We start from the raw sequence: 144,179 nt of genomic DNA, 5'->3' as shown, positions 1-144,179 counted from the left end.
TTGCGTCTGGCCTGTGATGGCCTCTAGGGGGTCTCCAGTGGAACTGGACCATTTGGGACACAGGAAGGTCAAAAATCTGGTCCTGTCTGTTTTCCCTATGTGAAACAGTTGTGCTGCTATATAGTACAGATTGAAGTTAGGTAGTGCTGCCCCTCCCAGGTCTGTAGGATTTTTTAATTTATTCCATGGAAGTTTGTACCTGCTTTTACCCCAGACAAATGTTTTAAGTATAACCTCCATGACTTTGAAGTGCCGTAGCACCAGCTATAACGGGGAATGCCATAGCACATACAGTTAGGTCCATAAATATTGGAACATTGACACAATTCTAATCTTTTTTGGCTCTATACACCACCACAATAGATTTAAAATGAAATGAACAAGATGTGCTTTAACTGCAGACTTTCAACTTTAATTTGAGGGTATTTACATCCAAATCAGGTGAACGGTGTAGGAATTACAACAGTTTGTATATGTGCCTCCCACTTTTTAAGGGAAAAGTAAAATGGGAAAAGTAAATGGGAAAATTGGCTGCTCAGCTGTTCCATGGCCAGGTGTATGTTATTCCCTCATTATCCCATTTACAAAGAGCAGATAAAAGGTCCAGAGTTAAATTTCAATTATCTATTTGCATTTGGAATCTGTTGCTGTCAACTCTCAATATGAGATCCAAAGAGGTGTCACTATCAGTGAAGCAAGCCATCATTAGGCTAAAAAAACAAAACAAATCCATCAGAGACATAGCAAAAACATTAGGTGTGGCCAAATCAACTGTTTGGAACATCCTTAAAAAGAAAGAACGCACCAGTGAGCTCAGCAACACCAAAAGACCCGGAAGACCATGGAAAACAACTGTGGTGGATGACCGAAGAATTCTTTCCCTGGTGAAGAAAACACCCTTCACAACAGTTGGCCAGATCAAGAACACTCTCCAGGAGGTAGGTGTATGTGTGTCAAAGTCAACAATCAAGAGAAGACTTCACCAGAGTGAATACAGAGGGTTCACCACAAGATGTAAACCATTGGTAAGCCTCAACAGGAATGCCAGATTAGAATTTGCCAAACATCATCTAAAAAAGCCTTCACAGTTCTGGAACAACATCCTATGGACAGATGAGACCGACATCAACTTGTACCAGAGTGATGGGAAGAGAAGAGTATGGAGAAGGAAAGGAACTGCTCATGATCCAAAGCATACCACCTCATCAGTGAAGTATGGTGGTGGTAGTGTCATGGCATGGGCATGTATGGCTGCCAATGGAACTGGTTCTCTTGTATTTATTGATGATGTGACTGCTGACAAAAGCAGCAGGATGAATTCTGAAGTGTTTCGGGCAATATTATCTGCTCATATTCAGCAAACTCATTGGACGGCGCTTCACAGTGCAGATGGACAATGACCCGAAGCATACTGCGAAAGCAACCAAAGAGTTTTTTAAGGGAAAGAAGTGGAATGTTATGCAATGGCCAAGTCAATCACCTGACCTGAATCCGATTGAGCATGTATTTCACTTGCTGAAGACAAAACTGAAGGGAAATTGCTCCAAGAACAAGCAGAAACTGAAGACAGTTGCAGTAGAGGCCTGGCACAGCATCACCAGGGATGAAACCCAGCGCCTGGTGGTGTCTATATGTTCCAGACTTCAGGCTGTAATTGACTGCAAAGGATTTGCAACCAAGTATTAAAAAGTGAAAGTTTGATGGATGATTGTTAATCTGTCCCATTACTTTTGGTCCCTTAAAAAGTGGGAGGCACATATACAAACTGTTGTAATTCCTACACCGTTCACCTGATTTGGATGTAAATACCCTCAAATTAAAGCTGAAAGTCTGCAGTTAAAGCACATCTTGTTCATTTCATTTTAAATCTATTGTGGTGGCGTATAGAGCCAAAAAGATTAGAAGTGTTTCGATGTCCCAATATTTATGGACCTGACTGTATAGGATCTTTGGTAGTAACACCATTTTAACGAGATTGATGCGTCCCATGACCCCCAGTGGCAATCTGGCCCAAATTTGGGTCTTGTGCTTGAGCATATCAAAGAGGGGCTGTACATTGAGTCTGATGTAAGCCAGTCTTTTTTTACCTAAGGGCGGCTTCACATTAATCCGCTGCAGTGCAGTGTACCAGCAGTTTTCGTGCAAGTTAGCTGTGCTTTCCCATAGCCTTTTATTTTGTCCTGCATTTTTGGTGTGCTTTCAGGTAAGTGTTTAAGGATAGGGATAGTAGAACAAGTAGTGGGGCATATTTTTACATTAAAGTGGTAGTAAACCGCATAAAAAGCATTATGACAGACTTAACTAAAAAACTAAGCCCTCCATTGGCGCGCTGTCACCGCTGAAGGCGTTCCATCTTCACCCCATCTTCTTTCCGGGTTTTTGGGCTTCGGTGGTATGAATGGTTGAGCCGATGATGACGTCACTCCTGGCCATGCAAGCAGGATTCGCTTTTACGGAATAGCATGGCATTCCTTCAGAGCACATGCGCCGGTGATGTCACCAGCTGCATCTAAAGTAAATATCTCCTAAACTGTGCACTTTGCTTGTTTACATTTTTATTGAGCGCCAGGAGTCCTTTCCTCTTATCCATACACGGCACGCTTTGTTTTCTGTACCCGTTCACAAAATAGAAAGTATTCTATGAATGGACAGAAAAGGTGGTGGTGGTGGGGGGGGGTGTGGCAAGCAGAGCAGCTGCTGTTTAGCAGAGGGTATCCTTCCTGTCAGAGTGCAGGGAGTAGATAAAGTATACCGGGTGAACGATGTCACCCTAGGAAGTGTGTTATTGGCAGGATCACAAGGTGAAAATAAAGAGAAAAAAAAACACCTAATGCAGTCACCACATCAAAGGAGTGGTAAGCTGCGGTATATTTGATTTTGGGTTTAGATATTCTTAAAAAGAACTTGTTGCTTTTCCATGCATGGCTAAAGTGCAGGTTCACTTTAGGTGTTCTGTTACTTGGCGTGGCCTGGCAGCAGCCGCCCCAGGAGTCTTTCATCTTCAGAGAAGGAAAATCCTTTGTTATGCAATCACGCACTTCATCTCCACTTCACAGCACTTTCCATTAGCTGGATGGAGCTATTAAGAGAAAGTGCTAAAAGTGTGTCCTGTAATAAACTGCTGAATAGACATGTTTTACCTACTGGAAGCTGGAGGCACATATCCCATTGGGTGTGGGCATGTTTGCAACTACGGCTGAGGGCCACAGTGCCATGTGAACACTAGTCTGCAGCATTTTGTTATAAGGCAACTTCCCGCCCGCCATATAACAAAATGACGTGCGCAAAGTGGTTAAAGTATACTGACTGGACGTCATACAGCGCCAGGGGGTGCGCACCGTGGCGATCGGAGATGCCGCTTGTCCCTCAGACAGACAGCCCATCCCAGACCAGGGTAAACAGCCAATGAAATTGACTGTTTACCACATGTTCAATCACAGCTGGTCACAATTGTACACAAGGAGGCTGCGCGCCTAATGCGCGCCCCCGGGAGATACGCACTGTGGTGATCGGGATGGCGCGTGTCCCCCAGACATAGCCCATCCCCGATCGGCGTAAACAGCCAATTAATTTGGCTGTTTACCACGTGATCAGCTGTGTTCAATCACAGCCAGTCACAAGTGTAAACATTAAAGCCATTTCTAGACGAACCCGGCTTTTTCTACTCACACACCGATTGTGTGAGGAGGAGAGCAGGGATCAGTAGGTAGATTATGTCTGTCTAAGTAGTTTACACCTTACTGTGCACCCTATGCCCCCCCCCCCCCCATAAAGAGAACCTGTCACCAGTACGGTCAGACAGCCCATCTGGATCTGTCACACAGGCCCGCCATCAGTACCATCACACAGGCCCCCCCATCAGTACTGCCATCAGTATCGTCACACAGGCCCGCCATCAGTGACCTGTCAGTACCTTCATCATGGCCAAAAGATTTTTTACACCGGAGGAGGCATATAACATGCTTACTATGTCGGATGATGAGAGCAGTGGGGAGCTCTCATCATACGATTCTGGTTCGGAATTTGACCCAGTAGAGAGTAGTGGATCAGGGACCGAGTCAGAGCAGGAAACAGTCCCTCCTAAAAGAAAAAGGAGGTCAGGAACAAGATCCAAAAACCTGCCAACCACCAGCAACACCAGACCCCAAGAAGCGGAGCCAAGTACCAGTACTGGAATTATACACCAAACCCAAAGAATCTGGGCCCAGGCCTACCTTCCCAATGCCCTGGCAAACCCCTTATGGTTGTCTGCAAGCTCAGGGTCAGCTATAATCTCCCCCTTTCACCTCACAGCCAGGTGTGCAGCACAACACTACTAATTTTTCCCCATTAGATTATTTGTATATAGTATATGGTGGACCAAACAAATCTCTATGCAGAGCAATTTATTGCCTCCAACCCCAATTCATCCTATACCCGTATGTTTAATTGGCAACATTTCACACTAGACGAGTTTAAATTGTTTTTGGGCCTTACATTTAATATGGGGCTCACAAAGAACAAACTGCATGCCTACTGGTCCACCAACCTCATCCACCACATGCCGATATATTCTGCTGTTGTGTCCAGGAACGCTATGACATGATTATGCGTTTCCTACATTTTAATGACAACTCACAGTGCCCTCCCCGAGATCATCCCAACCATGACAAATTGTACAAAATATGCCCCCTAATAAATTATTTTTCCACATGATTTGCTGAAGTGTATGTCCCAGACCAAAAACTTTACTGGCCGGTTGCAGTCCAAACAGTATATTCCACGTAAGAGGTCCAGGTATGGGTTAAAACTAAACAAACTTTGTGATAGAGCCACTGGATATGTGCATGCCTTCCGCGTGTATGAAGGCAAAGACTCCCAGCTCCAGCCCCCTGAGTGCCCAGCGTATATCGGAAAAACCAGTGGTAAAATTTTCTGGGACCTTGCATACCTCCTGTTCAAAAAAGGATATAATTTATATGTGGACAATTACTACATCAACTAGCCCCTTTTTCGTCACCTGTACTGTGAAAAAAACCCTGGCCTGCGGTACCATCAGAAAAAAACAGGAAGGGCTTCCCACAATTTTTTTTGATCAAAAAGGCTACAAAGCGGGGAATCCGCATTTATGAGGAATAAGGAAGCGTTGGCCATGAAGTGGAGGGACAAGAAAGATGTTCACAATTAATTGCCAGACCATTGTTCCTAACTTTTACTTACAGTCTACTGACTGGAATGGTACCAGCTGATTGGAGAAAAGCCAACATAGAAACCAATAATTAAAAAGGGCCAAAATACATCCCTGGGAATTACAGACCAGTTAGCCTAACATCAATAGTATGCAAGCTCTTGAAGGGGATGATAAGGGACTATATACATGATTTTAGTAATGACAATGGTATCATTAGCAGTAATCAGCATGGATTCATGAAGAATCGTTCTTGCCAAACCAATCTATTAACCTTCTATGAGGAGGTGAGCTGCCATCTAGATAAAGGAAGGCCCGCAGACGTGGTGTATCTGGATTTTGCAAAAGCATTTGACACAGTTCCCCATAAATGTTTACTGTACAAAGGTCCGTTGGCATGGACCATAGGGTGAGTACATGGATTAAAAACTGGCTACAAGGGCGAGTTCAGAGGGTGATGATTAATGGGGAATACTTGGAATGGTCAGGAGTGGGAAGTGGGGTCCCCCAAGGTTCTGTGCTGGGACCAATCCTGTTTAATTTGTTCATAAACAACCTGGAGGATGGGGTAAACAGTTCAATCTCTGTAGTTGTGGACGACACTAAGCTAAGCAGGGCAATAACTTCTCCGCAGGATGTGGAAACCTTGCAAGAAGATCTGAACAAATTAATGGGGAGGGCAACTAAAATGTAAAATAATGCACTTGGGTTGCAAAAATATGAATGCAATCTACTCATTATGGGGTGAACCTCTGGGGGAATCTAGGATGGAAAAGGACCTGGGGGTCCTAGTAGACAATAGGCTCAGCAATGGCATGCAATGCCAAGCTGCTGCTAACAAAGCAAACAGAACATTGGCATGCATTAAAAAGGGGATTAACTCCAGGGATAAAGCGATAATTCTCCCACTCTACAAGGCTCTGGTCCGGCCTCACCTGGAGTATGCTGTCCAGTTCTGGGCACCAGTCCTCAGGAATGATGTACTGGAAATGGAGCGAGTACAAAGAAGGGCAACAAAGCTAGTAAAGGGTCTGGAGGATATTAGTTATGAATAATAGTTTCGAACATTGAACTTATTCTCTCTGATTTCAATTTACAAATGCCATACTGGTGACCCCACAATAGGGATAAAACTTTTTCGCGGAAGGGAGTTTAAAAAGACACGTGGCCACTCATTAAAATTAGAAGAAAAGAGGTTTAACCTTAAACTGCGTAGAGGGTTCTTTACTGTAAGAGCGACAAGGATGTGGAATTCCCTTCCACAGGCGGTGGTTTCAGCGGGGGGCATCGATAGTTTCAAAACTATTAGATAAGCACCTGAACGACCGCAACATACAGGGATATACAATTTAATACTGACAAATAATCACACACATAGGTTGGACTTGATGGACTTGTGTCTTGTGTCTTTTTTCAACCTCACTTACTATGTAACATGATGTCTACCATCCACAGTGACACCTTGGTGGAGATTTAGAGAAGACACGGCCCCATTGTAAGGCCTGAATGTGTCCATGATTATAATCCATTCATGGGGGGGCGGGGGGGGGGGGGCGGTGGATTTAAATGACCAGATGCTACAACCATATTTGCATTTCATCTCTCTCATATGGCCATGTATAATTCATGTGTCTGCTATCGAAACATAACCAAAAACCAACCAATCACCTACCTCAAATATATTGAAGACATTGTCACTGCCCTGATTTACCAGCAAGGACCTGCCCCAGGAAGCATTCGCTCTGATAGTGTGAGTCGACTTCATGAGCAACATTTTCCCTATAACATTCCCCCCACAGAATCATGAAGAAGACACCAAAAAAGATGTTGTATATGCAGCAGAGGAGGAGTTGGAAGAGATGGCAGTTATTATTGTCCCCAATGTCCCTCCCAACCTGGCCTATGCACTGGAGATTGCTTCAGAAGTTATCACACATCTATAGGATATTAGTTCCCCTTATTTTTAACATACTGCCATTTCCCTGTTTTAAATACCTGTGTGGATCATTTGCCTGCTACCACATTTCTACCTTCCATGTTAACCTGGCCTGTTTACCTCTGATGCCTTTGCTTGCCATTTTAAACCACGTTTCTGACTTAAATGTGCACCGACCTTGGTCTGTTAATCGACCATGTTTTTTGCCTGCAACTTGGACTGATCTTTTGCCCTTCTGCTTTAGTACACAGGGATCCCACATATGTGAGGGGCTTCAGAATAGCGTTCTGAGTAGAGAAAAACAGTATTTGGTTTTCTGTGTTCCCAGAACAGGGTCTGGAGTCTTCAAAGAGATTTGGGTGGGAGAAGCCTCTACCCCTGTCCCCCTATCCCTAAGCTTGATGGTTCTTCCTGCTACCTGGATCAATACTTTGGCTGTGCTGACCATATTGCTGCCTGTAATGACCTAGGACGTTTTGGACCATGTTTCTTCCTGCTGCCTGGACCAATACTTTGGTTGTGTTGACCATATCTCTGCCTGCTGCCTCTACTGACTTTGGACAGTATTTCTGCCTGGACAATTCCTTTTGCTGCTGCTGACCACATCTCTGCCTGCTGCCTGGACCAATGCTTTGGCTGTGCTGACAGTATCTCCGCCTGAACTATGGACAGTATTCCTGCCTGCTGCCTGGACAATTGCTTTTGCTGTCGCTGACCACATCCCTGCCTGCTGCCTGGACTGATGCTCTCCTCTGTGGACCACTGAACTACTTAAACCACAGGTAATCTTTTGATAATTGGTATGTATATGCTCTGTGTTAGAAATATGAAGGGCCTTCAAAAAAGTGATCAGTAGTCAGAAAATGATATGTGTAATTTATGCCCCTAGAACGCCTGGAGGTGCTACTTCAATGTTCGGCCTCTATGTGGCCAGGCTGTGTAAAAGTCTCATACATGTGGTATTGTCATACTCGGGAGGAGTTGCAGAATGTATTTTGGGGTGTCATTTTTTTCTATGTACATGCTATGTGTTTTAAATATCTTATAAATGAACAACTTTGTGTAAAAAAAAAAAATGTGTTTTAATTTTTTCCCACTTTTTCCAAAAAATTCTAGAAAAAAATGACATGTTCAAAAGACTCATTATGATTCATAGATTATACGTTGAGGGTGTTTGCTTTCCAAAATGGGGTCATTTTGTGGGCGTTTCCATTGTCTTGCTGCTCCAGGGCCTTCAAATGTGTGATAGGTCTTCATGAAATGATATGTGTAACGTATGCTCCTAGAACGCCTGGAGGTGCTACTTGCATGTTGGGCCTCTATATGTGGCCAGGCTGTGTAAAAGTCTCACACATGTGGTATCACCATACTCAGGAGGAGTAGCAGAATATATTTTGGGGTGTAATTGCAAGTATGCATATGCTGTGTGTGAGAAATAACTTGTTAATGACAATTTTGTGTAAAAATAAAAAATAGTAATTTTCCCAAGAATTGTTAGAAAAACTCACCATGCCTCTTAGACCCATTTCACCCCGGGGCAGTTTTGAGGTGCTTTAGAGCTAGAAATAGCCTCTGTAAAGCGCCTGAAAACCTCCTCCCATTCATTCCAGTGTGTCTTTTCACACTGGGGCGGTGCACTTGCGGGACGTTCCGAAAAGTCCTACAAGCAGCATCTTTGGGGCGGGTTGGGAGTGCTGTATTTAGCACTCCCGAAACACGCTGCCCATTTGAATGAATGGGCAGCGCTTTGAAAGCGATGCAAAACAGGCAGGTTTTTAACCCTTTTTTTGCATTAAAAGTGCCCCGCTAGCAGCTAAAGCGAGCATCGATTTAACGATAACGGCCGGCGCTTTCAGTGTGAAAGCAGCCTTACTAAATACCTTGGACTGTCTACTTTCCAAAAAAGGGGGCATTTGTACTGTCCTTGATTGTTAGTGTCTCAAGAAATGAGATGGGCCGTCAGTACATCAGGTGTGATCAATTTTCAATGATTGGCACCATAGCTTGTAGCATAGGTGTGCACAGCCTATTACATTAGGGTGTGCACCCCAAAGCTCAAACACAGAGCAACAGAGCGGCAGTGGCTAGAGGTGTGCACAAACCACGGTTGCAACACTATGCTTTGCAGCCAGGGCTGAAATTATTTTTTCTGATTATTTTTTTAGAATTTTACATTTTTTACACTTTTTTTTTTTTTTTTTTTTTTTTTTTTTAGATATTTGTTTTATTATTTATTCACATTTTTAACTGACCTGTTGGGATGCTGTGGTGAAATATCAGGGGTCTAAACAGATTTTTAAAAAACAGATATTTTTAAAATCAGAACACATTTAACACACAGAAAGGGACTAAGAACATAGATTCATCAGTCCCTTTCTTTGCAGCCTCAACTGCACAGATGAATAAATAGGAAGCGCTCACAGACTTCCTATTCATTCACAAATGGAAGCATAGTAAACACAGTTTACTATGCTTATGAGATAAATGGACACAGAAGCAATCGGTACCGATCATTTGCGGTGTTCAATCAAAAAAGGAAAGGGCTTTCTCCATCCTGAAACATCCCCCTGTGTGCCCATAGCAGCTGCCAATGGGAGAGGAGAGGAGGGAAGCCAGCAGTGCTACAGGGGAAAGGGGCACACAGGGGGCCTGAACAGTAGGTGGATGGGGGTGCAGATGCTAGAACTGATCCCCCTGCAGTGCAGCCGGAGGAAGGGAAAAGTGGACAAACTGACAGTGCTGCAGGGTGAGGAACAAGAGGATCGGTGTCTACAATAAAGGTCCAGGCCCCCCTTTTTAACTAATGGGGTCTGGTACAGGAGGGCTGGCTGTACTGCCTTATTAGCAGCCCTGGCACACAGGGTGATTAGGGTGTGCCCAGGCACACCTATGGCTTGTAGACGCTATAACCTTCACACAGACTAAATAATATACACTAATTTGGGCTATTTTTACCAATGATCTGTAGCAGTATACATTTTGGCCAAAATTTATGAAGAAAAATTACTTATTTGCAAAATTTTACAATAGAAACAAAAAAAAGTGTTGTTTTTTTTTTCAAAATGTTCACTTTTTTTGTGTGAAAAAAAATTATAAACATTTTGTTTGGGTACATTGTTGCATGACTGAGTATTCGTCATTCAAAATGTGAGAGCACTGAAAGCTGAAGACTGATCTGGGCAGGAAGGGGGTATAAGTGCCCTGTATTGAAGTGGTTAAAAAGCTTCAACCAGCTTGCAGGAAATGACTACAAGTACAAGTGTCCTTCAAATCTAGGGTTGTGGAACATGGGGACTGGATCAGAACAAAAAGACAGACAACCACAGTCTTAGGTAGAAAAGATTGTTTTACATGCAATAACATTTAAAAAAAAAAAAAAAAAAAAAAAAAATCATGTGCTCCACCCACAGTACTGCCAGATAATATAAAAACGACTTAGACTCGGTTCACGCCTAAACCAGACGCGGATCGCACAGAGAGAGCCGGTCACATTCTCCTGCTATGTGAATTGGATGCAGGTAAAACCGCATCCAATTCGCATTGGTGTGAACCCAGCCTTACTCTTAAATGGAAGCTGTATGCCACAGTGAAAACACAGGAAGCGTTGTCACTCCAAGGAGTGCCTGAACACAGCCATTCATGGCAGAATCACCAGGGATTATTTATTGAAAGCTTCAGATTTAAAAACTCTGAAAGTTACTTTAAAAAACGACATTAACATGTTAAAGGCTATGTGAGATTTTAGTGAATGTGTTTCATATACTTGATTGTCTTTTATTTTTAAAAAAATCTAACACCATTTAAAAGTTTCAAATCCACATGGTGCCCAGTGTATTTATGTTCAATTATTTTCTTTTTTAACCAGAAATGTTTCAAATCTTCTTGTAATTTCTGCCTAACTACCAACTATCTCTCATAACAGACTAGTCCAGTAATATTGTACACATAAAATATATGTAAAAGATATATATTGGGAACATCTCTAGTAGACATACTATAAAACAATACACTGGAATTTGTGGGATTTTACATGTACCCTCTAGGGTTTAATAAATGCTAAACCAAATTGATTAAAAATAAACCAATCTTTATTGAAAATTACACATACTGGCGGTCCCTGGGTTACAAACAAGATAGGGTCTGTAGGTTTGTTCTTAAGTTGAATTTGTAAGTCAGAACAGGTACATTTTTTAAGTGTAGCTCCAGACAAAATAATAATTTTTACATTTTTTGGATAGCATAGGGAAGGGTTAACACCCCAGGGGCGTAACTAGAAATAGCAGGGCCCCATAGCAAAATGTTGTATGGGGCCCCCCTGCAAACAGCCCCCCCCCCCCCACAGCTGCCCTAGTGTCAATGCAGCGTGACCTGTGCCCAATGCAGCGTGACCTGTGCCCAATACAGCATGACCTGTGCCCAATACAGCGTGACCTGTGCCCAATACAGCGTGACCTGTGCCCAATACAGCCTGGTCTGCCTGTGCCCCATACAGCCCCACCTATGCAGAGGAAGAGGCAAGCCACCCGGATCAGCAGAGAGCGAGATTGCCCGCTGTAATAGCTTTCATTTGAATTTCCTGTCTTCCCGGGGCTCATCGTCACATAGCCCCACCTCTTGGCCCGACGCCTTTGATGACGTCACATGTCTCGCATTGGATCGGCATTCTGTCTATCAAAGGCACCGGGCCAAAAGGTGGAGCTATGTGACGTGAGCCCCGGGAACACTGGAAGTTCTAATGAAAGCTCTTACATCGGGCAATTCAGCTCTCTGCTGATACGGACAGCTTGCCTCTTCCTTTCCTCTCTCTTCCCCTGGCTGGGAGACTGTGCCGGCGGTGCTCTTATCCTCACTGGGCCCCACTCAGCTGCAGGCCCCATAGCGCCCACATGGGTCGCTATGGTGGTAGTTACGCCCCTGCCTGTAACATTTGTTTTGTGGTCTGTGCCCCTGTTCATAAGTGATAAAGCTTCAGCGGAGACACCTTTTTCCCATGATAACTCTTACAGGAGTGAATTTCCCTTCCTAGGAGTAGATTTCCTCTCACTTCCTATTGTCTCCCTCCGTTTGTAAGTAGGAGTTGTTTGTAAGTCAGATGTTTGTAACTCGAGGACTGCCTGTATATTGTAAAACAGATAAAATGGGTTAAAACCAAAGTTACAAGCTGATTGTCACCCTGGGTGTTGTCATCCTGGCTAAAAGGTCCGCTTTAAAATGGCCAATGGGCTTTGCGGGCTAACCCACTTCATCAGGGCCTCGGATCTTGTCAAAATACTGTAACAATTTTTAATAAAGATTGGTTTATTTTTTATAAATTACAATTTATTGAAATTTTAGAACAGGTGTATACAACAGAAAACCGCACATCGCGGAAGCAAATAGACCGGTCACAATAAGAGCAGTACCAGCCTAAATCAAAACTTAAACAAGAGTGAGAGGGAAAAAAAAAGGGGGGGGGGGACGGGACACCCCTCATTTGCCCATACAAAGCATGCACAGTTCACGAACCTCCATCAGGAGGCAGGTATACAGCTATTCTGGTGTAATGACAGCTCCTTCAACCAAATAAGTTAATTCAATTATTACAGTTCTCAAAACCTTCCACAACCTCAGCATGGAATAGCATCATGATGTACGAAGGTCAAGCAAACCTCCCTTCCCAGAAGTACACTCCTCTCAGCCATTCAGCCAGCACCAAGGGACATATAAGACATACACATGGATTCAGTCAAAAGCTGTGTCCATAGAAGCCATCCAACCCCCCCCCCCCATACCTTATCAAATTTGGCCAGGGCCCCTCTATTCAAATACGTAACTTTGTAAAGTGGGATCGCTTTGCTAACCAGTGATTTCCAGGATACCAAAGTTGGAGCATATGACCTCTTCCATGACAGAATAATCAGCTGCTTGGCATAGAACAAGTGAGAGTGCGAAGAGTGCGTATAGCCCTAGTGGTAGCCAAAGGTTCAACTATGTTCAACAAACACACTTCAACCGAAAGGGGGAGATGGAGGTGACTGACCGGATGCATGTCGCAATTACTTGCCAAGGGGGCTTAATGTTAGGACATTCCCAAAAGACGTGCAGAAAATGTGCATGAGGTGCAGAGCATCTCCAGCACAGGGAAGGTTGGCCTCTAAATATCCTAGCTAGCCCAGCGGGGTAAGGTAGATTCTGTGTAAAAATTAGTAATTGAATAAACGGTCTCTAGCTGAAAGTAGGCACTTAAAAGGAGCCTCCCAAATGTCATCCCAATCGTCCCGGTCTAGACCAGGAGCTGCAGCCTCCTAGGCCAGTCTGCAAGCCGAACCGTCTCTGGAAAGAGGTCCTTGTATAGAATGGATACTGGCAAAAAGCATGTCTCAATTGGATATAACTAAAAAATTGTGAGTTTGGTAATCTGTAGCGTTCTTTAAGATCATTAAAGGCCATCAGGGAACCATTGGACACTAAATTTTGTGGAGTCTTAATACCATATTTGGTCCAAACTACCTGATCAGGATAGTCAAACAAATGGGTTAAGTTTGGATTTCTCCACAGTGGTAGGTTGGGAGATAGCTGACCAGGATAGATGACATAAACCAGGTCCGGACTGGAACAAAAAATAGGGCATTTTGGACTGAGCAGCCCATGACATGTTAACCAGCCCCTTCCCCACCCTGACGGATCACCCGGGAGAGGGGAGGGGGTTACCTGGCAGAGGTGCGGGGGGGGGGCACAAGGGGGACTGGGAAAGAGCATGAAGGGGGGGTGGAGAGCACAGGAAGGAACCTTGAGAACATGGAGTGGGGCGAGAGCACAGGGGAGAGGCAGTGAACACAGGGAAGAAGAGGAGAGTACAGGGGGGCCGGAGAGCACAGGAGGTAGGGGGTTGGAGAGCACAGGGGGAAGCAAAATCACGGGGTGGGGTGGAGAGCATAGAGAGGGCAGGAGAGCAGAGGTAGGGTGGAGAGTACAAGGGGGAGGCAGCGAAGAGCACAGGGGTTGGGCAGAGAGCACAGGGGGAGGCGGTCAACACTGGGGGAGGCGGACAACACTGGAGGGGCTGGAGAGCACTGGGGAGTGAAGAGCACGGAGGGGAGGCGGCCAACAGTGGGGGGGGCTGGAGAACACTGGGGGGAGGTGGACAACACTGGGGGGGCTGGAGAGCACTGGGGGAGATGGAGAGCATGAGGTGGGGGATGTGGATAGCACGGGGGCAGCAGAGAGCGAGGGGGATGTGGAGAGCATTGGGGGGATGTGGAGAGCATTGGGGGGATGTGGAGAGCACAGGGGGGCAGCGGAGACCATGGGGGAAGGTGGAAAGCACGGGAAAGGCTGAGAGCCAGGGGGAGGTGGAGAGCACAGGGGGGCAGCAGAGCATGGGGGAAGGTGGAGAGCATGGGGGGGCTGAGAGCCAGGAGGGAGAGGGAGAGCACAGGGGGGAGGGGGAGAGCACAGGGGGGCAACGTAGAGCATGGGGGAAAGTGGAGAGTACAGGGGGCAGTGGAGAGCATGGGGGGAGGGGAAGAGCACAGGGGGGCAGCGGAGAGCATGGGGGGATGTGGAGAGCACAGGGGGCACTGGAGAACATGGGGGGGATGTGGAGAGCACAGGGGGCAGCAGAAAGCATGGGGGGATGTGAAGAGCACAGGGGGGCACCGGAGAGCATGGGGGGATGTGGAGAGCACAGGGGGGCAGCGAAGAGCATGGGAGGATGTGAAGAGCACATGGGGCAGTGGAGAGCATGGGGGAGGTGGAGAACACGGGGGGAAGCGGAGAGCATGGGGGGATGTGGAGAGCACATGGGGGCACCGGAGAGCATGGGGGAGGTGGAGAGCATGGGGGCAAAGAGTATGGTGGAGAGCATGGGAAGGCTGAGAGCTGAGAGCCAAGGGGAGGTGGAGAGCACGAGGGGGCAAAGAGCACAGGAGGGGCAGCAGATAAAAGCAGGATAGGAGGATCAGTGGGGGTGGCTGCATATAGAAGAATTATTCTCTCCATCTTCCTCCTGCAGTCTTTGAATGCCTGCTTCTCCTCTCCCTCTTGCAGGCATTCAAAGACTGCAGGAGGAAGATGGGGAGAATGATTCTTCTATATGCAGCCGCTCCCACTGCTCCTCCTATCCAGGTTACGGGGGGCTGCACACATGTTCTCTATGATCTGGCTCCAAGGTGTCTGCAGCAGGCCTCCTCTAGCTCCTCCCACTTTGTGGTCACGCCCCGGCACAGACAGCTGAACTATACTTGCGGCCACGGAGGTGTCTCATCTAGCTCCTCCACCTTCGTGGTCACGCCCCCCGGCACCGACGGCTTCACTATACGTGCAGTTGCAGAGAGCTCCTCCCCCTGCATGTTTCATGCATCATATACGTCCAATCAATGGAGTCAAATGCCTTTTCCAGGTGGAAAAACACCAGATCCCCTCCCGAAGATACCTCAGAAGCTAACTGAGTATGTGTATACACCCTTTGGAGGTTAATGTCTGTGGCCTTTTTTAGGCATGAACCCAGTCTGATCTGGTGATATCAGGTGATGTAATATGTTGGTTAACCTATTGGCAATCATTTTGTAAGTATTTTTAAGTCCATGTTGAGTAATGCAATGGGTCGGTAGGAGGAACAGTATAAAGGGTCCTTATCTGGCTTAGGCAGTAACACAACACGAGCTTCATAAAAGGATACCGGTCCCAGTTCCAGTGTCAAAACATTCCCCATATAGCTGCAGAAGCCTAGGAGATAAATGGTCTATGTATTGTTTATACCACTCAGCGGGGATCCCCCCCATCTGGGCCTGGCCATTTGCTATTGGGAAAGGAGGCAATAGCAGCCACCAGCTCTTTTTCGGTGAAAGGGTCATCCAGGCTTGCTACAGCCTCATCAGGCAATACCGGGATCTGGAGGGAATCCAGCAGGTCAGTTAAGAGCTGTGTCTCTTACGTAGGAATAGGTGAGTATAACCTAGAATAATATGTCACAAACGCCTGTATAATACCCTCACTATCCTTCACTAGAGTACCTTCTGGGAAGTAAATGAAAGGGACTACCGTGTTTGCCTGACTGTCAGCTGTCAGGATGGCCAACAGTTTCCCATTTTTGTCACCTTTCTCAAACAATTCTGCTGCCCGATCCTTAAAAACACATTGAGTGAGGTTCTGGAAATGGACCAACAGTGCCTTCCTTGCCATCTGCAAGCCGGCCAAGGAAGTGAGAGAAGGCAGGTCAGCATGAGTTTGGGCACAGCTCAGTTCATGAGCCTGAAGCTCCTCAGAATTTGAATTTTGTTCAACCCTGGCTGCCTTAATAGCAGACACATACACCCCCTGTGTTGACGCCTTAAAGGCATCCCACATGACTGGCAGAGCGGCAGTGCCCTCATTAAACTCATTAAAAAAGTCCTTAAGATGAGAAGACACTGAGGGCTCCACCACCCAAGCCGGATGCAACCGTCAAACACCCTTGTATCTTCCCGGCACCAGATCCAGTATAACCTGTAAAGGGGTGTGGTCAGAGATCCCACCCGCTAAATAACAGACATCAGTAACCAGGGGTAACAGAGCAAAGTTGGCAAAGGCTAGGTTAATGCAGGAAGAGGAAGCTGCTACATGGGAAAGATAGAAATAACCCCGCTCCATGGGGTATTTCCAACGCCATAATTCCACCAACGCTGCTGAGTCAGCCCAGTGCCGAAGGTCAAGGTTTTGCACCCGAGTTGGGTTAGAGGTGTCTAAAACATAATCTAAAATGTTACTGAAGCCACAAGCAACTAAGAGCTTTAGTGGGCCAAAGGTGGCGACTTTGTCCAAAACAGTGAACAAAACCTCATTTCGGAAGGGGGGGTGGGACATAGATATTCACTATTGCCAGCAACTGGGACTCTATGTCCAGAACCACTACTGTGAAGTGACCTTAGGGATCCGTGACCACATGTTCAATTGTACAGGCCAGTTTCTTCTGGTGAAGCTATTCCTTTGTTGATTGCACGCTTTGGATCTTTGTCATGCTGAAAGATGAAGTTCCTCTTCATGTTCAGCTTTCTAGCAGAAGCCTAAAGATTTTGTGCCAACATTGACTGGTATTTGGAACTGTTCATAATTCCCTCTACCTTGACTAAGGCCCCTGTTCCAGCTGAAGAAAAACAGCCCCAAAGCATAATGCTGCCACCACCATGCTTCACTGTGGGTATGGTGTTCTTTTGGTGATGTGCAGTTTTGTTTTTGCGCCAAACATTTTTTTTGGAATTATGGCCAAAAAGTTCAACTTTGGTTTAATCAGACCATAACACATTTTCCCACATGCTTTTGGGAGACTTCAGATGTGTTGTTGTAAAATTTAGCCAGGCTTGGATGTTTTTCTTTGTAAGAGAAAAGGCTTTCGTCTTGCCACTCCACCCCATAGCCCAGACATATGAAGAATACAGTAGATTGTAGTCACATTAACCACACAGCCAGTACTTACCAGATATTCCTGCAGCTCACAGGTGTGCACACCCCAAAAACACATGCCTTTCTCTGCAGCCCCAGTTGCACTGGACAGTGAATGAATGGGATGTGCTGTGTGGCTTCCTTTTCATTCACAAATTGAAGCATAGTAAACATTTGGTAAAACACTTTACTATGCTTCAGCTATTAATCAACACATTGAGTGAGTGTGTTTACTATTTACTTAGAAAAGGAAGTGGCCAGTAAATTGCATTTACTAGCCCCTTCCCCTGCTCACCATCCTGAAACATCAACAGGGGGGAGACGGGAGGAGAGGAGAGAAGCCAGCAGCACTGCGGGGGTCGCAACACAGGGGGAGGCTTGGGCAGTAGGGAAAATCGGCACTTATGTCTGTGGGCCCAGGCACGCCCCTGCGCACGCCTATGCTGCAGCTCTGTTAATGTTGCTGTAGGCCCCTTGGCACCAGTTTCCTTCTCGTCTTTTCCTCAATTTTGGAGGGATGTCCAGTTCTTGGTAATGTCACTGTTGTGCCACATTTTCTCCACTGACTGATGACTGTCTTCACTGTGTTCCATGGTATATCTAATGCCTTTTCTGAACTTTATTGGGGTTTAATCAGAGGCACTTTAAATGATGGCAGGTGACTCATATGTAACATGAGTGTGAGCCAACGTGTACATTGGGCCAATTTGTGAATAGACATCTGTGCATGAAAGCGCACAGATGTCTGTCAAATCACCCCCGAAGTCGGACTGCATTTCCGGCTTAAAATCGTGTGAGTTCAGCTGAACTCGCACAATGTCTAACCCGCATCAGTGTGAACCTGGGCTGAATGTGATTGCTTGATTCTGAATACAGCTACATCCCAAGTTATAAGAGGGTTGCACCCTTATGCTACCACATTATTTGAGTTTTTTTATTTCCCCCTAAAAGATTTCAGTTTGTTCAATGGAGTTGTACAGTTTATAGGTCACATTAAAGGTGAACAAAGTTCTAAAATGATTTATCTTTGTCTCGTTTTTTTTTTACATCACTCACTGTCATTTTAACAGAGGTGTGTAGACTTTTTATATTTACTGTATTTGGACAAAAGCAGCATCTCCGTAGGCTGGAATAAATAGGCACCAGAAAGGCACTTAAACCTTTCAGCAACAGAAAGAATGCTAGTCATTATCTTTGTTAGACCCCTTTTACACTGAGGTGGTTTTCAGGTGTTTTAGCGTTAGAAATAGCGTCTGAAATCCATCTTTTCACACTGGGGTGGTGCTCCTGCACGACGTTAGGAAAAATCCTGCAAGCAGCATCTTTTGGGTGGTTTGGGAGCGCTGTATACAGTGCTTGAAAAATGTCCTGTCCATTGAAATGAATGGGCAGCGCTTCGGAAGCACCACAGCACAGGCGTTTTTAACCCCTTCTTCAGGGTTAAAAGCTGCCTGCTAGCGGCAAAAAAAGTAGTACAAAAGCGCCGGCTAACGGTTGGCGCACAGTGTGTGAAAGGGGTCTTAGGCTACTTTCACACTGGGGCAGCGGGGCCATTAGCAGTAAAGTGCAGCTAACCGCTGTTTAAACAGTGCTTTTTGGCCGATAGCGGGCCGCTTTTAACTCCCAAGAAGGGGTTAAAAGTGCCTGTGTTGCGGCGCTTTGGAAGGCTGCTTTTTCATTCCAATGGGCAGGGGCAGTGTAGGAGCTCTGTATACAGCGCTCCCTACACCGCCCCAAAGATGCTGCTGGCAGGACTTTACCCGACCCGCTAGCGCACCACCCTAGTGTTAAAGCACTCAGGCTTTCACACTGGGGAGGCATGAGAGGCACTTTTCAGGTGCTTTGGCTTCTTTCACACTGGGGCGGTACCGGCGTTAGTGGTAAAGCGCCACTCTAGTTTTAGCAGTGCTTTACTGTTTTAGCGCTGCTTTTCAGTCGCTAGCGGGGTGCTTTTAACCCCCACTAGCAGCCGAAGAAAGGGTTAAAAGCGCCCGTGTTGCGGCGCTGCCAAAGCGCTCTGCAGGTGCTTCGGCAGCGCTGCCCATTCATTTCAATGGGCAGGTCGTTTAGGGAGCGGTGTACACCGCTCCCAAACCGCCCCAAAGATGCTGCTTGCGGGACTTTTTTCCCCATCTCGCAAGCACACCGCCCCAGTGTGAAAGCACTTGGGCTTTCACACTGGGGAGGTATGAGAGCTGCTTTTCAGGCGCTAATTTTAGCGCAAAAAATGCCTGAAAAGCGCCTCAGTGTGAAAGGGGTCTTACAGGCGCTATTTTTAGCGCTAAAACTGCCTCAGTGTGAAAGGGGTCTTACAGGCGCTATTTTTAGCGCTAAAACTGCCTCAGTGTGAAAGGGGTCTTAAAGACACTAACTAGACCTCTTTCACAAGGAGGTGCTTCTAAACTGCCAGTAAAACACCAAGCGCTTTTCCAGAGCTTTTCAGGTGCTTTCCATTCATTTCAAGGAGGGGGGAGCTTTTTTTTTTTTTTTTTTTTTTTTTAGCTCTCCAAACATGCTCCAAAGATGCTGCTTGCAGGAGTTTTTTCACCTCCCCGCCAGTGCACCAGCCCAGTGTGAAAGCATCCATTGATTTTAATGGGAGGCAGTTTTCATGAGCTTTTCATGCATTTTTTTTTTTTTTTTTTAAACGCAAAAGCGCTTAAACTCCTCAGGGTGGGGGTCCGTTAGTGGTTAAGCGCCGCTCATTTTAGCGGAGCTTTTCGGCCGCTAACGGGGCGCTTTTAACCCCCGCTAGCGGCCGATGGGTTAAAAGTACCTGTTTCGGTGCTGCTGAAGCGCTTTGCAGGAGCTTCGGTAGCGCTGCCCATTCATTTTAATTGGGAGGGCATTTTGGAAGCGGTGTATACACCAGTGTTAATTTCGTCAACTAAAACATTTTAGTCGACTATATGAATACTATTTTAGTCGACTAAAATACGACTAAAACAATTGAGATGAATAAAATACGACAAACTAAAATTTTAGTCAAAAGACTAAGACTAAGGCCCCTTTCACACTGGGGCGGTTTGCAGGCGTTATTGCGCTAAAAATAGCGCCTGCAAACCGCCCCTAAAAAGCCTCCGCTGTTTGTTCAGTGTGAAAGCCCAAGGGCTTTCACACTGAAGTGGTGCGCTGGCAGGAGAAGAAAAAATCTCCTGCGAGCCGCATCTTTGGAGCGGTGAAGGAGTGGTGTATTCACCGCTCCTAAACCGCTCCTGTCCATTGAAATCAATGGGACAGCGTGGCTATGCCGCGGTAATACCGCGGCTAAAGCCGTGCTATACGAGGGGTTTTAACCCTTTTTCGGCCGCCAGCGGGGGGTTAAAATCGCACCGCTAGTGGCTGAATACCGCGGTAAAACAGCGCTAAAAAAAGCTCTGTTTTACCGCCGACGCCCCCTACCGCCCGAGTGTGAAAGGGGCCTAAAACTAAACTGAGATTTGACTTCAAAAGTAACACTGGTCTGTAGTGCATGTTTATACCTCAACACTATAAATAATAACATATTAGATTTTTCACTCCAGCAGTATATAATGAGTTTGGAAATTGTAGAGAAATGTTAAATAATGCATTACAATTTAACTACACCCATTCGATTTTAGATGACTAAAATAAGTTTTAGTCAACTAAAATGTACTGGAGATTTCATCGACTAAATACGACTAAAACAATTGCAGAAGACTTAAATGGAACTAAAACTAAAATGCCATTTTAGTCCTAAGACTTAAACTAAATTGAAATTTGCTGCCAAAATTAACACTGGTATACACCGCTCCCAAATCGCCCCAAAGATGCTGCTTGCAGGAGTTTTCAGAACATCCCGCAAGCATACCGCCCCAGTATGAAAGAACTCAGGATTTCACACTGGGGAGACATGAGAGGTGCTTTTCAGGCGCCATTTTTAGCGCTAAAACGCCTGAAAAGCACTTTAGTGTGAAAGGGGTCCTACTGTACAGCAGAAGGAAACTGGGAGGCATCAGACATAGGGGGAACGAGGGGGTTAAAAACGCCCGTGTTGTGAAACTTCTGAATCCCTTTTCAGGCGCTTTGGAATCGCTGCCCATTCATTTCAATGGGCGGGGCATTTTGAGAGCGCTGTATACTGCTTGCAGAACTTTTCCTAGCGTCCTGCAAGCGCACCGCCTCAGTATGAAAAGTCACACTGAAATGAATGGGAGGCGGTTTTCAGGTGCTCTTTCTAGCTAAAACGCCTGAAAACTGCCTCAGTGTGAAAGTTGGTTGAAGCTGAAAGGGTATCGGGAGACTATAATACTGGCATAGACACAGGGGAACGTGGTAAACCACTGCCAAGTTCAGGAAAAAGAAAACTATATCAGAAGATGATCAGAGGTGGACTTAAACCCAGAAGAGGCAAACTCAGATGAGGGGGACTCAGAAGAGAAACTAATACAAATAGAAAAGATAGGTTTGAATTTAGAAAAGAGACAAGCCCAGAATCTAGGAAGGCTGTCTCTGCCACAGCCTGGCTTGGGGTGTTGGGCCTCACGGGCAAACTCTAGGCATATTTTAGAAATCTTTAGGTCTGGATCAGTAGCATTAGGCAACATGGGTGATAGCACAATTCTCTTCTTCAATGGGACAATGAAGCTGCTTTGCTGGTGATACTGATGGAGTTATTGAAAACACATTTTCAAAGGGGTTTTTTTTCGAATGATATCAAGAATATTTTTTTTTTGGGCAAGTTACCACAACACCATTATCCCGTAGTTTTTAAGATTAAAGATACAACTATGTTGGTGTCCCTTGTCAATTTTACATTGTATTTTTTTAATGCAACTGCCTACTCCCAAACTGTCATTTGAAGTAAAACACATAGCCAAGTATTATTCTCCACAATTTTTTTTGTTGTGCATTAAAAAAATAAAAATATATAAAATTAGACATGCTATCTGCCAATAGAACTTAACCAAAAAGTGCATTCTATGTAACCAAAAATATAGAAAATATACCAAATCAAATCATTATTCAACCAAAAAAATAATGTCAAAGCAATAACTCCAAGGCCAATAATAAATAACATGTTATCTCCTCCAATTCTGCAACATGTCTGGTTGACGAACGGCCGTTCAGAAACGAAATGAAAAGCACGACTCAACACTCACCAAACTTCTACTAACACGAAATTAGCAGGAGCCCAAAGGGTGGTGCTAAAGAGCTGAAAAACCATTTAGTACGTCTAGTACGTCACTACGTTCCTGACTGTTGGCCAACAATTGTGTGCCGTTTGTATGCAAGACAAGTTTGGGCCAACGCCCTTCAGACAAAAGTACACGGTTTTGTTGGCCAACAATCCAATCGTGTGTACGAGGCTTTAGAAATCACTGAAGTTGCTGGATCATCATAACAGCCAGGGAATTAACATGTTCTGAAGGAGAAGTAAGCTGTGACAGCCTCCATACTTCCTCAATTCAGGGTTCCTGTTGATGCACACGGAAATTTACTGTGACTGAGGCTACAAAGAAAAGGCTGTACTTTTGAGATGGGAGATCACATACACAGCCCCCCCAACTTTCTGAGATGGGCGATATCATACCTTCCAACTTTCTGAGATGGGAAGGAGGGACACCGATTAGTAAAAAGTATGTAGGCATAGGACACACTCCTGTCACACTTCCAGTTATATGGAGAAGAGACAAAAATGATCAGTTAAACTGCTCTGCAATCAATGCTCTCTGTTGCAATATTTTATCAGGAAGTTGCAGCCAGGTCTGTTCTTCTTCCCCCATGGAAGGTCCCAGCAGTCCTAAGGTGGAGTCATGTAGTCAGTGGCAGCACGCTGGCCATTAGTGAATTCACCTTCTCTGTGTTCCAATACACATGTGTAGGAGGATGCTGTTATTTCAGATGACAGAGTAAGCACCATTATAGTGGCAACAATGGAGCTGTAAAGGGCTGGGATGTGGGATGAAGGACAACCAGTTCCTGTCCATTGTCTGCCAGGAACAGGAAGTGGATTGATGGTCAGCATGTTATTTGAGGAGAACCACTCTTATGCCATGGTGGCAGATCTTAAAACAAGGAAGCAAATTGGCTAAAAACACAAATGGAAGTGTTGCCTTTACAATGGGATGCCAATGTCACATCTGTATAGCTGGCATGCTGTTTGAAATAACCACAAACCCAATGCCCAGAATGGTTCAGATTCTCCAGACTATTGCTGTGTCTGTGTCCATTGTAGCAATACACTCAGCCCCTTCTTAATATATGAGAATATAGAACTTAATGTATTACCCAAGAACAAAAATGTACTTTATTGCAGCTCATCAGTCGTCTTTTTCAGGCTTTTCCCTATGTTTTTACCTGCTAATCCTGTCAGTAACACTTCCTGTCCTAAGGTACCCCAAGGCTACAACCGCCACCCCCAAATAACATGGGGGGGGGGGGGGATTTGTAGTCCTTATTAGCAAGCTTGTAATATTTTTTTAGAGATAAAACTGCAGACAGCACAGGATTCCTGGTAGGATCAAAAGGATCTTTTTGCACTTATTGAACAAATGCTTTCAATGGTATATTTATAACAGACCAAAAAGGGAGAAAATAAAGGAACTTCATTCTTCGGGATTATATACACTTTATTATGTATACTTGGGCTCTAAAATCTCATATAGGCTTTAACGTGTTAATGTGACTTCAAAAGTAATTTTCAAAAAGTTTAATTCTGCAACTTTCATTAGGGTAATATTGATTTTTGCTATGATGGCCTTTTTTTAGGCACTTCCTGTTATAGGTGACGATGCTCTGTCCCTCTCTCCCAAATTGTGCTCACTATCTCACATGGTCTTTTGATAGAGACTACAAGTAGACGTTTCAATACACATTACAGAGGCATGCTTCACCACTGTCGCTGTAATGCTAAGGAGCCACAGGATAGATGTTGGGTCCTCCTGCCACTCCCAGCGACGACTGACCAACACCACTAATACTGTATAACGGGCTTTAAAAATATATCACAGTAAAGAAGTGAATAAGAAAATGCAAAGTGGTGGACTGTTATTTCAGCAGGAACAAGCAGCAAAGGATTGTTTCCAAACTAACTGAATAGCCAAGGGGCCCCTCACCACAAGTATGGGTCAAAGTCCATTGCCCCTCAAGGCCAGCTAAGCATCCACCCAGAAGAAAGCAGCTAATCCCAGTCGCTTGTGGTCTCTAACAAAACGGAATCAGATTTTTACGGCATCCTGTGCCCAGATTCCCCAACACAAGGGCAGATTTTTTTCTGCCTAAGGCCTCTTGCACACTGCAGCTTGAAAAAGCTCAGTACAGTTTAAAAAAAAATAAAATTTTACTGAGCTAAAATACAGCCCATTAATTGTAATGTGCCTATGCACACAGGCGTGTAAACAAGCGGCATGCATTCTTCAGTAATAAAAAAAAAAAGGAAAATCTGCATCTACGCCTTATGCGCACAAAATGTGTGCAAATGCCTATGTACATATTGTGCAGAACCAAACGCAAGAATAAGTTTACGAGCGTGAACGCATATGCGTGAAAATACGTGCAAATACATACAAAAAACAAAAAAAAGGCTGAAAAAGTAGATGCTCAATCAGGAGTATCGTATGCAGGAGTATCGGGAGTATTACTATGCTGTTGTCACCAGGAAAGAAAGTTTACAGGATGTTTGATACTGTTGGCACCGGTCACCCATTTTTGTCTGGAGTAGAACTTTAGCCACTTGACCTGCGGAAGATTTACACTCCTTCCTGACCAGGAACACGACACGTCACTGTGGTACTTTAAGACCCCTTTCACACTGGAGGCTTTTTTTCAAGCGCTTTAGCGCTAAAAATAGCGCATGTAAAAGCACCTGAAAAAAGCCTCATCTGCAATCCCAGTGTGAAAGCCAGAGGGCTTTCACACTGGGGTGCTGCGCTGGCAGGATGTAAAAAAAAAAAAAAAGCCCTGCAAGCAGCTTCTTCGAGGCGCTTTAGGAGCGGTGTATACATCGCTCCTAAAGCGCCCCTGCCCATTGAAATCAATGGGCAGCGCCGAAGAGTCTGCGGATGCTTTTAACCCTTTATTTGGCCTCTAGCGGGGGTTAAAAGCCCCTAAAAAAATCGCTGCAAAGACGACAGTAAAGCGCCGCTAAAACTAGCAGCGCTTTACCGCTGACGCCTGGCAGTGTGAAAGGGCTCTGACAATTGCGCGGTCGTGCGACACTGTACCCAAATAAAATGTATGTCCTTTTTTCACGCAAATAGAGCTTTGGTATTTCTTCATAAATTTAGGCCAATATATATTCTGCTACATATTTTTGTTAAAAAAAATTCCCACTAAGCATATATTGATTGGTTGTTATAGTGTCTACAAACTATGGGATATTTGAATTTGTTTTTTTATGTATGTATTCATTTATTTTTACTAGTAGTGGTGGCAGTCGGTGACTTATAGCCGCACTGCGGTGATGTGGCAGACAATCGGACAATAACTGACACTTTTTTGGGATCCAGTGACACTAATACAGTGATTAGTGCTAAAAATATGCATGGTCACTGGACTGACACTGGCTGGGAAGAGGTTAAACATCAGGGGCAATAAAAGAGTTAAATGTGGGCCTAGCTGGTGTTTTCTTACTGTGGATGAAGTGCTTGTACTAGGGGGAACACATGCAACCATGTACCTGCTTTGCAGACACACAGGATCCATTACTTTGCTGCTGACAGAACGGCTATCTGCCTTGTTTACGTAGGCAGACTGCCATCCAGCCTGTATAACAAATGATCGGTGGGTGCCGGCGGACATCAGCTCCCGCTGTGAATAATCACAGAGGGAACAAGCTGACGGCAGCATGCACTCTCGCCCGTTACCCGGTAATGCAGGATTACATATACATACATACATACATATACACACACACACAGTGAGTACACCCCTCACATTTTTGTAAATATTTTATTATATCTTTTCATGTGACAACACTGAAGAAATTACACTTTGCGACAATATAAAGTAGTGAGTGTACAGCTTGTATAATAGTGTAAATTTGCTGTCCTCTCAAAATAACTCAACACACAGCCATTAATGTCTAAACCACTGGCAACAAGTGAGTACACCCCTAAGTGAAAATGTCCAAATTGGGCCCACATAGCCATTTTCCCTCCCCGGTGTGATGTGACTAGTTAGTGTTACAAAGTCTCAGGTGGGGCGTGTCCTGGACATGGATCAGTGAGGACGTGTCTGGTCCCTGCTCCGCTACCACTGCAGCAAAATCAGCAGCACACTGGTGGCCCCAAGCCAGAAACCGGCTTGTGACATGTCTCAGAGGCGGCAGAACACAACCCACGACCCGGGTGTCGAAAAATCCCGCCAGCTAGAAACCTACTTCCCCGGGACCCGTGGCAAAGTGCCAGAGAAATCAAAGATGGTGCTGGCCAGCAAATCTTCCAAACACCACGCAGCGCCGCCGGCACAGCCTGCACTGCTCACAGCAGCCACACATCGGGAAAATGTCTCATTGTCTGTGATCAGCCGACTTCCTGGCGGGCTCTGCACGTGGGGTGTGCAAACACGCCGGAGCTCATCCTTAATGACCACTGCCTTGCTAAAGAAGCTAAGGGTAATGGTGATGGACTGGCCAAGCATGTCTCCAGACCGAAACCCTATTGAGCATCTGTGGGACATCCTCAAACGGAAGGTGAAGGAGCGCAAGGTCTTTAACATCCACCAGCTGCGTAAAGTTGTCGTGGAGGAGTGGAAGAGGACTCCAGTGGCAACCTGTGAAGCTCTGGTGAACTCCATGCCCAAGAGGGTTAAGGCAGTGCTGGAAAATAATGGTGGCCACACAAAATATTGACACTTTGGGCCCAATTTGGACATTTTTTTACTTAAGGGTATACTCACTTTTGTTGCCAGCGGTTTAGACATTAATGGCTGTGTGTTGAGTTATTTTGAGGGGACAGCAAATTTAACCACTTCAGCCCCTGAATATTTTACCCCCTTCCTGACCAGAGCACTTTAACGATTTGCCACTGCATCTCTTTAACTGACAATTGCACGGTCAGTAGAAGCGGTTTTCAAACAAAATGTGTGTTCTTTTTTTCCCCACAAATAGAGCTTTTTTTTGGTGGTATTTGATCAGCTCTGCGGTTTTTATTTTTTGCACTATAAAACAAGAAGAGCGACCATTTTGAAAAAAAAAATAATATATTTTTTACTTTTTGCTATAAGATGCTCAAAATAGTTTTTAAAAAACAAAATTTCTTCATCAGTTTAAGCCAACATATATTCTACACATTTTTGGTTAAAAAAAACCAATCGCAATAAGCGTATATAGATTTTTTATAACAATATAATGCTGTGCTAGCCAAATAAAATCATATGGTAATCGTACTAAATCCTAATATTACTCACTGCAGTTAAATAGTGGTGGTGAGATATTGCATCCCTATGTGAAAAAACATAATAATGCAATCTTATGCGATTAAAAGTTGCGATCACAAACAAAAAAAATTGTAATCCTATGCGATCCTTCCAACGACAACCTGTGTAGCATACACACCTCTATATGCACGTTACATTCACATGCAATAGAGAAATTTGCAACCCTGTGCGGTAATTACAGTGACAATCTACAATTTACATCAATCTATATAAACGTGCATCAATATAGAATAATCAATATAGAAATAAAGTAACCCGTGTCCACAGAATCGCAACATAAACTCCATTCATAACTACTCCATTCTTCTGATACTCATTGCAGCTGATAAAACAGACGATAAAACAGTAAAGTGCTTGTGTCCACTCTTCTGCTCCCCCTTTGGTGTATGCGCTCACCTTAGAGCGTGTGACCTTGCACCTAAGCTCGGTCAAACCATGCTTTTAAACCACCTCTGGGTTTATGCTTGCAACAATATTCATATGGAAAACAGAGGAAACTGGATAGTGTATTACCGTTTTAAAAGTTTTATTTAAAATGACAATATTCCCTATATTAGGGTACTCACATTTAATAGGTGCTGAGAGAATTTCTCCTGAGGAAGATACGTTATTTCCCGGTATCGACACACATTGGGGAGGGGACAGGACGGTTTGTGAGACAGTGGAGTGTTCTCAGAGCGGGAGAGGACACACCAGTACAGCATCTTTATATTTGTTTGGCTTGTTACAGAGTGGTGTGCTCATAGCACCTATTAAAAGCGAGTATCCTAAAGAACAGGAACGAACTCTACTATAGTATCCTGGAACAAGGGACATAAATTAACCCGCTGCAAAGAGGGAGAAAAGGGCAAGAGGAACTCAATAACTGCAATGTGTGGTAGTCCTGATTATCAATGCTCCACGTTCGACAGGGGAACAGTCGCCCCTTTAGCAAAGTTGGATCAGCATAAAAGAAAAACGCATCTATTGCTTGTAAGAAATGTGCCTCCAGTGGAAGGTAACCGCTGGATGATATGTTATATGCTGACAGTTTGGGTATATATGCTCACATCAGGTTGGGGAGATGTGCAGCTGGGAGGGATGGGAACAGTTAAAAGGATATGTTATATGTTTTACTTTGGGAATATAAGAATTGTTGTGACCTTAAAGTGGCTGAATAGGCAATACACAGTCAACAATAAATATGCATTAGCACACTGGTACTGTGGAAAAGGCAGACTGAGGAGGTATTATCATTATGAGATCTTACAAGAAGGCAGATACACTAATTACATCCAGAAACCAACATGGCCAGTGTAAAGTTTTTAACATGGAACGTCCGCGGAATGCGGAATAAGGTTAAGCGAACCGCAGCACTAACATTTCTAAAATCACAAAAAGCAGATATTATAGCGTTAACAGAAACGCATATCACAGGCCAGATGCAGGTAGCCTTAAAAAAACCATGGATAGGATGGCTATACCACAGTACGCATACCAATCAATCAAGGGGGGTATCGATATTAGTAGCCAAAAGAGTGCCCTTTGAACTAATCGCACTAGAATCAGATAGAGTGGGAAGATACATCTTCCTACACGCCACCATAGGAGGCAACTCCCTATTGATTCTGGCATGTTATATCCCCCCCCCTTTTTCGATTGAGGTAGTATTGAAGGGATTGGCATTCATGGCACAAAACCCATCAGTTCCAGCTATTTGGATGGGTGATTTTAACCAAACCATGAATCCAAATTTGGACAGACCAGACCTGGGAGATGCATCCAGGACTGTGCCGCACCAAACCAGACTCTGCAGACTTTTTACAGAATTTGCGTTAACAGACGTATGGAGATGGCAAAACCCGACTAAAAAAGCATACACATGTCACTCGGTAAGCTGCGACACGATGTCCAGGATTGATTTTATAATGGCCTCAAATGCACCGCTACCCAAAATTACAGGGCCGGGTATGGCTCCACGAGCTCTATCAGACCACTCACCTTGTTGGATAACAGCATCTCTACTAAAAGCGGTGCCCGCCTCTGGGTGGAGGCTGAATCCATTCTGGTTATCGGTCCTGCCAGATCTCGAGAGCGTAGGGCAAGAACTACAGTATATGCTAAACAACTTAATAACCACAGATTCAGATACTGCAGCATGGGACAACTTCAAAAATCAAGCCAGTAGACTATTATCACTAAGAATAAACAGATTTAAAAATTCCTCTAAACTGCTATTACAGATGACCACTGACAAACTACAGGAACTGGAACAGGTATACGCACAAGAACCCAATACAGATAATCTCCATAAAGTACAAATGCAATCCAGAGTAATAACCCAAATGCACATAGAGAAAGCTAAGCAACAGGTCTTTTTCAAAAAACAAAAAATTTTTGAACACAGGGAGCGAGCAGGTAAATTACTGGCATATTTAGCACATTTAAATGAAAAACCCCCAGTAGTGGTGACCCTAGCCACCCCACAGGGAGACGAGGTGACAGACCCACACCAGGTAGCAGACATATTCCTAAACTTCTACAGGAATTTATATAAAACTCAGACAATATACTCTGCACAAGAAATTAAAAACCACCTACACAGAATTCAATTCCCTAGACTCACATTAGAACAGGCCAAGCAACTAGACGCCCCCATCAGCCAAGACGATATATCTGAAGCACTGTCCCAACTAGCTAAATCTAAGGCCCCCGGACTAGATGGCCTGCCACTAGAATTCTACACTGCATTCCCTGAAATACTAGTCCCGAAATTGCAAAAACTATACCAACAAATATTTGAACATAAATCACTCCCTCCATCAATGCAGGAAGCACAGATAATAGTTTTACCTAAACCAGGAAAAGACCTCAGATACCCCGAATCCTACCGCCCAATCTCACTACTTCAAGTGGATATTAAGATACTGGCCAAAATTCTAGCATCCCGCCTAAACAAAGTTATTCTTTCCTTAATACACCCAGACCAAACCGGCTTTATGCCCGGGAAAAATACGGCCATGAATATAAGAAGACTTTTTCTAAATATTCAAGCACAACACGACAATCGAGGTACCAGAGTAGTGGTGGCCCTAGACACAGCAAAGGCCTTTGACTCAGTGGAATGGCCTTTTCTGTGGGAATGTCTACAGGAATATGGATTCGGTCCCAATTTTATACAGTGGGTACAAATACTCTACCAGTCACCAAAAGCACGGGTTTTCGTCAATGGTTGTATGTCAGAGCAATTCCCCCTGGAAAGGGGCACACGCCAGGGGTGTCCCCTCTCTCCACTGCTATATGCACTGGCTGCGGAACCATTGGCCATAGCTATAAGAGCTGACATGGACATAGTGGGTCTCAGAATAGGCGACTATATAGAGAAGATCGGACTTTATGCTGATGACACGATACTCTATCTAGCAGATCAGGGCCCATCACTTCAAGCAGCTCTAGACACAATAGACAAAATGGGGAAATTCTCAGGCTTACGGATAAATTGGGAAAAATCACAGATACTCCCTATAGACCAATTTCCCCCAAATAATATACACCCAGAGCTACCATTAGTCAGAGTAAACACTATTAAATATCTAGGGGTACTGGTTACAAGAGACTTACGTGAATATACAGCCAATAACATAGAGCCATTGTTTAACATGATTAAAACCAAAACGCAAGCATGGTCTAAACTACCTCTGGGAGTAATGGGGAGAATAAATATCATAAAAATGATTATCCTACCCAAGATCCTCTACATGGTATGGCATGCCCCACTATATATCCCTATAGGGATTTTCAAAAAAATGGAATCTATTTTGAACACCTTTGTCTGGGGATATCAAAGACATAAGGTAGCTTGGAATGTCCTTAAAAACCCTACAGATATGGGAGGAACAGCTCTGCCAGATCTGCAGGAATACTACATAGCGGCACAACTGTCACATATGCACCACTACCATAATAATGAAAGACAAAGATACAGTACACTAGTAGGGAGTAGCCAAGACAGTCCCTTATCTACCCCACTTCAAACTATACTACGAGGGGGTCAGGTCCATAGGAAAGGTCCACAATTTAATGACGGGTTACTTAAACATCATCAACGAATATGGGGACTGGCCCAGAAAAAACTTAAAATAGGGAATATCCACACGCACACTCCTTTATGGGCTAACGACCAGCTTGCGGAACTCAAAAAAATACCAGACCCTATTATGTGGGCCAGATATGGAATTATATACCTGCACCAGGTAATGGCAAGCGCTAGGCCCAAAGCGTTTCAAACTCTTAAGGAAGAATACTCTATTCCGCAACAATTATTCTTTAAATACCTACAACTCCGACATGCCTTACGTTCTCAATTCAGAAACGAAAGTAGCATCTTGGAATATCCCCAAATCCTGGATATAATTATGGGAGCCGATTCGCAAAAATTGATATCTAACCTTTACTACTCCATAAGACTACCCAGAATTAGAGAAGTGATCCAAAAAGCCAAAACAAGATGGGAAAGAGATATAGGAGTCATTGGTGAATCAGACTGGGAGGAAATTCTAGAAAATGTTAAAGTAACATCTCCAAAACTGTCTGACAGGCTAACACAGACATACATCATCCACCAAGCATACCTTACACCTAACATAATAAGGAAATTTCAACCTACACGGCCCGTAGTATGTCCTCACTGCCAGGCAGAGAGGGGTAGCTTCTTTCACTTAATCTGGGAATGCACTATTATTCAAACATACTGGAGTCAAGTGATCAAGTTCTTACACGACCAAATGGGTTCCCCTGTGGTGCTAGATCCAAAACTGTGCATACTCGGTCTTCTTCCAGACGTGGATATTGATAAATACCAAGCCACATTTATATCTGAAGTCCTGTTTTTGGCCAGGAAAGTGATTGCTAAGACTTGGATGCAGAACGTAACCCCCACCATAACAAGCTGGAAGAGGGATGTTAACAATTCCCTCCCATACAAGCAGTTGATCTACAAACACAGGGGAAACAGTCACAAATACTCAAGGATATGGGACGGATGGCTGGGAGACGGGGAGACATGTGTATAGTAATGCGTGAAAACAAGAATATCAACACCTAATAACCAAAACGCACAACTATATAATAAACGCTCCAACTCAGTCTGTTAGAACTTTACAGAGCTATTAACAATAGATATATCTTTGCTATGCAATGCCAGCCTTGTAAGGCGCTGTTGTATGTAATCGTACCACATGTGATAATATTGTATGTATCTATGCATAGGCCTCAAATGAGCTGTATAAATTTATGCCTAATTTCAATAAAGACTATTTTCCCAAAAAAAAAAAAAAAAAAGCGAGTATCCTAATATAGGGATTGGTTTGTGTATTTTTATTATTTTTTACTAGTAATGGCGGTGATCTGCGGTTTTTAGCGGTACTGCAACATTGCGACGGACAGATCGGAGACTTTTTTGGGACCATTGGCATTTATACAGAGATCGGTGCTATAAAAATGCACTGAATACTGTGTATATGTCACTGGCAGGGAAGGGGTTAACACTAAGGGGTGATCAAGGGGTTAATTCTGTGTTCCCTCAGTGTGTTCTAACTGTGGGGGGGATAGGTTTGAGTAGGAGGGGAGACATAGTTTTTCCTACTTAGTAGGAACAAACGATATGGCTCATCTTCCCTGAAAGACAAAAACAGAACATTCCATAGCTCAACTCACCAACCAGTCTGCCAACTGACCAGCTTATGCATGCGTTTGCAAATGTGTGCTAACTAAACCCCCGTTTTTATCACAGACTGTTGGACAGGTTAATTTGGTCAGTTGGCAGACTGGTTGGTGAGTTGAGCTATGGAATGTTCTGTTTTTGCCTTTCATGTGATAGCCCTTCCATGTGCTCCCTGCTGCGAAGGCCAGTTATAGGTGGGGCAGGAGCCATTTGTTTGTTACTGGCTCTTCTTCCCTGACAGCACAGGGATTTGTGTGTCTACACACACAAATCCCCGTGCTGGCGCTTGTGCACATGAATGCGCATGGCCGGCAGCGATCGTGCCCGCCGGCCACACGCATTGGGTCCCCCGCCATGCAGTGGGCGTGCGTGCCCTCTGGCGGCCACTAAAGAATGGACGTAACCGTACTGGATTTTACCCAGGGCAGCCATTCTGCCACAGTATATCTGCGTGAGCCTGTCGGGAACCGGTTAAACTGTTATACAAGCTGTACACTACTTTACATTGTAAAGTACATCCTCTTTATATTGTAAAGCACTGTGTAAACTGTTGGCACTATATAAATCCTGTATAATAATAATAATAGCAAAGTGTAATTTCTTCAGTGTTGTCACATGCAAAGATATATTAAAATATTTACAAAAATGTGAGGGGTGTACTTACTTTTGTGAGATATATACACACACGACCCTGCACACAGCAGCTGCCCTGTAGCAGTAAAACTGCTATAGGGCGGTCAGCAAGCGATTAAAGTGTATGTAAACCCGAAAGCATTTTTCAGTATGTTTGGAATCATGCCCAACAGTATGACAGCCCTGTTGCTCATTACCAGGCAGTGGCTTAGCATTAGCCTGCAATAGGAAGCGATGTTACTGGCAGAATCTCCAGGGAAGAAACTGCAACAAATTAAAATACAACCATTTGCTTAAGCTTACTGTATGCAGTGAGGCACAATGGCAAGCATAAAAACAGATTTTAGTAATACAAATAAGCTTGACGCCATGTTTAAGGTTCTTTTCAGGTGTTACTGGGTGCCTGCCCAAGCAACCCATGCTTACCCCAGAAGTAATGACAGATGCTTTTATAACTGTGGGAAAGGGCAGATGTTCTGCATACCTGGTGGTCCTGCCTGAGGCTGGTGGTTCTGGTCCAGGGTTTTCAGCCTGGTTTAGACCCGGTTTTCACTTAACGGTCAGCAGGGACGCAAAGTTGGCCCTTTTGCATTGCTCAATTCCCAGCTTATATACGCCCCAGCAGAAGTTGACTACTTACCTGTTTATTTCTGGCAAACGGACCATAGCCCAGGCCTGGAAGACCCCGCGAGTTGCCTTTCAAGGGGTAAAGTCACGCAGGACTGCTTTTATGCGCCATGAGCAGATGTCCAGCATTGTGAATGACTCATCCTAAATTTCTCAATGTCTGGGAAGAATAGATTTCCTACGAATTTCCCTCACTCCAACCGGCTTATTCGGGTTTTATCTGACTGCTTCCGACAGCGCTTCTGAGTTTTTTTTTTCTTCTTTTCTTTTCCCTTCTTTAGACTCGGACCTTCCCTTTTTCCCTTCTACTCTTTCTGGCTCTTCTTTCTTTGCGGTTATCCTGATATCATCTGGGGATGGTCGCAGGAGTTGGGCCACCCCTGGGATGACTGCAAGTAGGCCGTGGAATATTGCCTTTTGTTCTTTTTACATTACTCTTCAATATTATTTCAAATTGCACAAAGGTGTTTAACAATGGTTACGTTCGTATTTCTTTTGGATTACTCTATATCACCTGATCATTCTTTAGCCCCTGCGTGGGCGATATGCTTGTTTTTGACTTATGTCAAAAAGACGATCCCTGAAAACCCTTCTCTTTAACCACTTGAAGACCAAGCCTTTTTGGAGATTTGTTGTTTACAAGTTGAAAACATTTTTTTTTGCTAGAAAATTACTTATAACCTCTAACCATTATAAATATTTTTTTTTAACAAAGACCCTAGAAAATACAATGGTCGTTGCAACTTTTTATCTCCCACGGTATTTGCGCAGTAATTTTTCGAACTTTTTTTTTTTTTTTTTCCAAAAAGAGTTTCACGCTTTAAAAAAAAAAACAAAAAAAAAAAACAAAAAAACAAAACACATTAAAGTTAGCCCAATTTTTTTGCATAATGTGAAAGATGAAGTTACGCCGAGTAAACAGATACCCAACATGTGACGCATCAAAATTGCACACGCTCATGGAATGGCTCCAAACTTCAGTACTTAAAAATCCCCATAGGCGACGCTTTAAAATTTTTTACTGGTTACATGTTTTGAGTTAGAGGAGGTCCAGGGCTAGAATTATTTCGCTCACTCTAACGTTCGTGGCGATACCTTACATGTGTAGTTTAAACCCCCTTTTTCATTTGTGGGCAGGATTTACCTATGCGTTCGCTTCTGTGTGCGAGCTAACAGACAGGGGCGCTTAAATTTTTTTTTTTTTTTTTTTTATTGTTAATTTGACTTTTATTTTTTTACTTTAATTCTTTTAGTTTGACACTTTAAAAAAAAAATAAAAAAACATTTTTTGGTCATGATGCCTAACACAAGGACAGGAAGTGAAAAAAAAATGTCTGACCCTGCTGGTACCTGTCACCCATTTTTGGCTTGAGTTGAACTTTCAAGTGTATGTAAACCCAAAGTCTATTTTCCAGTATGTTTGGAATCATGCCCCACTGGATACAGTTTTTTTTTCCTTTTTAGTGATATTTCTCAAGTAAAAAAACAACATCCACGCAGGGGTAACCTAGGCGGGCCGGTGGAGCGCCACACAGCCGCCAACAAATACAGTACAAAAGGAAAACTCCAAAAGTGTAGGTGGCTCACCCCAGTACATACATGTAACGTGTGCAGAGTAACAAACCCACCAGGCTGGACCCGCCATACATATCCTCCCACTGATGGAGGATGACATATCTAGAAAATACAGAAAAAAGTCTTAACCCTTAAAGTGGAGTTCCACCCAAAAGTGGAACTTCCGCTTATCTGATTCCTCCTACCCTCCGGTGCCTTATTTGGCACCTTACGGGGGGGTACCAAACCCTATGCCCTCGGCGAGGTACGCCAGAAGTTTGCCCCCCTCTTCTCCCCTCCTCCTTCCCCTGCTGCCGGGCCTTCGCACATGCGCAGCAGGGACCCGGCTGTGAAGTGTCGGCTGAGGTGCCGACATCACTGGATTCCAGGACAGGTAAGAACACCGCTTTAAGAAGGAACATCAGACATGCATGCTGTGGAGTCTCTTTAACCACTTCCCGGCCGACCTATAGCAAAATGACAGCCTGGCGGTGGTTCAGTTGTCCTGACTGGGCGTCAGCGCAGCCCCCCAATCATTCGTCCGAGAAAATTTTCACGCTTTTCCTGGATATTTTCACATGAACGGTCATGATCGGCTCTCGAAAGCTGTGTAAGAACAAATTATCGAGCAATCGCTCCAAATACAGTTTTTTTTTTTCGGCAGATATTCTCATTGTGTGTACTGGCCTTAAGAGATGTGCAGACCAAATGTGACCTAAAAGGAGCCTACACAACTCTGCAGCTCATTACCAGGCAGTGGCTTAGCGTTATCAGCCTGCAACAGGAAGTGATGTTGCCGGCAGAATCTCCAGGTAAGAAACGGCAACAAATTAAAATACAACAATTTGCATAAAGCGATGCTAAAGTCTTGTTTTTTTGCTTAAAAATAACAAACATGTTATACTTACCTGCTTTGTGCAGTGGTTTTGCACAGAGCAGCCCAGATCCTCTTCTTCTCTGGTCTCCTTCCGATGCTCCTGGCCCCTCCCTATCGAGTGCCCCCACAACAAACAGCTGCTGAGCCGAGCAACTGCTCTGTGTGTCCATTCAGACACAGAGCTGCGACTCGGCCCCGCCACCCCTCATTGGCTCACTGACTTTGACAGCAGTGTGAGCCAATGGTGCCCACTGTGTGTCTCAGCTAATCAGGAGGGAGAGTCCCAGACAGCCAAGTCTCTCATGCAACATCACTGGGATCGAGATGGGGCTCAGCGAAGTATTATAGGGGCTGCTGCACACAGAAGGTTTTTTAGCTTAATGCATTAAGATTAAAAAACCTTCTGCCTTTAGAACCACTTTAAGACTACTGTATGATGTGAGGCACAATGCCAAGTATAAAAACAGATTTTTGAATTGGATATAAAATTAACATGTGTGAAAAGTACTAATAGATTTGGCATTTCATACCCAGTGCCAATTATGATGACTGGCTTTGAAGTTAAGACCAACATACAGGATCTTAGAGTGGTTGTAAAGGCACAAGGGTTTTTACTTCTAAAAAAAACCTTCTGTGTGCAGTAGCGCCCCCAGCCCCACCTAATGCTTACCTGAGGCCCCTCACGATCCAGCCATGTCCACGAGAAGCTTGCCTCATCGGGGACTCAAACTCCTGATTGGCTCCCACTGCTGCCAAAAGCCAAATCAGAAGACGGAGGGGGTGGGTGCCAAGCCACGGCTCCGTGTGTGAAAGGACAAAGAGAGCCATGGCTCAGCAAAGGCACCTGCTTGGGTGCCCCCACAGCCAGCTGCTTACTGTGAATGCACCCGGCAGGAGGGAGGAGTCAGGAGCACCAGTGTGAAACCTGACAAAAAGGTGGATCCAGGTTGCTCTGTGCAAAACCATTGCACAGAGCAGGCAAGTATAACATGTTTGTTATTTTTTTTTTTAACAAAAAAAAACAAGGCTTTAATAATGCTTTAAAAGTGAAGTATGTTTTTTTTCCCCCAGTTTCATACTTATCTAGGTGGATGCAGCATCGCTCCAATGCTGCATTTGTCCCCCAGTGCCTCTACACTGAGAACCAAGCCATCGAACATCGCCAATGGCTCGGTTCTCTCCGATCTGCCCCTCCGCGCTAACTGGAGCGCTGGGCTGTGGAGGGGCGGGGAGCAGCCGTCTCAGGCTCTCAGCAGCTTGCTGAGACGGATGACACTCTAGGCACCTGGCGGATCCAGACTTTATTGTCATGATGACGCGGTGCCTGGACAGATTCCTGTGATGCCAACAGAGAGCGGACTTCAGCCCGCTCTCTGCTGAAACCAGGTCACAGCAGTGCAAAACTAATTGCACTCCTGTGACCCATAGGAGAAGCCCAGCCAAACGAGCTCAGGCTGGACTTCTCCCTTAAGGTAGATCTAAATCCAATCACCAAAATCTCATGAAAGCTTTAGGCTCAGTTCACATATATGCGAATTGGATGTGTTTTGAACTGCATTCAATTCACACTACATGTGAGCCGGCAGCCTTCCCTATGGAGCTGGTTCACATATCGCTGGACCGGCTGCAGTCGGTTTTTTAAAAAAAGCACTGTGCATTTTTCAGTCCAGTTCAGGTGCGATTTAAAATAAAAATTTGCCCCTGAACCGGTAAAGAAAACCGCACCAGACTCCTTTTAAAAATCATGGCCAGGACATGTGCGAATCAAGCCTTAATATGATAATTTGATACAAAAAGCTTTCAATAGTTCTTAATCTACAGCTTTCATTAAAATTATACCCAGTGATCCTTCCATGAAGCTCCCCAGTATTGCTATATCAACAGAGGCATGGTCTGCAGTTGTAACTTTCAAAAAGCCAGTCCAGAACAATGATGAGTGGCCAACACTGGAGCAAGTGAAAGGAGACAGAAGTAGCTGGAGAAGATCAGCAGCACTGAGAAGCGGAAAAGGGTTTAAGGAAAAAAAAAGTGTATTCTAATACACAGTGATTGAAGACTAAGGCACCTTTCACATTGGCACTGCTAGAAAGGAAAATCTGGCTCCTGAGGTGCATTTTTAACTCACCGTATTCACTAGTGAAAACCAGACATTGACCGCTGGACAGCCCCATACACACAGCCGTGTGCAATAGGACATTTCATATTGCATAGGCGATACTGTTTGCCACCACACCCCATAGAGGTGACTAGGTCTGTGCCACAACTGCTACGCAAGCATGGCAAATTGTTTAATTGTGTGCTATAAAAGCAAAAATAAAAATGTTACCCTGTTTCCCTGAAATAAGACCTAGCGTGATTGTCTGTGATGGCTGCAATATAAGCCCTACCCCCCAAATAAGCCCTACCTTGTTTCCCCAAAAATAAGCCCTACCCTGAAAATAAGACCTACAATGACTTTAACTAGGGCTTATTTGGGGGGTAGGGCTTATATTGCAGCCATCACCGACAATCAAGCTAGGTCTTATTTTCGAGGAAACAGGGTATATATCTATGCAGAACATAGTAGAGGATTACAAAAGTAAAAAAAAAATATAGCATTTATGTATCACCAATATGAAACAAAGGAAAAATTTCTTTATATAGAGTTGTTGGATAGTTGTACTAAGCCCCTATATAAACAGGGTTCCTCCAGAAGGTTGCCAACGGTTACTTGAGCAATGAGCATTTTCTGCCTCCCAGATAAATTCCCGCTGACACCATTGATGTATTTAGCAATCTGTAAGGGGGTCCCAATGACCACAAGTGTAAGGAGCAATCTTCCCACTGACCAGCACACTAAATGTATCATGAGTTGTAGATATACAAATTTTTAGCAAGGGTTCCCTGAGGCTGGAAAATTATTTAAAGGGTTCTTCTGTGCTGAAAAGGTTGAGAAAGGCTGCCCTATAATCTAGCAGGGGGTCACTATCACTGCTGTATTCTAACAGATGACGCCACCTAGTGGCCCACAAATGACACAATAGAAGAAAGTCTTAATCTCAGAGCAATGAGTTTTAGCAGTTCATTAGCCTGAGGGCCCTGCAGGAAATGGTCTGTGTTCCTCAGTCACACCTATAAGGCTTCCTGCTGCAGAGCAGTTACTTTCCTCTGACAATACACAAACCCCTGGATTCAGGAAGTCCAAGTTTCAGATGTGTGTGGATCAGAAATCAGTTGTCCCTGGTTGGATTTGAATTCAGGATCCAGGCTCTATAACAGTATTTGAATAGCCATAAGAAAACCATTTTTTTTTTAAAGAATTGTGAAATTTCCAAAATGTTTATACATTAAATAGGCACTGTCAGCTAACTACTGTATTTAGGGCAAAGAGTCTGCCAACTGCCCACCTTCCCAGCAAGTTGTACTCACAAATTGCTGCCTCTGTGCTCCGTTGGAGCCTTTGCTCTATTGCCCTTACTGAGAAGGGGCTCCACAAATGGCGAAGTACGTGGCCTACCCCGTGTGACAGTGCCTAGGTCTTAGTGGCCAAACGCCAGCCTTGAACACTGTTACACGGGTAGGGCCATTGAAGCCATCCTCTGTGCAACCTATGACAACATACATAATGGGTGGAGGGGTGAGTATACCTTGACAGGGGTTATCATCAGAGTCAGGGCCGGTGCTACCACTAGGCAAACTAGGCAGCCGCCTAGGGCGCACTGCTGCCTAGGGTGCCTAGCCACTGGGGTGGTTCTTACTCTTTTCTCTCTGCAGCAAGCAACTGCAGCAAGTCTCAGCATCAGCAGGCAACTGCCGCACCGTTCGCACATAGTGTCAGAGGCACAGCGGTGGTGGAGGACTGTGTCTGAATCCCGACTCCTGAATGGAAGCAAGCATTGATGGGCGCTGGTGAGGCTGCATTTGATGGGCGCTGGTGAGGCTGCATCTGATGAGCGCTTTATCAAAAAGGTGGGGTATACATGCGCGGGGCAAAGGGGGTGGAGTCAGAGGAGCTAATTGGGGGGGGTGGCAAAATGAGGTTTCGCCTAGGGTGTCAAAAATTCTTGCACCAGCCCTGATCAGAGTCCTCTTTGCTATGAATAGGCAGGTGAAAAAAAAAAAAAAAAGCCTGTCTGCCTTGAAGGTACAAGGCACTGCCTACCAGCCATGGCCTCAAAGACCTATGGTTCCGAAGAATCTTCTGCATTTGACAACTTTGGGAATGTCAGATCCCTGGTCCCCTCTGTGGTTCCTTTTGACAACCAGGGACTGGAAGGAACCAGAAAACGCTGCTAGGGATACACCTGGAAGAGCATTGGATGCAAAGGATTCATAGGCAGGCATTGCTCTTAGATGCAGAGAAGGTCTGAAGCACTTTCCACCAGTGGTAGGTAATATTTTTGCAGTTGGCCTTTCTTAACCTTATACATATACAGTATGTAGGGTAGTGACAATGTCACTTTAAAGCACCATAAAAACACAAAAATGTAACATATTGCAGGTTACCAATCATTAGATGTGATGGCTGGCTGCATTAGTTTGCTTTTTTTTTTTTTTTTTTTTTTTAGGCCTTTTCCCTCCATTTTCACCTGATGATCTGGCCAGTACCACACCTGAATTAGAGTGCCCCAATGCTAGATGAAAGAGCACAAGGGGCACATTTGGACAACAGCATTGTCAGCGTGGTGGGCATAGAGGAGTGTTACATGCACTCGCAGAGTTGGATACACTAACAAATTGAAGGGATACTCCAGCTACCACTTTTTAACTCAGTTACAGTTTTGTTACTTTTGGGAAAAAAGGTTTTACCATTGTAAGCACCCATCAGTGGTAAATGGTTTGTCTCATCCCTCTAATGGCTACATCTGCAGGACAGCTTAATCTCTTGAAAAACAACAGACTTTTCATCTAACTGTCTGGAGTTATCTTATCTCGACCAGTAACTATCCATACATTGATAGCGCAAATGTTATTTTGGATATGTTCTGTGATGTTACCATTTCATTGTGTATGTAACATACCACAAAAAAAAAAAAAGACTTACTGGCCAGATCACCAGGTAACAAAGGAAAGAAAACCTAAAAAAATAAAAGGAATGCAGCCATTTCATCTAAGGATTGGTATGCTGCAATGTAGTAAAATGTTTGCTTATGAGTTTAACCCCTTGGTGCTGACAGAGTGCGGCCACATTTTTGCATACCACTTTGCAAACAGCTGTGCTGAAAGCACATCCTGCACACTCCTGGCAGCTAATGGAAAGCTCCCAATCACTGCTTGTGACCGTAACAGCCAATCACGGCAGTCACATGATCACAAACCTCACCCTGCCTCCTGGCATCTGAAATCCCTTATAGGGCAGGGAGGTGCCAGCTCCAAGGGTTTAATACTACTTTAAGCATGTGTGCCACCTACAGGCAAAATATTGGTACAGCTTTAGTAAACACGTTTGCATTCCATCATACTGCCCAACCATGTCCATTGAACAACACTTACTGTTTATGGGGGCCTCCATGCTTCTCTAAAACCAAGCTTACAAATGCATTTTTAATCCTAGGTTGTAAACACCGTCTGATGATATTCATGTTTAGCAGCCATTTAACTCTTCAGCAGGTGCTTAATAAGCATTCACTAATGTCATAGCCCAGTAGTTTCTCAGAGCGTTCTAAAGTCGGATGAAGCTTGTGAAATACTTGCCGATAACTAATATAGTCTAAACTTTTTTCATGTTTGGAGTAGGAAAGGGTTATAACCCTCAGGAGGGACGTTGTTTCACAATGAAAGCAAAATCAAAAACACGGGGACATGATCTCAAGCTAACTGGAGGAAAGTTCAAAACCAACTTTAGAGAGTATTATTTTACTGAAAGGGTAGTTGATGATTGGAATAAACTTCCAGGAGAGGTAGTGAGACCGTCAACCGTAAATTGGCTTCAAACATGCTTGGGACAACCATAGATCTACAAACAAAAAAGTTACCTAAAGTTTTTACCTACAGGCAAGGCTTACCTGTAGGTAAAATGAATATCTCTTAAATGTCTGCCGTTTAGGAGATGTTCACCATGCATGCAGCCAGCGACATCACTTGTGATTTGAAGGTCCGGCATACCTTGCTGGAACTTCATAGCTTCATGCCAGAAACTGAGGGCCACGGGGGAGTGAAGTCATCGCGACTCCGGTCAATCACACAGCTGGAGCCTGCAAACCCAGAAGATAGACCGGGAGATTTCGTCTGCCCTCTCAGCGGTGACATTGTACTGCGGGAGAGCTTCGTTCTAGGGTAAGTATTCCATAATGTGCTAGCATGCAATGCATACTAGCGCATTATACAATTGCCTTAGAGATTTTTTTTGTTTGTTTTTTTAACCAGCCGTGGTTTACAACCAGTTTAAAAACAAAAAAACCAAGGGCAGATTTGATGGACTACTCGGTCTTTTTTCTGCTGTCACTTTTTTTTTTTTAACCTGTGTCAGTCTTTTTTTCTGTGTCCCTGTGGAGAGATTGTTCTTGACTTTCTGTCGTGGAGATGGAAAAGGAAGTGAGAAGAAATCTCCATAAAATAAGACGACAAATAGTGATTGTGGATGTACTTTGCTCAGAGAGCAATAATAATGCTTCCCTACTTTATCCAAAACGAAAAAAGATATTACATGCATTTTCAACGGTTGTTAAAGCTGAACTTCATACAAAAGACAAATTATTGCATCTGTCAATCATTAATATCATTTTTTTGTAAGTAGTACAAGTACCTGAATTGACTTGGTCTCAGCCTCTTGGAGTTCATGTGCTGCAGAGTTCAGAAAAGGGGAGGAAAAAGCAGCACAGGAACTAGTCTGGTGATATGCAGTTTCAGGAGCATGATCAGAGTATTGGAGAGCTCATCAGTGTGTTCCGTCCTGTCACAGGGTGGCAAAGAGACCTGTAAGTGAAGGTAAAACTGCAGAAAAGATCAGTTCTCCATTTATATTACATGGGCTGTGTAAATCTCAGGGCTGCATGGACAAATACAACTCCCTTGGCATGTAAAACAGCTCTCATATATGCATTTCAGATGTGTCTTTAGCCGTTTGGCAAGAGCTCAGCTTTAAATTTGCTACCTGCGCTCTCATTAGATCTTTATTTACAAATTTCAAATTGAGGCTGCAGGATGCTTAACCAATTGCTTGCTGGGCACTTATACCCCCTTGTTGCCCAGGCCAATTTTCAGCGCGGTAACACTTTGAATGACAATTGTGCGGTCATGCTACACTGTACCCAAATACATTTTTTATCATTTTTTTCACACAAACAGAGCTTTCTTTTGGTGGTATTCAATCACCACTGGGTGTTTTTTTTTTTTTTGCTAAACAAAAAAAGACCAAAAATTTTGAAAAAAAAACAAAACAGTTTTTATCAGATTTGGTTATAAAATTTTGCAAACAGATAATTTTTCTCCTCCACTGATGGGGACTGATGAGGTGGCACCGATGAGGCGGCACTGGTGGACACTGATCAGGAGGCAAAGACAAGGCTGCACTGATAGGCGGCACGGAGAGGTGGCACTGATGGGCATTAAAATGGTTGTATACCCTTACAGACCACTTTGACCTATAGGTAAGCCTAGATTAAGGCTTACCTGTAGGTCCAAGAAATATCTCCTAAACCTACACGGTTTAGGAAATATTTGAAAGAAGACAGGCACTGCTGTCTACAGTGCATGCGCCGTAGACAGCGTCGCGTAGGCGCACTGAACATGCCATTGCTAACGGCGATATGCCATTAGTGGCGGCTCCCGTGCAAAAAAAAAAATCAGACAGGAACGTGAGCTCCAGCTGATTCACAGCCTCAGTTCTGTTCCTGTGTGAAAAAAGGGGGTCCCTTCCCTCAAACGAATTCCCTCAGAGCTCTCCAGTGTGCAATTTCAGCTCTTGGCCCCCTTTTTTCTGACAGCTCAGATAAGCTTTATACATTCTGAACTTTGAATGGATGTAGAAGAGAAAAGACTGCAGATAAACAGGTACAACTTGGGTTTTCCCTTTACTCTGTGTGCACTTTTTTCTCTGCACTGGGAGCCCACATTGGTAAATTTTGACACCAATGCCCCTTTCACACTATCGCGACTTTGACGCAATTTTTGCTGCGATTTCAGGGAATGCCTGTGTAACTCGCATTAAAGTCGGACCAAAAGTAGTGCAGGGACTACTTTGAAGTCGTACTAATATGAATGGTTGTCATTGGAAATCATGGGGAACGACTTGTCACGTGACTTTGCAGTCTCAAGTCACACAAGTGTAAAAATGGCCTAACCGTCATAAATAAAACTGCATAGTAAAACAGTTAAAGGTGAAACAAGTTAGAGTGATTGTAAACCCTCACCTTGTAAGACAACCCATTCAGTTTAAAATTAAATGCAAAACATTTGTTTAAATATAAAAAAAACATTAATACCTCATTTCAAAATTAATGGCAAAGCAGTTGTGTTTAAATATAAAAAACAATACCACCTCATTTCCTTTTTTTTACATTTTTTTTAGTGATCACATTTTCCCTGTTCTCAGCTGTATAACAGCTGGTAGGTACATATTGATCCTCCCAGTGAAAGGCTTTGCAGTGGGGTGTAAGGACAAGTCTGATCACTGGAGGAGAGCAGGCTGAGTTCCCAGTCATGGCCCGTCCATTGAGAGCACACTGCGCATGCGCTGGTGACATGACCGGCGTTTCAAAAGTAAATATCTCCTAAACAGCGCACGTTTACTGTACCTCATCTTACCTGTAGGTATAAATTTAAAAAAGCCTTTACTACCACTTTAATGCCCCTTCATTGGCAGATAATGAAAAACTAACAGTGTTTTTTATTGAATAGGTACCAAATAAAACCTTTGTATGTCCCTAAAAATATCAAATCAAAAAAAGGTATCTTAAAAAGATAAGTTCACCTTTACAGAAAAATCTGTAAGGCTGAGGCTGTTCACTTCACTGGGTATATGTGAGGGTTTACATCTACTTTAAAGTGCAAGTTCACCTATACAGAATAATCTGTAAGGTGAACTTACACAGAACCCCTTCCTCACCCCCCCCCCCCCCCCCCTCACCCCCTGCTGACCTGGATTGCGGCAATCTCCCGTTCTGAGCCCCGGTATAGCCGCCTCAGTGGTCCAGGACTTAGAAATCCCTGCAGCTGAATCTCCAAAACGTACCCTGTCAGGAGTGACGATTCGGAACATTCTAATTCCAATCAGAACCCACGTAGCCCGTCCTGTTAGCGTGCGTGAATGCCGAGGGGATTTCTAAGCCCCGGACTCCTGACGTGGCTATACCGGAGCTCAGAATGGGAGATCGCCACGCAACAGGTCAGCGGGATTGGGGTGGAGGAGTGCTGTGTAAGTTAACCTTACAGATTATTCTGTATAGGTGAAAATGCAAAAGTGGATGTAAACCCTTACATATAACCCAGTGAAGTGAACAGCCTCAGATGATACACAGGGATGAAACAAATCTTCCTACATAAGTTTTACATGTATATATCTGCTGTCTTCTGCTTTCTATATTCTTTAGAAACTTCAGATCCTGTTAGGAGATTTTCTCTTCCTGTTCAACACTGCAGTGAAGCCTGGGCATACAGCCAAGACAGCTGATTGGGGGAAAGGCACACACCCCCTCTCCCCATAGGTAGAGAGACTTTCAGAGCCTGTTGAATCGCTCAGCTTTGTCCTAATCTATTTATAGCATCCTTCCCAACACAAAACTTAGGCTGCTTTTATCTCAGTTGATGGAGAACTTGTCAGAAGTTATCATGCTGATAACAGAAGAATGGAGCAGGAGAAAGCCGCAGGAAACACTGCAGAAAGATGTGCCCAGCTAAAATTCCATGAATCTGGTTTACATCCACTTTAAGTCAAAACGTTGTTGTTTTAGGGCAGAGTAGGGAAGGGTTAAATCTCCATAAGGTTATCTTTCTTTTTTAACCACTTGCCGACCAGTCGCAATCATACTGCGGCAGGTCGGCACGATCCCGCGAACCGTCGTAGCTATACGTCGGCCCCTTTAAGGAGGATAGCAGGCACGCGCGCGTGCCCGCTGCACAGCGGGGGTGCCAATACTCGTGACTGGCGGTTGCAATGACCGCCGGCTACGAGTGATCGCGGGCACGAGAGGCAGAACAGGGACGTGTGTGTGTAAACACACACATCCCAGTTCTGTGAGGAGAGAAGAGAGAGATTGCGAGTTCCTACGAGCTGGGAACCACGATCTCTCATCTCCTATAGTCAGTCCCATCTCCCACAGTTAGAACACACACAGTTAACCCCTCGATCGCCCCCTAGTGTTAACCCCTTTCCTGCCAGTGACATTTATACAGTAATCAGTGCATTTTTATAGCACTGATCGCTGTATAATTGTCAATCGACCCAAAAATGTGTCAAAAGTGTTCAATGTATCCGCCATAATGTCGCAGTATCGATAAAAATCACAGATCATTACTAGTAAAAAATAAAAAAAAATTAAAATGCCATAAATCTATCCCCTATTCTGTAGATGCTATAACTTTTGCGCAAACCAATCAATATAAGCTTTTTGAATTTTTTTATTACCAAAAATATGTAGAATACATATATCGGCAACATTGTGTTTTTTTCAAAATTGTCACTTTTTTTTGTTTATAGCACAAAAAATACCACCAAAAGAAAGCTCTATTTGGGGCGAGGAAAAAAAAAAAGGACATCAATTTTGTTTAAGTACAGCGTCGCACGACCGTGCAATCGTCAGTTAAAGCAACACAGTGCTGTATCGCAAAAAATGGCCCGGTCATTGAGCAGCCAATTCTTCCGGGGCTGAAGTGGTTAGGTCTTTGTCCCGCTGGGTTAATTCTATTGCATCCACATGGAGTTCACTCCCTGTCGCAACAGGAAGTCAGAGGAATTCTCCCCAAAGTGAGAGGAATTCCAATCTTGGACAGTTGTAACAGGAACAGGTATTTCCATTGGATAAATGACTTACTATAGTGACAATTGTAAAATTGTGGATTTCCCCTCACTTTGTTTCAGTGACAATGGTCACCAGATCAAATTAGAGGGGAAAAAAAAAATAAAAATCTTTCTAGCAGGACACAGACAGCAATAAAAACATGGCAGAGGGTTTTAAAAACAAATTCACCACTTGCCGCCCGCCATGTATAATATGATCACTGAACACAGTATTAATGTCAGTGTCAATAAGTCAGTTACCCCCAGCATCAGTTAGTGTCAGATTGACCGCCGCAGGATTGTAGTCCCATTATAAGTCCCAGATCAGCGCCTTCAGTAGTATAAAAAAAAATAAAAAAAATCTAAATTATACACAGATACACCATAGTTTGCAGTCACTATAACTTTTACGCAAACCAAACACTTAATGGGAATTTTCTCAAAAACATGTAACAGAATACAATTTGGCCAAAATTTATGAAGACGTTTGATTTAAACATTTATTGGATATGTTTTATAGGAAAAAGTAAAAAAACATTTTTTCAAAAACATCCGCTTTTTTCATTTATAAATCGAAAAAAAAAAAAACCCAGTCAGGATCAAATACCACCAAAAGAAAAAGGTGTGAAAAAATATATAAATTTAATTTGGGTACAGCGTTGCATGACCGTACGATTACCAGTTAAAGTAGCGCAGTGCTGAATAACAAAAAAATAGCCTGGTCATGAAGGGGTAAAAATCTGCTGGAGCTCAACTGGTTAAAATTACACTTTTTTTGGTTTACATATAGTTTAACCCAGCACCTCTCAACATTACACCAGAGAAACCCATGAAATAATTTTAATGTCTCAGGGAACCTTTTCTAAATTTATTGGGGGTCAGAGGGGAGAATGCCATCATTACAGTGGTGGTCAGAAGGTCACCCTTTTAGACAACTAAAATGATCTCTGGTGTCATGCTGGTGGCTCTTCCAAGTGACCCAGAACCATACAGGCACCATTAAATGTCAGAAGTCAATCAGCCATAGGCAACAAACCCATTAATAACCTCAGAAGGAACCCTAGGACTCCACAGAACCCTGGTTGAGAATGGCTACTTTAAGGCTTGATTCACATATGTCCAGCCGCAGTTAGATTGTAATTTTAAAAGGAGTCCAGTGCGGTTTCAACCACCAGTTCAGGTGCAATTTTTTACTTGAAATCACACCTGAACCGGACTGAAAATCGTACCGGACTCATGGACTGCGACTGGGCCAGAAATACTTCATAGAAAGTGGATTCGGTTGACATGTCATGTGAGTTGGATGTGGTTCAAAACATCCAATTGGCGTATATGTGAACTGAGCCTAACCGATGCAGACTAGCACCTCTAAATTTGGTCTAGACAAGTAGGCTTCACTGACCTCAGGTCACAAAATGTTTAAAGCATTGGTCTTACCTTTTCCAGTTGGTAAACAGAGCTTTGTATACAAGAGTGAACCTGGAGAAAGAGACCATGTTTTCTGGTGGACCAGGTCTAAAAACAAAAGCAGACACTGGAACAAGTCTCATAATGACCTGCAAAACAATTACAACTCAGCAGCTAATGGCTTGTTATTGGAGGAAAGTCAGCAAATAAAATGTGCTAAAAGCTGTAGGACAAATAAAAGCAACATCTCCACTAAATCTGTGTGCCGTTTGTTTTGGGTAAATGCATTTTAGTCAGTTACTGAATTCCCACATTTTAACAGTACTCAGAGTTTACAGTTCCTACAACAAAAGAAAAAGCTTCTTGTAGAACAAATTTCAGGTGAAATGAGTGACAATTGTTAAACCCGAACTACAGGCAGATATACGGCTAGAGCTACACAGGCAATTTCTAGAGGCTCGAGAGTCACTGAGATAGCACCACCTGTGGATATGTGGTGATGCACACGAGACGCTGTTAAACGCGCGTTCAGAGGCAGTTGAACACTTTTTTCAACTGCCCTGAACTCATTCAATGTTATCCTATATGTCCATGTACACAGTCTCGTTTTTTGGCGTTTTTAGGCAGTTGCGTTTAACCTCGTTATTCCAGAAGCAAAAAAATGGGTTCAGACGCAAAAGTTTTCCACGTTTCAGACGCCAAACGCGGCTAAACGCCGGTACCGCAAAATTTGGGTCGCAAAATGCCATGCTCTGCAGACACTTCTAGACGCAAATGCGGTAAAACGCGGCTAAACACGGCATGCAAACGCGGCAAAACAGGCGTTTCTAAACGCTGGTTTCAGCTTTTAAAAACATGTGTTCAGCAGAGTTTGCACAGGCATCTCGTGTGCATGAAGCCTTATGGTGGAAGTAAACTCAGCCCGCAGAAGTGCCATTCATCATTAAATCAATACTTGCAAACATTACAAAGCACACCACCATGTCAATTCTCCTATTCATGTGAGGTTTTATGTAAAATGTCCTTACTTTCTGTCTCCCGGATGCCGCCTGCACCATGCCAGCTCCTGGTAGCCTGTTTCTTTGTGGCGTACATTTCTGCCCTTCCTGCCATAATCCTGCACATGCATGGTACTTTTTATCTTGCTGACAAGGCCCAATGTTTAGCTCCTTTGTGAAGGGTTTGACAGCATGCTGTGAACCAGGGCAGAAAGGCACATGCGCAAATAACCTCACTGCAGGGAACAGTGATGGATTTCTCACAAACGTCACAGCTTTAGGGAATATAAAACACACAGCTTAGTCTAGGTTCACATCTAAGCTGTTGGGGGTGATGCGTTTTTTTCAACCCGCGTTTCTGCATGTATTTTGAGATTTGTGTGTTTTTTGTTACCTTTAAAAACACTGTATATAGCTAATTGCTAAATAGTGGGTTGGGAAGCTGGCCACAGCGTCCTTAACAACCGATAAGTCATCAGCTGTCAGTGGGGTGCCCAGCTGACAGCTGAATGTAAAAGAAGAATTGCCGGCTAAAAAAAAAATTGAGAAAAAAAAAAAAGGCGTGGGGCCACCCCACTTCAGGATAAAAAAGGCCACCATGTATTTTAATTAAATCAGCCAATTAAAAATAAAAAGGACAGAAAACAACTTTTGAAAAACGCTCAAGCCTTAAAAGGTTTTTGTAAATTGGCTTTAACTGCATTAAAGCACGCCTATCATGATAGAATCAAGCTATTGCCATCTTTTGAAAATGCTAATTGCCTCATTAAGTCTGACTTTAACCACTTAAGCCCCTGACCATTTGGCTGCCTAAAGACCAGAGGACTTTTTACAATTTGGCACTGCGCTGCTTTAACTGGTAATTGCGCGGTCATGCAATGTTGTACCCAAACAAAATTTGCGTCCTATTGGTCACACAAATAGAGCTTTCTTTTGATGGTATTTGATTGCCTCTGCGATTTTTATTTTTTGCGATATAAACGGAAAAAGACGGAAAATTTTGAAAAAAAAAAAAGTGATATTTTCTACTTTTTGTTATAAGAAAAATCCAATAAACTCAATTTTAGTCATACATTTAGGCCAAAATGTATTCAGCTACATGTCTTTGGTGAAAAAAATGTCAATAAGCGTATATTTATTGGTTTGCGCAAAAGTTACGTACGTTTTCTGGAATTTACACAGCTTTTAGTTTATGACTGCCTATCTCATTTCTTGAGGTGCTAAAATGGCAGGGCAGTACAAACCCCCCACAAATTACCCTATTTTGGAAAGTAGACACCCCAAGGAAATTTCTAAGAGGCATGTTGAGCCCACTGAATTTTTTTTTTTGTCCCAAGTGATTGAATAATGACAAGAAAAAAAATTTTTTACAAAAAGTTGTCACTAAATGATATATTGCTTATTTTTTTAGGGAGCCTAGCCGCGTACGGGGCCCCGAAAACCAAGCACTGCCTTCAGGATTTCTAAGGGCGTAAATTTTTGATTTCACTCCTCACTACCTATCACAGTTTTGAAGGCCATAAAATGCCAAGATGGCACAACCCCCCCCCCCCCCCCAAATGACCCCATTTTGGTAAGTAGACACCCCAAGCTATTTGCTGAGAGGCATGTTGAGTCCATGGAATGTTTTATATTTTGCCACAAGTTGCGGGAAAATTACAAACTTTTTTTTTTTTTTTTTTGCACAAAGTTGTCACTAAATGATTTATTGCTCAAACATGCCATGGGAATATGTGGAATTACACCCCAAAATACATTCTGCTGCTTCTCCTGAGTACGGGGATACCACATGTGTGGGACATTTTGGAAGCCTAGCCGCGTACGGGACCCCGAAACCCAATCACCGCCTTTAGGCTTTCTAAGGGTGTAATTTTTGATTTCACTCACTACCTATCACAGTTTCAAAGGCCATAAAATGCCAAGAGAGCACATAACCCCCCCAAATGACCCCATTTTGGAAAGACACCCCAAGCTATTTGCTGAGAGGCATGGTGAGTATTTTGCAGCTCTCATTTGTTTTTGAAAATGAAGAAAAGAAAAGAATGTTTTTTTTTTTTTTTTTCAAAACTTTGTGACAAAAAGTGAGGTCTGCAAAATACTCACCATACCTCTCAGCAAATAGCTTGGGGTGTCTACATCCCGAAATGGGGTCACTGGGGGGGGGGGGGGGTTGTGCCATCTGGGCATTCCATGGCCTCCGAAACTGTGATAGGCAGTGAGGAGTGAAATCAAAAATTTACACCCTTAGAAAGCCTGAAGGCGGTGCTTGGTTTTCGGGGTCCCGTACGCGGCTAGGCTCCCAAAAAGTCTCACACATGTGGTATCCCCGTACTCAGGAGAAGCAACAGAATGTATTTTGGGGTGTAATTGTTTGAGCAATATCATTTAGTGACAACTTTGTTAAAAAAAAAATAATTGTATTTTTCCCGCAACTTGTATCAAAATATAAAATATTCCATGGACTCGACATGCCTCTCAGCAAATAGCTTGGGGTGTCTACTTTCCAAAATGGGGTCATTTGGGGGGGGTTAAACTGTCCTGGCATTTTATGCACAACATTTAGAAGCTTATGTCACACATCACCCACTCTTCTAACCACTTGAAGACATAGCCCTTTCTGACACTTTTTGTTTACATGAAAAAATAATTTACTTTGCAAGAAAATTGCTTTGAACCCCCAAACATATATATGGCAAAGGCCCTACAGATTAAAATGGTGGGTGTTTCATTTTTGTTTTTTTTCACAGAGTATCTGCGCAGCGATTTTTCAAACGCATTTTTTTTTTTTTTTAAAAACACTGTTTTCAATTTTAATGCACTAAAACACACTATATTGCCCAAATGTTTGAGGAAATAAAAAAGATGATCTTAGGCCGAGTACATGGATACCAAACACGACATGCTTTAAAATTGCACACAAACATGCAGCGACGACGAACTACATACATTTTTAAAAGCCTTTACAGGTTACCACATCAGATTTACAAAGGAGGTCTACTGCTAGAATTACTGCCCTCAATCTGACCTTCGCGGTGATACCTTACATCCATGGTGCAATTGCTGTTTACATTTGACACCAGACCAACGATTGCGTTCGCCTTTGCGCGAGAGTAGGGGGAAACAGGGGTGCTTTTTTTAATTTACTTTGCTTTTTTATTTTATTCTTAAACTGTTCCTTTCATTTTTTTAATCATTTTTATTGTTATCTCAGGGAATGTAAATAACCCCTATGATAGCAATAGGTAGTGACAGGTACTCTTTTTTGAAAAAATTGGCGTCTATTAGACCCTAGATCTCTCCTCTGCCCTCAAAGCATCTGGCCACACCAAGATCGGTGTGATAAAATGCTTTCCCAATTGCGCTGTTTACATCCGGCGAAAACTAAGTCATGAAATGCTCGTAGCTTCCGGTTTCTTAGGCCATAGAGATGATTGGAGCCATTCTGGTCTCTAATCGGCTCTATAGTCAGCTGACAGAACCACCGGCTGCATTCTCAGGTTCCCTGTTGGGACAGGAGAGCCAGAGAAAACCATAGAAGACGGGGGGGGGGGGGGGGAGACATTACCTCCCACTGCTTGTAAAAGCAGGCTAGAGGCTAATTAGCCGCTAGGATTGCTTTTACATGAAAGCCGACCACTGGCTGAAAAGAATGATACCAAAATGATACCTAAACCCGCAGGCATCATTCTGGTATAACCACTCAAAGTCAAGCAACATACCAGTACCTTTCTGGTCCTTGTTGGGCATATTGTACTTTTTTTCATGCAGCCTGTGGTGTGTGATCGGTGGGTATGCCCACCATTAGAATACCTCCCTTCATCCACCCACTTCTAATGATGGGCATACATGCACCATTTTGTTTTTAACTGTGGTGGTGAAATCGCCTCCTACAGCGCTGGAGTCACGGCTTTATGTATCGTGGGAGCAAACGCTGTTGCTGTCAAGATAAATAAATCCGCGCTGCAGCTGAATGGCGTACCTGAAAACAAATAAATGGTTAACAATAAGACACAGTAAAGTATAAAAAAATGACATACCTGAAAATCAAACATGATAAAACATAATAAAACATTGCAGAATAGAATACAGTAAAAAAGAACAGAGCAATAGAGAGAGAATAGAGAGAGAGATAACAATAAAACGACAACTATTTTTGTTTTTTTTCTTTTATATATTTTTTTTGTGTTATTTTCTTTTTACTTTTTTTTTTTTATAACTAACGGTTTCAGGTTCGGGTCTCTCAAAATGCAATGGCATCTTGGGAGACCCTGTGAAAGTGTGTCCTAGTCTGTGCAGTGCTGTACCCTATGCTAAAACTCCACTAGTGTATAGTAGCTTTCATAACATTCACCAATGCAAAGACCAGGAATGTCAGGACACGAGGGACAATAATAGCGGGTGTCATTCCTATATCCACACTTGCTGCAGACACATCTTCTTTGGGGGGCTCGTTGGGTAGGGGTACTCGGGATGACATACGGAAAAAGCCTCTCATGCAGCTGGCTTACTGCATTTGGATTGGGAAGGTGAGGTGGAGCACCGTCTGGAAACAGAAGGGCTCTATCTCCTCCTGGAATTTAAGGAAGGATCCAGTCCATCCTGAAGCTCTGTATAGCACATGAGCGTTCAGCAAAGCCAATTGAAATAAGTATACAGACACTTTTTTGTACCAGCGTCTGGTCTTACCGGTAACTAGGAACGGCGCCAACAACTAGTTGTTGAGGCCCACCACTCCCATATTTTGGTTATATTGGTGGACACAGAGGGGCTTCTCCAAAACACCAGTAGCCGTAGGAATTTGGACCGTCGTGTCTGCATGAAGGGAGGAAAGAACGAAAACATTCTTATTATCCCTCCACTTCACAGCAAGCAAGTTATTACACTCCAAGCAGGCTCTCTCCCCCAGCCCAAGACGGGATTCTACAAGCCGCTGGCGAAAGCCCCGGCGATTTAGATCGCACGGTGCCACATGTGCCAATCTGATGATCAAACAAGTGACTAAAAAGTGGCACGCTCGTGTAATAATTGTCCACATACAAATGGTACCCCTTTCCGAAAAAGGGTGACACCAAGTCCCACACAATCTTGCCAGCGCTCCCTATGTAATCTGGGCAGTTCAGCGGCTCTACGTGACTATCTCTTCCCTCGTAAACCATAAAACTACATGCATAGCCTGTGGCCCTGTCACAGAGCTTATACATCTTGACCCCGTATCTGGCACGCTTGCTGGGAAGATACTGTTGGAAAGACAAGCGGCCAGAAAACTTAATCAGGGACTCATCAACGCAGACAACTTGATGGGGAGTAAGTCTGCAAAACGATGGTTGAAGTGGTTTACGAGGGGCCGAATTTTGTAGAGCCGATCGTATCCAGGGTCTCCACGAGGACGACAGAGTTCATTGTTCTTGAAATGCATGAACCACAAGATCTGCTCGTATCGCGCCCTGGCCATGGAGGCAGAGAACACGGGCATATGGTAAATTGGGTCAGTGGACCAATATGACCGCAACATACTCATTTTAACAATGCCCATGTCGAGGGATAGGCCCAGAAAGGTCTTAAATTCGGAAACCGTAATTGGTTTCCAACCTCTGGCAAGGGAGGACTGGGGATTAACGGCGATGAATTGACCAGAATACAAATTACTTTGGTCCACAAGAGATCTATAGAGATCTTCGGTGAAAAATAGGGAATAAAAATCAAGTTACGTAGAATCAACTGTTTCCACCTGAATTCTGGGTTGGCCAGTGAATGGGGGAAGTACGGGTGCTGCAGAAGTGGTGGGTTCCCAGTTAGGATTGGCGAATGCAGCAGGAAGGGCACTATGGGCTCGACGGGCCTGTCTTCTTGGTGACAGCGGGACACTACTTGTGCTTGCCACCTCGCCAGCTTGAACTGCACTTATGGGATTCGCCACGTCACCACGTGATACTGCAGTGCTGGATGTACGACCAGGGTGTACTAGGCCGCTGGTGCTTGCCAGTTCACCAGAAGGATGAGTGGCACTAGTACTTCTCGGCTCCATATGAGGAACCTGCGGTTCTTGCACCTCAACAACAGCAGAAGAAGATTGGGGTCTGGTACGCCTGACCTTGGCAGGGACCAAAACTTCGTTGTCAGAGATATCTGTCATGGAGCCGCTGTCCTCTACAGGATCGTATTCTGAGCCTGAATCTGACAGATGGGTGACTTCCTCTTCACTACCTGTCATGCTCAGAAACATGTAGGCCTCTTCAATAGTGTACCTTCGATTTGCCATTTTGGGCTCTAAATTTACTGGTGCAGTAGTGAGACTCACAGGTAAAAAAGCTCCTAGGCTGTCAGCAACTTTATCAAATGCTACCAAAAAAACAGTTAACGATCACAGGGATCAGGAATGCACAGTTATGTGTTTAGTGTTTTGTAAGCGACAGTGATCGATCGATGCTGCACTTGGGTGTGCTGGGCGGAGGGGCAAAACGCAGGTGCTAGCAGGTATCTGGGCTGATCCCGCTAACACTGCGTTTTTGGGAACCCTAAACTGCTGGGGACGCTAGTATAGATCAGATATCAATCCGTTCAGACAGACACTATACCACTAAGGGAGGTGTATGCTGCCTGCATGGGTGTTAGCGGTACTGGCACCAATCTGACGCTGCCTGGGGCGACGCAGACCCTAACTGACCCTAAAACCTAACTGATATCACCCGCCGGGCGATCAGGGAGTTAAACCTTTATTGGGTAATAAACGGCGGGTATAAAAAAGAAACTAACTAACCAGTGTCACCCGTAACACTTATACGGTGATCACTGGTGAAAGGGTTAATAGGGAGCAATCAGGGGGTTAAAACCTTTATTAGGTAGTATATGGGGGTACCTGACGCTATAAAAAGCTGACAGTGAACCTAAATACCTACCTGGCTAACTAGCGTCACCTGTGACACTAATACAGCGATCTGAAAAAAGATTGCTTAGTGACACTGGTGACAGGGGGTGAAAGGGTTAACTGGGGGTGATCAAGGGGTTAAACTGTTATAGGGGGGTACCCTAGACCTAAAGGGGCCTACCACTAACAGCCCTAACACTTATAACAGTCACAAATGACACCATTGCAGTGATCAGTAAAAAAATAAAAACTGCTATTGGTGTCGCTAACAGGAGGTGCAGGGGGGGTGATCAAGGGGTGTTTTATGCACCTATGTGTACTACTGTTAGTGTAGTGTTGGTGCAACTCACATTGATGTCTTCGCTCCTCGGGAGCCAGAACAAAAAGGCTCCACGAGGAGAGAGGATATCACTTCCTCTGCTTCTGTTTACATTTCAGAAGCAGAGGAAGCTTCTCATTTGTCAGGAGTGATCGTGAGGGGGTGGCCATGAATCAGTGGCCTCCCCTTCAGGACGGGTAGCTCCTGCAACGATGCCGACCGCCTCGGGCACCGGGGGGGGGGGGGTTGAGCGCGATCACTCCCCCCCGCCCGCGGGAGGGGAGTAACGTACGGGTATGTTACTCTGCCTGCCCGTGCCATTCTGCCGCAGTATATCTACGTAAGGTGGTCGGCAAGTGGTTATTTTGAGTCAAAAAGTCAGAGCTTCCTATCTCTGTACGTGTTACTGGTCAGTTATTACTACAGAAGCTAAAATGACAGCATGATTAAGCGCTGTTTAAAATGAAACACATTACAGACAGCATTTGCCTGTTGTAAACCATTAATGAAATAAAGATGTTTGTTGCAAACACTGAATTGCCATTGTGTTTTTGGGATATTAGGTTTCTCAGTGGGAAGCTGGATGTGCACACCCTGCAATTGCAGGCAAGAGGAGCCTGACCTGGAGCAATAATGCTAGTCTATTGCAGCCAGGAAACTAGCATTTTTAGGAGAGGTCAGCAGTGGCAATCCTGTCCTTGGGACATAAACTTAATAAATATACGGTATATTAACATATGGTATATTGTGTTAATGTGCATTGTGTAAAAGGTAGCCTATTCGCAATTTAAAACACTGCAGTGCATTTTTTAACAGAAATGCAGTTTTTTTTCGTTTTTGGTTACAAAACAGTGCACTCCAGTGAACAGATAAATCACATTTGAGTGCTGTGTTGTGGTGCATTGGTGGTTCATTCAAAATGAATAGCACTAGAAAGCACCACAACAGTGTGAATAGGCACTAAACCTCTTGGTAGCAAGAAAAGTTCCCATACAGCCCCAACCATTGTGTAGCACTACTAAGGAAGCAGAGCTTGAATATGTTATGAAAAAATACAGCTGCCCATGTACATTAATATTTGCAAAGTACATTTGACAGGTATAAGGTTTTGACACACTTGATTAAATTTACATTAAAGCTGAACTCTAGGCCAACAGCTAAATACATAGATGAAATGCATATAAAAGGGAGCCGTTTCACCTGCCAAATAATTTGTATTTTCTTCATCCAGTCCGGATATTTACATAGCTCTGCTGCAAAGCACAGCGCTGTCTGGCATGGAAGGAGGCTGGATTTTTCATTATTACTGTTAAGTTACAAACACAAAAGTCTTAAACCTTCCCTAGCCTATGATTGGGCAGTGAAAGAAGCAGCAACAAAAAAAGTGACAGATGAGCTTACCAATCAGAATGCCTTTTGCACTTCAGCACATCTGATTGGCTCCTTGTTCTGCTCCTCTACGCTAAGCTCTGCTATACAGAGACTGCAACACCAAGTCAAATTCAGGAAATTACACTGCTAGCATTAAAAAAAATAAATAAATGCATTAATTGTCTCATATCTGCCTGGAGTTCAGGTTTAAGGCCAGCCATAGACGGTTCGAATCTTGGCCGGCTCACCAGGAATCAGCCGAGATTCGAACCATGTATGGGCAAGCTGAATGTGCCAAGTTGATTAATAGATCAACTTGGGTACAACCATCCTGCTGGAGTTTACTTGCGATTATAGCTAGTGGCTGCTATAACTGCTAGCAATAATCACTGTCTTCCCTTGGCAGGGACGGCTACCCCTGCTCCCCCACCAGGAGAATACAAAGTCTCAGTAGGCAGGAATCCCCTATCAGCACTGTCTGTGTCGAAGGGTGAATCGTGTGAATTTTCTGCAACCCGTGGTCCCAGTCAGATCACAATAGCTCAGCAGGAGAGATCGCTGTACTAACATTGCATAGTTAAGTAGGGTACACACGGGCCAAATTTCGGGCATCATTGGCCGGTTCAATAAGAACCGTCCGACATTCGGCCCATGTGTATGGCAGTTGGTTCGACAGAAGCTTGAAAACCAGCAGCCGCCCGCCTCACGATCAGTGCTCTCAGCCAATGGCTAAGAACACTGACTGGAGTGTTCTGGTGTGGTGGCCGTCCCCTATCAGAACACAACACAGTAGGGGAGATTGTGGTACTAACATCGGATTGTTAGTACAGCGGCTCCGACCTGAGCTGTCAGTTTTTGGTTTCTTTTTGTTCAAACTAGTGTGTACTAGGCTTTAGTACGGCAGCTCCTCCCAAGCTCTTCAGTTTTCCTTTTTCATTCAGCCTGCTGGGTTGAATGAAAAAAAAAAAAAAAAATAGATAAGTGTGTATCAGGCTTAATTCATCCCCTCCACACATTTAGCTAATTAAATGAAAAACTCCACTTTAAAAAAACTGTTTGTGATACAAGGCATTAAATATATTTTACTGAATGGAAATCAGTCAATGTTATTGTGTAGGGGAAAAAACAGATCTAAGTGACCATAAATTATTTAATTTCAAAAAGAGCAGTCCAAAGTTTTATAATAAAGCCCAGTATCATACAGTTTCATTCATTATACAACCTTACACAACCAAAATAAAAAAAACAATACAAATAAAACACCCACACTCAACCCACTTCAGCAAACCATCTTTTCAACAGATTAAAAAGGTTTAAACAACCTATTTTGAAATCCCATTCCCATACACACACACACACACACTTGCCATCCCCTTCGCTTCTTCCCAGATGTGTACTGCTATCTTCGCATACATTGACCCATTGTCATGGTGGCACAGATCTTGCAAATCATTCTTGGATCCCAGTGGGTATTGTTCATCAAAAGGTCTTTAATTAAAATGGTCCATTAAAGTGAATGTGCAGCCTAAAATTTAAGGGCCCACATGCACTTTAAGGGTTTTTAATGCAATGTAAAGGGGGGGGACAAATTAACACACATTAGTATGAACAGAGTGAAACAGACAAGAAAACTGATCTGCAAAATAATGAACATCTTCAGCTTATTTGTCCCATCTGTGCACCCATGCATCTAATTTGCAAAATTGCAGAAATTTGTAAAATGCCACAAACTGGGTTCTTGAGTTCTGAGATTCTCTTTGGATCAAGCAATAAATTCATTAGAGTAAGGGCCCTTTCATACTGGGGCGGGCGTCGTCGTCATTGTCATATTGTAAGCGGCGCTTTACCGTCGGTATGCGGCCGCTAGCGGGGCAGTTTTACCCCCCGCTAGCGGCCGACAAATTGTTAAAAACCACCGCAAAGCGCCTCTGCCGGCAGTATAGCCGCGCCATCCCATTGATTTCAATGGGCAGAAGCGGTGAAGGAGCGGTATACACTCCGCTCCTTCACCACTCCGAAGATGCTGCTAGCAGGACTTTTTTTACCGTCCTGCCAGTGCACCGCTCCAGTGTGAAAGCTCTCGGGGCTTTCACACTGGAATGAAAGCAGCTGCACTTTCGGGTCGGTTTGCAGACGCTATTATTAGCGCAATAGCGCCTGCAAACCGCCCCAGTGTGAAAGGACCCCATGAGCCCTTTCACACCGGGCCGCCCGCAGCATCAGCGGTAAAACGCCGCTATTTTTAGCAGCGTTTTACCGTCGGATTAGCGGCGCATTTCGGCCGCTAGTGGGGCGCTTTTACCCCCCGCTAGCGGCAGAGAAAGGGTTAAAACCACCCGCAATAGCGGCGTTTTGCCGGCGGTGTCCCAGCGCTGCCCAATTGATTTCAATGGGGAGCAGCGGTGGAGGATCGGTAAACACACCGCTCCTTCACCGCTCCAAAGAAGCTGCTGGCAGGACTTTTTTTCCCGTCCTGCCAGTGCAGCACTCCGTGTGAAAGCCCTCGGGCTTTCACACTGGAGACAATGCTGCAGCTGTTTGAGGGCGGATTGCAGGCGCTATTTTTAACGCTATAGCGCCTGCAAAACTCCCTCGGTGTGAAAGGGGTCTAAGAGAAACAGGACCCAGCTTCAAGAGGTGTGGAACACTGCAATCTGTTCTACTAACTGGTGTCATGGAGAAAAACTGACACCCATTATGGAAGACACTTTGATAAGGCCTGTTTTACCATTCATTGCTCCTAATTGAACAGGTCCATCCACTTCAATGAAAAGAACAGACGGATTGGCTTAAGCTAGCCATACACAGATTTTGCATATTCAGCCAGTGCGCTGAATGAGAGAATCGAATAGTCCGCTCCAAACAGTGTGGATGGCGGAATCTCTGTTGCTGGCTTTCGCATTGAGCAGCTGCGACACCCTTGGTTGTCACAGGACCCAATGTTGTCGATGTTCAGTGAACGATCCCTCCCCTTTTGATTTTTTTTTTTTTTTTTTTTTTAGTCAAAGTTGGTTTAGTCAGATGGCGTAAAACCCTCGTGGACAAATAAAAATGATACAAAATACACAAGAATAATATTTTTGTTTTTTTTTTTTCTCTTTAAACTATACAAGCACTACAGGGTGAGTCCCTGTGTGGTCAGAGCTGTACAATACCATAAAATTCTTCATTATTTGTGGTCTCTAAAATTTGTGTAGGTACATTTTCCTAAATCTAGCTCATAAAACAAAAGGTGAAATGGTTTACCATAGAATTCTTTTTTCACCACCTATATTAAACATCCCAATACACAATTTTTACAAGGTAAACAGCCAAGGATACACATCATGTCTAAAGAGACGTCATAGGCAGATGTTGTCTATATGCTGCAGCCACCATTTATGTATCAACAGATATGGGGTTAATAAGCCTTTCCAACCATAGAGGTTTTCTGATCAAACACATTATAACAGAACTGAAAAACTTTTTTTCCTTTGGATGAAGTGATATACATCAGGTCGTTGTTGTAGTCTGTGTACCTGTTAAGTTTTCCCTGCATTTCAGGGACAGGAAATAAGACGAATCTCTCTCCAAGGGGATACAAGTCTATATGTATGGCCAGCTGTACTTTATAGGTTTCCCATGCTGGATTATAATGATTAAAGTGCATCTCCAGCTAAAACAATTGATTTAAATGTATGCAGGAGTGTTAGAACTTTTGTCAAGCTTGTTTTGACATCTGTGCATCCGTTGGGTGGATTATTGACCATTTTCTGTGCTGGTGACACAAGGGAAAGTGAAGGGATATATCAACCGTGAAACACATTGGGGTCGATTTACTAAAACCGGAGAGTGCAAAATCTGGTGCAGCTCTGCATAGAAACCAATCAGGTTCCAGGTTTGATTGTCAAAGCTTAATTGAACAAGCTGACGTTCGTAACCAATTGGTTACCATGCACAGCTTCACCAGATTTTGAGTGCTCCATTTTTAGTAAATCTCCCCTACTGAAACAACAACCAGGCCATGGTTTTTAGCAATTGCCAGTATTCAGCGAAAATAATTTTATATGTCCTTCGTTCATCTCCCAGGAAAGAAGTACAGCAGATTCCTCTATCCATGCTAAAGAGGGTGGATAGATGAATTTCCTGCTGCAGGCAGTTGTATTCTGCCAGCACCACTGATAGAATACTCAAACAGTTTCTGCATCTCGGCTGTCAATTTCCCACTAAGCTCCATTTGAGTGAATAATCAACTTCTGTCAATCAGGGTGTTGTCGATAGGGTCGCCCACAGAGCGAACTCCCTCAGATTCAGCAGGCAGCTGCTGTGCTCTTTAAAATGTTAGTTTCTAATACTACGACCTATATGAATCAAAGAGGTGCAGAACTAAACTTAGCAAGCAGCACCATCTCTGCTCTTCCAGCCTCAAATGACCACATGTGCAACCATATATCTCCATCCTTAGATATCAGTGCTCATGTTCACAAGCTGCACCTTGAAGCCCTCATGCTTTATATGACCTCCCCATACAAAACCCTATATCATATCTTCTACATGCATAACACACACAAAAATGGCATCCAGCCAACAACATTCCAATGCCAAGCACCTATTCCCTCAATAGTGTCAGAATCACTGCTGAATGCATAACCAATCTTTAAAGTGAACTTGTCATTACAACAAAAATACGAATAAAAGCCAAAGACAACCTGTGAAGGAGGAGATTTAATATTTTAACTTTGCAGCAGGCAGTGTTCCCAGTCTTTGGTCTCTTGAAATACTGTGGTGTCTCAGATGTTCACTGGTGTCTTGAATGTTCAGGTGTTTTGACAACTAGTCCTCCACGGGATGCTGTGGTTTTTCCCATTGGCCAAGTCACTACTGTGTCCTGTAGTAATGTACCAGCCGTTAGGAAGAACCACAGCACCCTGTTAGGGGGAAGGTGATGTTAGCCGGTAATCCAACACACCGTGATGAGTTGGATACCAGTGAAGCCCATAGCACTTCAAAATGCAATGATTGGTCTCCTGTGGGAAAATCAAGTAGGACATCTCTATTTTTTTCAGAAGATGAATAAAGCGTCAGGAACGCAAAGGGAAGAGGAGCATGTGCAGCTGCAGTGGTCAAGTGGTAAAGTGATCCTTCAAAGGACACTTTCACCCAAACTGTGTTTACGGGCAAGCCGAAAGACATGCCAGTTCCCTTATTGAGGGAAATGAGAGGTATACCCATTCCTGCCTCAAACATCCACATATTCTGACAAATAGACTTGAAAATTGGAGGATAACATTGGAGGGTCTGTCAATGTCCAAACAACAAAATGAATCACTGACCGAAGCACGTGCATAATCAGCTGCCTTGGAACATCGCTGATGCATGCTTGTTCCAATTCAGGACTAGGATGACAAGCCCCAAAGCCTGCATATTCGAAAAAAAAAAGACAAATACAACTGGTAGCGCCTATGTACCACAAATATCCACAATTCCAACTTGAACAAACCTAAAAACTTTCTAACCTCCATCTCAACTGCTTGTTATTTACTTCCTACACTATGCTTATTGCTGGCCACCAATTCCTATCAAATAAGATATATGCCTATCAGCAGAACACTAGGCACCTGGCAACTGCTTTTACATGTTCTTTATGGAAGCACCGCTACTGCGCTCCCCTGATTATCACTATACAGGGGTATTTGTTGTAGGTAAAATGCATACTAGGTGCCTCAAAACAGACCTGTCACAAAAAAAAAAAAGTATGGAGACTCTTCCTGCAATTTGGAGGTGCCTGGCTGTCATGCTGATCCCCTGAAACAGGCAGACAGATAATAATTGCAGACCTGCATACTTGTTCCAGGCCAGGGACTCCAAAAGGCTTGAAGAGAGTCAACACAACAGCCATTTCCAGGTAACTAATCATTTTAGATAAGACATCAGCAATGGCAGCTACCATAAAACTTTTATGGTAGTCACTTTAGAGGCATAGCCCACCAGGTTTCAAGTCACAATCGATAGTTTGGGTATAACCTGAAACACAATCGCATTCTCTCCCCCCCCCCCCCCCCCCTTACTTGAATCAAGAAGTGCTTCTCCCTAGAGCATCCCATTCTTTGAACTTAGTGTGGCTGTGCATGGCTCCTCCCAGAGAGCCGCATCATCCATTCACAGGGATCTGTGAATGGAAAGACTGCAGGTCCCATCTGCCATGGCAGCAGAGGGATTCACAGATCACAATGGAGCACAAGTGCAATGTCGTCACGACATTTGCAGTCCATTGTTTGCTTTCTCCAGCCCCATAACAGAAGGTCCTTACTTCAATAGCAGGAGCTTGCACATTGCTAGAATGTCACACTGATTGCAGTTGCAGTGCTTTGCAAGCTTTAATGCAAAAATGTAATCAAGACATTTTTTATTTTAGTAATGTGGGAGCATTTAATACATTTTTGCAAAAGGTGGACTATGCCTTTGGGGCACCCAAAGTAAAGTCTGCCTGTGAATCAGGCAAATAACCCCCCTCCACCCACCCACCCAAAAAAACGCACCTTTATCAGTAGGATGAGCACCATTGGCATCTTCTGCTGGCACAGCTCATTTCCCTCCTTCCCTTCCCTTAAATTAACCTCAAGACTAGCAGACCTTTCCTGTTCATAAACCTGCCAACCAATCTCCATGCATAAGGATGATCAGATTACCAATGCACATCTGCTTTCCTTTATCAGTCTATGGAAGGCCTAAGTAAACGTTTGCTTTAAATCAACTACATACATTCTAAGTACATCAAAATAAAGGTGTTCAAAGTTTTACATTTTGTTTTCTTAAGAAAATAGCTACAGCCTAAAAAAAAGTTTGCCCCCTGCCAACATATTGTAGAGAAGGGGTTCCTTGCTCTCTGTGTGAAAGCAGTGATCCTTCTGCAAAAGTTCCACACCCCCCTCAGTAGGGAGCATGAGCTCAGGGGGTGTGCCAAACTGCTGCAGAGCGACAACTGCTCACCCACAGAGATAGCAGGGGTCCTTTGCAGCAGCATCCTGCCAGAGGAAATGCTTTTCTACTCGGTCTGCGAGTGCTATCTAAAGAAACTGGAAGACTTAATTTTTTTGTTTTGATGCACTTGGAATGTATTTAGCAAAATTTTAACTGAAAGTTCAATCATGTTTTAAATGAGTTGGCGCCCTTTCCTTACTCAAACATCTCAATCGAATGTAGAAGCAGAAAGTTTATAAAAAGGCATCTTGTGGTGCTTGCTACTAAGCATATATACTCCACTCAGTCAAATCTTTGCTTTATATAGGTGAATATTGAACTGTACAGTACTAAAGTGTTTGAAAGTGTGAGAACAAAGGACTTTAACTCTATGAACATTGAGCAAAATAACTAGAATCCACAAAAAAAAAAAAAAAAAATTGTACCTACAAAATCACCGTAGAAAGCCACATGTGGATCTCCAGTAACTGGTTACAAATCACCACTGTACATAAAATCACAGTCGCAATGCACAGTGGGTACAGATTTCTTCTTAATGCAAACAGATCTCTTGGGATTCAATTAGCAGAACGAAAACAGGTTTGCAGATATATGGCTGAGCCGACACCAAACTTGGTCATGAACTCCTGGAATCCTACTGGATAAGGTCAAGAGCATGTGCAAAGTTAACGCTCAACTAAAGTTTCAGTTGAAAACTAAACACATTCCAGGGAAACCAAAAAAGTAGGAAAGTCCTCTTTCTGCAGAAAAGGACTCTTGTACTCCATGTGGAAGTGGTGGTCTCCCTGGCAGATCCCAGCTGAGACAGAGCTAGAGATCTCAACCAGCAGGGAGCATGGGCATGTTGATTGGATATCTCCAGTTCTAACTCTACAAGGGGTATATTGGACCTCTGCTTCCATGCAGAGCAAGGATCCTTTACAGTATGCTGGCAGGGGACAAGCTTATCTACTTTCTAAAGATCCTGGACACCTTTTGATTGGACGCACCTGGAATATATTTTACTGATTTAAACAAAGTTTAGTTTAAGTAACCCCCTAGCAATCGATCAGAATGACTTCTCTTTGCTAGAAGGAAGGCTGGAATATTAAATGCAGCAGATAAACAAGTCTGTATACCCGTTGTACACAGTATGGCTGCCACCCCTCCTTAAGCTGACAATTTAATTTTAAAAACTTGTTTGCCATGACAGGGCATGGGTTTGTGGGATTCACCTAAACACTTTCAGCTCAGCTTGTAGGAAGACCACTTACAATTCTCATTTGTTTTCATGCAGTGAAAGCAAATAATGCAGCCGATGACAAATAACGACATCATCACGAGCCACGCAGGACAGTGAGGAGGGATGACAAGGAAAAAAACCAACAACGAAGAAAGGAAACGATGAAGGGTGCTCTTTCCACAATATCTGTAGACTGGGTGGGAAGCAGCCTGGAAACTCAATCCCTGCTATTCTTTGCCGTGTGTATCCATAGGACAAAGTAAATAAAATATGTCAAGTTTGTAATGCTGGTTCGTTTGTAATACAAAGAAGAGTCCATGTTTCTTCTATAGACGAGTACGCCAGATTGTCAGTCTCTGTTGGTGTTATTGGCTGAGAAGGCGTGAAGATTTCCCATTTGACTCAGGCCGCTCTGGATATGTGCTACGTGGATCTCCACATTATTCTGAAAACAGCTGCAAAACAAAAAAACAAAACAAAAACAGATGGGTGCCATCATATTCTGAGGTCTGCAGGATTTCCAATGCAACAAAGAACTTATGTTGACTGGTAAGAACACTGCCTGCAATAGTATGGTGGACTCCCTGTGGGCATATACATGGTCATAGAGGCTCTATGACTGGACAAGGGATTTGCAAAAGCAAGGAGTTAGAATGAAATTAGAACCAGATGGGGCTAAATCAGGTGTTTTCTTTTAGCTAAAGGTGGCTAGAGATTGATCAAAATTCAGCAGGGACCTGGCGATTTTTGATTAGGGTGTAGCTGTACCTGTTTGACAATAGTCGATCATTAGATCGATATTGATTGAATGAACAACTTGAAAAACTTTTGCTGATTGGTGGCTGAAGCAGCAGATTACAATATTCTGACAGTGCTGAGTCCAGCTTTCAGAATACAAGGTCCTGGTGGGTGGGTGTGGGTATTTGTGGATGGAGGAATCTGTTCTATTTTTTAATTTTTAGTTCAGCTTGCTGGTTTAAAAAAAATAAAATCTATGTTCAGTTAACAAATGTAACATGCACTTTATTGGGATCTGCTTTTGGGCTGGGCTTTTTAGTTTCACATTTTTATTTGTGTGTTACGACCTATTGCTTTTTCTGGGTTTGGACCCCATGATCGAACTGCAGAAATGACAACTCAACTAGCATATCTCATTATATATACACACACACACATATATTATATATATATATACATACACACACATATGTGTGTATATATATATATATATATATATATATACATATATATATATATATACATACACACACATATGTGTGTGTATATATATATATATATATATATATATATATATATATATATATATATATATATATATATATATATATAATGTTGGGACAGCGACACAATTCTAATCTTTTTGGCTCTATACACCACCACAATGCATTTGAAATTAAACAAACAAGATGTGCTTTAACTGCAGACTTTCAGTTTTAATTTGAGGGTATTTACATCCAAATCAGGTGAATGGTGTAGGAATAACAGTTTGTATATGTGCCTCCCACTTTTTAAGGGACCAAAAGTAATGGGACAATTGGCTGCTCAGCTGTTCCTGGCCAGGTGTGTGTTATTCCCTCATTATCCCATTTACAAGGAGCAGATAAATGTCCAGAGTTCATTTCAAGTGTGCCATTTTCATTTGGAATCTGTTGCTGTCAACTCTCAATAAAAGATCCAAAGAGCTGTCACTATAAGTGAAGCAAGCCATCATTAGGCTGAAAAAACAAAACAAACCCATCAGAGAGATAGCAAAAACATTAGGTGTAGCCAAATCAACTGTTTGGAACATCCCTAAAAAGAAAGAACACACCGGTGAGCTCAGCAACAGCAAAAGACCCGGAAGACCACAGAAAACAACTGTGGTGGATGACCAAATAATTCTTTCCCTGGTGAAGAAAACACCCTTCACAACAGTTGGCCAGATCAAGAACACTCTCCAGGAGGTAGGTGTATGTGTGTCAAAGTCAACAATCAAGAGAAGACTTGAGTGAATACAGAGGGTTCACCACAAGATGTAAACCATTGGTGAGCCTCAAAAACAGGAAGGCCAGATTAGAGTTTGCCAAACATCATCTAAAAAAGCCTTCACAGTTCTGGAACAACATCCTATGGACAGATGAGACCAAGATCAACTTGTACCAGAGTGATGGGAAGAGAGGAGTATGGAGAAGGAAAGGAACTGCTCATGATCCAAAGTATACCACCTCATCAGTGAAGCATGGTGGTGGTAGTGTCATGGCGTGGGCATGAATGGCTGCCAATGGAACTGGTTCTCTTGTATTTATTGATGATGTGACTGCTGACAAAAGCAGCAGGATGAATTCTGAAGTGTTTCGGGCAATATTATCTGCTCATATTCAGCAAAATGCTTCAGAACTCATTGAACGGCGCTTCACAGTGCAGATGGACAATGACCCGAAGCATACTGCAAAAGCAACCAAAGAGTTTTTAAGGGAAAGAAGAAGTGGAATGTTATGCAATGGCCAAGTCAATCACCTGACCTGAATCCGACTGAGTGTGCATTTCACTTGCTGAAGACAAAACTGAAGGGAAAATGCCCCAAGAACAAGCAGGAACTGAAGACAGTTGCAGTAGAGGCCTGGCAGAGTATCACCAGGGATGAAACCCAGCGTCTGGTGTTGTCTATGCGTTCGCGACTTCAGGCTGTAATTGACTGCAAAGGATTTGCAACCAAGTGTTTAAAAGTGAAAGTTTGATGGATGATTGTTAATCCGTCCCATTACTTTTGGTCCCTTAAAAAGTGGGAGGCACATAAACAAACTGTTGTAATTCCTACACCGTTCACCTGATTTGGTTGTAAATACCCTCAAATTAAAGATGGAAGTCTGCATTTAAAGCACATCTTGTTCGTTTCATTTCAAATCCATTGTGGTGGTGTATAGAGCCAAAAAGATTATAATTGTGTCCCAATATTTATGGACCTGACTGTATATACACACACACACACACACACAGTGGGGATGGAAAGTGTTCAGACCCCCTTAAATTTTTCACGCTTTGTTATATTGCAGCCATTTGCTAAAATCATCTAAAGCTTATTTTTTTCCTCATAATGTACACACAGCACCCCATATTGACAGAAAAACACAGAATTGTTGACATTTTTGCAGATTTATTAAAAAAAGAAAAACTGAAATATCACATGGTCCTAAGCATTCAGACCCGTTGCTGTGACACTCATATTTAACTCAGGTGCTGTCCCTTTCTTCTGATCATCCTTGAGATGGTTCTACACCTTCATTTGAGTCCAGCTGTGTTTGATTATACTGATTGGACTTTATTAGGAAAGCCACACACCTATCTATATAAGACCTTACAGCTCACAGTGCATGTCAGAGCAAATGAGAATCATGAGGTCAAAGGAAATGCCTGAAGAGCTACAGAATTGTGGCAAGGCACAAATCTGGCCAAGGTTACAAAAAAATTCTGCTGCACTTAAGGTTCCTAAGAGGACAGTGGCCTCCATAATCCTTAAATGGAAGACGTTTGGGATGACCAGAACACTTCCTAGGGCTGGCCGTCCGGCCAAACTGAGCTATCAGGGGAGAAGAGCCTTGGTGAGAGAGGTAAAGAAGAACCCAAAGATCACTGTGGCTGAGCTCCAGAGATGCAGTCGGGAGATAGGAGAAAGTTGTAGAAAGTCAACCATCACTGCAGCCCTCCACCAGTCAGGGCTTTATAGCAGAGTGGCCCGATGGAAGCCTCTCCTCAGTGCAAGACACATGAAAGCCCGCATGGAGTTTGCTAAAAAAAAAAAAAAAAAAAAAAAACACCTGAAGGACTCCAAGATGGTGAGAAATAAGATTCTCTGGTCTGATGAGACCAAGATAGAACTTTCTGGCCTTAATTCTAAGCGGTAAGTGTGGAGAAAACCAGGCACTGCTCATCACCTGTCCAATACAGTCCCAACAGTGAAGCATGGTGGTGGCAGCATCACACTGTGAGGGTGTTTTTCAGCTGCAGGGACAGGACGACTGGTTGCAATCGAGGGTAAGATGAATGCGGCCAAGTACAGGGATATCCTGGACGAAAACCTTCTCCAGAGTGCTCAGGACCTCAGACTGGGCCGAAGGTTTACCTTCCAACAAGACAATGACCCTAAGCACCTAGATAAAATAACGAAGGAGTGGCTTCACAACAACTCTGTGATTGTTCTTGAATGGCCCAGCCAGAGCCCTGACTTAAACCCAATTGAGCATCTCTGGAGAGACCTAAAAATGGCTGTCCACCAACGTTTATCATCCAACCTGACAGAACTGGAGAGGATCTGCAAGGAGGAATGGCAGAGGATCCCCAAATCCAGGTGTGAAAAACTTGTTGCATCTTTCCCAAAAAGACTCATGGCTGTATTAGATCAAAAGGGTGCTTCTACTAAATACTGAGCAAAGGGTCTGAATACTTAGGACCATGTGATATTTCAGTTTTTCTTTTTTAATAAATCTGCAAAAATGTCAACAATTCTGTGTGTTTCTGTCAATATGGGGTGCTGTGTGTACATTAATGAGGAAAAATAAAAAGAACCTAAATGATTTTAGCAAATGTCAGCAATATAATAAAGAGCGAAAAATGTAAGGGGGTCTGAATACTTTCTGTCCCGTGTGTGTGTATATTACTGAAAAACCAAATCCAGTGTCAACAACCACACACCTTAAGCCCCCCGATCCTATGGTGCAATTTGTCAGGCGATTTGACCGTTCCAAATTGCATGACAAGTTGCTCACCATTGTCGGCAATGGAAAGATTGAAATTGCCGTGACTCAAGTCGCAGCAACTTTGAAAAAGGCTCCTGTATTACTTTTAGCCAATTTGTGACTTGCACAGACTTCTGTTGTATGAAGTCGCAAGCCGCAATGAAATCAGCAGTGCAAATCGCACTGATGTGCGGCCTTGAAATTGCACGATTTCAAAGCGGCACCTGTGTGAACGGGGGGGCTTACTGCATGATAGTAATAAATGTAAAGGTAAACACTAGTCTAAAATACATGACATACAAGCTGACACAATGGAAATGATAAACATGACAGCAGAATAAGACACATCAAGGCCTGACACACATACCTGATATTTGAAGGGTTTATAGAACTCTTTATATCGTTAATAGAATCTGTTAAAGATTTGAATTCAAAAGAATTCAGGTCCCCTCCTTCTGCCAGACACTGTAAAAGAAACAGTACAGTCTCACAAATGATGCTCTATAAAAGCCTGGAAGTAATGCAGCAATGTTGAGGTCTTACTTTGATCTGTAGGAGGATAGCGGTGAGCCGGGATATGAGGTCTGTCAGGCTCTCGTTCTGTACACATGACTGACCGTTTGAGGTGTTGGCTTGTCGGACCATCTCCTGGCCTTCTTCCTCACAACGCCGCCTCATGTCTGTTGGCTGGTTTGCAGGCTGAAGGCCCTGATCTGGAGCAAGCTGTGGAAGTTTGAGAAGTGAGATTGGGTCTAATAGAAGATCTGTCATTGCCCATGCTATCACAAGGGATGTTGTTCATCCCCTGTGAGAGCAATAAAGTAAAAAAAAAGTAATTAAAAAGAAATAAATGAAATGCGCACATAGGTCCTGCACACATATATAAAACGGTGATCACACCACACGTGAGGCATCCCCACAAAACGTCAGAGTGAGAGCAATAATTGTAGCACAAGACCTGTAATTCTAAACTGGTAACCTGTAAAGGCCTTTAAAGCATCAGCTATGGATAATTTAATGCACTGTAGTTTGTCACAATTCCACGGGTGTGAGCAATTTTAAAGCGTGATGTGTTAGGTATCTATTTACTGTAGCATCATCTTTTATATTTAACCAAAATATTGGGCATTACATTGTGTTTAAGTGCACTAAAATGTATTAAATTAGATCATTCCTGAAAATTTGCATTTGATAAAAGAATGCGCAAATATCGTGAGACAAAAAGATTAAAATTAAAAAGAAAAAAAAAAAAAAAAAAAAACAGCCACCACTTTACTCCCCAGGGCCTTTGCTTTCAAAACTATATATTCTGTTTTGTAGATAATGTTAGGCGGTTTTAAGTAATTTCCTACCAAAAATAAATAAATAAAAACGTACCTGTACAATATGTAAGACATGTCAGAACTGGTTTGGAGGGCAAGTGGTTAAACAATTGAAATTCTATTTCTGTTTGGCTACGTGTTCAGTTTAGTCCCACTGCTAACAAAATATCTTTATATACCTTCAATTACAAAGATTTCCTTACCTCGTAGCAGTACTGCTGAACCTTATGAAGAACCTTATTAAGATCTTTATTGAGTTGTTCCAGTTCCAGAACAAGGGTTGCATATCTCCTCTGAAACTCAATGCCAATAGGAGCAGAATATGATTTCTGTCGAGAGAAATGTGGTTATCAGAAAAATTGATTTCATTGTCACAATATTTCATAAGATGTTAAATGAATCTTTTTACAAATTTCATGTAATGTTGGGATAGTTTTTTGGTGAAAAATAAAACCAGTCAGTCATTCAGAGGAGATACATGAGGCAAAATTTCATGATTCCAGCATATTATTGCAGATTGCATGCTGCTGTTTTTTGGACTTTGAATTCGGCCATTTGAGTGCACTTGCTGAAATGCTTCAATATCAGTGTCATCTAGGAGATTCTTTAGTCACATGGTCAGCTGCAGCCTAGTAAAACACACTGCCGTCTCCCAAATAAAGGCTGGTTTGACAAACATGAATTCAGGAAGGGAGAGGGTGAGGACAACTGCAGGACCATTCACAAAGCGCAGCAGGAAACCGGCTCCAGTGCTGGTTTCCCTTACCTAAGATGCCGGTGCCTGGACCTGAAGCCGATTGAAGAATCGGCTCGGGTGAAGACATTGTTGGATCCCTGGACAGATAAGTGTCCTTATAATAAATGTAAACTGCTGGGGGAGGGGTAGACTGGAGCTCCTCTTTAAAAGGAACTTTGACCAATCGGACATGTTTTGACAAAGTAAAGCCACAGCCAGGATAGAGTGAAGGGCAGAACCTGCCAGAGAACAGAGCTCTGGAAGCCACCTATCCATTGGGTCTTTAAGGACAGGAGGTGCGTCCTTTACTAAACATTGAGATCCCTTTCACACTGGAGGTGTTTTTTCAGGCGCTTTAGCGCTAAACATAGCGTCTGAATAAAGCCTCAACTGCAAACCCAGTGTGAAAGCCCGAGTGCTGTCACACTGGGGCGCTGTGCTGGCAGGGAGTCACAAAAAGTCCTGCAAGGAGCTTCTTTGCAGCGCTATAGGAGCAGTGAATACACCGCTCCTATAGCGCCCCTGCCCATAGAAATAGCGCCGCTTTGCCACCGACGCCGGGAGCTTTCAGTGTTAAAGGGCTCTAAGCGTTTTGTTAAGGCATTACATGGGTGAATCCACAGTGGGAACAGACCAACCCTCTACTGTACAAAGGCCTCCCCAAATGGATAGAAGGCTAATAAGCATGGGGGGGGCGATACAAATAATTGGAAACACATTCAAAGTCTTTGTAGCCTTAGAGCTTTAAATGACCTAAGAAGCTGATTCTTCAGCTTCCTAATCACAAGTCTTTCATGACCATGGAAAAGACCTCAAGTCTGACATCAAGCTGCAGACATTGCACACTACCGCCAGTAGGTGCACTTCAAGCAGCCCTGGAGCCAACAAAAGTTAGCCAGGGGCACCTAGTACAGTGGGATTGTACCCCACGCCCCCCCCCCCCCCCCTGTGTCTAGAATGAGACATATCGCAACCGCATGGTGGCGAGACAATATATAGACTCAAGGTACAGGCAAGGCTTCAGGTACCCACAAATCCCAGACAGCTGGTAGCAGGTGAGGGTTCAATAGCAAACAGGAGAAGCAGTAAACAGTTGCTTCCTCAATGCTGCCTGGTGGGTAACAGATTGTAGCGTGTAACGGTCCACCCAGCCAACATCAGTGCTCAGTCTCCCTTTAACTCCTTCTGCAGCAGAAACGGGGAATAAAAAAGGTGCCCAACAGCCTATGCCATGAAGTAGCACTTAGTGTTGGGCACGGCCAGCTTACTCATTGGTTCATTTAGAGACAGAACAAGCGGTGAGGCAATGCCTGCAGCTCAGGTCTGGATCTGGAAAGCACTCTGCAGTTTAACGCTTACAAGAGTGGAGTCTGGAAAGTGCCCCACATTGAACCAAGAATCTGAAAGTCACGTCTTGTCTATCCCTGTAACATCCTGGGGGGGGGGGGGGGACTGAAGGAAAAATGCCAACAAGGAGGTTAGTCTAACACAGCAGAGCTGTAGAAAAGATGTCCATCCTCCTAAGACACTGGCAAAAAACTGAGGCATGCTCCTGGTATTAAGATGGGTTATCCTGGGCTGGCATACAGATTTTTTTTTTTGCTTGCCATTGTCCAATCCTCCAATAGGCAGCAGTATAATCCAAAAGTTTAAGACTTTTGAACTTTAGGACCTGTGTCCTTCGATGGACAAGAAACGCTGAAGTCCTTTTACTTTCTCACAGAAATTAGTATATCACATACTCACTAGGAACAGAAGCTGCACACCTCAGTGGAGATCTAAGGCCAAATATCTGTCTCAGGCTCACAGCCTACTACTGCCCAAATACCAGTCTCTAAACGGCTGAGGGCAGGTGAACTCAGCACATAGTCACTGCTGGGAGGGGGAGCATGGTGAACTGAGCTCCAAGGATAACTTGAATTAAGTCAGTGCTGTCAACTTTTGAGGATGAAATGCACCACAGTGTCCGTAGCTACAGAGGTCGCCAAGAACATATTTTAAAATTAATTTGCTTCTTGCTAATATTTAAAAAAAGTCTACAACTTGGACTCAAGTTCACTATGGGTGGGGGTATGTGGTGTTTGAAACTGACCATGCAAAATAATCAAGACTCACCAGTTTTTCTGCTTCCGTGTTCATGTCTTTTAGTTGTCTGATGTGTTCTTTCTTGATCATAAGGATTTTTGATAACCTTGTCTAACCCCCCAAAAAAAAACAAAAAAACACGACTGTTAAAAATAGAGATCAAAAATAGTTCAAATACGAAAAAAATAAAAAAATTTGTATGATGCCAAAATTGACATTGAAAAGGTTACAACTGCAAACCAAGAACGTTATATTGCAAATATTCCAGTATGAAGTTCTAATTTACTTACCACCTGAACAAGAAATTCCACTGGAAACCCCCCTATTGTGTTATTTTCTATGCTGGACGATTTGCTTTTCCAGGGAGATTGTGCCAACAGGGTATCACTTTCCTAAAATTTGGTATAAAATATAAGCATCACAAAACAAAGAACACACTGCCATATGGTAAATCGAAACAGATTGATGCACAGTGCAAACAAACTGAAAGCAGCAATTTTAACTGCAAAAACATTTCCAATAAATACATTTACACTTGTAACAAGTAACAACCCCCCATCCCTACTTGCGTAGCTAGTATTAATATTTTATGAATACAGTGCTGCATAGCAGCTTAGCTTTAATGCTACCATTATCTATTCATTAACTTTCCTCATTGTTCTTGTTTCTACAAAATTAATGGAAAGAAATAATAAAACTTACCATAATGGGTGACTGGACAGGTGGAGGGTATTGTAACCGTGGTGGAGTCATGAACATTCTGGAAGGCCGCTGTTTTTGTCCAAAGGAAGCGATGGGCATTGTTTCATGTGGCTCATTGCTCTGCAAGATGTGCATAAGTTACAAACTTTCAAATAAAAGCCATGGGTTGGTGTTCACCTTTTCAAAAAGCAAACGCCCCTACCTACACCCTTCCCACCCACTGCCTCCCTGGGTGATAGTTTCACCGTCTATGCAGCATGGTGCAGCAGTCCTGCGGTTCGAAAACTGCACTGTTCTTTCCCTTCTTTCCCTATGGGCATCAGGATGAAACAGAGCATTCCTGAGTGGTCAGATCGGGCATCACCCACAGACGCAAATGCAGTGGGGTATTGGTTTGAGAGGGGGTTTGTTCACTTACAGTTTAAATCTCCAAACACTATTTTTAAACAGAAGTTAAAGTGATTATAAAGTCCTTTTTTTTTTTCTATAAAAACAACAAACATGTCATACTTACCTGCTCTGTGTAGTTGGTTTTGCTCAGGGTAGCCCAGATACTCTTCTCGGGTGCCTCTTCTGTTCCCCTGGCCCCTCCCTCCTGTTGAGTGCCCCCACAGCAGGCATCTTGCTTTGGGGGCACCCAAGCCAAGTTGCAGCTACGCATGTCCATTCAGACATGGAGCTGCGGTTTGGCCCTGCCCCCTCTCTCTGCTGATGGGCTAACTGACTGATTGACAGCAGCGGGAGCCAATGGCGCTGCTGCTGTGTCTCAGCCAATAAGGAGGAAGAGTCCTGGATGGCCGAGACACTTGGACATCGCTGGACACAGCGGGGCTTAGGTAAGCATTAGGGGGTGCTGTATAAAATGCATTAAGATAAAAAAACCTTCTGACTTTACAATAACTTTAATACACTTGCTGCTCCAGCACCTGTTACTGGTGTGATTAGTATATAATCCAGGCTGTTGTGAAGACGCAATTCACCGGATTCATTAGATGCATGTTTAATGTTATTGGGCGGCCAAGTTCTTACGATTGATGACTACTAAGTCTTTGGTACACACGTACCAGGAAAGGAGAGGCTGCCCCATCTCCAACATATTTAAGTAGTCCAGGCTGGTAATAATAACTCATACCGCTTGACAATAGGAGAGACTGCGACAGTCCCACACATGTAAAGAATTGAGTTTTCAATAAAAGCATCTTTCGCCTTAGCCATTTGATATCTCAGGTATCCCTCAACACAGGCCTGCTTTAAAAAGCAGATGTCCCTGGCATCATTAAGGATAAAAAGTAATCAAATAGCTGAGTCTTCCATTAATATTTTAGCTGGTAAAGACCAGATGGAAAAGCAATTTAATAACAGTGCTTTGTATGTGATGCAAACCGTATGAGGATCACCGGGGGGTTAGATCAGTTATGTACATTTAGATCAGTTATGTACATTTAGATCTTCCTACAGTATGACCAAGTTAGTTAATGCTTTGTTTGACAAGGCCAGGACTAGAAACAGTGAGCAGATTTGAGTGGGCCTTTATTATTTTCTGGTGGTTGAACAGAGTATGTAAACTTACTTTAAAACTGATATTTTATTGGGGAATTTTTTGTAAAATGTGTTTACTTAGCAAACACATGCAGCTGAAGAAAAATGTGACAGTATCTCTTTACTGGACTTTTATAAGTTTTATTTTCCCAAAGAAAAATATCCTATTCTTCACAATCACGCCTTATTCATGTCATCAGTTTATGGCAGCATCTATATTTATGAGCAACTATTTTTAAGGTTGCAGCACATGAAAGGCAAAATCAGAACCAAAATATCTAATGAGCCCCTTGAGAATTCATTGAGAATTTCTACATCCATCGAACCAGATATTGATGAGTTAGTTTATCAAAAACTGTCAAATATCAGTCTACTTTTATGTTGCCCTTTTACTTTTAGAAAAAAAAAAAAAAAAAGGATTTAGATAGGTACATTATCTAGAACAGTGATTGTTAACTTGTGATCTGCCAGATGTTTTCTGCTCATCAGCCATCATTGTTAGTGTATTTTATGTGGGGGCCAAGACAATTCCTCTTCCACCAATGTGGCCCAGGATGGTCAAAGGGTTGGACGCCCCTGCTTTAAAGTCAAATAGGTTCAGAGACCGGTATGTCTCTTGAGAAGATCTCACCTCCTGTCGCTACTGACAGACAAGCTATGCCAGTGTTTAGCAGAACGAATCAACTTACAGTTTCAATTTTAGAAGAATAGTTTCTTTAGGAACTCTACAAGGTAAACTGTAAATTACACAGCTGTGTGCACAAAGCAAACTTACCAGGACTTCATAGTCTGGGATCGTATGTGTACCGAGTCCATTTCTATCAAATGTGACCCTGTAAGTGGAATTTTGGGTGTCTACAGCATCGATCTGACCAGTGAACAGGCCATCATGTATTCCTCGTAACCGAGCTGAGGGAAGATGGAAAACAAACCAGCTGTGATCTAGACACACCATACTTGTTTAGAACATGAAATGTTTCATGGAAAAGGTACTCTTCTAAACAAGCACCAACATCCCTTTCACTGGCCTTTGCCAGAGTGAAGTCTAATAAACACCACACTTCAATTGTTAAAGCCCTGTTCCAGACCAGCCCCCCCCCCCCCCCACTTGCCCCCTTTACACAGTGCATCTTTTTTTTTTAAACACTTTTTAAGATATCTTCAGGCTGGTTATGTGACCTACCAGGTTGTCTTCCTCTCTACCTCCTGTCCAGGGCAGTCCTCTGCTGATGAATAGAGCAATGCTGACATCAGTTCCATTCTTTATTTCAATAAACAATGAATGAAGGCACAATGGTGATGCCCCCCTTAGGGGCAGGGCCATGACACCCATTTCTTCATAGTAAGATTGGGGGCATATTAATAGTCTTCAGGGCTCCAATCAGCCTAGAAAATTCTGACGGAAGATGTGTCATGCCAAGACATTGATGAGCAGTCTACCCCCACTCCCTTTATTCACTGCAACACATACTAATACTCTTTGACCTGAGATTGTAATATTCTCATCAGTAAATGGTCTACATCAGTGTTTCCAGAGCTTTGTTCAGCTGTGTAACACAGACACAACCATTACCTTGTCTGAGTGTCAGCTATACTGCTCTAAAACATTTGCACAAGTCTAACCTAGCTAGACTGCCAATCATTAGGATATGGTCTTCTCCAAATTGTCCACTGCAACACATACAAGCTCATGCTGCCCTGTGGTATCTGCTCATCGATCATAGAGGCAGCATATTTGAGAAATCAGGTAAGCACAAAGATTCTGAGATCTGCAAAGTCGCATTTGCAGTGAGGGTCATCACCAGCGATACATGTCCTACAAATTGGAAAAACACTAGCCGTTTGTAGTCCGATTCCTCCAAAAGCAGCTACATTTTTTTAAGGGGAAGTTTGGGTGGCAAAGATGCCATTTTCCAATCTCACATTAAACCTGCAAGCGGCTTAATATCCAATCTATCCAAGCATGAAAGGACTGTCCCAGTAAAACTTCAGACCATAAGCCTTGGTGGTGTCTTATACTAGAAGCCAAAGAACCAGCACCCATTTTTGGCAAGGGCAACCAGTTCAGTGGATACAAATGCTAAGGTGCATTTGGCATAGGAAATTATATATATATGTGTATATATATATATATATATATATATATATATATATATATATATATATATATATATATATATATACACACACATACTACATTGCCAAATGACACCTGCCTTTACATTCACATGAACTTTAATGGCATCCCAGTCTAAGGTTGGGTTCTCACTGATGCAGGTTTCTCCGCATTCAATTTGCATGACAGAAGAGTGACTGGCTCTCAATGGAGTCAGTTTGCACAGCTCTGGGGTGGCCGCAGTCCGCGCAGGAAAAGGGTCCTGTGCTTCAGTGGCTCCGTTTTAGGTGCGAATTCAGGCAAAAATTCGGACCGGATTTGCAGCTAAATCTGTGAACAGGGACGCACCGTACCCCCTGCTGTGACCCGCGGCCACATCAGTGTGAGCCCAGCCTTCGTCTGTAGGGTTCAATATTGAGTTGGCCCACCCTTTGCAGCTATAACAGCATCAACTCTTCTGGGAAGGCTGTCCACAAGGTTTAGGAGTGTGTCTATGGGAATGTTTGACTATTCTTCCAGAACATTTGTGAGGTCAGGCACTGATGTTGGACGAGAAGGTCTGGCTTACAGTCTCCACTCTAATTCATCCCAAAGGTGTTCTATCGGCTTGAGGTCAGCACTCTGTGCAGGCCAGTCAAGTTCCTCCCCCCCACACTCACTCATCCATGTCTTTATGGACCTTGCTTTGAGCATGGTGCACAGTCAAGTTGGAATAGGAAGGGGCCATCTCCAAACTCCACAAAGTTGGGACCATGAAATTGTCCAAAATGTCTTGGTATGCTGACACATTAAGAGTTCCCTTCACTGGAATTAAGGGGCCAAGCCCAACCTCTGAGAAACAACCTCAACACCATAACCCCCCTCCATCAAATAATTTGGAGGGGATGGCCAAATACTTTTGGCAATATAGCGTGGATGAGTGAGTTTGGGGTGGAGGAACCTGGCCTGCACAGAGTCCTGACCTCAACCCGATACCTAGAAAAATGGTGACATGTTGAAAACATACTTTACCCACTGTATGTATATACACACACACACACACACACACACACACACACACACACCTTCATTCACTAGGAAGATTCCTCTGTAAAACATTTAAACACACATTACCTGTAACTTTAGTTCCGATGACCAGAGAGAGGGGGATTTCATCCGGCAGATCCTTGAACTGGGAGACGTCTGCCACCTTCCTCTGCTGTAAGAGGCGTATTTTCTGTCGTTTCTGTTCCAGAGCCGATCGCTCTTCTTCAAAGAATGCAGCAGAACATCTACAACATCAACAATACAAATGTAATACATAGAAAAACCACATCTGCAAAGCTTTCTGCAAACTGGCTGACATTTCATGGATTTGGACAAAGATTAGTTTATGAACATTCCCGAGAACATTCAGGGCGGAGAGCTCTATTTCAGACCAGGAAGACTTCTACTGCAATAGTTTTAGGAACACATAATTTTTAACCTGCTAAAGAATTTCTGTAACCAGTGTTAAAAATCTGCATCACTTTGAGTGCATTTTAAAAAATGCCAGTCATCACTTGTTGTACAGCACATTTAAAGGTCATCTAAACCCAAAAACAAAAATGTAGCATATTGCAGCTTACCAATCCTTAAATGTGGTGCCTGCATTCGTTTTCTTTATTTAGCCCTTTTTCACCTGGTGATCTGGCCATTAACTCTTCTTGTCTCAAAGTGGCTCCACTCCATGGAGGAACAATGGAGCCATCCATGGATAGCAGCACTGTCAACTTGGAGAGGGTAGTGTTAGCTAGCAAGCTATGATTAAGATCTGATGTTGTGAAATGCGTTAGCAGGTGTGCCATTTTCCCTTAGTTATTGTACTGTGGAGTGTCGATTTGGAATAGAACAGAATAAAAAGGTGATTTTAATGGATGTGTGGCCGCCCAGATCTCTTCCTCATCATTGTGTTAGAACTTACAAATCTAGACAGACTTGACTAATAAATTTAAGCTGAACTCAAGCAAACACACTTTTTATATAGTTACAGCAAGTTTTCCTCCTTTTGGTATAAAGTTTTTGCTTAAATGAATGAAAGCGGACTATTGTAAGCAACTCTGTCAGTGTTTAAGCAGAACTTTAGTTAATACATTTACCTACTCTCCAACGGTTCGAGTCCCTCGCCAGCATCTTGTCCCTGGGTGTCAGTCTTCTGGGATCTCGACTGGACAGCAAGGCCTGCATGTGCAAGAGTCAGTCATCCCGGCACACAGGGACAAGGCTGGTGCTGAAAGCTAAGCTGTGCAAGCACAGCTTAGTTTACATGTTTTAGAATATTGCAAGCAAGCAGGTGTTTTCTATCGCAGAAGTGACACTGCATGTCTTTTCTGCAATATTAGCCTGTCTGCTCAGTGCTCACAGTCTATTATAAGAAGACCTCAGTTCCACTTTAAATGGAACGGAGGTTCCACTTTTTTTTCTTTAACAGACCAAGCTGTCTAGCACTACTGCTGGACAGCTTGGTCTGTTAAAGAGAAAAAAAAACCTTAGACTTACTGGCAGGATCACTAAATGATATATGGGAAAACGATACAAATAAAAACCAAAACTAATGCAGCCACCACAGTCGTCACAAAGCATTATGGGCTTTCTAAAGGGAAAATAAAGAAGCAGTTTGCCTTCAGATGCTCTCTCAAAACTTTGTATGAAGCTAGCTGGCAGAGGAATGTGATACAGTCAGCTGTGTGCACATTTTACATAAAGATCTGTTTACTCATCTCCAAAATGTACTGCTAAACATGGCCATAGATGGGTAGAATTTCTAACAAAAATGCTCAGGAAAAGAAGGTTCTAAGTAAGTTTGTTAATTTTTCTAATTATTGGGTCAAATTAATGGTCATTTTCAACCACAGTGAGGATTAAATTTGAAGGAGCAGGATGGAAATTTTTTTTGAATGAATACATTTCTAACAGTGTATGTGGTTTTCATTCAATGAAGTCCATTCATTCCAATATCAGATTCTAAAAAAGCAAACAAACTTTCGGCCAAATGAATGTTCTGAGAATTTGCTGATGAATATGCCTAAGACTTTTCACTTGAAATTCTATCCATCTATGGCCAGCTTAATCACAGCAGCAGTGCAGACAAAGCCTACAATTCAACTGGCAAGGGGTACGATGAGAGACTCCAGACAGAGGCAACCAAAATACTGCAAGGCCTGGTTCACATCTATGCAGGTTGCAGTTTGCATATTCCAGCTACATTTTGGGTTTTTCAATACACATTTTTGATCCATTAAAGTCTATGGAACCAAAAGCCACCAAAAAGTCCTTGGCCCTTTCCATAAAATGCAGAGATGTGAATGTGACCCATATGAAACCATGTTAAATGGACTGTAGTGTGTTTGTGAAAAACTGAAGACGCACTAAAAAAAATGCATAGGTGTGAACCAGGCCTGAGGCATAAAAAAAATATCAGGAAAGACAGATTAACTTAGTATCTACAGCTTTGATGAAAGAAGAGAAAGGAGGACCAGACTAAACCCCTTAAAAAATTTTCAAAAAAGTCAAACACATTTTTCACAATTTGGATGAAGGGGTCAGGTATTTACTACTCTCCAAAGTGGGACTCAATCCAGAAAACGGAAAATATTAAATCTGACTTGCCCTACTCAAAGAAGAGCACTCCGTTTCCGGTGTGTTGCTGTTGAAGAGGATTGCTTACTTCATATCTAGTAAAACATCAACAGCAGAGCGGGAAGAATGGAAAAACCTCTCAAAGTGTTACTAAACCCAGGACCCTGCATTCACTATACCTGATCTCCCACAGTACATGGAAATTAAATCACTTTAGTAAATAAAAACCGCTAAATACCTTTTCTTGTCAGCAATATATAGCAGTCTTGTGACTTATCAGTGTCTGCTTAAAGTCTGTAGGAGGAGTTTTCACACTGCACAGACTGTCCTATCAGGATCCAGGACCCCTGACGCTCTGTCTGGACTGTGCTGATTGGCCCTGTGCTCATCACAAAAAAAAAACCCTCTCTAGCAATACACACCAAACTGAGCATGTGCAGCCTAACTCCATAGACTGTCTTATCCGGACCCGTTTTGGAGTCAGTGGAAGGAGGAGGAGGATCTGTGCATACAAGATCAAACAGCCTTTTTACACAATGCGGAGGATTAACCCCTTAGGTTCCACAGTAAGTAAAACAAGCATGCTTTACTGCATGGAGTTTACATGTTCTCCCTGTGCCTGCGTGGGTTTGCTCCGGGTACTCTGGTTTCCTCCCACACTCCAAAGACATGCTGGTAGGTTAATTGGCTCCTGTCTAAATTGGCCCTAGTTGTGTATGTATGAATGTGAGTGAGGGACCTTAGATTGTAAGCTCCTTGAGGGTAGGGACTGATGTGAATGTACAATGTATATGTAAAGTTCTGTGTAAATTGATTGCGCTATTCAAGTACATAAAATAAATAAATATGCAGACCGATTTTATGGTTGTGGGTTTAGTAACACTTTAACTGAACCCCAGATCCCTTCACCACTGCACCCAAAACTAAAAAACAAATGTTTGGGTTGGACATACAATTGAAGGACTTGCACAGACCAAAGTCTGTTAAGCTGTTTTTTTCTGCACATATAAAAAATTAATTTATGTACCTTTTTACACCATATATGTGCGGTGGGGGTGCAGAAAACGCAGGCCAACAGGTATGGTGTGACAAAGTCCTAAGGGTATAAATAAGGTTCAGAAGGGCAGTATTTTGAGTATGACGCTGGGATTAAAGCAACACTAAACATCCTTATTCTCCAAATATAATCCTTGCGTCATTGCCTAATGGTTCTGAAATCTATTTTTCATAAATCTCTTCTCACTGTGTCTTTTTTCCTCCTTGTAATGTCCTATGCGAGCCCCTGAACCTCTTCTTTTCCCTGTTATTTCCATTTGTTTGGAACAAGCTGTGCATATTAGTTGGGGTCATGTGCACTGCTCTATGCCCACTACACACCCTATATTCCTTGTGAAGGACCTCTTGGTCTGCAGTCACTCACTATTTTTATAAATTGGAAAAGCAGACACCCGGTATGGGAAACATGGCATGTGATGAAATTTGTGTGCATGCTTTTCTCTCGCTATACAAGCTACCTGATCTCTAGCCATGTTCCACTATAGGCAGCACTGATAAAGCACTGAAAGGTGGCATTGATGAGCACTGATAGGTGGCACTAATGGCGCCCATCAGTGGCGCCTGATAGGCAGCATTGATGAGCACTGATAGGTGGCACTGATAGGCGGCGCTAAGAGACACAGATAGGCAGCATTAATGAGCACTACTAGGTGGCACTGATGAGCAGTGATAGGTGGCACCAATAGGTGGCATTGATGAGCATTGAGCACTGATGGGCAGAATTGATGAGCACTGATAGGTGGCACTAATAGGTGGGATTAAAAAACACAGAATAGGTGGCACTGATAGGGAGGCAAGCGGCATTGATTGATGAACACCGATAGGAGGCACTAATAGGCAGCATTGATGAGCACCCGATAGGTGGCACTGATGTTGCGTGATTGCGCTGGATGCACGTCCCAGGGGACACGTGGGAAGCAGGGTTCTGGGAGGATGTCCATGGACGCCTCTCAAAATTGGAAGCCCGAGGCTCGGATGGAGGGGTGGGTCAGGGAGGCCCCCCCATCATGGTTTCTTGCACCAGGGCCCTAAAGGTTCTAGTTACGCCTCTGTCTGCCATTATGAGTGAACAAAAAGCAGAGCATTCCAGTGTACATTTAGGGGTTGGTAAACACGAGAAATATTCCTATTGACCTACCCCTAAGCTTGCCATACTGAAGATCCAACCTCACCCCAATCTCTCTGACCCCATCCCCCAGGAGCCGCTGGCATGCAGCGCAGGAGGGTATAAGAAGGGGGATTCAATGGATGTAAGGCTTTCGGACCTGGCCAGCTGGAAGCAGTCTTTTTCTGACGCAAGCCTTACATATAGTTAATAGCAGACGGATTGGAAATAGGAGGTTGCCATAAATGTGCAGGCTTTACTGCTGTCATTCTGACCTCTGACTTCACTAACTCATCGGTCACTGATGTGGAACAAGGAAGGAGACAGTGAAGTCTGAAATGTCTGCCCTTCCATCCTGCATGCTTATGCCAACAGAGTAACTCACTACAAAAGCAGGCGTTCAGTAGTCTTTTCTACACTTCGACATCTTGGTTTACCTTCGTGGCTTCCCCATAAGCCGCCTGATTTTGCCCCATTCCACTCTGGTCAGTTTCCTGGTCTTGAGATTTGGGAAAGACTCTTTTAGGCAAACACAGAAATCATTATCGCCTTCAAAGAGGGGTCTGCAAACAGAGAGAAGACATTACAATCCATACAATGCCTTTTCTAAGGTAATGTGCAAATTTTAAAAGACAAGTACCAACATCCCTTATTTACTACATACAGTACATATAGTAAGGTATAGCAACCACAGACTTTTTTTGGTACCAGTTTAAGTCGCAGCTGGTGTCAAATGTTAAAGTGATAGTAAAGTCTCATTTTGATTTTTACCTACAGGTAAGCTTAAAATAAAGCTTACCTGTAGGTAAAATTAATATCTCCTAAACCTGCACCGTTTAGGAGATATTCTAACGAGCAGCAGCCAATGAGTAAGCTCCGGTGGGTGGAGTGAAACGCATTGGTGGTGTGGCCTGGTGGGGGTCCAGGCTGAGACTACCATTTACTATCATACAGTATGCACGCTACCATTTTTTTGGAGCACAGACAAGCTCCCTTCCCGGCCAGCACTCACAGCGGTGGTCATAGGACTTCATTCCCAGCCTGAGCGGCTCACACACATATGCTTGGTTCGCAGCAATGCGTTAATCTCACGCTGCAGATATACAGCTATGAGGCTGTAGGCCCAGAAGTGCCTAGGCACAATCATACCAGGAAGTGCACTGCTATTTTTCAATAGAAATGCAAGACATCTGCAGACATTTTGCAGATTACTGCTTAGGCAAAATTACCTATATTTTTAAACATCTGACAAGGTTACTGCGGTCCTTATTTTCCTGTCCTCGTGACAACCACTCCACCCATTTCCTGTGTGTCAAAGGGACCTTTCCAATGTGGGTCACAACCAGAAATAGGAAATTTTAACCAATTCCCACTGTGACAGAAGCAAAAAAAACAATAAGTTTGGGATGACTTAATTTGGGTTTGTCAGGGTTGTGAATGTACCAAATTGATCAAAATCTAGAAATAAGCTAAGAAATTTCTAACCTATTACCTATAGTTCTTTCCAAAAGGGAGAATATAAGCAGACAGATTATTAATCCACTTCAATAGTGACAGAGATTTATATAATTTATAGTAAAAATTCAGTCCCACGCAAATTGATAGTAGGAAATCACGTGTCCCACCACACTCGCGGACCTTGTACTGAATTGTTTCTACACAATCTGGTTTAGCGTATTGGGGAACTTCACTTGCAATGTGATGGCCATGTTTTTTTTAATCTACAGCCGTGAATGTTGAACCAAAAAGGGAAGTGGATGTCACTAGTGCACTGTGGTGAAGCAGACCTAGAAAATTAAGAGCACTTTTTGGAATTTGGACACTGTGTGCGTTTGGAAAGGGGACTTTTCATCGGCATGATTTCCTACTATCAATTTGTGTGGGATTGATATTTACTATAAATATATAAATCCCGGTCACTATAAAAGGTGGATTAATCTTTGTCACTTGATATTTTTTTCATGATAGAGCTGCCTGGAGGAAACAAATAGTTGTTTTTCTTTTTGTGTATTAATTTTTTAATTTGTAAATAACAATTTGTATCGGTTTTCATCAAAGATAAAAATGAAAGAAATAAAATAATCACACAAAAGTATGATAATAATGTTCACAGAGAACACCCACTGTGATAGTAAGTGTAAAGTACAACAACATCATCCAGTTGAATTTCTAGAAACAAAATGTCCCAATAGAAAAGTATTACTGCTGGAGCAGTATATCATATGATAATAGCATGGAGGAAAGGATGTTATACCTGAAATAAAACATAAGCAGTCAAGTTCGGAGAAAAAGAGGAGAGAGATATGTCAGCACATCAACTCATTTACTGATTCAAGGGGGGTCCTCCTGGAGATGCCACAATTCCCAAATACAATTATGGGCTTCTAATCTGTCTTGTATTCTAGCAGTCCTTTTCTCCATCAGTTCCACATCCTTGACTCTTCCATAAAGGGTGTCACAGGAAGGAGGGGAGCGTTGCTTTCAATTTAGAGCAATAAGACACCGTGCAGCCATAAGAATATGACGGAGCAGTTTATTATAGGATTTAGAAATTTTCTGTGGGGAGAGGCCCAAGAGGACAGATTTCGGTGTCATGGGGATAGGCACCCCAAAAAGGCGACTTAACAGTTGGTGAACAGAGTGCCAGAATGGGGTAATTAGTGGACAAGTCCAAAATATATGGAGAAGGGTGCCTTTGTCCCTGTGACAACGCCAACAGCAATCTGAACTAGTGGGGTAAATGGCTGCAGGACATCCAGGGGTTAGGTACCAGAAGTAAAGAATTTTGTATGCATTTTCCTTATAAAGAGTACAGAGGGAGCTACTAGACAGCCTGTGACCAGATCACTGTGTATTCATTTTCATGTTATGATAGCAGCTTTTATGTGATTTGAAGAATTCTGAAAAGATGAAGAATCCTCTTAAGTGCAGTAGTAGTGTGTAATATGACATGGATTATTAGTGTTATATGGGTGGAGGTTCAGATGCAAATTAGTAAGCACAATACTCACTTGTCGATATTGGAATAAAACCATTCATATATACACCATTTATGTGCTTTGGGTAGTTTCAGTAGGTTTCGCAGCCTGTAGCCGATTTTCTGAGATGCTTTTTTCACCGGAGTAGTTGTGGTAGATGTAAACTTCTAGCAGAAAAGCAAAAAACATTTTAAGCCCCAGTTTGTAAATCTGTAGAAAAGATCTTGAGCAGTTCCAGGATACATAGTCAAGCTACTACCAGTCATTACAATAGCACCCATTTTGCATGTCTGAGTCCCGGTTTTCATTACCACCTTAAACAATATCTGCATGGAGTAGGGATGTTTGGTGTGCATCGCAAGTAAGCATGGTGTGTGTACTGTGTAAAGCATATCAAAATATGCTGATATAATATAAATACAGGGGATGTCTATTGCTCAAGGATTTTCTATTTGTTTGATATACAGAAGCTGTGGTTGATGCACAGAAGCAGAAATACAAAATCTGAAGAGAAGAGCAACTGTATACCCACAGCAGACGAGTTAAAAAGCAGAAATTTTCCTTACCACCAAACCTAAATACCAAAAAACTACACGTTTCACCATTTTGGACTATGATCTTCCAGGTGTAAATAGAGATCTATGATGAGTTGTCTCTAGCGCTATACTACGGTATCCATATTACCAGATTTTTTTTCTCTTAGCTGCAAGGCAGCTTATTTCCAGATTCTGGAAGTCCACGTCCTCTCCATCTTTTTTGATCGATATAGTGAACAGTACTATGCTGATGCAGGAGATGTACAACCCCTGGCAAAAATTATGTAATCACCAGTCCCTGAGGATGTTCCTTCAGTTGTTTATTGTTGTAGAAAAAAAGCAGATCACAGACATGGCCAAAAACTAAAGGCATTTCAAATGGCAACTTTCTGGCTTTAAGAAACACTAAAAGAAATCAAGAAAAATAATTGTGGTGGCCAGTAACAGTTAGATTTATAGAACAAGCACAGGGAATAAATTATGGAATCACTCAATTCTGAGGAAAAAATTATGGAATCACCCTGTAAATTTTCATTACAAACACTAACACCCGCATCAGATTAAATCTGCTTGTTAGTATGTAGGTAAAGAGGGTAAATCATCACGCAGTTTTGCACAAAATGTTGGTTGTTCAGTCGGCTGTGTCTAAAACATGGACCAAATACAAACAACATGGGAAGGTGGTTAAAGGCAAGCATACTGGTAGACCAAGGAAGACATCAAAGCGTCAAGACAGAAAACTTAAAGCAATATGCCTTGAAAACAGAAAATGTACAACAAAACAAATGAGGAACAAATGGGAGGAAACTGGAGTCAACATCTGTGACCGAACTGTAAGAAACCGCCTAAAGGAAATGGGATTTACTTACAGAAAAGCTAAAAGAAAGCCATCTCTAACACCTAAACACAAAAAACAAGGTTACAATGGGCTAAGGAAAGGCAATCGTGGACTGTGGATGATTGGATGAAAGTCATATTCAGGGATGAATCTCGAATCTGCATTGGGCAAGGTGATGATGCTGGAACTTTTGTTTGGTGCCGTTCCAATGAGATTTATGCAGACGACTGTCTGAAGAAAACATGCAAATTTCCACAGTCAATTATGATATGGGGCTGCATGTCAGGTAAAGGCACTGGGGAGATGGCTGTCACTAAATCTTCAATAAATGCACAGGTTTACATTGAAATTTTGGACACTTTTCTTATCCCATCTATTGAAAGGATGTTTGGGGATGATGAAATCATTTATCAAGATGATAATGCATCTTGCCATAGAGCTAAAAATGTGAAAAAATTCCTTGAAGAGGAAAATGTCAATTTCATGGCCTGCAAACAGTCCGGATCTCAATCCAATTGAAAATCTGTGGTGGAAGTTAAAGAAAATGGTCCATGATAAGGCTCCAACCTGCAAAGATGATTTGGCAACAGCAATCAGAGAAGGCTGGAGCCAGATTGATGAAGAGTACTGTTTACCACTCATTAAGTCAATGCCTCAGAGACTGCAAGCAGTTATAAAAGCCAGAGGTGGTCACAAAGTACTAGTGATGTGTTGGAGTGTTATTTTGTTTGTTTTTCACGATTCCATAATTTTTTCCTCAGAGTTGAGTGATTCCATAATTTATTCCCTGTGCTTGTTCTATAAATCTAACTGTTACTGGCCACCACAATTATTTTTCTTGATTTCTTTTAGTGTTTCTTAAAAGCCAGAAAGTTGCCATTTGAAATGCCTTTAGTTTTTGGCCATGTCTGTGATCTGTTTTTTTTTCTACAACAATAAACAACTGAAGGAACATCCTAAGGGACTGGTGATTCCATAATTTTTGCCAGGGGTTGTAGATGAGAGATTTAGACAATGGGGAACATTTACCACTCTCTGGTATATTTGGCTGCATTACTCTGCTTCCGAGAAGCTGCTAAGTAGGCCTGGCCATAGGCAATCTTTTGTTTCTTACTTGCCTGGCCTCCCTTTCCTTAGCCTTGACCCCATTAAAATGGCTGCTAACCGCCTTCTGGCCTTAGATAGCACTGCCCTTTGCCGCTTTGGACACCACTTTGGCTCTTCATTGTGGTATTGTAGTCCTCTCCTCTGGGTACTTTTTTATTTGTATCTATTTTTTTGACTTGGGGTCTTACCATTACTCCATTATTTTTATGCCACATTGCAGTTTCCATTGGGAAGTTTTGCCTCATCCCTCCTTATTTCTCCTTCTTTATCTCTATTTATATTATGATAAATACGTATTCTTTAGTGTTTTTTCTGTCCCCTGTGACATTGTTATATTACATACTATCCCCCTCAGCGGGTGCTCTGGGGACCCTTTTACATCGCAAGATAATGACTACTGTACTTGTTACTGACTGATCGTTCTAATTATATTTTATTAAAAATTTTATTCTCTCTGGGAAAGAGACGTATGAGAGGGGATATGATTTCAATTTACAAATACTGTACTGGTGACCCCACAATAGGGATCAAACTTTTTTGCGGAAGGGAGTTTAACAAGACTCATGGCCACTCATTAAAATTAGAAGAAAGGAGATTTAACTTTAAACTACATAGAGGTTTCTTTACTGTAAGAGCGGCAAGGATGTGGAATTCCCTTCCACAGGCGGTGGTCTCAGCGGGGGAGGGGGGATCAATAGTTTAAAAAACTACTAGATAAGCACCTGAATGACCGCAACATACAGGGATATAAAATGTAATACTGACATATAATCACACACATAGGTTGGACTTGTGTTTTTTCAACCTCACCTACTATGTAGCTATGTGAAAATTTATTCGGGAGATGTGAAGTCATTGTCATGTACCTTCTTTATTTACTTCCTGCACTAGTTAATAATAAAAAAATATATTCAACCTAAAAACATGTTTCATTCATTTCATATTTAGCCACTTCGATACTGGGTAATTTCACCCCCTTCCTGCAAAGGCAAATTTTCAGCTTCTAGCGCTGTCGCACTTTAAATGACAATTGCGGTCACGCAATGCTGTACCCAAACAACATTTTTATCATTTTTTTGAGACAGTTATAGCTTTGTTTTGGTGGTATTTAATCACCACTGAGTTTATTTTTTTGCTAAACAAATTTAAAAAGACAGAAAAGTTTTTCTTAGTTTTTGTTACAAAATTTTGTAAATAGGTAATCTTTCTCCTTTACTGATGTGTGCTGATGAGGTAGTGATGGGCACTGATCTGCAGCACCGAAGGAGGAGGCACTGAAAAGCACAACTAGGGGGGGGAACAGGCAGGCAGCACTGATGGGGCTGCACTGATAATCAATGCACAAACTATCAGTTCAGACCCCCCCCCCCTTTTAGGAGAGCCACTTATCGGCCCTCATCTACGCATGCCCTGTCACAGCAAGTAGAGGAATGTCGATAACCAGCACTTCCCAATTACGATGATCAGCTGTGATTGGACACGTCATAGGCTCTTTACCATGATCTGAGATGTGGTGTGTCTGGGTGAGGGCGTGCAGAGCAGCTTGTTTTGAAGGACGACATACAACGTCCAGTCAGAACAATGGAACCCCCACCCGGCCGTCATTCTGCTCTAGGCTGGATGGGAAGCTGTTAAAAAGGAGAAGTTCACCCTTTGACAAAAAATAATAAATGCACTTTGGCGGGTAAAAAAAAAAAAAAAAAACGTACGTTTAGGCCCCTTTTACACTGCTGCGACTTGAAAGTCATGCGATTTCAGGGAATCCCTGCGTAAACTTGAGGTCTATGGACCTCAACTCGCATCAAAGTCAGATCAAAGTAGTACAGGGACTACTTTGAAGTCGCACAGATATGAATGGTACTCATTGTAAATCATAGGGTAGGACTTGTCATCTAACTTTGCAGTCCTAAGTCGCAGGACAAGTCTCACAAGTGTGAAAGGGGCCTTATTTTTTGTTGCAGGAGCCTATAAAGCATTGCACCCATGATCACAGGACTCCTGCAGACCCGTCAATGTATCTGCTTGCATGTACCTCATATGGGAAAGCCGATAGACTGACAGGAGGAATCAAGATATGTAGTATTCCTATTCACAGAGGACTGTGAATGAATGACGTGGCTGCGTTTTTTTTAAATTTTGAAAGCTGGCAGGGGGAGAAAATCCTGAATATGGATGTAACATGTTATGAAAGGTGAACATATCCTTTAAAATGCAAATATTTTTTGGTGCACTTATATATTAAATTTATTGTACTTCCTAGTTTTCTTTGGCACTGGTGATTATGCTCATTCTAGGAGAGAAGACACCTAGGCAGCATAAGCACCCAGTGATGGGTCTACCCCAAAACTAACAACACTTCCAGAGTTAGGCAACCGTGACTCGACAGACCAATCGCTGCTTTTCTGGCAGGTTGCTTTTGAATAGTAAAAAAAAAAATAAATAAATAAATCTACAAATCCAGTGGCCAAAACTGACCTGTGGCACAATGGGTGTTTTCTGGTTTCTTTTTGGTGATCTGGTGTTTATCTGACGTTCCTCTTCTTCACAAACAAGTCGGCTTCGTTTGGAGCTCCTATGGGGCTGGGCGAAGAATGACAATTAAAACTGGACTCCAGCTATTTTTTTTAAACAATAATGGTTGGAACCTCTTAAATCTGGCATTTCTGACATGAATGAACCCGTTTATAAAACTGTCTATTACTGCTGTGCCACTTCACCCAGACTGCAGTCAAATTTCCGGGCATTTCTTGCATCTGTTCTCTGCTTTTTTAGACTATGCTGTGTTCCCTACTCCATATAGGTCTTCCTGTTAAGGCTGCATTTGGACCATTCCCTTCTCCATCTCAGTGCAATGGGGATCTAGTCATCGAAGACTGTGAAAATCCAACCCTATTGGTTTCCCCTGTTTTTAACCACTTCCACACGACAGGCCATTATATGACGTCCTTGTCTTAGTGGAGATATTTGAATGATGCCTGCCTGGGATATCTTTTTTCTGCTGGCGATTTCCTGCAAAGTAAAAACAATCGTAGCAGCTGTACAGCTGCTTAATTGTTTTTACAGGTGGTGAGAGGGGACGTTCTCTCACCTCCCGTGCTTCTATCGGCTCGCCCGTGCGATCGGGATGAATCCGCCGGCGGCGGTCGTTTTACCAAAAGACTGACTGAGGACCAGATGTCCCCCCGGCCATCTCTATGACGTCACTTCTGGCACCGGCAGATGTAAAAATTGGATTCTTCCTACAGCTTACCTGTAAAATCTTTTTCTTGGAGTTCATCACGGGACACAGAGAAGCCATAATAATTACTATGTGGGTTATACGCCACCTATAGGCGAATGGACACTGGCAGATTAAACAAACAGGAAGTCCTCCCCTATAAAACCCCTCGTTCACAGGATGTACCTGTTTTGTAGCAGAGCAATGAATATCCCAAAAAAAGAGGGGAGGGACCTCTGTGTCCCTTGATGTACTCCAAGAAAAGGATTTTACAGGTAAGCTGTAGGAAAAATCCAATTTTCTTTATCGTACATCACGGGACACAGAGCAGCCATAATAATTACTATGTGGGATGTCATAAAGCAATGTCCCTGAGGGGAGGGAGACAATCACAGAAACTACCACCCGAGAAGGACTTATTCTGCCACCCGTAACACTGTGGCCAAATCAGTATCTTATGTGGCTTCGATATCCATCTGGTTAAACCTTTGAATGTATGAACCAAAGACCATGTAGTGGCCTTAAAAACCGGAGCTGACACCTGATGGCGGATGGCCTAAGATACCCCGCACACCTGGTAGCGAGCGCTCTCACCATAGGCTTGAACAATTAACTGGTGGATCCAACGAAAGAAATAGCTAACCTGGATGCCTCCTGCCCTTACTGGGATCTGCTGGCAGCACAAATCAGAATTCCTTACCTGCGCTGACAATTCAAGTAAATCCTGACCGCCTGAACTACCTCTAGAGTATGCAGAGATCTTACTCCTGCTAACTGAGGACTAAAAAAGAAGGCAAGACACTGTCCTGATTCAATTGCAAACTAGAAACCACTCTAGGGAATAAAGATGGATGAGAATGTAACATCTTATAATGATGCAAGATAAAGAACGGCTCCTTGCATGAGAGAGCAGTCAGCTCTGACACTACAATTGCTGAGGTGATAGTAACCAAAGAAGCCACCTTCCGAGTCAAGGACTAACAACTGGTCAAAAGGTGCCAAAAAAGCACCAAAAGGTGGCCTCTGCAAGGAGAGTCCAGAGCAAATTCAAGTCCCAAGAACACAAGAGTGGCTTGACAAGCAGAACTGTCTGCGTACACCCTGTATGAAGTATGAATCAAGGAGTGAGAAAACGACCTCTGCAAAAATATGGATAGGGGATTAGGGACTCACATTTATCTGCGGGTGTCTCTACCTGGCTTCACCCCAGGCATAAAATATTTCCAAGTCCTGTAATTAAAGCTCTCTGAAGCCGGCTTCCAGGCGCTCAACAGTGCGGAGATAACAGGACCCAAGACCATTAGGTCCAGCTGGACTGGAAGTGTCTAAGGCTATGTAATATATGTCAGTGTACCAAGCCCTCCTGGGCTAATTTGGCTAACACCATTATTGGCGTTACCACCTCCTGGATTCAAAGATGCTGCAGTAGTTGAAACAAAGGGAAGGCATCAATTAAGCAGAACTGGTCCCCAAGGTGTTACCAGTGCATCTATCCCTATTGCCAGTGGGACTCTCGTTCTGGACACAACCTGTCCAACTTGTTGTAGCACTTTGAATCCAGTAGATCCACCCGTAGAGATTGCCAAAAAATGTCTCAGGAAGCAGGGACCGCATGGTTCTGGCATTAGTTACTGATGACTGAAATCCCCCGTCATTTCTCTATACCTGGAATATGTTCTGGTGACAGAGACAGCACCTGTTCTGCCCCAGCCAGAATGTGGTTAACCTTCCTGAGCCGCACAACTCCTGGTGCCACCCTGGTGGTTAATATAGGCCACTGTAGAGGCATTGTGGGATTGAATCTACAATTGATTCGTTCAATAATCCAGAGCTAGGTGTACTGGCCAAAAGTTTCAAGATATTGCAGGGCAGTATTCTCTCCTGTGGAGACCAAGTCCACTGAACTGTAGTCACCGTCAAACCAACTGGAGAGACTAGCACTAGTGGTTATCTTCCAAACTCCCGAAAGGAAGAATTTCACCTTCTCCAGATTCCAAACCATCAACCACTAATTTGAGCTCTGCAATACCCCGGGAACAATGTCCTCCGGCAACCCAATGCTTGGATCCTCCTGTCACAGACAGAGAATGTTCATCTACAAAAGACCTGTAGTAGGACTGTACGCAGAAATGTATCAAAGTTAAAACTGGAACCGACTGCTTCCTGAACAAAGATTATTATGCATCTATGCCAACTTGCGTTTATGCAAACATGCATCCACGCAAACACGTATATCTATGCAATATGCATACACATTTATGTACACACATTTATGCAAACACGAGCCTATGAAAACCTATATCTACGCGACACGCGTCCATGCAAACACACGCCTCTGCAAACATGTGCCTATGCAAGCTTGTGTTTATTCAAGCATGTTCCTATGCAAGCATTATGAAACATGTATACTATATGCTGCACCTGCTCAACTGCACCTGAGCCCATACTAGTTTTGCATCCAATGCAGCCTCTATTCTGCTTCAACAGCCGAAAACTAAGCTCCTGCAGACTAAATGCATGCTTATTCTGGAGACACAACTGCTTAAAGTGCACCAATGCCCATGTTCTTTCAAACATGTGCTCATGTATCTATGCAGAACGTGTTTATTCAAACATGCGATTAAAATTTGCAAGCATGTATACTATGCTGCACCTGTCCAACCACAATTGGCCCCATACTAGTTTTGCAGGATTAGCCAAGCACATATGCATTCCATGCAGGCTTTTTTCTGCTTCAGAGCAGCCTAAAAGTAAGTTCCTGCAGACCAAATGCACATTATTCTGGAGACACAACACCTTACAGTGCACGGATACCTGTATAGAAGTGCATCGACTTACAGTTGTACAGGCCCCCTGGATTAAGCAGCAAGTATGCAGTATATGACTTGTCTGGCCACACATTTCTCCCATTGTAAATCTCACACTTCATGAGTATCCATGGGTTACTGTTAAGTCTCAAGAGGCACTGCTGAAGCTGCTGTCCACATGGTAAACATGGCCGCCCCTCCACTTCCTGCCTATATAGAAATAGGCCATACTGAGTGAGCCTTCGCCCTCTAGCAGGTGGAGGAGAAACAGCAGCCCACTCTCCTAAGAAGTACACAGAGCATGTTTAACAGCACACTGCCCCCCAGTGGCCACCGAGAGAAGACCGATAGTCAGATGTCTCTTTTTTTTTTTTTAAAAAGAGAAACTGCAAAATTGCAGAATTACCATTCATGCTGCAGGACTCTGAACATAACAGGAGTCCAACCTTCACCCATCATGGCGGACTTTTTCATAAAAGACCTTCAGGGACCAGGTCCCCGTTAATGTGGGGTCCACTCCCCTGGACCTGTATAGCACCCAGCAGGAAAGCACGTGGTCAGAACAAACACTGCACAGGGTTCCATTACGCAGGGTCCAGCGCCGTAAGGCTGCATTACAGGCAAAACTCGAGGCATCTGCTCTCCTATCCAATGAGGCTTGGGTACCATCCATTTTGGCTGACAGCTTTTTCAAATGGATCCGATTGAAGTCCATGGTTCTTACTAGAACCATCCAGACTGCCAAGTATGCTCCAAGAGCACATGTATCACATCAGTGACCACCAACTTACAGACACTGGCAAAAAAAATGAGGTACTTCCCATGTAGAAGAGGTTATATAGGGGAGGACTTCTTGTTTGATTGATCTGCCAGTGTCCATTCATCTATAGGTGGCATATAACCCACATAGTAATTATTATGGCTGCTCTGTGTGCCCGTGATGCAAGATAAAGAACACTGCCTTCTTTTGGCTGGGAAGCCGAGATCGTTTTTTTGTTTTTTGATCTCAGGCTTTCCAGCGTAGAGGAGAGCTGTGAGGACTTATAGACCCCAGATCTCACTGTAAAGAGGACATGTCGTGCCATATTCCTATTACAAGGGATGTTTACATTATTTGTAATAGGAATAAAAGTGATAAAAAAATAAAAAAAAAATGTAAAAGGGAAAGTGGGGAATCAATGCACGCAAAAGCGAGTACACATCTAGATTGCGTCAGCATGCGTAAACGATGTTTAACCCACACGTGAGTTATCGTCGAACATTAGAACAAGAGCAATAATTCTAGTGCAAGACCTCCAACTCTAAATGGGTAACCTGTAAAAAAATGTTTAAAGTGTAGCATATGGAGATTTTTAAGTACCGAAGTTTGGCACCATACCGAGTGGGCGCAATTTTACAGCGTGACATTTTAGGTATCTTTCACATTATAAAAAAAAAAATTGGGCTAACTTTAGTGTTTATTTTTTAAATTCATGAAAGTTTTTTTTACAAAAAAATTGCATTTGAAAAATTGCTGCGCAAATACCGTGTGACATAAAAAATTGCAACAACCACCATTTTATTCCCTATGGCAGTGGTTCTCAACTCCAGTCCTCAGGACCCACTAACAGGCCAGGTTTGCAAGATAACTGAAATACATGACAGGTGATATAATTTGCTGCTCAGTGATTGCAGGATTCTAGTCTGCATCTCCCCAAGGTGATACTTAAAATCTGGCCTGTTAGTGGGTCCTGAGGACAGGAGTTGAGAACCACTGCCCTATGGCCTCTGCTAAATAAAATGTTTGGGGGTTCTGAGTAAAGTTCTAGCAAAAAAAAAATTATGATTTTTACAAGTAGGAGAGGAATGCCAGAATTGGCCTGGTATGGAAGCGGTTAACAGTCACAGACTTCACCCACATATGATTTGCTTTCTTTGGATTGAATGCTACTGAAGACACTGTATAAATTGCATGGAACTTGAACGCGAATGTTGATTAATACAATGCAGACAATTAGTGTATTGTAAAAGGCACACACTTTTTTTAATATATTATTTGGATACAGTAGAGAGGTATTAAAGCGCCTGTCAGATTTTTACTATCTGTTTTCTTGTTCAGGAGATTAGCCCTCTTTGTCCCGTTTACCGTTATCACTAAGAGTGAAAGTGAAAGAAAATCCCTAATTTTAGGTTGTCAGCAGAACAGGAATAGAGGGGAAATCTACCAACTGGGACACTAGTTATGATGACACCCCAGGATTCTCTAACTTTGGAGGATTTCTTTTCACTTCCTGTATTGGCTATGGGACAGGAAGCAAACACAGCTGGCAAACAAACCTGACAGGGGTTATAACCCTCCATTACTCTTTCCAAAATGAAAGAAAAAAAAAAAAAAAGAAGAAGTTTTGCCTTTAGTTCACTTTAACTTTAAGGCAGAAGAACAGTGGTTAGCTAACCTGGACTATGGATGCCATGCTACACCAGAGTTCCCAGGAAACAATCCAAGTCCTGCAAACAAAATCCTCCCCCTATTTACCTGAGTTATTGATGACACACACCCAGTACAACATAAACCAGTGACAGACTGTCCCCTGCTGACCAAACTGTTTTATAGTGTACATCTGCCCCAATATCTCAGACACTAAAAAATAAATTACAAACATTTTAATGACACTCATTGCTATCTGCCAGTAAGCAGAAAATCTCTGACGTCAATCTGAAAGTGTGCAGACAGGTAGGAAACCCTAGATACTAACCACATCAGCAGAAGGACTGTTTCCTCCTTTCCAGGTGGGAGTCTTCTGAGGCGAACTGTATTTTTCATTCCACGTGTGTGACAAACCTCCTTCTGTAAAAAAAGAAAAATCAAGGTTTTTTTCACCTAAGTAAATGAATAAGCTATTGTGCTAACTAGACCCAAACAGTCATTTAACGGGGAACATAAGAGGGCCAAGAGAGTGGTCCACCAGGGGAAGTGGATGCAGCTTATCTCTGATTCGGTCTTAAAAGGAGAAGTCCAGCCTGAGCTTGTTTGGCTGGGTTCTCCTACCGGTCACAGGAGTGCAATTCATTTTTCACTCCTGTGACCCATTTTCAGCAGAGAGCGGTCTGAAGTCCGCTCTCTGCTGACATCACTGGAATTAGCCCAGGCACTGCGTCATCACGACAATGAAGTCTGAATCCACCAAGTGCCTGGACCGATAGCCGTCTCAGCGAGCCGCTGAGACGGCCACTCCCCATCCCTCCACAGCTCAGCGCTCCAGTGAGCGTGGAGGAGCAGAGAGGAGAGCTGCTGATAGCTCTCCTCTTGGGGATCTGTGAGAACCGAGCCATCGGCAGTGTTTGCTGGCTCGGTTCTCAGCGCAGAGGCGTCGGGGGACAGATGCAGCATCAGGTCGATGCTGCATCCACCTAGGTAGGTATGAAACTGGCAAAAAAAAAAGCCATACTTATCTTTTAAAATGGCGGGGGGATTCCCCTGTCAACAGCCGTGGTTACAGGAAATAAATTAATTTGCATTAGTCGGTGAATGCGATACAGAAAAAAAAACAAACCACATCTATACTGACCTTTATGCTGCAGCATCGGTCTGAAGCTATAGCTGTTCCCCGTTGGCTCCAAGCTTGAGAACTGACCGATCCTATGACCGCTGAATGCTCAGTTTTAGTTTTTGAACTTCCAGGAGCGGAGAGCAGGGACTGTAGTCCTTGCTCTCCGGCTCTGCCCCTCTAGCGCTCACTGGAGGGGCTGTGGGCGAAGCTGGCTTTGGGTCTCAACCGCACACTAAGTACAGCAGACAGATGACAGCCAGGCAGCTGGGAGGATAACAACATGGTCAGGATCCTTCCAAAGTCTGAATCGAAAAAAGCTTTGACCATACGTCCAATTTAAAGTTTGTGTCTAAAGCAATGTATTCTTAGGGGCAGAAAGTGACAGAGTGGGCAAAGTTATAAAAAAATAATTCAGCTTTTAGTAAAATCTTACAAAGATCATTTAGGAACCATGAATGTCTTACCTTTTAGACTAACAAGGGCCTTAGCAGAAGAATCTAGAGGGGAAAACAAAGAATATTTAGAATTCAAAAATTTTTTCTGAATTTATAAAAATGTACATCTTGATGGAAAGGAGCAACTGGGTACAAAATTGTAGTGCACCAAATAAAACATGAGCGGTCGATTACCAAGCTATGAGAGTAATCAGCTCATGAAAAAAAGCTGTCATTCTAAACATGGTTCTCCAAATCATGGGTGACTGTGCTGCTTGGCCACTACTTTAACATACATAGAGTTCAGAAATCATGCGCTTGGTGGAAGAATATGCTCATTCTAGTGTTACCTACCAGTGGCTCTAAAGAGGTTATGCTGATCTGTGTTTGTGTCTGCTTTTAAAGGCCATTTTGGAAAGAACAGAGAGATTCCCAAAGAGAATTAGGTGTTAGCGTGAAAATGAAGGCAGCATACATAGTAAATCTTAATGGAGGTGTGCAAATCTGTAGACACATCTGACAAAAGCCATATAGGAAAATGTTAACACGTGCCAAAACATAATAGCTCTTTGATGGGAGAACACAGAACAAGCCAATGCCCAAGTTACTATGATCATGATGTCAAAATACCTAATGCCAACCAAAAATCACTACACCAGATGCAGCCATTGTCCGACTCACGGAAGAGGCATTTGTTCTAGCATATTGCATAGCAGTGTACATCTCGTGTCTACAGCCTAATAGCTGAGATTTAAGGCACTGCCAGTCCCACCAAATTTCCAGTGAGATTTGGTGATGCCACCATATCCAAGAAGCAGAGCCTCAGCACAGTCTTGCCAATATTTTTTTAATTAAAGCGGAGCTCCAGTGTCCCCCTGAAAAATTAAAAGTCAGTAGTTACAAATACTGCAGCTGCTGACTTCCTCTCAGATAGCAGTGGCAATCTGACCGAAGTGGGGGGAGTGGCGGGTACCTGTCAAAATCAGGTACATGCCCCCCCAAGAAACAGTGCCAATTGTAAAAGGAGGAGGGAGAGCAGAACGGACCCTTTTGGGTGAAGTTACACTTTAATAACCTGTGAACGTGATTATTGTGTTTTAAGAAAACTTCTTCAGTGTAATTTGCAAAATGTATTATGTAATATATGTATGTATGTATATATTATTTTTTTTTTTTTTTTAATTATATACACACACACACACTGTATATGTAGGGACCATATTTATGACATATGTGCAGTAGTACATAAAGGCTGTAATCCACTACTGTGTTATCTCATTGCAAGTGTAGATGCTATAGAGTCCTGAGGTTCTCAGACTTCAGCAGTCTGTAGTGGGAACATGAATTGGGGTAATAGCATTGATTTCTACTAGTCTCATGTAACATGTTCCCAGTTTCTTTCATGTTGTATTCTGCAGCATATCCCCAGCCAAAAATGAAGAATGTTCCCACTCTCTGACACTCATTTCCTCTATTAGGTCTGCAGTTTCTGACAGTCCTTTCAAGCAATACATATATTGAACATTATGTGTGGCCCTTTGGTGATGTCAGGGGCCGCATATGAGGCCCCCTTTAGCTAAGTTGACAGACACTGACAGAGTAATTGCAACAAACCAGGTTTAGCTCCTTCTAGTGGTCACGCATAACTATATTTATTACAAAGGCAAAAATACAGAAGAGGAAGCTTATAAAAAAGGCAAAGATTATACAATTTTACTTTAAAGTGATTCTGAACTCAAAAAGTGAGGATTTAGCATGTTCTAGGCCAGTGGTTCCCAAACTTCAGTCCACAAGTACCCCCCAAAAGGACACGTTTTGGGAATTTTTCTTACAATAGCTGCCAAACACCAAGCCACTGAAAATGATTTAAAGCACCTGTGTGAGGTGAAGGAAATTCTGAAAACATGACTTGTTGGGGTACTTGAGGACTGTTGCTGGGATCCACATGTATGAATGTTAACTGTGCCCAAACAGTTAATGTACTTTTTGTTTAGAAATCCATCTGAAAATACAGAAGTGCATCTCCTGGTATGTTAGGGTGCCAAAGCTGTAAATCTGCAGTGCGAGATCTAAGGCACGGCTGGTCTCAGGAGATTATATCACCATTGTGTTGCTTGCTGGAGAAGAAAGTGCACTGTATGTATCCCACCTGCTTTGCCTTCGGATCTGTGCATCCTCCACCTATCCTGCTGCAGCCTGAATATGACCTCATTAGTTATCACATCGCCAATCATCAAAGGACAAATTTGACATAAGAAAGCAAAGCCCTATTCCTCTATCAAGATGGTGGCTTCCACACAGAGATGCAGCAACAAGGCATGGTAATGCTGGCCATACATGGTTATTTTTTTCTTTTTAGGTCAGCCAGTAGGCTGAACTAAAAAAAAAAAACTGAACTAGTTCCCCATCCACACATTTGAGGTGGATGGGGAAATCCTCCCCAATGTGTCATTGTATTGTCAGAATCCTCCCCAATGTGTCACCCAATGTCAGAATACGCTGATCAGCACTGCAGCAAATTGGCTGCATGGGCTGATCAAAGTAACACTTTCCAACAAGCCTTTCATAGGAAGTCAATTGATGGATCAATTTTTCATAAACTGCAACGGCCATAGATGGAATCAAAATTCAACCAGTTCCGGCTGAATTTCTATCCATGCATGGCTAGCTTTAAAGTGGAGTTCCACCCATTTAAAAGTGAGCAGCCAAAAAAAAAAAAAGTGTGACTGGCCGGGCAATCTTCTGGGACATGCAACGTGTCCCAGAAGATTGCAGGGAGGGAGGGGGGAGAGGTGAACTTCCATCCGGCGCCTGAAGAGGAAGTGGGAGAAAAAAAAATGATGTGCCAAATGTGGAATGTCAGGGGGTCACCAGTACTTAAAGCGGAAGTTCCATTTTGGGTGGAACTCCGCTTTAAAACAGTACTGAGGGAAAGATTAGCTGCAGGGAGCCAGCAGGCAATACTGGTGATCAGTCCTTTGGAAGCTGTGCCCAAAAATTACAAGCAGAAGGGACAGTATAGGTCTTCTTTAAAGTATGCCCTACAATAAGATTAGGCACCCGTTGTAACTATACTATAAACAAAATGTCTAAATACAACAGTTGCTTTAACTTACATGAATCTTGGTGTGCTTTGTGTATTGCTTCCAGATCTGTGCAGTAATCCAGTGTGACGCTATGGGATTTACTAAAGCTTGAGTGTGCAAAATCAGGCACGCCTCTGTATAGAAACCAATCCGCTTATAACCTCATCTTCTTCAATTAAGCTTTGGCAATAAAACCTGGAAGCTGATAGGTTTATATGCAGATGTGAGCTTGATATTGCACTCTTCAGCTTTAGTAAATAAACCCCTTTGCCTCTGTGCTGGAGCTTCCTGCAATAAAGGCCACTCACTGCGCACTCTCCTTATGCAGTGTGACTGGTCTGGTCTCCACCCCTTCCTATAGTTATCTATAGGCAGCCTGCAATGGGCAGAGCTTGCTGGGTCTCTCCTACAGCTCTGCTCTCTGCACAGTGAGGAGGTCAATGCTAATTTTGCAAGATAATATCTGGTGCATAAAAGTAGATTTATATCCTTTGTGGATGTTGAGGAAAATAGTAAAATGAAAGTTTTTGTGCTTGGTGTTCTGCGGTAGGCGGTCTGCAAGTGGTCAAAGCTGACTTACTGCAGCAGAGCGGCCCCGCTGAGCAGGACCACATACATGAACGTGATCCAGTATTTTTGGGTAGGGTGCTCGTTCCTGCTGCGCTGTCATTCCCTAGAGCAGGAGCCAATCAACGGGTCCCGGGCAAGGATTTATGGCCAGAATCTGCCGATCGGCTGACAGAAGAACAACACAGAGCTCTCTACAGACAGTAGCGATGTGCCATTTTTTCTCTCCCTGCAAAGGGAGTAAAAACCAGAACATCGTTCAGTAAAAATAGTACACAGTGCATGCATTACACGTTGTTAGGCACACAGATAACCCCTAAATGTTAAACCCTTCCCAGCCAGTGTCAATAGTACAGTGACAGTGTATATTATTATCACTGTATTAGTGTCACTGGTGAGGTCAGAGGCAGTAAGTCAGTTCTCCCCCAGCATAAGTTAGTGTCAGATTTCCAGCCGCACTATCACAGTCTCACTATAAGTTGTTGATCACAATTACGAGTATTAAAAAAAGAAGAATACAATTGTAGTTGTAGTGTAGTGTATATATCCCACCGTTTGTAGGTGATATAACTTTCGTGCAAACTAATCAATATACACTTACTGGGAGTTTTTTTTTTTTTTTATGTCTTTACATGATGTAGCAGAATACATTTTGGCCTAAATGTATGAAAAAAATTAGATTTTTTTTTTCCTTTTTTTATAGGATATGTTTTATAGCAGAAAAGTACATTTTTTTCCCTTATATAATAAAAAACCCAGTAGCAATCAAATACCATCAAAAGAAAATTTGTAAAAAACAAAAAAACAAAAAAAAGTTCCCTGTGTTTTTTTTTTTGCATTCTATGCAAATCCCACACATACACTGACAGGAAAATAAGCAGAGCTTTCTTGAACAGTATCTCTCCTATACAGTAACAAAAATAGAAATAAAAAAGAAAACAGTCTTTTTAAAATGATACATTGCAATACCTAGCTACAATATCCAATTGCAGGCAGCATTTATATCATTTTAGCAAGCTGCTTTCTCAACCAGTAAAAAGGTTTACCATTTAATATTTGTTCTGCAAGTACAAGTAAACCCAGTTTATCACACACCATTCAGCAATATTTGTAGAAGAAAACTCTAGCAGAAAACTGGTACAGAGCGATGCTAAACACACAAATGTAGCAAGTTTAGAAAGCCCAGACTACAGAGAATGAGTCAGGAGGACGCTGTTTGGGTCAGGAAGTAATTGGCCGCCCCTGTAGGCCTCCTAGTGCTGAAAGGACAGCAGCTGAATTGAGAAAAAAAAAAATGAATGCTACAAAAGGAGAATAGCAATGACAGGCTACCTTTTGGCTATCTATATATATATTTTATTAAAAAAAAAAAAAAAAAAGGGCGGGGGGGGGGGGGGCTTGTCTCATAGGAATTTTTTTTTTGTAAAACTAGCATCAACCCAGAAACATCCAACAAGCAATATATAAAATCATACATCATTTAAATATCATCATAAATATCATTTTCCTCTCACACTCTGCATTTTACTAGTTTTGCATGATTTTTCACGTTATATGTCCAGATATTGATACAGCACAGAAAAAAAAATGTGTATGCAGAAATAAAAAGTAGAGAAAAATCTTGGTTCAAATAGATAAAATCTGTGGGGGGAAAAAAAAAAAAAAAAACCCCACCACCAAAAAAACTCCCCAATTAGACCTGGTCAGGGTGGATTTGATTTAAATCACTAGTAAAACAGCATGATATAAATCAACTCGATTTAAATCACAATTTTTTAAAGAGCAACTGTCATCTCTGTGCCATAACCGCTCCTCCTCTGACCTGCTGTTGACCCACCGACAGTCCCAATCACTTTAATGGGATGGCTGGTGATGGAGGTGACACAACAAGGTGAGGGACGAGGCGGCAGCAGGTGAGTGGATGTCCGCTAACAGGCGCTGCCATGATGGATCTGAAATGACAGGTGCTCTTTAAAGTTAAGGCCTTATTCTTGCTGGTAGTTAGAATCTTTAATATTTGCACACAAAATGAAGGTTTCCTATTTACAGTAATAAACTGGCAGGTTAGTAAAACAGCGATATCAAAACTGATTCAATCATACAGTTTGTAGTGTACATAGATTTGCAAAAAAATGGGATACAGAAATATTCCTGAACTTTGTTTTATCCCATTGTTACTGTAAAATTGTGTGAATCCATCAATACAGTGCATGTTATCTCAGCTTGCAGAGCTCTAATTCAATGAATGAGTTTACTAAAAATGTAAATATTGCAGAATATACAGCCTCGTGCTACATAACTAAGCTCCATTTCCTGCTGAATAAACACAATTATTAACGTATCTTAACCACTTAAGGACCAGCCTCGTTTTGGATTTTAGGTGTTTACATGTTTAAAACAGGTATTTTTTCTAGAAAATTACTTAGAACCCCCAAACATTATATATGGTTTTTCTTCTAACACCCTAGAGAATACAATGGCGGTCATTGCAATACTTTTTTTGCACCGTATTTGCGCAGCGGTCTTATAAGCGCACTTTTTTTGGAAAAAATTCACTTTTTTGAATAAAAAAAATAAAACAACAGTAAAGTTATCCCATTTTTTTTTTATATTGTGAAATTTAATGTTACGCCAAGTAAATTGATACCCAACATGTCATGCTTGAAAATTACGCCCGCTCGTGGAATGGCGTCAAACTTTTACCCTCAAAAATCTCCATAGGCAACGTTTAAAAAATTCTACAGGTTGCATATTTTGCGCTACAGAGGAGGTCTAGGGCTAGAATTATTGCTCTTGCTCTACCGGTCGCTGTGATACCTCACATGTGTGGTTTGACCACCGTTTTCATATGCGGGCGCTACTCGCGTATGCGTTCGCTTCTGCGCGCGAGCTCGTCGGGACAGGGGGGGTTTTAAAAATTTTTTTTTTTTTTTTTATTATTTATTTTAAAATATTTTATTTATTTTTACACTGTTTAAAAAAAAAAAAAAAAAATTGTGTCACTTTTATTCCTATTACAAGGAATGTAAACATCCCTTGTAATAGAAAAAAGCATGGCAGGACCTCTTAAATATGAGATCTGGGGTCAAAAAGACCTCAGATCTCATATTTACACTAAAATGCAATAAAAAAAAAAAAAAAAAAAAAAGTCATTTAGAAAAATGACATTTGAAAAAATATGCCTTTAAGAGGCGTGGACAGAAGTGACGTTTTGACGTCGCTTCCGCCCAGCAGTATCATGGAGACGAGTGAGCGCCATCTTGGCCTCACTCGTCTCCAGACACACCACGCAGAAGGACGCGATCGCCTCCGCCGCTACCGACGGCTCCAGTAAGCGGCGGAGGGCACTGGATCGCGGCGGGAGGGGGGGGCCCCCTCTCCCGCCACCGATAAAAGTGATCTCGCGGCGAATCCGCCGCAGGGACCACTTTTATCTGAAAGCCGGCCGCCGCACGAAAACGGGGATACCGGGGTTATGTCAGCTAGCTGCTGCCATAACAACGATATCCCCGTTCAAACTTAGGACGTATATAGTCGTGCGGCGGTCGGGAAGTGGTTAAATAGAAAACAATCTTTAGATAGATTTTTACTCCAAAAGCATTTTAATTTAAATAAATGTGATAAAAATAAAACAGATTTAAAAAAAAAAAAAAAAAATACCATTGATTTATATTCACCCTGGTTCACATCTATGGAGTTTAGTGCATTTTGCAGAAACGCACTACAGTCCATTTAACGTGGTTCTCTATAGGACACGTTCACATTTATGTGTTTTTGGAAAGGGTCAGGGACTTTATTTAGGCTCAGTTCACACACGTCCGGTCGTGATTTCAGCACAATTTTTAAAAGGAGTCAGGTGCAGTTTTGTTCACCAGTTCAGGTGCAATTTAGGTGCAAATTTTATTTGAAATTGCACCTGAACTGGACTCAAAAAACATACAGGACTCTTTAAAAACGCACTGCGGCTTGTCCGCAAATATGTGAGCCGGCTTCATAGAGACAGCTGCTGGTTCACTTGTCATGCGAATTGGATGTGGTTCAAAATATATCAAATTTGCATATATGTGAACCCAGCTGTAAACGCAACACGGTGCATTATTGGTTGAATAAACTTGAATGGACAAGCTGCGGAAGCATATGTAGCGCATTTTGCACCAGTGAAAGATGTATCCAAAAACACACATTTTATAATATATACACACACATACAAATATGGCAGGGGGACATGGTTACTGTCTTAGGGGGGTCTGATCGAGGTAGAAGTTAATAATCTTCCTCCTCAGTTCCTCTGGGATTCTCTCTTCACTCCCCGATTATCCACCTCTGAGTTGGTGAATCGGTCATTGCTGAGTTGGTGAATCGGGGAGGGTGAATTCTGACACAGATCGCCAGTGAAGTGCTGAGATCACAGCTTCATAAACTGGCCATTTCTGTAACAGACAGACAATGATGGATTCTCAGAGTGCGGAGATGGCGGAGAATATGTTCCCCCCCGATCATCTGTTTCATTAATAGTTTATGAGCGGAGATCAGCGGAGATCCTCGTGATCACTGCTGTTCAGTTTCATAAACTAACACCTGGTTGAACTGATCTCATTTACAGATGGAAGTTCAGTCCTTTGATCTAAAAGAACTGAGAGATACATTGTTTCTCTTTATCACTATTGCTAAACATTTGCACCTGAGTTTTTTTTCCTTTTGACAGCTCTGCACTTGTTTAACCACTTAAGGACCAGAAGGATGTGCCCCCTTAATGACTAAACCTTTTTTTGACATACAGCACTGCAACGCTGTACCCAAACAAAAAAAAATGTCCCCCCCACAAATCGAGTTTTTTGGTGGTATTTGATCACCTATGCAGTTTATATTTTTTGCGCTATAAAACAAAAAAAAAATTATATATATATATATACACACACACACACACACTATAATACACAAAAAAAAAAAAAAAAGAAAAAGATCGAACACTTGACACTTTTTTGGGACCATTGACATTTATACAGCGATCAGTGCTAAAAAAAAAATGCACCAATTACTGTGTAAATGTCACTGGCAGGGAAGGAGTTAACACTAGGGGGCGGTCAAGGGGTTTAATGTGTTTACATTGACAGATCCCCGTTCTCGCTCTCTGTGGAGCGATCGCGGGTGGCCAGCGGACATCGCGGCCGCCGGGCACGCGCATAGGCTTTGGTGCCCCCTATCGCTCTTGAAGCGGCCGTTGTACACCTACGGTGATTCGCGCATGAGAGCCAACCTGCCGCAATGTGAGGACGGCTGGTTCTTCAGCGGTAACATGAAATCGGGGAAATGCTGTATTAAGATCGTGAGGGGGGTTGAATGGCTAGAATGATTTTTTAACGATTAATCGTGCAGCTCTAATAAAAACAAAAACAAAAAATAGAGATAGAGAAACTCAAAAAATAGGTGGACTTTGTGGGCACAGGAAACATTTTTGTAAAAAATAGTTTTATTACAACATAATTTAAAAACATAGAAACATACAATCAACACCCCATATGGACACAATTTACCAGTTACCCAATAATGCAGCTATGAAGGTTGGATCTAAATATTAAGGTATATCATATCAAAGTAGAAAAGATTGATCCAGTAACACCTTCACATTTTCTCAACGCGTTTCACTAGAAATTAGCTTCTTCAGGACAAATACTGGGTAGGTGCTGGTAGGTCGATATCCAGGGATATGGGAGACTCCACAAAACTGAACAAACATTCAAAAGTTTATAGTATCGCACCTCAATGCAAGTGCATAAAGAGTTGTTTATGAGGAACCCAGAGAATAAGGTCAAAAAGGCTATGTGCCACTATGGAACCAGGTTTAGTCATATGTATCTACTATGTAGTCGTGGTTATACCAATCACATACCAGAGAGCAGGACACACACAGAGGATACCTATGCATAGTAGAAGCGGGCCATATGGACCTTCCATCACCGAGTGGATATTGTTTGTCAGGATTTTTAATAGGCTTCCTCAATAGGGATATCTGCCATACTGTGACACTATAGATGTTACTTTTTCTCTCTCAGTCTGGAGAAATGTTTCCTTCCTGACATTTAGTCACAGCACTTTCAGACCGGAACAATATATCCTCGATATTTCTCCTTGGTCGACGCATTATGCCATAGTGTATGGAAGTATATATTTCTATCACGGGCCTGAATCCTGCTCTCTGATATGTGACTGTAGTAGTGGTTATACCATAGTAGATATAGATGACTAAACCTGGTTCCATAGTAGCACATAACCTTTTTGCACCTTATTCTCTGGGTTTCTCATAAACAACTCTTTATGCACTTGCATCGGTCTGCGATACTCAAAACTATAGACTTTTGAATGTTTGTCCAGTTCTGTGGAGTCTCCCATATCCCTGGATATAGATCTACCAGCACCTAACCAGTATTTGTCCTGAGGAAGCTGATTCCTAGAGAAAAGCATCAACGAGCAAATGTGAAGGTGTTATTGGATCAAACTTTCCTACTTTGATATGATATGAGATAACTTAATATTTAGATCCAACCTTCGTAACTGCATTATTGGGTAACTGGTAAATTGTGTCCATATGGGGTGTTGATTGTATGTTTCTATGTTTTTTAATTACCGGTATGTTGTAATAAAACTATTTTTTACAAAAAAATTCTCTCGTTTGTACCCACAAAGCCCACCTATTTTTTGAGTTTCTCAATCCTTTATTTTTTTGGATTTTGGCATGGTGAGGGTCCTCCCTTCTTAAAATATATATACATTTTCGCTCTCAAAATTCAGTATATGAAGAGGACTAAAAAATACAGTGCCTTGAAAAAGTATTCATACCCTTTGAAGTTTTCCACATTTTGTCATGTTACAACCAAAAATGTAAAATGTAGTTTATTGGGATTTTGTGTTAGACCAACATAAAGTGGCACATAATTGTGAAGTGGAAGAAAAATAAATGTATTCAAAGTTTTATAAATAAATGTGTGAAAAGTGTGGGGTGAATTTGTATTCAGCCCCGTGAGTCAATACTTTGAAAAAACATGATATGCTTTGATCTAAACCATTCAATTGTAGCTCTGGCTGTATGTTTAGGGTCGTTCTGCTGGAAGGTGAACCCCCCCCCCAGTCTCAAGTCTTTTGCAAACTCTAATGCCCTGCACACACGACCGGTTTTGCCGTCAGAATAAACGCCGAAGGTTTCTCCAATGGAATTCCGCTCAAGCGGTCTTGCCTATACACGGTCACACCAAAGTCTGACCGTCCAGAACGCGGTGACGTACAACACGTACGACTGGACAAGAGAAGGGAAGTGCAATAGCCAGTAGCCAATAGCTTCCGTCTCGTAGTTGCTTCAGAGAATGCGTCGTTTTTGGTACGTCGGAGCAGCATACAGACAAGCGGTTTTCCCGATAGGAATTGGTTCCGTCGGAAATATTTAGAACATGTTCATTTCTAGGTCCGTCAGAATTTTCGAAAAAAAAAGAGTCTGATGAGGCATACACACGATCGGAATAGGCGATGAAAAGCTTCCGTCTGACTTTTTCTGTCGGACATTCCTCTCGTGTGTACGCGGCATTACAGGTTTTATTCTAAGATTGCCCTGTATTTGGCTCCATCCATCTTCACATCAACTCTGACCAGCTTCCCTGTCCCGGCTGAAGAAAAGCATCCCCACAACATGATGCCGCCACCACCATGTTTCACGGAGGGGGTGTGTTCAGGGTGATGTGCAGTGTTAGTTTTGTGCTACACATAGAGTTTTGCTTTTAGGCCAAAAAGTTCAATTTTTGTCTCATCTGACCAGAGCACCTTCCACGTGTTTGCTGTGTCTCCCACATAGCTTCTCGCAAACTGCAAATGGTACTTCTTATGGCTTTCTTCTTGCCACTCTTCCATAAAGGCCAGATTTGTGGAGTGCACGACTAATAGTTGTCCTGTGGACAGATTTTCCCACCTGAGCTGTGGATCTCTGCAGCTCCTCCAAAGTTACCATGGGCCTCTTGTCAATGCTCTCCATGGCCCGGCCTGTCAGTTTAGGTGGACGGCCATGTCTTGATAGGTTTGCAGTTGTGCCATACTCTTTCCATTTTCGGGTGATGGATTGAACAGTGCTCTATGAGATGTTCAAAGCTTGGGATATATTTTTTTTTTTTTAGAACCAAACCCTACTTTAAACTTCTCCACAACTTCATCCCTGACCTGTCTGGTGTGTTCCCTGGCCTTCATGATGCTGTTTGTTCACTAAGGTTATCTAACAAACCTCTGAGGGCTTCACTGAACACCTGTATTTATACTGAGATTAAAGTGAAAGTCCATGCAAAAACTAAACTTCCTGCATCTATAACCACCAACATTCTAATACTAAGCTATCTAGCCCTGAAAAGAAAAAATTAGTATACATACCTTTTCTACAGGTGATCCAACCCAATCTCCAGGGGCGGAAGCTCTGATCCCATGCTGAGCTGTGGAGGACACGTCTGTCAACGGAAGCCCCATAGTAACTCTATGGGTGACGTCACTTCCGATTGATTTTACAGCCGTTGTCGGACATGTACTCAGCAGAGATTCAGCCCCTGGAGATCGGGTCGGATCGCCTGCATAAAAGGTATGTATACTGATTTTTTGTTTTTAGGGCTAGAGAGGTTAGTGTTAGAATGTTGGTGGCAATAGATGCAGGGATTTTAGTTTTTGCATGGACTTCCACTTTAAATTACACACAGGTGGACTCAATTTACTAATTAGGTGACTTCTGAAGACAATTGGTTCCACTAGATTTTAGTTGGGGTAAAGGGGGCTGAATACAAATGCACGCCACACTTTAGATATTTGTTAAAAAAAAAAAAATGTTTATATATATATATATATATATATATATATATATATATATATATATATATATATATATATATATATATATAACCATTTATCATTTTCCTTACACTTCACAATTATGTCCCACTTTGTGTTGGTCTATCACATAAAATCCCAATAAATTACATTTACATTTTTGGTTGTAACATGACAAAATATGGAAAACTTCAAGGGGTGTGAATACTTTTTCAAGGCACTGTAGATTTCACTGTCATAGTGCAGTAAGAAATGTCCATACTTTTACATATAAAACCTTTTTTCTATAAACAGTGTAACTGCGAAACACAAAAAAAAAAAAAAAATCTTGCAAAATGTTGAATTTTACCTCAATATAAAACAGGCCTCAGTAACAACGCTTAGGAATCCAGCAGTGAACAAGAATAAGGACTTCATTAAATTATCGCACACAATTCTTTGCACTGTTCATATTTCAAAAAGTAAAAATTATGTTTTAACAAAGCAAAAAAAAAAAATATGGGAAACCACAGCAACCAATTGGATTTCACATAGCTGTAATCAGCTCAGGGAAAGATGAACTCTAAAAGCACTTCACTTTTGCCTTCCTAAAAAGTCACGTCCATTGCTAACAGCCCAAATGGAGACAAACTTGGAGCTTTAACATGGCCATCATTTTATGCATTCAGAGTGCCCACCAGCAAATGACTTTAATGGAGCGATAACCGTTCAGAAGCTTGACCTGGTTTCCGTTGCACTACATTTCTTTGGAAACAACATTTCCAACTGCAGGCAAAGCAGGTCAAACCCGGCCTTTCACTGCATTTCCATTAGTATGTATGCAGCTGCTTTCAAATAGATATGGCTGCGTTTGACAAGAATGACCTTTGATATGAGCCAATTACAGAACTATACAAAATGCTAGGATTGCAGACAGGTGTATATACACAAGTGAATTGTATGGTTTTGTATCTAGTCCCTTGGCAATAGGACATGTAATATAAAGAAGGCATGACTTCAGCCACCAGGAATCTCAAACACGATCATAAGTAATTGCTGGAGACTAAGCAGTCTACAATCCATGTGTTTAATTGACCAAAATTTCTTTGTGAAATTAATTTAACCACTTGCCTACAAGGCACTTTTACCCCCTTCCGGCCCAGGCCAATTTTCAGCTTCCAGAGCTGACATATTTTCAATGACAATTGCGCAGTCATGCAACACTACACCCAAACAAAATGTTTAACATTTTGTTCACACAGAGCTTTCTTTTGGCAGTATTTATTCACTACTGGGTTATTGAATTTTTTTCTAAATGGAAAAAAAAAAAAAACACTTTCATAGTTTGCTATAAAATTTTGCAAACAGATAATTTTTCTCCTTCACTGATGTGCGCCGATGAGGCAGCACTGGTGGGAACTATTGGAACTGCACTGATAATCCGCGCCCTGATTATCAATGTACATGTCTCTTTTACACAAGCCGGTTATCGCTCTTCTCTCCTCTCCTCATGCTGTCAGCATGAGGAAATGAGTGCCAATAACCAGCTTCTGTTTACATTGTGATCAGCTGTGATTGGACACAGCTGATCACGTGGTAAAGAGCCGCTGAGCCGTCACAGTACGCTGACGATCACGGGAGAATGTCATATGACGGCCTCCCAGGTCTGGCCAGACGCGCTGTAGCTGTCATTTGGCTATAGCGTGGTCAGCAAGTGGTTAAAACATGAATAGTTTACTGAGAAATCAAAATGCAAACAAAAATCTATGACAATTTCTTCCAAAGCAAACCTTTCCACCCAGTTCAATCAAGGCAGCTGCGATTCCATCTACTTCTGGTCAATCATTTGTGGTTTAGGTGAAGATTGGTTTTAAAGCTGACCATATGCATGGCATTTTGAACTTTCAATACAGTTTTTTTTCGCTGAAATCGTAAAGCAAATCGTACACTTATGCCGAATACACACGATCGGTTTTCTCGTCGGAAAAAGATATGACGACTTTTCCGACGGGATTCCGCTCAAGTTTGCCTTGCATACACACAGTCACGCAAAAGTTCGCTGAAATTACGACCGTCAAGAACGTGGTGACGTACAACACTACGACGAGCCGAGAAAATGACGTTCAATGCTTCAGAGCATGTGTAGAATTGTTTCCGAGCATGCGTAGGGATTTTGCGTGTCGGAATTGCCACAAACTATCGCATTTTCGGATAGGAACTTTTCCCGACAGAAAAATTGAGAGCATGCTCTCAATCTTTTGCTGGTTGGAATTCCGCCAGCAAAAGACCGATGGAGCATACACATGGTCGCATTTTCCAACGAAAAAACTCTTTTGCGGGCCAAAATTCCGACCATGTGTATGCGGCATTAGTGATGGTTTTGGCCTCGTTCACATGGGGTGTACTATACCGTATGCCTGCTCAGGGCCATGTTTACCCACACGGGGATCTACAGGTGTTACATGCAGGCAGTCCCATTGATGTCTATTGGGACACAGCGGCTGTGTCCCAATATGCATCACATCTGTGAATGCTAGGGGTGTAACGGATCAAAAAACTCACGGTTCGGATCGTACCTCGGATCAGAGTAAAAAAAAAAAGACAAGACAAATAAACATAACCCCCACTGTAATATCCACATCTCCCCCACTGTAATATCCACATCTCCCCCACATCCCCCCCTACAATTGTCTGCTTGCTTGCAGTTGAGGCAGGTGATGATGACATCAGCGCGCCGCTCACCTAGGCTGCAGACGGGTGTACCAAGATGGCCGCCACTCTGGAGCTAGGCCGAAGCCACGGCCTTTCCTAAGGCCGAGGCAGCGGAGCGCTCCCCAGATCTTGTGTGTGCGGCCGATCCGAACAGTTTGACCTGTTCGGATCACGGATTGGTGACAATCCGTTGCACTCCTAGTGGGTGCATGTCCCCTAATGCAGACAGTGAGTAATGAGAGTTTGGGGACACGCACCCGCACAGAAGTCATATTGGGACACAGCTGATGTGCCTGAAAGACATCAATGAGACTGCCTGTATGGAACACCTGTAGATCCCCGTGTGGGTAAACATGGCCCTGAGCGGGCATCGGGTAGAGTACACCCCATGTGAACGAGGCCTAAACCATCACTAAGTGTACGATTTGCTTTACGATTTCAGCAAAAAAACTAATTGAAAGTTCAAAATGCCATGCATATGGTCAGCTTTAAAAACCAACCTTCAGTCAAACCACAAATACACAGTTAAAATACATATATACACACACAAGTTATTCTAACCAAGATTTATTAGGAAACTCTTGTGATTCATACACCATGTTCACAGTATGCTACCAAAGGGCAACACCAAAATTCAGAGATTGCAGCCATCTTGGTGACCTCTGCCCTCTCAGGCCATGAAAAAGCCTCATCACACAGCTGACATGCACTCAATTTCCCTCTGGTGCCTTCACTACATTCAGGGTGATACCACATATTATTTGTTAAATGACTTCACTGGTACTGTACTTTTTAAAACAGTGGATTACCGTTTATAACACTCGCTCCAGAAAACACATTCAGGCGGCCAGGATCTGACCGGTCATTAGACGGCTCACATCACAGACAATGTACTGAGCTGATCGGAGTGACTCTGCACCTCGTGGCTGCTGTGATGGCCAATCACAAATGTAAACACTTAAAGCGGGGGTCCACCTATCTATCTTTTTTTTTTTTTGAGTTCATTCACAAACTTTTCTTCTCAGCATTACATACTCACATATTGTGTGTAATATGTCCGCCTGTGTCAGATTTTGTCAGAAAGAATAACTTATATTATTCACTGCAAGTGGTTTCCATCTTCATTGTGGGCATTTGAAGCCCACAAGCATTTATTTCCTGGATGTGGTGAATGCTGTGCTCCCAGCATTCACCGCTCGTTCCCGCACATGCTCAGTGGCATCCTGGGAAGCCTGAGACTAGCTCCCAGGAGTCTGGGAGAGGCTAGAAACACGCCTACTCCCACGGGAGGAGAACCAGGAAGTGCAAAGAAGAATAGAAAAATAAAAGATAATTACGGCGATTTAAATTTTTTTAAACGGCATGTCAGCATCTAGGCAAGGAAGAGAATACATACAGATATTGTTCAAAATTTGGGTGGAACCCCGCTTTAAGTGTTTACATGTGAGAACATTCTCCTTCCTGTGATAACAGAGGGAAGAGTGTTTTATCAAGAAAGATTAAAAGAATGAAGGCAGCATCAGATTTATAGTGAGGGGCTTTACCCGATTGTGGGATCATATTTTTATCCCTTCCAGCCCCCCTCCTCTCCTGTAGATCTCATCTTCACCATGTCTTCTCTATGTGACCTGTATATTAACACCTTCACCTCCCTTATCCTGCACATTAGAATGTTCATCATGCAAGGCCTTAGTGCTTATACACAAAACTTAACAAGTCTTTCCATGTTCTATAGGTTCATAATAAGGACTCACGGAACAGCAATGATGGGTGTGTGACTTTCTATAATTTTTCAATGGCTGCATTTATGATACATTTAGTATATAAAAAGCTCAAACTTTTATTTTATGTATTGTAAGGAATGATTAAGAGCCCCATTAGATTCAATTGTTTATAGTCTTCACACAGAGACCAAAGGAAGCGATAATTCTCACTAGAGGAAGGATAATATTAGTGGTACTGGCAGGGTCTCAGTGTTGGGTATTTGACCCCCTGGTAGTATTGGCTATTTTCTTTTGTCAGTGGGCCAGAAGTCCCAGTGTTGGGTAAAAAAGCCCACATAGCAATCTATTCATAAGAAGTGTAAGCCAGAAATCCAGTATCCTCCAAAGCACAAAATCTTTATTAGGCTACAGCTGCTCGCACTTGCTTGCCGTTTTAACATGTAGCCTAATAAAGATTTGGGACTTTGGAGGATACCGGGTCGCAGTCTTACACTTCTTATGGATTCATGCTTTTGAAGTTCACACTCCTGCCAGGAGCACCGGACCCCGATTGGCATGTTTATAGACCGGTTGAGCGTTGGTATAGCTTTTCTCTAGCAATCTATTGAGTCAAGAGCAACAGTGTTGGGTGTGGGGCCCCTAGTGGTATTGGCCGTCTTTTTCAGTCAAGGGCCCAATGTTGGGAGTAGGTTCCTTAGTGGCTAGGGCTGTCTTCTTCAGTCAGGGGCCCCTGCGTTGGAGTACAGGAGCTTCGAGTGGTATCAGTTATTCTCCTAATTCAGGGGCCCCAGTGTTGGGTGTAGGGCCTCCTAGTGGTTTTGGCTATCCTCCTGATTTAGGGGCCCCAGTGTTGGATGTAGGGCCCTTAATGGTATTTGTTATCCTCCTGATTGAGGTGCCCCATAGTTGGGTGTAGGGTCCCTAGTGGTATTGGCTAGCCTCCTATTTCAGGGGCCCCTAGTGGTATTAGCTATGTTCTCCAGTCAGGGCCCCTCAGTTGGGGGCCCCCTCTCTCCCAGGCTCCTGTCAGGCAGTGTCGCCCCCGGCCGGTGACAGGTCCAGCCGCCTGCCAGTGACAGCCGCTCCCCGCCTCTCTCACCCTCTACATCGGCCAAGTCGGAGTGTGGCCCCTCCTCGTCTTCCGCCCCCGAGCCGGCGGGGCCCCTGGCGCTCTTCATCCTCTTCATGTTGCCGAGTCACGGGCTGGACGAGCCTCCGTTGGGTTTGAACTCCCCTCTCTGCGCCGCCATTCGCGATCCCGCTCGCGTTGCTGGGCGAGAACATGACGTCAGCACAAACACAGCGCGGACTGCGTGCGCGCTCCCTCAGGGAGCCGCGCGCCCAGCTGAAGAATGAAGACGGGGAATCCTCAGAGGCGCGCAGGGCTGCGGGGGCGCGCTCTGTCTACCTGACTGTGGCCGGTGTTCTGCCATATAGTGTCCTCGTATCAGATAGTGTCCGCCTCGTACTGCGCAGGCGCAGCGCCTGCGCAGTACGGAGGAGCAGGAGATGCCGAAAATGCCCGAAGTTGATCAGCTGACCATCAGCTGTACACGGCGCTCGGGCACCTGTTAGCGATGGCAGTGTAAGAGGGCCCCTCGCGGGCTCGCTTCGCTCGCCACGCTTCGGGCACGGCCTCGCTGCGCTCGGCAAATATTTATTCTAACTCTATGTCCACTTGGATAGTAGGGAATGATCCTGGACATAGGGTAAGAATAAATGCGCAGGCGCCGTGTACAGCTGACGATCAGCTGTTGAACTTCGGAGACTTTCGGAGTCTCTTTTGTCCTCCGTACTGCGCCTGCGCAGTACAGGGAGGACACTATATGATAGGGGACTGAATTCGATAAGACACCGGATAGCTGGCTGCCTAATCCTCGCCCCAGCCAGTTTGAGCCGCTGGCTGCATTACCATCAAAACTAAACAAATCCATTATCGTATGACATTCCCAGAACTGTGCAGAGGACACACGGGGGAGGAATGCCCACCCCTGCCTGTACACCAGCAGACATTCATTAAACAGGTTTGGCTGCTGATTATGTGCTGGCAATGTGAATAGTGAGAGATTCGCTGTGATTGGTGATAATGGGATTTCTTACATCCGGGGACCTGGCAGAGATTTGGGCTATTTTCTGCCCGTTCACATCCTGTGTTGGGCTATTTTTAGCAGTGACACGTGGCAGCTTCTGGATGTGACCTGAGGTGACTTCTACACTCTGCACTCTGATTGGAGGAGGGACAGGAACATACACGGACCACTACTGTCCATGACACTAAAGCCTCATACACACGATCGGATTTTCCGACGGGAAATGTGTGATGACAGGCTGTTGGAAAATCGGACCGTTTGTACACTCCATCGGACAATTGTCGGATTTTCCACGGACAAATGTTGGATGGCAGGTTTTAAAATTTCCCGCGGACAAATGTCTGTTGTCGGATTTTCCGAGCGTGTGTACACAAGTCCGTCGGACAAAGGTCCAAAGTAAAAACACGCATGCTCTGAAGCAAGGACGAGCCAGAAGCGGTCGGTCTTGTAAACTAGCGTTCGTAATGGAGGATTAACATTCGTGACGCAGCAAATTATGAAATCTCGAAATGCAGCGCACAATTCTCTTCTTCTTTAATGGGATAATAATGAAGCTGCTTTGCTGGTGATACTGATGGAGTTATTGCAAACGAATTTTCAAAGGCTTTTTTTCTAGTGATATCAAGAATATTATTATTATGCTTTTTTTTTTATTTGGGCAACTTACCACAACACCATTATCCCGTAGTTTTTAATATCAAAGATACAACTATGTTGCTGTCCCTCATCCATTTTACATTTTGTATTTTAATAAATGTAACTGCCTACTCCCAAACTGTCATTTGAAGTAAAACACATAGCCAAGTATTATTCTCCACAATTCTTTTATTGTGCATTAAAAAAAACAAATAAAATTAGACATGCTATATGCCAATAGAATTTAACCAAAAAGTGCATTTTATACATCCAAAAATATGGAAAATATAACAAATCAAATCATTATTCAACCAAAAAATAAAATAAAAGCCTCATGCATGTGTCCTGCTTCTTAATATAGGGGGTCAACAATGCCAAGAGTTGGTGAAAGCAGGGGTCTGTCGTCCGGAGATAATTTCGAAAATCTCCTGGATTATTCTCCTGGGGCTCCCGCAGCAAAGCCATATGATATAATTGGTCAGGATTAATAAAGCAACCAATTTTTGCTCCAAAAACTCCTCCTGTTCCTGGACTGCACTTGGGTCAAAGTAAGAACTCCAAGGCCAATAATAAATAACACGTTATCTCCTCCGATTCCGCAACATGTCTGGTTGACGAACGGCCGTTCAGAAACTGAAAAGCACCAAATGAAAAGCGCGAATCAACACTCACCAAATGTCTATTAACCTGAAATTAGCAGAAGGAGCCCAAAGGGTGGCGCTAAAGAGCTGAAAAAGCATGTAGTACTTCACTACATTCCTGTTTGTTGGCCGACAATTCCTTGCCGTTTGTATGCAAGACAAAATCCAGGCACACGCCTTCGGACAAAAGTCAGAGGTTTTGTCTGCGGAAAATCCGATTGTGTGTACTAGGCTTTATAGTCAAAGTGTAGCTAGAGCCAAAACCATAAATGGAATATGTTGCAGTGTACTAGCTACACTGGTTTTCCTTCTTTCACTTTATTTTCACCTGCAAATAACACACTTTTGGTCCCTGGGTGGCTACATCACTCCTGCACTGCATCAGTATCATAGCTCCCAAGCGTCCCTGATTTGGAACAAAGTCCCTCTTTCCTCCTTATTTGTCCCTCATTTTGGTCTGATTTTAGTTGTATATAAAATGCACTTTTTAACTTTGAAAAAGTGTTTCACAGCGCTAAACCTTTCACCCACATTCTAAATTGCTGCATTTGTAAATTACATAAGCCAATATAAATTAATATTAGCGGTAAAAGCACTTCTGTATAATTCTCCTTTAAGGGGGAGTGACAAGGGGTGTGTCCCACGTCTACATACTTTTGCTAATAGGTGTCCCTCATTCTCATCTCAAAAAAGTTAAGAGGTATGCAGAGGGGGGAGGCAATTCATAAAAGAGCTAGGAAGGAAAATATTCTTTAAAGGGGAAGTAAAATTTCTCTGCTAACATTCACCTATAGATAAGCCTATAATAAGACTTGCCTATAGGTAGTATAAATATCTCCTAAACTTGTACTCTTTAGGAGATATTTACATTACATACAGCAAGTGACATCACTGGCGCATGTGCACTGAAGGAACGGCCACGGTTGCCGTTCCTTCAGAGCCCTGTGTCGTGAACAGCGGCTCCCACACGCATACATGGGAATGACATCATCACGGCTTGGGCCAATCACAGAGCTGAAGCCCAGAAAACCCGGAAGCAAGACAGGTGATAATGGAAGCAGCTGCAGAGCTGGATGTCAGCACTGGAACATAGAATGCATGAAGGTACAAAAAACTTCAGCCTTTACAACTACTTGCCTACAGGGCACTTTTACCCCCTTCCTGCCCAGGCCAATTTTCAGCTTTCAGCATTGTCACAATTTGATTGACAATTGTGCGGTCATGCAACATTGTACCCAAATTAAATTTTTATCTTTTTTTCACACAAATAAAGCTTTCTTTTGGTGGTATTTAATTCACCACTGGCTTTTTTTATTTTTTGCTAAACAAATGAAAAAAGACCAAAAATTTAGTTTATAAAATTTCGCAAATAAGTAATTTTTCTTCTTCACGGATGATCAGTGCGAATGATGTCCTGACAGCCTTGCCAATTAACAGCTCTCCTTTCCTCCCACAGACACAGAGTGGGAGGAAAGGAATGCCATTAACCGGCAAGTCTTTACATGTGATCAGCTGTGATCGCAGAGATGAAACAAATCATCCTAGTAGGTTTTACTTGTTTATCTGAAGCCCTCTCTTCTCTACACCCCTTTAAAAGGGCAGACATGTTAAAATCCTTCTCCATCTGTCAGTAGCAGAGAGGAGGGGGCAGAGAGGCTGCAGTTACAGTTTGTGAGAGCTGATTGGAGGAAAGATACACACCCCTCTCCACACAGCAGATGAACCGTGAATAGACAAGCTGTGTACTAAGCTCCCTCCCCAACACAAATATAAATATATCTTATGTGTCGAGGAAACTTCTCAGAAGTGACTCATGCTGATAACAGAGGAACAAAGCACCAGAGAGAAACAACACTTAGAGCTTTAGAGAGAGGTAAGTAAACACTACAGATATATCAGCTTTGTTCAGATTTCATGACTGAGGTTTACAACCACTTAAAAGTAAATTAGGTCCCAATGCTTGTTCCTTTCACCCCACCTCCTCTTTAAACAGTCTCTTGATCCAATGCTGCTCTCTTGCTTTTCTCACAGGCTACACAGAGCAGCAGAAACTATTGTCTCCTGCTGCTGTCAGTCAATTCCTATGAGGAGGGAGGAGGGGGGGGCATGGCTGAGTTGCGCTATGTGTGTCTACGGTCGCAGACAACCCAGCTCAGGAGTGCACCTGCACAGGTGTGTCCTCCCAGCACATGGCTTGCTGAGGGGCACTCAGAGAAAAGGAGTGAACAGCGCCAGCGAGAGAGTTAAAGGAGAACTCTGCGCAATACCATTGCACTGAGCATTCATGTAAAACATTTTTATGTTAACAAAAAAAAAGTACCCTGAGAACCACTTTAAAACAGAATATTACTTAAGGCTACTTTCACACTAAGCCGCCCGTCCTTTCGTGCTAAAGCTCTGTTTGGCGCTTTTGCGCCGCTTTTCGACCGCTAGCGGGGTGCTTTTTACCCCCAAAAAAGGGTAAATACTCCAGTTTTGCAGTGCTTTTGAAAGCGCTACCCATTCATTCCAATGGGCAGGGCGTTTTCGGAGCTCTAAATACAGCACTCCCAACCCACCCCAAAGCTGCTGCTTGCAGGACTTTTCGGAATGTCCCGCAGGTGCACCGTCCCAGTGTAAAAAGACACACTGGAATGAATGGGAGGAGGTTTTCAGGCGCTTTGCAGAGGCTATTTCTAGTGCTAAAGCGCCTGAAAACTGCCCCAGTGTGAAAGGGGGTCTAAACGTGAAAGTTTTACTCATCATCCTCCTCCCTCTCCTCCTCTACATCTAATGAGTGCTTTTTTTCCTGGGAGTGAGCACCCTTTTCTGACAGGTACCTGCTCCCACTTCCACAATTCTCACTTAGCCTAGAATTGTGAAAGTTTGCCCCTTCCTGGCCGCAACCTCCTGGTCATGTCCCAGGAGGCTGCAGTAACAGCCCCAAAACGCAGTGTGTCTCATGCATGTGCAGTGGGGAGCTGACTGTGAAACAGCCGGAAGCCACAGCAGCTTCCAACAGTCAAGACGGGGGCAACTGAGACCCAAAGACTGTCAAAGAACCAGCCCGGCTGAAGACTGCACTCAAGGCTGGTGCAAGGATTCTTGACACCCTAGGCCAGTGACGGCAAACCTTGGCATCCCAGATGTTTTCGGACTACATTTCCCATAATGCTCATGCACTCTGCATTGTAGTTGAGCATCATGGGAAATGTAGTTCCAAAACATTTAGGGTGCCAAGGTTCGCCATCACTGCCCTAGGCGAAACCTCATTTTGCCTCCCACCCCCGATCCCACCCCCTTTTCCCTGCCCATGTATACCCCACCTTTTTAATGAAGCGCCCAAATGCAGCCCACCAGCGCCCATCAAATGCAGCCTCACCAGCGCCCATCAAATGCCGCCTCACCAGCGCCCATCAATGAATGTTTGCTTGCTTACATTCATTCGGGAGTCGGGACACAGACACACAGACACAGTCAGCAGCTACAATATTTGTAGTTGCTGACTTTTTTTTTAACAAAAGACTGTCAGTTACTCTTTACATTTTCAGGACAAGGTTTTGGGGGTCTAAACTATTCTTGGTCCAAATAGTACTGATAAAAGAAATGGCTAGCAACATCTGTATTTGCAAATGTTGAATATGTTACACCAATGGGGAAAAAGCCTAAGTCAAAGTAGTTCAAAGGTTCTCTTCTCCCAGACAAAGTCGACAGAAACACACATCTCAGAGTACTGGCAGAATCCTTCCATATGAAAGGTTATTGCAATAAAGCATCAGTACGAGCATAAACGCCATCTTGAAAATTGAAAGGGAGAACTTCCCACAATACAAGGAGGGAAAAAAAAGTAACCAAGTGCTATTAGTAACCACATACAATCCAGCACTGGAAACAATATGAACGATAAAAAAAAAGGGTCGCAATCCATTTTATTAAAACACAAGAAGTCTTTCAAAAACCCCTAATGCTTGCCTTCAGGCAACTACCCAGCCTCCGACTTAAAGAGGAACTGCAGTCTGCTCACATAATTTGTAATAAAAACATCTTTGCCATTTTGAAGCTTCCCTCCAACCACTTCGTATATTATTTTATATATACTGTGATTCTGTACTTGCCAAATATGTTGCAGAAATCTTCCTCCACTGAGTCTGGCTGCATCCATTTTAACTGCGGGCAGTTCCGGTTTCGAATACTTGGTCTGTGGAACGCAAGGCGTCCCAGATCCATGGCTGCAACGTTTTCAATGACCTTCTACCACTAATGATAGTGCATTTTTTAAACTAATCTTGTTTGATTGAGTAAAACTCATACTTTTATGGAGTCACGCTATGAGTATCAATCTTTTCCATCCATCCTCATGTGAATGTACCATATGATCTAACCCACTGTGGAGGAGGAGGTTTTATCAGCACAAAGACCAGAGATAATTCTGTTTAACCACTTCAGCCCCGGAAGATTTTACCCCCTTCCTGACCGGAGCACTTTTTATAGTTTGGCACTGCGTCTCTTTAACTGACAATTGCGCAGTCATGCAATGCTGTACCCAAACGGAATTTGTGTACTTTTTTCCCACAAATAGAGATTTCTTTTGGTGGTGGTGGTTTTATTTTTTGCTATAATAAAAAAAAACAAATTTCTTCATGAGTTTAGGCCAATATATACTTCTACATATTTTTGGTAAAAAAAAAAAAAAAAAAATCGCAATAAGCGTATATTGATTGGTTTGCACAAAAGTTATAGAATCTACAAACTATAGGAAAGATTTATGGCATTTTTTTTTTTTTTTACTATTAACCACTTGAGCCCCAGACCATTATGCTGCCTAAGGACCAGAGGTCTTTTTCCAATTTGGCACTGCGTCGCTTTAACTGCTAATTGCGCGGTCATGCAATGCTGTACCCAAACGAAATTTGCGTCCTTTTCTTCCCACAAATAGAGCTTTCTTTTGATGGTATTTGATCACCTCTGCGGTTTTTATTTTTTGCGCTATAAACGGAAAAAGACCGAAAATTTTGAAAAAAAATGATATTTTCTACTTTTTGTTATAAAAAAAATCCAATAAACTCAATTTTAGTCATACATTTAGGCCAAAATGTATTCGGCCACATGTCTTTGGTAAAAAAAATGTCAATAAGCGTATATTTATTGGTTTGCGCAAAAGTTATAGCGTCTACAAACTAGGGTACATTTTCTGGAATTTACACAGCTTTTAGTTTATGACTGCCTATGTCATTTCTTGAGGTGCTAAAATGGCAGGGCAGTACAAAACCCCCCCAAATGACCCCATTTTGGAAAGTAGACACCCCAAGGAAATTGCTGAGAGGCATGTTGAACCCATTGAATATTTATTTTTTTTGTCCCAAGTGATTGAAAAATGACAAAAAAAAAAAAAAAATATTTACAAAAAGTCGTCACTAAATGATATATTGCTCACACAGGCCATGGGCCTATGTGGAATTGCACCCCAAAATACATTTAGCTGCTTCTCCTGAGTATGGGGATACCACATGTGTGGGACTTTTTGGGAGCCTAGCCGCGTACGGGGCCCCGAAAACCAATCACCGCCTTCAGGATTTCTAAGGGTGTAAATTTTTGCTTTCACTCTTCACTGCCTATCACAGTTTCGGAGGCCATGGAATGCCCAGGTGGCACAAAACCCCCCAAAATGACCCCATTTTGGAAAGTAGACACCCCAAGCTATTTGCTGAGAGGCATATTGAGTCCATGGAATATTTTATATTTTGACACAAGTTGCGGGAAAGTGACACTTTTTTTTTTTTTTTTTTTCATAAAGTTGTCACTAAATGATATATTGCTCACACAGGCCATGGGCATATGTGGAATTGCACCCCAAAATACATTTAGCTGCTTCTCCTGAGTATGGGGATACCACATGTGTGGGACTTTTTGGGAGCCTAGCCGCGTACTGGACCCCGAAAACCAATCACTGCCTTCAGGATTTCTAAGGGTGAAAATTTTTGATTTCACTCTTTACTGCCTATCACAGTTTCGGAGGCCATGGAATGCCCAGGTGGCACAAAACCCCCCCAAATGACCCCATTTTGGAAAGTAGACACCCCAAGCTATTTGCTGAAAGGCATGGTGAGTATTTTGCAGCTCTCATTTGTTTTTGAAAATGAAGAAAGACAAGAAAAAACATTTTTTTTTTTCTTTTTTCAATTTTCAAAACTTTGTGACAAAAAGTGAGGTCTGCAAAATACTCACTATACCTCTCAGCAAATAGCTTGGGGTGTCTACTTTCCAAAATGGGGTCATTTGGGGGGTTTTGTGCCACCTGGGCATTCCATGGCCTCCGAAACTGTGATAGGCAGTGAAGAGTGAAATCAAAAATTCACGCCCTTAGAAAGCCTGAAGGCGGTGCTTGGTTTTCGGGGTCCCGTACGCGGCTAGGCTCCCAAAAAGTCTCACACATGTGGTATCCCCGTACTCAGGAGAAGCAGCAGAATGTATTTTGGGGTGTAATTTCACATATTTCCATGGCATGTTTGAGCAATATATCATTTAGTGACAACTTTGTGCAAAAAAAAAAAAAAATAAATAAAATTTGTCTCTTTCCCGCAACTTGTGTCGCAATATAAAATATTCCATGGACTCGACATGCCTCTCAGCAAATAGCTTGGGGTGTCTACTTTCCAAAATGGGGTCATTTGGCGGGGTTTTGAACTGTCCTGGCATTTTATGCACAACATTTAGAAGCTTATGTCACACATCACCCACTCTTCTAACCACTTGAAGACAAAGCCCTTTCTGACACTTATTGTTTACATGAAAAAGTTTTTTTTTTTTGCAAAAAAATTACTTTGAACCCCCAAACATTATATATTTTTTTAAAGCAAATGCCCTACAGATTAAAATGGTAGGTGTTTTATTTTTTTTTTTCACACAGTAATTGCGCAGCGATTCTTCAAACGCATTTTTTGGGGAAAAAACACACTTTTTTTAATTTTAATGCACTAAAACACGCTATATTGCCCAAATGTTTGATGAAATAAAAAAGATGATCTTAGGCCGAGTACATGGATACCAAACATGACATGCTTTAAAATTGCGCACAAACGTGCAGTGGCAACAAAATAAATACATGTTTAAAAGCCTTCAAAAGCCTTTACAGGTTACCACTTTAGATTTACAGAGGAGGTCTACTGGAAAAATTACTGCACTCGATCTGGCCTTCGCGGTGATACCTCACATGCATGGTGCAATTGCTGTTTATGTTTGACGACAGACCGCCGCTTGCGTTCGCCTTAGCGCGAGAGCAGGGGGCGACAGGGGTGTTTTTTTTTTTTTTTTTTTTTCTTTATTATTTTTTTGCTTTTTTAATCTTACTTTTAAACTGTTCCTTTCATATTTTTTTTTTTAATCATTTTTATTGTTATCTCGGGGAATGTAAATATCCCCTATGATAGCAATAGGTAGTGACAGGTACTCTTTTTTGAAAAAATTGTGGTCTATTAGACCCTAGATCTCTCCTCTGCCCTCAAAGCATCTGACCACACCAAGATCGGTGTGATAAAATGCTTCCCCAATTTCCCAATGGCGCTATTTACATCCGGCGAAATCTAAGTCATGAAATACTCGTAGCTTCCGGTTTCTTAGGCCATAGAGATGTTTGGAGCCACTCTGGTCTCTGATCAGCTCTATGGTCAGCTGGCTGAATCACCGGCTGCATTCTCAGGTTCCCTGTTGAGACAGGAGAGCCAGAGAAAAACACGGAAGACGGTGGGGGGGGGGGGGGGGCATTCCCTCCCACGGCTTGTAAAAGCAGTCTAGAGGCTAATTAGCCGCTAGGATTGCTTTTACATGAAAGCCGACCGCTGGCTGAAAAGAATGATACCAAGATGATACCTAAACCTGCAGGCATCATTCTGGTATAACCACTCAAAGTCGTGAATGGCGTACCTGAAGACAAAAAAATGGTTAACAATGGTTAACAATAAAGCACAGTAAAGTGTAAATAATTACACACCTGAAAAACAAACATGATAAAACATAATAACAATAACAATAACAATAACAATAAAACATTGCAGAATAGAATACAGTAAAAAAGAGCAGAACAATAGAGAGAGAGAATAGAGAGAGAGAGAACAATAAAACAACAACTATTTTTTTTTATTTCATATTTTTTTTTTTTTTTACACTTTTTTTGTAACTAACTTTTATAACGGTAACCGGTTCCAGGTTCGGGTCTCTCAAAATGCGATGGCATCTTGGGAGACCCTGTGAAAGTGTGCCTAGTCTGTGCAATGCTGTACCCTACGCTAATACTCAACTAGTGAATGGTAGCGTTCAAAACATTCACCAATGCAAGACCAGGATTGTCAGGACAGGAGGGACAATAATAGCGGGTGTCACGCCTATATCCGCGCTCTTACTGCAGACACAACATCTTTTTTGGGGGTTCGTTGGGTAGGGGTACTCGGGAGGACATAAAAATGCCTCTCATGCAGCCGACTGCATTTGGTTGGGGATGTGAATGGGGGAAGTACGGGCGCTGCAGAAGCGGTGGGTTCCCAATTAGGATTGGCGAATGCAGCAGGAAGGGCACTATGGGCACGATGGGCCTGTGTTTGTCTTTTTGGTGGCAGCGGGACACTACTTGTGCTTGCCACCTCACCAGCTTCAACTGCACTTATGGGACTCGCCACGTCACCACGTGTTACTGCAGTGCTGGTTTGACTACGACCAGGGTGTACTAGGCCGCTGGCGCTTGCCAGTTCACCAAAACGCTACCAAAAAACGTTAGCGATCGCAGGGATCAGGCCTGACTCTGCGAACGCTGCAGTTATGCGTTTAGTGTTTTGTAAGTGTCAGTGATCGATCGATACTGCACTTGGGTGGGCTGGGCCGGGCCGGGCGGAGGGGCAAAACGCAGGTGCTAGCAGGTATCTGGGCTGATCCCGCTAACACTGCGTTTTTGGGAACCCTAAACTGCTGGTGACGCTAGTATAGATCTGATCGGATCAGATATTGATGCGATCAGATACTATACCACTAAGGGAGGTGTACGGTGCGTGCGTGGGTGTTAGCGGTACTGGCGCTAATCTGACGCTGCCTGGGGCTGGTGCTTGCCAGTTCACCAAAACGCTACAAAAAAAACTGTTAGCGATCGCAGGGATCAGGCCTGACTCTGCGAACGCTGCAGTTATGCGTTTAGTGTTTTGTAAGTGTCAGTGATCGATCGATACTGCACTTGGGTGGGCTGGGCTGGGCCGGGCGGAGGGGCAAAACGCAGGTGCTAGCAGGTATCTGGGCTGATTCCGCTAACACTGCGTTTTTGGGAACCCTAAACTGCTGGGGACGCTAGTATAGATCTGATCGGATCAGATATTGATCCGTTCAGATACTATACCACTAAGGGAGGTGTATGCTGCGTGCGTGGGTGTTAGCGGTACTGGCGCTAACCTGACGCCTGGGGCTGGTGCTTGCCAGTTCACCAAAATGCTACCAAAAAAACTGTTAGCGATCGCAGGGATCAGGCCTGACTCTGCGAACGCTGCAGTTATGTGTTTAGTGTTTTGTAAGTGACAGTGATCGATCGATACTGCACTTGGGTGGGCTGGGCGGAGGCACAAAACGCAGGTGCTAGCAGGTATCTGGGCTGATCCCGCTAACACTGCGTTTTTGGGAACCCTAAACTGCTGGGGACGCTAGTATAGATCTGATCGGATCAGATATTGATCCGATCAGATACTATACCACTAAGGGAGGCGTATGCTGCATGCGTGGGTGTTAGCGGTACTGGCGCTAATCTGACGCTGCCTGGGGCGACGCATATCACCGCCGGGCGATCAGGGGGCTAAACCTTTATTCGGTAATAAACGGCGGGTGCCCTGACACTATAAAAAATAAACGAACTAACCAGCGTCATCCGTAACGGTTATACGGTGATCAGTGGTGAAAGGGTTAACTAGGGGGCAATCAAGGGGTTAAAACATTTATTAGGTAGTATATGGGGGTCCCTGACGCTATAAAACGCTGACGGCGAACCTAAATATTTACCTCACTAACTAGCGTCACCAGCGACACTAATACAGCGATCAGAAAAATGATCGCTTAGTGACACTGGTGACAGGGGGTGATCAAGGGGTTAAAACTTTATTAGGGGGGGTTAGGGGGGTACCCTAGACCTAAAGGGGGGTAATACTAACTGTCCCAACACTGTAACTGTCACAAACTGACACTATGCAGTAATCAGAAAAAAAAAAAAAAAAAAAACTGCTGGTGTCAGTTTGTGACGGGGGGGGGGGGGGGTGATTGGGGGGGGATCGGGGGGCAATCGGGGGGGGGATCGGGGTGTTTTGTGTGCCTGGCATGTTCTACTGTGTGTGTGTGTGTTGTGCACTCACATAGATGTCTTCTCTCCTCGGGCCGGAACGGAAAATACCGACCCGAGGGGAGATGACATCACTTCCTTTGCTGCTGTTTAGCATACAGCAGCAAAGGAGTGTTCTCATTGGCCGGCGGCGATCGCGAGGGGGGGGCCACGAACGGATGGTCTCCCCCTCATCACGGATCGCCGCTGGACAAAAGACGACCGCCTCGGGCACCGGGGGGGGGTCCGATCGGACCCCCCACCCGCGGAAGGCAAATCACGTATATGTACGTGATTTTGCCTGTCCGTGCCACTTTGCCGACGTACATCGGCGTGAGGCGGTCGTCAAGTGGTTAATGGTGGTGATCTGCGATTTTTAGCAGTACTGCAACATTGCGACGGACAGATCAGACACTTTTGACACATTTTTGGGACCATTGGCATTTATACAGCCCTCATTGCTATAAAAAATGTCACTGGTAGGGAAGGGGTTAACACTAGGGGGTGATCAAGGGGTTAAATGTGTGTTTCTTAGATGTGTTCTAACTGTATAGGGATAGGACTGACTGGGGGAGGAGACATATCGTTGTTCCTATTTAGTAGGAACAAACAATATGTCTCCTCTTCACTGACAGAACAGGTATTTGTGTGTTTACACACACAGATCACCATGCTGGCTCTCGTGCATGCGATTATGCCCGCCATGTGCATCGGGTCCCCAGCCGTTCAGCAGGTGCGTGCGCCCTCTGGTGGCTCTTAAAAGGGAAGACGTACCCGTACGGGTTTCGCCAGTGGTGCCACTCTGCATCAGTATATACACATGAGCCGGTCAGGAACCGATTAAATGCGCTTTACCCCTTCAGGGGTACATCTTTCTGGTGAGTGTGGAACCAAGAGGGGAGCACGAGTGGAAGTCACCTAATTTGCACTTTAAACTGTGTAAGCCAGGCACAAGTTACTTTGGAAGCTATGATATAAAGTCACAAATTGTTTTTGGACTGTAATTAATTTATTTGCACCAGAGGACATTTTGTTTTATGAAGTTCACTCCAGCCTGATGAACTGAAACACATTGATGGTCACTTTTTGCACTATTAGCACATTGCACTTTTTTAAATAAGAATGTTTGCCATTGACTCTTTATGAGTTGGAATGGACGATTATTTACATCGAGCACACTTGGATGCAACACTATTTATGAAAGGCAACACACACATTTTTTGGTAAAAGAATCTGGCAATGCCAATTAACCCCCTCCACCTTTTGATTCTAATAACTCCACTTAGTGAAGTTTTTGGAGTAGGCAGCAGCTATATTTCTACCATAGCGCGGAATTAACGATCTATTAGCAGAAGCTGCTGCCTCTTCACTTCCTGGACTTACATGGACACACTGAGGCACACCAACAGCTCTGCAGCCCTTGAGCTTTTATTGTAAGGCTACTTTCACACTGGGGTACTGGCGGTAAAGCACCGCTATATTTAGCGGTGCTTTACTGCTGTTTTTGTGGCCCTTTTTGGCCAGCGGGGTGCTTTTAAAAGGGTTAAAAGCGCCCGCAAAGTGCCGCTGCAGGGGCGCTTTGGCGGCACTGCCTATTGTTTTCAATGGGCAGGGGCGCTGTAGGAGCGGTGTATACATCGCTCCTACAGCGCCTCAAAGATGTGGCTTGCAGGACTTTTTGTTGCACCGCTCCAGTGTGAAAGCACTCGGGCTTTCACAGTGGAGTGAGAGGAGAGGCTCTTTACAGGCACTATTTTTACTGCTATAGTGCCTGTAAAGCGCCTCAGTGTGAAAGCAGCCTTACATTTAAAACAAGGGCAGAAGATTTAATAGATGGAAAGTTGAAAAAAATGACTGAAGGTCTGCTTTAACCACTAGCCATTGGCTGAGAGCACTCATCGGGAGCCAGTTGGCTACTGGTTTTTCAGCATGCTCGTCTGACAGAAGCCGACCAAACGGCCAGCTTCTGTTGGACTGGCTGACATACACACAGGCTGAATGTCGGCATTCGGCCCATGTGTACTAAGCACTAAGCTTTCTAAGTCACTATCAAACAGTTTTATGACCATCCTTACCTCTGTCCTCCTACTCCCCTCCCCCCATTCTTTTCACAGCCCACTAGCTACTTCTTATCTAAATATTTTCACTTTTATTACCCTGCATTTTCCCCAGAGATTGCTGTATTTACAGATTTCTTTTTATCACTTTGCTAAACCTTTGTGTATCAGTACTTCCAGGGCCAAGAAGAAGCAGGTAGACACCCCTGATGGTTCATGTGCAACCATCCATAGCTTCCAACTGTCCATCATTTGGAACCTAATCCATTTTCCCTCCTCAGGCATTCCTCTGTTTAGTCTGATCCAACAAAACTATGAAAAGAAAAAAAAATGATTTTCATAAAATCTGGAAAGTATAGTACAGGACATGGGCTCCATAATCAGACACTGGGTTATATGCAGCCACCTTCAAAAGACAAGACATTGGCAAGCAAAACATTGGATAGCCCATGTAACCTCTCCAACTCTCAGCAATCACCCGTTTTGTAGAAAGCAACAAGAGGAAAATGCTTGTGTCCTGTACTTCCAAGAAAAGGATTTCACATAGCAAAAATTCCTTTCTGAATAGTACAGTACATCGGCCGGTTAAAAAAAAATCGTCCGACATTCGGCCCGTGTAATGGTATGAGCATGCTCAAAAGCCAGCAGCTGTCTCCCAATCAACGCTTCCAGCCAAAGGCTGAGACCCTTATCGTAATGTTCTGGTGGGGTGTACCAGGCTTAAAACTCCTTAGCAATTGACATTGAGATTTCCTTTAGCAAAACAATGGGAGTGGTAAAAAACACAAATTTAGTTGAGCTTTAGTTATGAGCTGCCTAATCTGCCTAGCAGTGATGGAACAGGTTGTGGGGAGTTCTTTGCAGGAGTACTCTGGCAGTACAAACATTATCCGATTGGTAGACAGCTGCAGTGACTAAATCTGCACTACACACACCACATCCAAACAGTGGATGGTGGGATGTTTTTGAGATGTTTAGAAGTAGGACAAAGAGGGCAGGAAAATGTCCTGATTAACCACTTCAGTCCAGGAAGATCTGGCTGCTCAATGACCAGAGCACTTTTTGCGATACGGCACTGCGTCGCTTTAACTGACAATTGCGCAGTCGTGCGACGCTGTACCCCAACAAGATTGACATCCTTTTTCCCCACAAATAGAGCTTTCTTTTGGTGGTATTTGATCATCTCTGATGATCTCTGATCATCTCCCAATTTTTTTTAAAAAAAGCACATTTTTTTTCTCAGTTTAGGCCGCTATGTATTCTACACATTTTTGGTAATAAAAATCGCAATAAGCATATATTGATTGGTTTGCGCAAAAGTTATAGCATCTACAAAACAGGGGATAGATTTATGGCATTTTTAATATTTTTTTTTTACTAGTAATGACTGCGACATTATGGCGGACACATCGGACACTTTTGACAAATTTTTGGGATGATTGACAATTATACAGTGATCAGTACTATAAAAATGCACTGATTACTGTATAAATGTCACGGGCAGGGTAGGGGTTAAAACTAGGGGGCGATCAAGGGGTTAACTGTGTTCCCTGACTGTGTGTTCTAACTGTAGGGGGAAAGGACTGACTATAGGAGATGACAGATCATGGTTCCTAGCTATTAGGAACTCACAATCTGCATCTCCTCTCAGAACAGAACAGGGATTTGTGTGTTTACACAAACACGTCCCTGTTCTGCCTCTCGTGCACGCGATCGCTCGTGGCCGGCGGTCACCGCGACTGATGGTCACGAGCATCCCCCGAGTGCAGCGCGCGCGCCTGCTATCCCACTTAAGGGAGCCGACGTATAGCTACGACGGCTCGCGCGGACCTGTTTGGCATGTGGTTAAGGTGGAAGGAAGAAACCACTCTGGAATAAAGGAGGCCTGAAGTCTCAAAACCACCTTGTCCCTATGAAAAAACAGGAAACACTTTTTACAAACTAATGCCACCAGTTCTGTGATCTCTATCGCCAATGTGATTACCACCACAAGAAAAACCACCTTACAAGTAAGGTCAGCCAAGTGAATATCTCAAATGAGCTCGAAGGGAAGCCTCAAGAGGGTCAACAAGACCATATTAAAATGAGAAGTTCAGCTTTGGGGAACATATTAGAAGTTCCACTAGTTTTTAGAGTGTAACATATAACATTTTCCCGCTCCTGAAGTGCCATGGCGATCCTTCTCGAAGTTCCCCATACCAGCTGTCATTTTTTTAAAAGAGCGTGGCCGTGCGGGGCTCTGTCCACACAGCTGTGTCATTCATTCACAGAGTTCTGTGAATAAATGAACTACAAGTACTGATATCCTTTGCAGCTATCGTCTTGTAGTTCTCAATGAACAACCATGGCACTGTGGATATTTCATTGATTCTTCCCGTCAGTGTGAAACTGTCTGCCCGTATGATGTACGGGCAGACAGCTTACATTGACAGCCTGCATAAGACCTAGTGATCGCTGGTGCAATGCTTTCCAGTCTCCTAAATAAAAAAAAATAATTAAAAAAAAAATTGTTAATGCACATTTTTTTTTTACCTGCAAATGGTAAACTTATCCTTTAGCCTCAGTTCTTTTTTTTATATAAATATTTTTTTTATTTTCAAGAAAGAAGAGCAGTACAAATCATATAAATAAAACTGAGTATATTAAAATACATATAAATATATTAACAGTTAAGAAAGGGAATAAATAATAATCGAATAGGGGTAAATAACAAATGTACAAGAGTTTTAGGAATATATCACAAACGTAGAAGGGATCTATCAAAATTTTGTGGTAAGATGTAATCCATGGGGACCATGTTTTCTCAAATTTGTCTATATTATCACAAACAATAGCAGAAAGTTTTTCATTGGACATAAACCAATTAATTTTGTTCCTGACCGAAGTGGAATTTGGGGTAGAAGACCACCATGCTTTTGCCAATGTTTGTTTAGCAGCAGTGAATACAAATGTCAAAAGACGGAAATGTGGGGCAAAAAAGTATTTAGTCAGCCATCAATTGTGCAAGTTCTCCCGCTTAAAAAGATGAGAGAGGCCTGTAATTGTCATCATAGGTATATCTCAACTACGAGAGACAAAATGTGGAAACAAATCCAGACAATCACATTGTCTGATTTTTGAAAGAATTTATTTGCAAATTATGGTGGAAAATAAGTATTTGGTCACCTACAAACAAGCAAGATTTCTGGCTCTCACAGACCTGTATCTTCTTCTGTAAGAGGCTCCTCTGTCCTCCACTCATTACCTGTATTTATGGCACCTGTTTGAACTTGTTATCAGTATAAAAGACACCTGGTCACAACCTCAAACAGTCACACTCCAAACTCCACTATGGTGAAGAACAAAGAGCTGTCGAAGGACACCAGAAACAAAATTGTAGACCTGCACCAGGCTGGGAAGACTGAATCTGCAATAGGCAAGCAGCTTGGTGTGAAGAAATCAACTGTGGGAGCAATAATTAGAAAATGGAAGACATACAAGACCACTGATAATCTCCCTCGATCTGACCCCGTGGGGTCAAAATGATCACATGAACGGTGAGCAAAAATCCCAGAACCACACGGGGGACCTAGTGAATGACCTGCAGAGAGCTGGGACCAACGTAACAAAGGCTACCATCAGTAACACACTACGCCGCCAGGGACTCAGATCCTGCAGTGCCAGACGTGTCCCCCTGCTTAAGCCAGTACATGTCTGGGCCCATCTGAGGTTTGCTAGAGAGCATTTGGATGATCCAGAAGAGGATTGGGAGAATGTCATATGGTCAGATGAAACCAAAGTAGAACTGTTTTGTAGAAACACAACTCGTCGTGTTTGGAGGAGAGAGAATGCTGAGTTGCAACTAAAGAACACCATACCTACTGTGAAGCATGGGGGTGGCAAGATCATGCTTTGGTGCTGTTTCTCTGCAAAGGGAACAGGACGATTGATCCGTGTACATGAAAGAATGAATGGGGCCATGTATCGTGAGATTTTGAGTGCAAACCTCGTCCCATCAGCAAGGGCATTAAAGATGAAACGTGGCTGGGTCTTTCAGTATGACAATGATCCCAAACACACCGCCCGGGCAACGAAGGAGTGGCTTCATAAGAAGCATTTCAAGGTGCTGGAGTGGCCTAGCCAGTCTCGAGATCTCAATCCCATAGAAAACCTTTGGAGGGAGTTGAAAGTTTGTGTTGCCCAGCAACAGCCCAAAAATATCACTGCTCTAGAGAAGATCTGCATGGAGGAATGGGCAAATATACCAGCAACAGTGTGTGACAACCTTGTGAAGACTTACAGAAAACGTTTGACCTCTGTCATTGCCAACAAAGGATATATAACAAAGTATTGAGATGAACTTTTGATATTGACAAAATACTTATTTTCCACCATAATTTGCAAATAAATTCTTTAAAAAATCAGACAATGTGATTGTCTGGATTTGTTTCCACATTCTGTCTCTCATAGTTGAGGTATACCTATGATGACAATTACAGGCCTCTCTCATCTTTTTAAGTGGAGAAATTGCACAATTGGTGGCTGACTAAATACTTTTTTGCCCCACTGTGTGTATATATATATATATATATATATATATATATATATATATATATATATATATATATATATAAAAATAATCAGACCAAAATTGTTTTAATTTAGGACTTTTCCACCATATATGTAAAAAGTTTCCAATATCCAAGCAACCAGTAAAGCATTTATTTGAGTTAGTTGGTTTAAACTTGGCTAAATGTTTGGGAACTAAATACCACCTCATGAGTAATTTGCAATTGGATTCTATTGCGGCAGTATAGTAAAAAACAGTTGGAAGTAGTTTACCTTATTTTTTTCCATCCTTCTTCTGTTATAGTTGTTCCAAGATCATTTTCCCATTTTGTTTTATATGAATGAGGTTTTGTTTTTATCAAGTATAAATGAATAAATCATTGAGAGAAGACCTTTAGCAGTAGAATCATGCTTACAAAGATGTTCAAAGAGAGTGAGGGTTTTTAGATTGTGCGAAGATCTTATAGTTTAAGTTATAAATTGTTTTATTAGAAAGTATCTGGGAAGTTCTTGATGGGGTCATTTGTGAGTTTGTTTCACAGACGAAAGACTTAATTACTCCAGAGAGAGTTATTAGATTGTGGATTTTATAAAATTTCTAGAATTTTAGAAGGATTATGTGTAAATGAATTTGAGTGAGTCTTAAAATAGATTGGTTTAAATTTATGGTCAGTTTTTAATCTATTAGCCAAGAGAGTATGTGGTTAACGTTATATATATATATATATATAATTTATTTTTTGTCCAATTGATATATTTTTCAGATTGTGTAGTTAAACATAGGTTAAGTTGCGTCTGAACATCTGATAATTTATTAAATAAGGATACAGAGGGATATTTTTTATGTTGGTCAAGTAGAGTATTATATTCTTTTTCTATATTTTTAATTATGTCAGTGCGTTTTCTTTTAATTGAGCTCGCAATTTGTATGAATTTACCACGTATAACTGCTTTATGTGCACTCCATAAAGTATTGTTAGAAATGTCAGGGGAGGTATTGAGATCAAAATATTTTCTTAGGGATTTCTCAATTTCAGAGAGAATACTTAGTTCATACGTTAGCCTCAGTTCATACTAAAATTGCAACCTGTTCAAACGAACCAATTGTGGAGTGTATGTTAAGGACACCCCGAAATCGGTTTGCAAAACGCAGTGCGATTTGCAGAATCGGATTGCATGGGTGTGAACACCCAATGCGATCAGATTCTGGTGCGGACAAAAGAGGGTCCTGCACAAGTTTGCTGTGAATGCCGTGCAATTAGAGTCATACAAATCCATGGCTCAAATTGCACAGGAATGTGCTGTGATTCCTGTGCGAATTACATGCGGTGTCCCGCACCACATTAGTGTGAACCCAGGCTTAAATTGCTACTAAACCCAGGACCCTGTGTTCACTATATCTGGTCTCCCACAGTACACAGAACATGGAAATGCAATTATTTAAGTAAATATAAATAGCTGAATACCTTTTCTCATCAGCAGTATACAGTGGGGACGGAAAGTATTCAGACCCCCTTAAAATTTTCACTCTTTGTTATATTGCAGCCATTTGCTAAAATCATTTAAGTTCATTTTTTTCCTCAATGTACACACAGCACCCCATATTGACAGAAAAACACAAAATTGTTGACATTTTTGCAGATTTATTAAAAAAGAAAAACTGAAATATCACATGGTCCTAAGTATTTAGACCCTTTGCTGTGACACTCATATATTTAACTTAGGTGCTGTCCATTTATTCTGATCATCCTTGAGATGGTTGTACATGTTGGAGTCCAGCTGTGTTTGATTATACTGATTGGACTTGGTTAGGAAAGCCACACACCTGTCTATACAAGACCTTACAGCTCACAGTGCATGTCAAAGCAAATGGGAATCATGAGGTCAAAAGGAACTGCCTGAAGAGCTCAGAGACAGAATTGTGGCAAGGCACAGATCTGGCCAAGGTTACGAAAAAATTTCTGCTGCACTTAAGGTTCCTAAGAGCACAGTGGCCTCCATAATCCTTAAATGGAAGACGTTTGGGACGACCAGAACCCTTTCTAGAGCTGGCCGTCCGGCCAAACTGAGCTAACGGGGGAGAAGAGCCTTGGTGAGAGAGGTAAAGAAGAACCCAAAGATCACTGTGGCTGAGCTCCAGAGATGCATTCGGGAGATGGGAGAAAGTTGTAGAAAGTCAACCATCACTGCAGCCCTCCACCAGTCGGGGCTTTATGGCAGAGTGGCCCGACGGAAGCCTCTCTTCAGTGCAAGACACATGAAAGCCCGCATGGAGTTTGCTAAAAAAAAACACCTGAAGGACTCCAAGATGGTGAGAAATCAGAGTCTTTGGTCTGATGAGACCAAGATAGAACCCTTTGGCCTTAATTCTAAGCGGTATGTGTGGAGAAAACCAGGCACTGCTCATCACCTGTCCAATACAGTCCCAACAGTCAAGCATGGTGGTGGTAGCATCATGCTGTGGGGGTGTTTTTTAGCTGCAGGGACAGGACAACTGGTTGCCATTGAGGGAAAGATTAATGCGGCCAAATACAGGGATATCCTGGACAAAAACCTTCTCCAGAGTGCTCAGGACCTCAGACTGGGCCGAAGGTTTACCTTCCAACAAGACAATGACCCTAAGCACACAGTTAAAATAATGAAGGGGTGGCTTCACAACAACTCCGTGACTGTTTTTAAATGGCCCAGCCAGAGCCCTGACTTAAACCCAATTGAGCATCTCTGGAGAGACCTAAAAATGGCTGTCCACCAATGTTTATCATCCAACCTGACAGAACTGGAGAAGATCTGCAAGGAGAAATGGCATAGAATCCCCAAATCCAGGTGTGAAAAACTTGTTGCATCTTTCCCAAAAAGACTCATGGCTGTATTAGATCAAAAGGGTGCTTCTACTAAATACTGAGCAAAGGGTCTGAATACTTAGGACCACGTGATATTTCAGTTTTTCTTTTTTAATAAATCTGCAAAAATGTCAACAATTCTGTGTTTTTCTGTCAATATGGGGTGCTGTGTGTACATTAATGAGGAAAAAAAAAATGAACTTAAATGATTTTAGCAAATTGCTGCAATATAACAAAGAGTGAAAAATTTAAGGGGGTCTGAATACTTTCCGTCCCCACTGTATAGCAGTCTTGTGATTTCTATCAGTTCCTGGTGAAGCTTGTAGAAGGACTTGTCATACTGCACTGAGCTGTCCTATGAGGCTGCAGGGCCCCTGACCCTCTGTCTGGACAGTGTCGATTGGCCCTGTGCTGAACACATGCACTCTCCCAAGAGGGGGAAATTGCAGGGAGGGGAGGATCTGTGCATACAACATCAAGCAGCTTTTTTACACAATGCAGAGTATTAACCCCTTAGGTTCCTCAGTGAATATAACAAGCATGCTTTACTGCATATACAGATCAGGGACGTGCAGTCAGGGGAGCAGGTGACCTGGGTCACAGTCACAGAGACCCCAAATTTGGGGGGTATATAGCTGAAGTCCTACCCCACCAATGGTCAATTTGGAGCCCCTACGACCTATGGTTCTGGAGATACAGGGCTTCTTGTGCAGCCTGTCAGACTACATACAGAGCGGCCAGTTTAAAAACAAGCTGGCACACTATTTGCAGCAGACTGAGAGGATAAGCTCACAGTGCCTCTCCTCACTTCTTGTCAGAGGCACTGAGCTCAATGGACAGCTTGGAATCTTGGACCAATGGTAAAGTATAATGAGCCCAAGCTGCCCAATAAAAATGCTGCAGTGGAGGCACGCCTCTCACTGCAGTGTCATAGAAGGGGGAATGTGTCTAAAAGCCAAATGCTCCCTACCAGCGCAGCCCTCTTAACTACAAGGAAAAAACGTGTTTATGGGTATAAGATTTACCCATAATCCGATGTTTTTCTCACACAATTAAGAGGGAGAATGAGAATCTGCTGCTGCTATAAAGGTACAAGCTAAATCATATATTATGCTATATGTTATAAGATAATGATTTATCTATTTACTGTGAGACTACTGGTTGGAAGTTATAACTTCAAACTTCAGTAATTTGTCCATTAAGCCACCTGCTTGAGTACAGTTTTGAAAATGTAGCAAATTATCTTAAAAACAATATATAATAATTATTTGTATATTACTTGCCACTTAGGCCAATTCTGACACTTCTCCCCTACATGTAAAAATCATAATTTTTTGCTAGAAAATTACTCAGAACCTCAAACATTATATATATTGTTTTAGCAGATACCCTAGGGAATAAAATGGTGGTCATTGCAACTTTTTATGTTACACGGTGTTTGCGCAGCAATTTTTCAAACGCATTTTTTTCTTATGAATAAAAAAAAAAAAAAAAAAACCACTAAAGTTAGCCTGATTTTTTTGTATACTACTCTGCAGAGGCGCTTTGCGGTGGTTTTTAACCCTTTCTACTGCAGTTAAAATGACGGTAAAGCGTCGCTAATAATAGCGGCGCTTTACCGCCGACACACCTCCCGCCCAGTGTGAAAGGGGCCTTACAGAAGAGGTCTAGTACTAGAACTATTGCTCTAGCTCTAACGTTCATGGCATATGTAACCTGTGTGTATCTGGCTCTGATACTAGCCAGTGCCTCACCAGTCACTAACCTCACCGCACGTCCCTAATACAGACGGATTTTACTGTTGCGGGTTTGGTAACACTTTAAGATCCCAGAGTGATACCAGGGAACTAATGGGGAGAATTATGTGAACCTGAGTAGTCAGGGCTAAAATTTGACCCTTGAGGGTACTCAAGGCCAAGGCACTGATCCAAACCAGCATGGAGAAGAGACAGGATACGTCCCGTGGATTACCATCTAGAATGGAATTTTTACTACTCACACCATATGAGGTAACCCTTCCATGTGCAAAGATGGATTTTCTGAGAAGTCGACTTCCTAGCATTCAAAACAGACAACAGGCCTGGAAAAAGTCCACGAAGAGTCTACCAGGTGTCAGACTATGTACCAAGTTCTTCAAGGCTTCATTCCACCAGGATGATCATTCGAATGACCTTTGCCTCCATCTTGTGAAGCAGCTGAAATAGAAAGGCTTAGATCAGCCAAAAGAATACCACTGGGTCACCAGTGGATCCACTGCAAAGGTCTGAGGACCCCTGGTCCTGGCCATAAACTTGTTCATGTTGCTGTTGAAGTGAGATGCCCCAAGATCCATATCTGGTATTCCTCAT

General features: G+C 43.0%; 1 protein-coding gene across 2 annotated transcripts; it reads right to left on the bottom strand.

Moving 5' to 3' along the window:
• Positions 1 to 60,305: 60,305 nt before the first annotated feature.
• LIN9 (lin-9 DREAM MuvB core complex component) lies at positions 60,306 to 120,350 on the bottom strand. 2 transcript variants are annotated; one of them, XM_073628306.1, is made up of 16 exons: positions 119,804 to 120,350; positions 101,820 to 101,852; positions 100,561 to 100,652; positions 94,277 to 94,381; positions 89,354 to 89,487; positions 86,780 to 86,905; positions 85,209 to 85,277; positions 81,698 to 81,855; positions 79,244 to 79,377; positions 76,930 to 77,049; positions 76,518 to 76,619; positions 76,258 to 76,338; positions 73,610 to 73,735; positions 72,628 to 72,807; positions 72,452 to 72,549; positions 60,306 to 67,806 (listed from the first exon to the last, which is right to left on the bottom strand). In XM_073628306.1, the coding sequence occupies exons 1-16, from the start codon at positions 119,889 to 119,891 to the stop codon at positions 67,701 to 67,703; spliced, it is 1,752 nt and encodes a 583-aa protein (XP_073484407.1). In that variant the 5' UTR covers positions 119,892 to 120,350; the 3' UTR covers positions 60,306 to 67,700. The 2 variants fall into 2 exon arrangements, with proteins under 2 accessions (XP_073484407.1, XP_073484408.1); XM_073628307.1 differs by lacking the exon at positions 85,209 to 85,277 and having other exon boundaries at positions 119,804 to 120,341.
• Positions 120,351 to 144,179: the final 23,829 nt, after the last annotated feature.

This window comes from Aquarana catesbeiana, linkage group LG04 (genome assembly GCF_042186555.1).
Source record: "Aquarana catesbeiana isolate 2022-GZ linkage group LG04, ASM4218655v1, whole genome shotgun sequence".
Lineage (NCBI taxonomy): Eukaryota > Metazoa > Chordata > Amphibia > Anura > Ranidae > Aquarana > Aquarana catesbeiana.
Note: the sequence above shows the minus strand (reverse complement) of the source record. Positions and strands in the feature narration are given on the sequence as shown.

Excerpts from the sequence above, each read along its gene's own strand:
- LIN9 (XM_073628306.1), bottom strand. The coding sequence starts at position 119,891 with ATGAAGAGGATGAAGAGCGCCAGGGGCCCCGCCGGCTCGGGGGCGGAA. Across the intron at positions 86,906-89,353 it reads TTTTATTCCAATATCGACAA|ACCCCTCTTTGAAGGCGATA; the intron begins GTGAGTATTGTG and ends CTCTGTTTGCAG. Across the intron at positions 72,550-72,627 it reads CTATCCTCCTACAGATCAAA|TGTCTGGCAGAAGGAGGGGA; the intron begins GTAAGACCTCAA and ends TTTCTTTTACAG.